Here is a 140,693-nt window from a genome sequence, read left to right on the forward strand (position 1 = left end):
GATACTAAACTCCCAGATACTACTGTACATCAGAGAGGCTAAACAGTACATGTTTCCCTTGTTGTTCTAACACCAGTGATACTAAACTCCCAGATACTACAGTACATCAGAGAGGCTGAACAGTACATGTTTCCCTTGTTGTTCTAACACCAGTGATACTAAACTACAGGCTACTGTATGATTCATTTAACCTGGTTATCATGAACATAATTATACACTAAGATAGACTTTATTAGTCCACATGGGATGGAAATACTGTATGTCTTCTGCTTTTCCCCCAACACCTCCGATGTACACACACACACACACACACACACACACACACACACACACACAGGGGTGAAAGTTAGCCGGTGCGGTCTGGCTCAGCATCCGGTCCGGTACGGCAAAATAAATTGTGGGGGTACGCTGTATGCTAATAGATACCCATAGACTTCCAGTCATTGCGCTAACGCTACAGAATGTTAGCATTGGCTCGCAAAACTACTTCTAACTTCCTTCATACTGGACACAGAGACATAAAAATGGTATCAATGAGTTCATCTGACTGGGGAAGTAGACACAATCCCAAAGTATCCCTTTAAACCAGAAGCCCTCTGGTCAGAAATCCTCATGCTTCTCCAAACTTTGAAATGTTTAAAATGTTAACCACAAGGAAATAATCTTAAATGTATCCAGGAGATAATCTATCGTCTCCCAAAGTAACCAATACAGTATTTATCTGTTCCTCCATTTCAATTCAATTAGCAGAGGCTCGACAAACTCGACCCGGTGGCTTTTCATTTTTCACTAATTACCCTTCCCATGTCAGGCAACGGACCCCATTTTTTAGGGCCCAGGTTTCCCATGGCCCGGATCCTGCTACACTCTATATCTTCACAAGCAAAAATGAATGTACTATTGATAGAACCATTACTCCACCAAATGAAAGTCCTGGGCTGATGGATTGGCTTGTAGTCCTCCGTCAGCCATGAAAGGAAATAATTAGTATTCATTACTTCACACTCTACAACATTCCAATTATTAATGAACTTCAGCTGTGGAGCCCCACCGTATCCATCATGGCCATCACAGCAGGTTGTATTAATCACAAGCAGAAACAAGCGCAGGTCATCTACAGCGGATGAATTCATAATCAGATTTACCACAGGGATGAATTGTCATGGGTCGACAGACAACAGCAGCACTGTATCTGTTAGGAGTTCATGTCCCGTCTCAGATGTTCAATAACATTCACACACACGTTGGAAAGGAAGGAACAAGAAAGATGTGTGTTGATGGTTGAGAAGAGGAGGTGGATTTATAGTATTTTTATTTTTCCGTTTGCACCGTAGATACTTCCTGTTACATTGTGATATGTTGTTCATTTAGAGGATTGAACTCAGATAATCATAACAACGTTGGTGTGGAGGTGAATAAATATGCTTGGTGATTGGATTATTTGCTCCATTGGTTCAAAGGGACTCAGTGTAATAGATTGAAATACATCCACAACCATTTCACATCATAGTGAATTGATCATTCTTTCCATAACCTACGCTACGGCAAATGACCAAATCAACTACAAACTATAGGCTCACGTTGCCTAGTGATAGACCTATGTAGCCTAATAATAAGCCTATGTAGCCTAATGATCTGTATTGGAGATTGTCCTGGATACACTCCTGACCACTGTTGAGTGTGGTGGTGGTGTGTTGTTCCCATTCGTTTTCAGAGAGGGAAAGGCACAAGTCCCTTACCCACAAGAGAGGCTGGCTGCCCACTATTCAGGGCTAACCACTGAAGAATAACTGCTCAGTATTCACCACATAAAGACTATGAGCAGGCCAATGAACATCTATCACCAGCGTCAGAGGGGCGATCCATACGTCTGCCTCAGGGATTCAGAACACGCAATACAAATTCATCTATAATCTAAAGAGCAAGGAGCAATCATATCCCAGTCAGTCATGTCCCTGGAGCTGTCCACCGCTCAGTGAGACTCTAGCGTCAGTCAGGCAAATCCTCTGGCATTGTCTGTGTCCCAGATGGCACCCTAATCCCTATGCAGTGCACTAATTTTGTGCACTATATAGGGAATAGGGTTCGCAGCCATTCGGTATGGCAGATATGGTCTAATACTGTCCCTCAGGCCCATATTTAGACACGTTGGGAAAGTATTGACTTGTATATCAAAAGGGATATAAAACCATGGATCGATTAGTAATGTGTAGACAAGACTGGTTACAGGCTATAGGCACAACTATAGAATAAATAGCTTTTGCAGAGAAAGCACAGTACACAGTATGGTAATTGTATAGGGCTACTCTGTCTTAATGACAAAAATCTCACTGTTTGTCTCCTCCAGGGCTGGTTTCCTGGACACAGATTAAGGCTAATCCTAGACTAAAAAGTACTTTCAATGGACATTCTCAGTTGAAAGTGCTTTTTAGTCCAGGACTAGAGTTAATCTGTGTCTGGGAAACTGCCCCACCTAGAGATTTCATTGGTGGATTCCTGAGCCAGTAGATCTGTATAGGGACAGGTCAAACCAAGGACCATTGTCACTGCTTGACTTCCTTCCTTGATGGTGTTTCTCCCCAGTAGTGGCACTAGGACTGGCTCAACTCTCTCCTGTAGGTTCTCAATCAGAACAGTCTCTTGTGTTAATCTCCCCAGTTTTGGCACTAGGACTGGCTCAACTCTCTCCTGTAGGTTCTCAATCAGAACAGTCTCTTGTGTTTATCTCCCCAGTAGTGGCTCCCGGACTGGGTCAACTCTCTCCTGTAGGTTCTCAATCAGAACAGTCTCTTGTGTTTATCTCCCCAGTAGTGGCTCCCGGACTGGCTCAACTCTCTCCTGTAGGTTCTCAATCAGAACAGTCTCTTGTGTTTATCTCCCCAGTAGTGGCTCCAGGACTGGCTCAACTCTCTCCTGTAGGTTCTCAATCAGAACAGTCTCTTGTGTTTATCTCCCCAGTAGTGGCTCCCAGACTGGGTCAACTCTCTCCTGTAGGTTCTCAATCAGAACAATCTCTTGTGTTTATCTCCCCAGTAGTGGCTCCCGGACTGGGTCAACTCTCTCCTGTAGGTTCTCAATCAGAACAATCTCTTGTGTTTATCTCCCCAGTAGTGGCTCCCGGACTGGGTCAACTCTCTCCTGTAGGTTCTCAATCAGAACAGTATCTTGTGTTTATCTCCCCAGTAGTGGCTCCCGGACTGGGTCAACTCTCTCCTGTAGGTTCTCCATCAGAACAGTCTCTTGTGTTTATCTCCCCAGTAGTGGCTCCAGGACTGGGTCAACTCTCTCCTGTAGGTTCTCAATCAGAACAGTCTCTTGTGTTTATCTCCCCAGTAGTGGCTCCAGGACTGGGTCAACTCTCTCTTGTAGGTTCTCCATCAGAACAGTCTCTCCATAGGCAAGGGCTCGCTCTAACACATCCAAATACCTGTAGAGAATGATGATGGTAACACTTTAGAGAGAATTATACTTTATAGCATCCTGTATAATAACTTATAATACACTTACAATTGTATTATAAGGCATTATAAAGGATGTTATAAAGCATTAATCGTACAGTAGGTATTTCATTTAAAGTGTAACCCGAATGATTCACTGGAATAGGTAACTTGAATACTTTTTTACATTTGGTAACCGGCAAGCCAAATGACACATGGATGGGCGGAGTTAGAATGTCTGTCAGAAGAATAACAATGTACATTTTAATTACGCCTGTCTGCATATTTCAAGACATGGCATATGAGGGTGCAGTGAGAGAACCCATGGATTGGATGATACTTTTCTCATCAATCAATTTGAAAAAAAACATACAGTGCACTCGGAAAGTATTCAAACCCCACATTTTGTTATGTTACAGCCTTATTCTAAAATGGATGAAATACTTTCCCCCCCTCATCAATCTACACACAATACCCCATAATGACAAAGCAAAAACAGGTTTTGGAAAAAATACATACATAAAAAAATGAAATATCACATTTACATAAGTATTTAGACCCTTAACTTTGTTGAAGCACCTTTGGCAGCGATTACAGCCTCGAGTCTTCTTAGGTATGAAGGTACAAGCTTGGCACACCTGTATTTGGGGAGTTTCTCCCATTCTTCTCTGCAGATCCTCTCAAGCTCTGTCAGGTTAGATAGGGAGCATTGCTGCACAGCTATTTTCAGGTCTCTCCAGAGATCAGGTTCAAGTCCTGGCTCTGGCTGGGCCACTCAAAGACATTCAGAGACTTGTCCCGAAGCCATTCCTGTGTTGTTTTGGCTGCGTGCTTAATGTCAATGTCCTGTTGAAAGGTGAACCTTCTCCCCAGTCTGAGTTCCTGAGCGCTCTGGAGCAGGTTTTCATCAAGGATCTCTCTGTACTTTGTTCCGTTCATTTTCCCCTCGATTCTGACAAGCTTCCCAGTCCCTGACACTGAAAAACATCCTCACTGTAATTGATCTCGTCCTCCTCTTCTGAGGAGGAGTAGCGAGAAGGATCAGAGGACCAATGCGCATTATGGTAAGTGTCCACAATGTTTAATCAAAAATGAACACTGAAATACAAAACAATAAACATGACTAAACGACACAAACGAAACAGTCCTGTGTGGCACAAACACTGGCACGGAAAATAAACACCCACAACTCAAAAGTGAAACCAGGCTACCTAAGTATGATTCTCAATCAGGGACAACGATTGACAGCTACCTCTGATTGAGAACCATACTAGGCCGAACACAGAAATCCCAAATTATAGAAAAACGAACATAGACAACCCACCCAACTCATGCCCTGATCATACTAAAACAAAGATATAATAACAGAACTAAGGTCAGAACGTGACACTCACAGCATGATGCTGCCACCACCATGCTTCACCGTAGGGATGGTGCCAGGTTTCCTCCAGATGTGATGCTTGGCATTCAGGCCAAATAGTTCAATCTTGGTTTCATCACACCAGAGAATCTTGTTTCTCATGGTCTGAGAGTCCTTTAGGTACCTTTTGGCAAACTCCAATCGGGCTGTCATGTGCCTTTTACTGAAGAGTGGCTTCCGTCTGGCCATTCTACCATCAAGACCTGATTGATGGAGTGCTGCAGAGATGGTTGTCTCTGGAAGGTTCTGCCATCTCCACAGAGGATCTCTGGAGCTCTGTCATAGTGACCAACTGGTTCTTGGTCATCTCCCTGACCAAGGCTCTTCTCCCTCGACTACTTGCTTGCTCAGTTTGGCTGGGCAGTTTGGCTGGGCAGCCAGCTCTAGGAAGAGTCTTGATGGTTCTAAACTTCTACTATTTAAGAATGATTGGTACCTTTCCAGCAGATCTGTGCCTCGACACGATCCTGTCTCTGAGCCCTACAGACAATTCCTTTGACCTTATGGCTTGGTTTTTGATCTGACATGCACTGTCAACTATGGGACCTTATATAGACAGGTGTGTGCCTTTCCAAATCATGTCCAGTTAGTTGAATTTACCACACAGGTGTACTCAAATCAAGTTGTAGAAACATCTCAAAGATGATAATTGGAAACAGGAGGCTCCTGAGCTCAATTTCAAGTCTCATAGCAAAATGTCTAAATACTAATGTAAATAAGATATTTCTGTATTTGAATTGTAATAATTCTGCAAAAATCGCTAAAAATCTGTTTTCACTTTGTCATTAGGGGGTAAGGTGTTTAGATTGATGAGAAAATGTATAATTTAATCAATTTTAGAATAAGGCTGTAACGTTACAAAATGTGGAAAATGTCAAAGAGTCTGAATACTTTTCAAACTGTAGCTGATAATTAGTAGTGACCAGTGATTAGCCTGGTCCCATCCTGTATCTACTGTCCAGGCACCAAATCTTCTATGGTTATCATACCCTACTGTATATGTTTGGCTAAAGTACAAACAGACTGGACCACTTGGATAGACACTGTTCAGTGATACAAAACAAACCCTTGTGACCATCAATGTTCCAAGTCCAACTTGCTTCCATTCCTTTTTCACCCCCCTCTGAAATCTCTACTATCATTAATGAAACGCGTCAAAACAACGCCCTCCCTCTCTCACTCCATCTGGTGGAGCAGCTCCACCCTGAGCTCTGGCCCACAGCGCCTGCAGATCCACTTTATACCCTGCTGCTGGGGGTCCATCATAAGAGTCCAGCACTCGCCGGTGGTCAGGATGGCAGAGCTCTCTGTAGACATCCTATCGTTTGGCAGGCCCTGGTTGTGCCAGGCAGCCACGGTGGCATCGTCTGGAAGCATGAGGACAGGGTCCAGGTCGTCTGTCTGGTGGATGGAGACCTGGAACACACAGAGAGACAGACAGATGGAACCCTGTTCACTATATAGTGCACTAAATAATACATAGGGTGGCATTTGGAACTGACAGCAGTGAGGCGGTGATGTGACTCGGTTGGCTGTGTGTGGGGTACCGACTGTACAACCATGCAGGCCGATAGCGAGAGAGGCAACAAGGTTTCACCAAGATTAATTTCCAGGCGGGTTATCCCTAAATTTACATCCAAAATCAAAATGTTCAAATAAAATCAATTAAAGACCACGAATAAAAACAGTTTAGGACATATCTACACGATAAAGGATAAAGGAGCAGCTTGATAATGCCCCGCTGGTCAAAAGTAGTGCGCTACATAGGGAATAGGGTGCCATTTGGGATCTTCCCCGTTGTGACTGTATGAAGGGTATCCAGGCTTCGTAGAGCAGTTGGTGTCGGTAGGGCCTGGTGAAGTGACCCACGTAGGAGACAGAAGCTGAGGTGAGGAGAACATCACCACTCAGAGTCTTCGGCCTGGGGCCACCACTCCTTTTCTGACTGGGACACACACATAAACCAGGCTTCTTCATGACAATATACACCACCAAAAGCACTATGAAACGTAGTCCACAGTGTATGTATAAAATTACTTTTAGAATCAACTGAAAACTTGTTATATGCATTTAACTTCAAAGCACCTAAAATATTTCAAACTCTGGGATGCAAGGTTCATCTAGGCTGAAATATGTTTCCCCTCCCAGTCTATCAGCCAGACTAGAAAAACCTAAAGCAATAAAGTATACAACACTAATTCCACCAAACTGGCTTTGAAAGTTTTCCTGCAAATTCACTCAGCATCTATTTAGCGTCCAATTAATCCTTCCATAGTATGACCAGCTGTGACAGCCTGAACACGGTAAATCACGCCTGGCGTTTCTTCACAAGGGCCCATGGGGACAGAATATGTGGCATAATAAATTCCCAGACAGTTAAAAATCACTATAATTTTACCCTAATACATTATGGGTTGTCTGTAATATCACTCAGTCTTGGGGTGAAGCGTTTTTAATTTCCAACAGCTGTTGAGCCTGTGAGGTAAGTTAATGATTAAATATAGTCTGATGTATTAGTCTAAACACTGTGGCTCCCAGATCAATGCCACAAAGACATATCATTTATCTTGATATGTGGAAAGGCCAAGCTGTCCCATGCTGGCCACATTTGTTTTGTTGAATAAGAAAGTAGAACGTGTGAATGTGGCCACGGCAGAAAAACATGGCTCCTATTGGATTTCACATTAACTGACCGACGTAAACATTTTGGATCCCCACTGGATCACTTTGTTTTAACATGCAACACCTGGACTTGATGTGAGTAGAATAGAAGACACTGTAGCCAAAATAGGAATTATCTAAAGAGCAGCATCAATTACAATGTATACACATCTATACGTGTACCGAATACACACACACACACACACACACACACACACACACACACACACACACACACACACACCCACCTCTTCAGGCCAGTCTGCTGCCCAGCTTGAGTGTACGGTCCATGCAGCCTTCCTGCCATCTCTCTTCTCCACTGGGCTATGGGCCAGACAGAGACAGTTGCCCAGTTTAATGGTGCGTTTGCTGTGGTCCATCCCTCTTTCCCTCTCCATCCTCCCTGATCCCCAACAGGCTGGCTAGCCAGACCTGAAGCTCCATCCCCTCCACCACACTCCAGCCAGACACAGCCACATCACAGGGACATTATAACAAGTCCTCATCCAGATTACTGATACACTTCTGTCAACCCCACCTCCTGGTAGACAGCGTGCCTCGGGCTCTGTCACCCGTCTCTTCTATGCCAGAGGAGACACACTGATCCCTGATACACTTCTGTCAACCCCACCTCCTGGTAGACAGCGTGCCTCGGGCTCTGTCACCCGTCTCTTCTATGCCAGGTGAGACACACTGATCCCTGATACACTTCTGTCAACCCCACCTCCTGGTAGACAGCGTGCCTCGGGCTCTGTCACCAGTCTCTTCTATGCCAGAGGAGACACACTGATCCCTGATACACTTCTGTCAACCCCACCTCCTGGTAGACAGCGTGCCTCGGGCTCTGTCACCCGTCTCTTCTATGCCAGAGGAGACACACTGATCCCTGATACACTTCTGTCAACCCCACCTCCTGGTAGACAGCGTGCCTCGGGCTCTGTCACCCGTCTCTTCTATGCCAGAGGAGACACACTGATCCCTGATACACTTCTGTCAACCCCACCTCCTGGTAGACAGCGTGCCTCGGGCTCTGTCACCAGTCTCTTCTATGCCAGGTGAGACACACTGATCCCTGATACACTTCTGTCAACCCCACCTCCTGGTAGACAGTGTGCCTCGGGCTCTGTCACCCGTCTCTTCTATGCCAGAGGAGACACACTGATCCCTGATACACTTCTGTCAACCCCACCTCCTGGTAGACAGCGTGCCTCGGGCTCTGTCACCCGTCTCTTCTATGCCAGAGGAGACACACTGATCCCTGATACACTTCTGTCAACCCCACCTCCTGGTAGACAGCGTGCCTCGGGCTCTGTCACCAGTCTCTTCTATGCCAGGTGAGACACACTGATCCCTGATACACTTCTGTCAACCCCACCTCCTGGTAGACAGCGTGCCTCGGGCTCTGTCACCAGTCTCTTCTATGCCAGGTGAGACACACTGATCCCTGATACACTTCTGTCAACCCCACCTCCTGGTAGACAGCGTGCCTCGGGCTCTGTCACCAGTCTCTTCTATGCCAGGTGAGACACACTGATCCCTGATACACACTATATGGCCGAACAGTGCGTTGCTGGCTCAGGTATTTTCTTTTCCCATTGTCCTTTGCAGCATGGTTCCAGAAACGATGGTGGATGTGTAACCACTACCCGGCCCAGAGCAGCTGGGTTTGGCTCTATAGTGTGTATCAGGCATGACAGGACTGACCCCCACCCCAGCCCCTCCTCTCTGTACCTCTAGGCCCTTGACCAGCTGGTTGGCCTGCTCGATAGTCTGGTTGGTGTGGGTCACTTCCTCCTGGCACTGGACCTTGTCATCAGCAGCCTTCTCAAACTGGACTGTGAGGCTCTGTAGGTTGATATCCAACCCCTGTTAGAACCACCACAGAATCACAGATTAGATAGGCTTCATGAAAAGACAAGGCTGAGTGGCATATGATCGTTGTGAGAGCTGGCGATTTCAACCCAGCGTGTTATAATACAACACTTCTTACCTCCAGTTTCATCAGGTGAAAACTGTTCTTCTGATTAAAGAAGCAATACAACTGGCCTTCTTTAGACTAGTTGAGTATCTGGAACATCAGCATTTGTGGGTTCGATTACAGCCTCACAAGTACTCAACTGGCAGCTTCATTAAATAGTACCAGCAAAACACCAGTCTCAACATCAGCAGTGAAGAGACAACTCCGGGATGCTGGCCTTCACCACCAGACATGACTCAGCGATGTGGTCCTTGTAATACGATACCAGCGCCTGCAGGAGGTCATCACCTGGAAGCCACAGGGAGACATGTTTGCATCAAGATACAATACAAATTAATGTAGAAAGGGTGATGTATTGTTGTCAGTCAAGTGGAACACACCGCTTTTGACTGTAAAACACGTCTTGCACATGTTGATGATGTCACAAGGCAGACTATTGTCGGATTGGTTGATGGACTTGCTGAGCCAACATAATAAAGACAATCAAAGAACATTAATCTTCGAGCCCAGAGGATGGTACAGTGCAGTGGCGCTGGCTCCATTCAGAACTATATTCAAAGAGCCATCATCCAGCTGAATTGTCAGGATGAGACATGCAGGGTACATACAGGGTCAAGGCCAGACCCAGATTACACTGGTATCCCTCAGACAGACGATGATGTGATTGACACAATTCAAATCAAATTTATTTATATAGCCCTTCTTACATCAGCTGATATATCAAAGTGCTGTACAGAAACCCAGCCTAAACCCCAAACAGCAAGCAATGCAGGTGTAGAACCATGGTGGCTAGGAAAATCTCCCTAGAAAGGCCAAAACCTAGGAAGAAACCTAGAGAGGAACCAGGCTATGAGGGGTGGCCAGTCCTCTTCTGGCTGTGCCGGGTGGAGATTATAACAGAACATGGCCAAGATATTCAAATGTTCATAAATGACCAGCATGGTCAAATAATAATAATCACAGTGAACAGGTCAGGGTTCCATAGCCGCAGGCAGAACAGTTGAAACTGGAGCAGCAGCACGGGCCAGGTGGACTGGGGACAACAAGGAGTCATCATGCCAGGTAGTCCTGAGGCATGGTCCTAGGGCTCAGGTCCTCCGAGAGAGAGAAAGAGAGAATTAGAGAGAGCATACTTAAATTCACACAGGACACCAGATAAGACAGGAGAAATACTCCAGATATAACAGACTGACCCTCGCCCCCCGACACAAACTACTGCAGCATAAATACTGGAGGCTGAGACAGGAGGGGTCAGGAGACACTGTGGCCCCATCCGATGATAACCCCGGACAGGGCCAAACAGGCAGGATATAACCCCACCCACTTTGCCAAAGCACAGCCCCCACACCACTAGAGGAATATCTTCAACCACCAACTTACCAACCTGAGAGAAGGCCGAGTATAGCCCACAAAGTGACACAGTGACAGGTGGTAACCTTTGTTACCTTGCCCTTAAAGGCCCGGGCTGCCTTCCAGCTCCTCTGCTTGGGAACGAAGCCACACAGAGCCAGCAGCACCATCACCTCCACGTTGATCACCGCCGCCGGAGGGATTGCCGAACGATTTCAGCTCAGTCAGATTCACTAGTTATTGTAGAATATTATTTATTTATCAATGACTTACCTGGCTTTATGACAGTTGAATAAATCAATCAAGAACCATATACAACAAACCAAAAGGATCATTAACTTGATGAGTGATTTAGTACTGTAAATAACTGGTTCATTTACAGGTTGACTGGTTCCCTTATTAGATATGTGGCTTAGCTACAATTACTCTATAATCTATGACATGATTTGAGTATTGTACCTTGTTAAGAGTGTCCAGCACTGCAGTAACAGCTTGCAGAATGGGCTCTGCCTTGGCCAGGTCAGTCTGACAGTCCCTATGCTTCAGTGAAACCTCTGTCTGGATGACAAACAGCTGAACAGAGGACACAGACACTGTCAGCTAAGTCACTCCTTCAACTAAGAGGGCTTGATCTTTTTTTGTGAAATAGTGAAATAAGTGAAATAATAGACCTGGGTCAAAAACATAATGTCAAGTATTTGTCTTGATATTTGAGGTGCGCTTGATTGAGATTGGGGTTTGCACTTTTGGGACTATTCTATTGTCCATTACACCGGGTAGATCAAGCGCCACTCAAGTATTAAAAATGCCGTCTAGTAATAAAGATATTTGATATTTAATTAAGCCATGTCTGATTGGGTATTTAACAAGATGACCTGCTACATCTACAGCCTCTCTCTGGTAGCTACATCTCAGTCTGCTGTCCAATCTAACGGACGAGAGATTCTGCATCAGCATACTTCAGGGTCAGATCCTCTTCTTGGGACGCAGGTTTGGCTTTTAGCTCCTTAACCTACAGTAAACCACACAGTCCCATAAGAGGATGCATCTCAGACTGCACCCTATTCCCTATCTAGTGCACTACTTTGGACCAGAGCACTACAGACCATTAGGAAAGTATTCAGAACCCTTGACTTTTTCCACATTGTGTTACATTACAGCCTTACTCTAAAGAAAAATCTACACACAATCAATCTACACACAATACCCCATAATAACATCACAATATCCCATAATGACAAAGCAAAAACAGTTTTTTAGACATTTTTGCACATTTATTAAAAATGTAAAACTGAAATATCACATTTACATAAGTATTCAGACTCTTTACTCAGTACTTTATTGATGCACCTTTGGCAGTGATTACAACCTCGAGTCTTCTTGGGTATGACGCTACAAGCTTGGCACACCTGTATCTGGGGAGTTTCTCCCATTCTTCTCTGCGGATCCTCTCAAGCTCTGCCAGGTTGGATGGGGAAAGTCGCTGCACAGCTATTTTCAGGTTTCTCCAGAGATGTTTGATTGGGTTCAAGTCCGGGCTCTGGCTGGGCCACTCAAGGTCATTCAGAGACTTGTTCCGAAGCCACTCCTACATTGTCTTGGCTGTGTGCTTAGGGTCGTTGTCCTATTCGAAGGTGAACCTTCCCCCCAGTCTGAGGTCCTGAGCGCTCTGGATCTCTCTAGAATTTTCTTCGTTCATCTTTCCCTTGATCCTGACTAGTTTCCCAGTCCCTGCAACTGAAAAACATCCCCACAGCATGATGCTGCCACCACCATGCTTCACTGTAGGGATGGTGCCAGGTTTCCTCCAGACTTCCTCCAGACTCCAGACTCACTTGGCATTTAGGCCAAAGAGTTCAATCTTGGTTTCATCAGACCAGAGAATCTTGTTTCTCATGGTCTGATAGTCCTTTAGGTGCCTTTTGGCAAACTCCAAGCGGGCTGTCATGTGCCTTTTACTGAGGAGAGGCTTCTATCTGGCCATTCTACCATAAAGGCCTGATTGATGGAGTGCTGCAGAGATGGTTGTCTTTCTGGAAGGCTCTGCCATCTCCACAGAGGAACTCTGGAGCTCTGTCAGAGTGACCATCTGGTTCTTGGTCACCTCCCTGACCAAGGCCCTTCTCCCCCAATTGCTCAGTTTGGCAGGGCAGCCAGCTCTAGGAAGAGTCTTGATGGTTCTAAACTTCTTCCATTTAAGAATGATGGAGGCCACTGTTCTTGGGGACTTTCAATGCTGCAGACATGTTTTGGTATCCTTCCCCAGACCTGTGCCTCGACACAATCCTGTCTTGGAGCTCTATGGACAATTCCTTCGACTTCATGGCTTGGTTTTTGCTTTGACGTGCACTGTCAACTATGGCACCTTATATAGACAGGTGTGTGCCTTTCCAAATCATGTCCAATTAGTTGAATTTAACACAGGTGGACTCTAATCAAGTTGTAGAAACATCTCAAGGATGATCAATGGTAACAGGATGCACCTGAACTCAATTTCGAGTCTCATAGCAAAGGGTCTGAATACTTATGTAAATAAGGTATCTTTTTTAAAATTGTAATAAATTAGCAAAAATGTAAAAAATATTTTTTTTTCGCTTTGTCATTATGGGGTATAGTGTGTAGATTGATGAAGACATGTTTTTTATTTAATCCATTTTAGAATAAGGATGTAACGTGATAAAATGTGGAAAAAGTCAAGGGGTCTGAGTGCTTTCTGAAGGCACCGTACAGTATATAGAGAATAGGGTACCATTTGAGCAATACATGAATATCATCATACTTTGGATAAAGAATCTGATTCATGTCACGTCTGTGTTAATGATATTATAATACATCTTCTGATGGCATTTTTTTTGCAATAAAAACTGATTAAATAAATGGAAATCCAATGTTGTACTCTCTGCAGCAATAGCTATAAAATGTGATTTACATTCATTTCAAGGTTTATCAGCAGCATTCAATCAGTGTAAAGGCAAAAGGCATTATACAAATGTGTTACTCAAACCTCCTCTGATCTCGTCCCACAGCCTTGAGGTTCTGATATTAACATAACGTTAAAGGCTGCCTCTCAAATGGCACCCTATTCCCTACATTCCAAATGGCACCCTATTCCCTACATTCCAAATGGCACCCTATTCCATACATTCCAAATGGCACCCTATTCCCTACATTCCAAATGGCACCCTATTCCCTACATTCCAAATGGCACCCTATTCCCTACATTCCAAATGGCACCCTATTCCATACATTCCAAATGGCACCCTATTCCATACATTCCAAATGGCACCCTATTCCCTACATTCCAAATGGCACCCTATTCCCTACATTCCAAATGGCACCCTATTCCCTACATTCCAAATGGCACCCTATTCCATACATTCCAAATGGCACCCTATTCCCTACATTCCAAATGGCACCCTATTCCATACATTCCAAATGGCACCCTATTCCATACATTCCAAATGGCACCCTATTCCATACATTCCAAATGGCACCCTATTCCATACATTCCAAATGGCACCCTATTCCCTACATTCCAAATGGCACCCTATTCCCTACATTCCAAATGGCACCCTATTCCCTACATTCCAAATGGCACCCTATTCCATACATTCCAAATGGCACCCTATTCCATACATTCCAAATGGCACCCTATTCCATACATTCCAAATGGCACCTTATTCCATACATTCCAAATGGCACCCTATTCCCTACATTCCAAATGGCACCCTATTCCATACATTCCAAATGGCACCCTATTCCATACATTCCAAATGGCACCCTATTCCCTACATTCCAAATGGCACCCTATTCCATACATTCCAAATGGCACCCTATTCCATACATTCCAAATGGCACCCTATTCCATACATTCCAAATGGCACCCTATTCCATACATTCCAAATGGCACCCTATTCCCTACATTCCAAATGGCACCCTATTCCATACATTCCAAATGGCACCCTATTCCCTACATTCCAAATGGCACCCTATTCCCTACATTCCAAATGGCACCCTATTCCCTACATTCCAAATGGCACCCTATTCCATACATTCCAAATGGCACCCTATTCCATACATTCCAAATGGCACCCTATTCCATACATTCCAAATGGCACCCTATTCCCTACATTCCAAATGGCACCCTATTCCATACATTCCAAATGGCACCCTATTCCATACATTCCAAATGGCACCCTATTCCCTACATTCCAAATGGCACCCTATTCCCTACTTTCCAAATGGCACCCTATTCCATACATTCCAAATGGCACCCTATTCCATACATTCCAAATGGCACCCTATTCCCTACATTCCAAATGGCACCCTATTCCCTACATTCCAAATGGCACCCTATTCCATACATTCCAAATGGCACCCTATTCCATACATTCCAAATGGCACCCTATTCCATACATTCCAAATGGCACCCTATTCCATACATTCCAAATGGCACCTTATTCCATACATTCCAAATGGCACCCTATTCCCTACATTCCAAATGGCACCCTATTCCATACATTCCAAATGGCACCCTATTCCATACATTCCAAATGGCACCCTATTCCCTACATTCCAAATGGCACCCTATTCCATACATTCCAAATGGCACCCTATTCCATACATTCCAAATGGCACCCTATTCCATACATTCCAAATGGCACCCTATTCCCTACATTCCAAATGGCACCCTATTCCCTACATTCCAAATGGCACCCTATTCCATACATTCCAAATGGCACCCTATTCCATACATTCCAAATGGCACACTATTCCATACATTCCAAATGGCACCTTATTCCCTATATAGTGTAGAGGACCTGGTTGAAAGTAGTGCACCATAGGAAATAGGGTGCCATTTGGGACGCACTCAGACTCCTATCAGAGCGGCAGTAGTCTGGAGCTTCTGAAGGCCGCTGACGAGGCGCTTCATCTTCCCACGGATCTGAGACCAGCTCTTCCCCAGGAACTTACTCTACAGGATGATCTGCTGGAGAAAGCTCTTTTGGAGTGGTGTAATTGTACCTCTTCTCATCGCGCCGGGTATTTTTCACTTGCCTGGTTGACACTGGTGTGAACATAGGCCATGAAAAGACTAATGGATTTCTGGACTGCTGGCTGTAAAAATAAGCAGAGGTGGTGGGGGGGGGGGGGGGGGGGGAGCATAGCTTGGGCGCTCTGGATTGAGTGGAGCTTAACGTCCCCAAGCTGATGGGCCCTGAAATATTATCTTCATAAATTCTGAATTCATCTACAAGTTTTGCCATTTTACTTGGCCAGCCTCGACTTACTCAATCTCAAATTTAGGGGCAGCTAGCAGGACTGATTAGGCTTTGAAACCACTGGGAAAATAATGTGTTTAAGGCCTGTGACATGCAGTGCATAACGTAGAGGCTCTGTTTACATTATCCCTCATGTCCTTCAACTTTCTTTTACACAGTACTCTACTGCACACAGTGTAGAAGCTACAGCACAGCCCTACTGACTGGGTATTTATCATAGTGCTGCTCAATGCACCACCATGTCACAATTAATCACATGCCATTAGCGATCAATTAATGCAAAAACAAAGTGGCACATTGAACAGGGCTAAAACCTGAACATCACTCACAAAAGGCCATTGTACATGATCCAGGAACCAGTGGGGAAAATCATTAGTAATTAAGATCTGACATAATGTCTTTTGACAAAGTGTTGCATGTTCAGTTGAGACGCGGAGCAACAAAGTTCTCATTGATTTCCTAGTTCATCCATTATTTGTGGCTTGTGCATTTTTTAAACTCCATATAATTTAACATTTATTTAATTGTGTTTTGCTACTTCTTTAACAAGTTTAAATATGTATCACTTTATATGTCATTTCTCACAAATAATTATTTGATTTCAGGTTTCAACTTCTCATACAAGGCAGACATATTTCCATATTTTCCTTTGATGGATGCTTTCAGCGCTGCCAGACTCAAGTGCTTGGAGTTGAGGCCAGTGACCCTGTGTTCAACTGTTGGAAGTGGGTCATTCTGATCATACAGCTTTGGAGTAACACATTGTACTGGAGAAAAGGTCAGAACCATTGCCACGTGCACACACACACACACACACACACACACACACACACACACACACACACACACACACACACACACACACACACACACACACACACACACAGAGAGACACACACACACACACACACACACACACACACACACTCCTATAGTCTTCTCCCACAGCTCCCCACAGCATCAGCATGTGAAGGCCCTTCTTGTTAGTGCGGTGACAGCTGTGCCTCCTGAGAGGGTCGTCGTTACCGTATTAATCACTCTGCTCTCATTAACATAAATGATCCTGGGTAATGATCGTTCCACTGCCATGAGGGAAAACAATGATACGTCTACTCTGCACACACACACACACACACACACACACACACACACACACACACACACACACACACACACACACACACACACACACACACACACACACACACACACACACACACACACACACACACACACACACACACACACACACACACAGCAGTCATCTGCCATGCGAGCAGCCATTTGTCAGTAGCTCAGTGAGTCTCAGTGGAGAAGTAATGATGAGGGATCTATGGTAAAGTTAATACAGCTGCACTGCTGTAATTACAAGATGTTCATTAAAAGTCTAACTGACTAAGTCTTAAACCCTTTACGTGTGTCATTAGGAAGGACATGGCCAAAACACACTACAGCACAGTGTAAACTGTTGTTCTAATCTAGGACAGTAATTACAACTAACTACGTCTAACCTGTATAGCAGAATGCTGTTGTCAACCTGACTGTACTGTATGTAGCTCCTTCCTTGTGTATTTTATTTCATTAATCTCCTTACTATTTTAATATTCTGCGTCGTTGGGATGGGCTCGTAAGAAAGCAGTTCACGGTAAAGTCTACACCAGTTGTATTCCACGCATGTTAGAAAATGTCATTTGATTTGATTTGATTTTAACATAGACCACAGAGAAAAAAATCCAGATCAAAAACACCATCACAACTACACGGCCTTGTGGTGTCATTCATCTACTGGAACAGACCTGAGCTGTGTAAAACACCATCACATCAGTACAACTACATGGCCTTGTGGTGTCATTCATCTACTGGAACAGACCTGAGCTGTGTAAAACACCATCACATCAGCACAACTACATGGCCTTGTGGTGTCATTCATCTACTGGAACAGACCTGAGCTGTGTAATACACCATCACATCAGTACAACTACACAGCCTTGTGGTGTCATTCATCTACTGGAACAGACCTGAGCTGTGTAATACACCATCACATCAGTACAACTACACAGCCTTGTGGTGTCATTCATCTACTGGAACAGACCTGAGCTGTGTAATACACCATCACATCAGTACAACTACACAGCCTTGTGGTGTCATTCATCTACTGGAACAGACCTGAGCTGTGTAATACACCATCACATCAGTACAACTACACAGCCTTGTGGTGTCATTCATCTACTGGAACAGACCTGAGCTGTGTAATACACCATCACATCAGTACAACTACACAGTCTTGTGGTGTCATTCATCGACTGGAACAGACCTGAGCTGTGTAATACACCATCACATCAGTACAACTACACAGCCTTGTGGTGTCATTCATCTACTGGAACAGACCTGAGCTGTGTAATACACCATCACATCAGTACAACTACATGGCCTTGTGGTGTCATTCATCTACTGGAACAGACCTGAGCTGTGTAAAACACCATCACATCAGTACAACTACATGGCCTTGTGGTGTCATTCATCTACTGGAACAGACCTGAGCTGTGTAATACACCATCACATCAGCACAACTACACAGCCTTGTGGTGTCATTCATCTACTGGAACAGACCTGAGCTGTGTAATACACCATCACATCAGTACAACTACACAGCCTTGTGGTGTCATTCATCTACTGGAAAAGACCTGAGCTGTGTAATACACCATCACATCAGTACAACTACATGGCCTTGTGGTGTCATTCATCTACTGGAACAGACCTGAGCTGTGTAAAACACCATCACATCAGTACAACTACATGGCCTTGTGGTGTCATTCATCTACTGGAACAGACCTGAGCTGTGTAATACACCATCACATCAGCACAACTACACAGCCTTGTGGTGTCATTCATCTACTGGAACAGACCTGAGCTGTGTAATACACCATCACATCAGTACAACTACACAGCCTTGTGGTGTCATTCATCTACTGGAACAGACCTGAGCTGTGTAATACACCATCACATCAGTACAACTACATGGCCTTGTGGTGTCATTCATCTACTGGAACAGACCTGAGCTGTGTAATACACCATCACATCAGTACAACTACATGGCCTTGTGGTGTCATTCATCTACTGGAACAGACCTGAGCTGTGTAATACACCATCACATCAGTACAACTACATGGCCTTGTGGTGTCATTCATCTACTGGAACAGACCTGAGCTGTGTAATACACCATCACATCAGTACAACTACATGGCCTTGTGGTGTCATTCATCTACTGGAACAGACCTGAGCTGTGTAAAACACCATCACATCAGCACAACTACACAGCCTTGTGGTGTCATTCATCTACTGGAACAGACCTGAGCTGTGTAATACACCATCACATCAGCACAACTACACAGCCTTGTGGTGTCATTCATCTACTGGAACAGACCTGAGCTGTGTAATACACCATCACATCAGCAGAACTACACAGCCTTGTGGTGTCATTCATCTACTGGAACAGACCTGAGCTGTGTAATACACCATCACAACTACACAGCCTTGTGGTGTCATTCATCTACTGGAACAGACCTGAGCTGTGTAATACACCATCACATCAGTACAACTACACAGCCTTGTGGTGTCATTCATCTACTGGAACAGACCTGAGCTGTGTAATACACCATCACATCAGTACAACTACACAGCCTTGTGGTGTCATTCATCTACTGGAACAGACCTGAGCTGTGTAATACACCATCACATCAGTACAACTACACGGCCTTGTGGTGTCATTCATCTACTGGAACAGACCTGAGCTGTGTAATACACCATCACAACTACACGGCCTTGTGGTGTCATTCATCTACTGGAACAGACCTGAGCTGTGTAAAACACCATAACATCAGCACAACTACATGGCCTTGTGGTGTCATTCATCTACTGGAACAGACCTGAGCTGTGTAATACACCATCACATCAGCACAACTACACAGCCTTGTGGTGTCATTCATCTACTGGAACAGACCTGAGCTGTGTAATACACCATCACATCAGTACAACTACACAGCCTTGTGGTGTCATTCATCTACTGGAAAAGACCTGAGCTGTGTAATACACCATCACATCAGTACAACTACATGGCCTTGTGGTGTCATTCATCTACTGGAACAGACCTGAGCTGTGTAAAACACCATCACATCAGTACAACTACATGGCCTTGTGGTGTCATTCATCTACTGGAACAGACCTGAGCTGTGTAATACACCATCACATCAGCACAACTACACAGCCTTGTGGTGTCATTCATCTACTGGAACAGACCTGAGCTGTGTAATACACCATCACATCAGTACAACTACACAGCCTTGTGGTGTCATTCATCTACTGGAACAGACCTGAGCTGTGTAATACACCATCACATCAGTACAACTACATGGCCTTGTGGTGTCATTCATCTACTGGAACAGACCTGAGCTGTGTAATACACCATCACATCAGTACAACTACATGGCCTTGTGGTGTCATTCATCTACTGGAACAGACCTGAGCTGTGTAATACACCATCACATCAGTACAACTACATGGCCTTGTGGTGTCATTCATCTACTGGAACAGACCTGAGCTGTGTAATACACCATCACATCAGTACAACTACATGGCCTTGTGGTGTCATTCATCTACTGGAACAGACCTGAGCTGTGTAAAACACCATCACATCAGCACAACTACACAGCCTTGTGGTGTCATTCATCTACTGGAACAGACCTGAGCTGTGTAATACACCATCACATCAGCACAACTACACAGCCTTGTGGTGTCATTCATCTACTGGAACAGACCTGAGCTGTGTAATACACCATCACATCAGCAGAACTACACAGCCTTGTGGTGTCATTCATCTACTGGAACAGACCTGAGCTGTGTAATACACCATCACAACTACACAGCCTTGTGGTGTCATTCATCTACTGGAACAGACCTGAGCTGTGTAATACACCATCACATCAGTACAACTACACAGCCTTGTGGTGTCATTCATCTACTGGAACAGACCTGAGCTGTGTAATACACCATCACATCAGTACAACTACACAGTCTTGTGGTGTCATTCATCTACTGGAACAGACCTGAGCTGTGTAATACACCATCACATCAGTACAACTACACAGCCTTGTGGTGTCATTCATCTACTGGAACAGACCTGAGCTGTGTAATACACCATCACATCAGTACAACTACATGGCCTTGTGGTGTCATTCATCTACTGGAACAGACCTGAGCTGTGTAAAACACCATCACATCAGTACAACTACATGGCCTTGTGGTGTCATTCATCTACTGGAACAGACCTGAGCTGTGTAATACACCATCACATCAGCACAACTACACAGCCTTGTGGTGTCATTCATCTACTGGAACAGACCTGAGCTGTGTAATAAACCATCACATCAGTACAACTACACAGCCTTGTGGTGTCATTCATCTACTGGAAAAGACCTGAGCTGTGTAATACACCATCACATCAGTACAACTACATGGCCTTGTGGTGTCATTCATCTACTGGAACAGACCTGAGCTGTGTAAAACACCATCACATCAGTACAACTACATGGCCTTGTGGTGTCATTCATCTACTGGAACAGACCTGAGCTGTGTAATACACCATCACATCAGCACAACTACACAGCCTTGTGGTGTCATTCATCTACTGGAACAGACCTGAGCTGTGTAATACACCATCACATCAGTACAACTACACAGCCTTGTGGTGTCATTCATCTACTGGAACAGACCTGAGCTGTGTAATACACCATCACATCAGTACAACTACATGGCCTTGTGGTGTCATTCATCTACTGGAACAGACCTGAGCTGTGTAATACACCATCACATCAGTACAACTACATGGCCTTGTGGTGTCATTCATCTACTGGAACAGACCTGAGCTGTGTAATACACCATCACATCAGTACAACTACATGGCCTTGTGGTGTCATTCATCTACTGGAACAGACCTGAGCTGTGTAATACACCATCACATCAGTACAACTACATGGCCTTGTGGTGTCATTCATCTACTGGAACAGACCTGAGCTGTGTAAAACACCATCACATCAGCACAACTACACAGCCTTGTGGTGTCATTCATCTACTGGAACAGACCTGAGCTGTGTAATACACCATCACATCAGCACAACTACACAGCCTTGTGGTGTCATTCATCTACTGGAACAGACCTGAGCTGTGTAATACACCATCACATCAGCAGAACTACACAGCCTTGTGGTGTCATTCATCTACTTGAACAGACCTGAGCTGTGTAATACACCATCACAACTACACAGCCTTGTGGTGTCATTCATCTACTGGAACAGACCTGAGCTGTGTAATACACCATCACATCAGTACAACTACACAGCCTTGTGGTGTCATTCATCTACTGGAACAGACCTGAGCTGTGTAATACACCATCACATCAGTACAACTACACAGCCTTGTGGTGTCATTCATCTACTGGAACAGACCTGAGCTGTGTAATACACCATCACATCAGTACAACTACACGGCCTTGTGGTGTCATTCATCTACTGGAACAGACCTGAGCTGTGTAATACACCATCACAACTACACGGCCTTGTGGTGTCATTCATCTACTGGAACAGACCTGAGCTGTGTAAAACACCATAACATCAGCACAACTACATGGCCTTGTGGTGTCATTCATCTACTGGAACAGACCTGAGCTGTGTAATAAACCATCACATCAGTACAACTACATGGCCTTGTGGTGTCATTCATCTACTGGAACAGACCTGAGCTGTGTAATACACCATCACATCAGCACAACTACACAGCCTTGTGGTGTCATTCATCTACTGGAACAGACCTGAGCTGTGTAATACACCATCACATCAGTACAACTACACAGCCTTGTGGTGTCATTCATCTACTGGAACAGACCTGAGCTGTGTAATACACCATCACATCAGTACAACTACATGGCCTTGTGGTGTCATTCATCTACTGGAACAGACCTGAGCTGTGTAATACATCATCACATCAGCACAACTACATGGCCTTGTGGTGTCATTCATCTACTGGAACAGACCTGAGCTGTGTAAAACACCATCACGACTACACAGCCTTGTGGTGTCATTCATCTACTGGAACAGACCTGAGCTGTGTAATACACCATCACATCAGCACAACTACACGGCCTTGTGGTGTCATTCATCTACTGGAACAGACCTGAGCTGTGTAATACACCATCACATCAGTACAACTACACAGCCTTGTGGTGTCATTCATCTACTGGAACAGACCTGAGCTGTGTAATACACCATCACATCAGTACAACTACATGGCCTTGTGGTGTCATTCATCTACTGGAACAGACCTGAGCTGTGTAATACACCATCACATCAGTACAACTACATGGCCTTGTGGTGTCATTCATCTACTGGAACAGACCTGAGCTGTGTAATACACCATCACATCAGTACAACTACATGGCCTTGTGGTGTCATTCATCTACTGGAACAGACCTGAGCTGTGTAATACAACATCACATCAGTACAACTACACAGCCTTGTGGTGTCATTCATCTACTGGAACAGATCTGAGCTGTGTAATACACCATCACATCAGTACAACTACATGGCCTTGTGGTGTCATTCATCTACTGGAACAGACCTGAGCTGTGTAATACACCATCACATCAGTACAACTACATGGCCTTGTGGTGTCATTCATCTACTGGAACAGACCTGAGCTGTGTAATACACCATCACATCAGTACAACTACACAGCCTTGTGGTGTCATTCATCTACTGGAACAGACCTGAGCTGTGTAATACACCATCACATCAGTACAACTACACAGCCTTGTGGTGTCATTCATATACTGGAACAGACCTGAGCTGTGTAATACACCATCACATCAGCACAACTACACAGCCTTGTGGTGTCATTCATCTACTGGAACAGACCTGAGCTGTGTAATACACCATCACATCAGTACAACTACATGGCCTTGTGGTGTCATTCATCTACTGGAACAGACCTGAGCTGTGTAATACACCATCACATCAGTACAACTACATGGCCTTGTGGTGTCATTCATCTACTGGAACAGACCTGAGCTGTGTAATACACCATCACATCAGTACAACTACATGGCCTTGTGGTGTCATTCATCTACTGGAACAGACCTGAGCTGTGTAAAACACCATCACATCAGTACAACTACACAGCCTTGTGGTGTCATTCATCTACTGGAACAGACCTGAGCTGTGTAATACACCATCACATCAGTACAACTACATGGCCTTGTGGTGTCATTCATCTACTGGAACAGACCTGAGCTGTGTAATACACCATCACATCAGTACAACTACATGGCCTTGTGGTGTCATTCATCTACTGGAACAGACCTGAGCTGTGTAATACACCATCACATCAGCACAACTACACGGCCTTGTGGTGTCATTCATCTACTGGAACAGACCTGAGCTGTGTAATACACCATCACATCAGTACAACTACACAGCCTTGTGGTGTCATTCATCTACTGGAACAGACCTGAGCTGTGTAATACACCATCACATCAGTACAACTACACGGCCTTGTGGTGTCATTCATCTACTGGAACAGACCTGAGCTGTGTAATACACCATCACATCAGTACAACTACATGGCTTTGTGGTGTCATTCATCTACTGGAACAGACCTGAGCTGTGTAATACACCATCACATCAGTACAACTACACAGCCTTGTGGTGTCATTCATCTACTGGAACAGACCTGAGCTGTGTAATACACCATCACATCAGTACAACTACATGGCCTTGTGGTGTCATTCATCTACTGGAACAGACTTGAGCTGTGTAATACACCATCACATCAGTACAACTACATGGCCTTGTGGTGTCATTCATCTACTGGAACAGACCTGAGCTGTGTAATACACCATCACATCAGTACAACTACACAGCCTTGTGGTGTCATTCATCTACTGGAACAGACCTGAGCTGTGTAATACACCATCACATCAGCACAACTACACGGCCTTGTGGTGTCATTCATCTACTGGAACAGACCTGAGCTGTGTAATACACCATCACATCAGTACAACTACACAGCCTTGTGGTGTCATTCATCTACTGGAACAGACCTGAGCTGTGTAATACACCATCACATCAGTACAACTACACAGTCTTGTGGTGTCATTCATCTACTGGAACAGACCTGAGCTGTGTAATACACCATCACATCAGTACAACTACACAGCCTTGTGGTGTCATTCATCTACTGGAACAGACCTGAGCTGTGTAATACACCATCACATCAGTACAACTACATGGCCTTGTGGTGTCATTCATCTACTGGAACAGACCTGAGCTGTGTAAAACACCATCACATCAGTACAACTACATGGCCTTGTGGTGTCATTCATCTACTGGAACAGACCTGAGCTGTGTAATACACCATCACATCAGCACAACTACACAGCCTTGTGGTGTCATTCATCTACTGGAACAGACCTGAGCTGTGTAATACACCATCACATCAGTACAACTACACAGCCTTGTGGTGTCATTCATCTACTGGAAAAGACCTGAGCTGTGTAATACACCATCACATCAGTACAACTACATGGCCTTGTGGTGTCATTCATCTACTGGAACAGACCTGAGCTGTGTAATACACCATCACATCAGCACAACTACACGGCCTTGTGGTGTCATTCATCTACTGGAACAGACCTGAGCTGTGTAATACACCATCACATCAGTACAACTACACAGCCTTGTGGTGTCATTCATCTACTGGAACAGACCTGAGCTGTGTAATACACCATCACATCAGTACAACTACACAGTCTTGTGGTGTCATTCATCTACTGGAACAGACCTGAGCTGTGTAATACACCATCACATCAGTACAACTACACAGCCTTGTGGTGTCATTCATCTACTGGAACAGACCTGAGCTGTGTAATACACCATCACATCAGTACAACTACATGGCCTTGTGGTGTCATTCATCTACTGGAACAGACCTGAGCTGTGTAAAACACCATCACATCAGTACAACTACATGGCCTTGTGGTGTCATTCATCTACTGGAACAGACCTGAGCTGTGTAATACACCATCACATCAGCACAACTACACAGCCTTGTGGTGTCATTCATCTACTGGAACAGACCTGAGCTGTGTAATACACCATCACATCAGTACAACTACACAGCCTTGTGGTGTCATTCATCTACTGGAAAAGACCTGAGCTGTGTAATACACCATCACATCAGTACAACTACATGGCCTTGTGGTGTCATTCATCTACTGGAACAGACCTGAGCTGTGTAAAACACCATCACATCAGTACAACTACATGGCCTTGTGGTGTCATTCATCTACTGGAACAGACCTGAGCTGTGTAATACACCATCACATCAGCACAACTACACAGCCTTGTGGTGTCAGCTGTGTAATACACCATCACATCAGCACAACTACACAGCCTTGTGGTGTCATTCATCTACTGGAACAGACCTGAGCTGTGTAATACACCATCACATCAGTACAACTACACAGCCTTGTGGTGTCATTCATCTACTGGAACAGACCTGAGCTGTGTAATACACCATCACATCAGTACAACTACATGGCCTTGTGGTGTCATTCATCTACTGGAACAGACCTGAGCTGTGTAATACACCATCACATCAGTACAACTACATGGCCTTGTGGTGTCATTCATCTACTGGAACAGACCTGAGCTGTGTAATACACCATCACATCAGTACAACTACATGGCCTTGTGGTGTCATTCATCTACTGGAACAGACCTGAGCTGTGTAATACACCATCACATCAGTACAACTACATGGCCTTGTGGTGTCATTCATCTACTGGAACAGACCTGAGCTGTGTAAAACACCATCACATCAGCACAACTACACAGCCTTGTGGTGTCATTCATCTACTGGAACAGACCTGAGCTGTGTAATACACCATCACATCAGCACAACTACACAGCCTTGTGGTGTCATTCATCTACTGGAACAGACCTGAGCTGTGTAATACACCATCACATCAGCAGAACTACACAGCCTTGTGGTGTCATTCATCTACTGGAACAGACCTGAGCTGTGTAATACACCATCACAACTACACAGCCTTGTGGTGTCATTCATCTACTGGAACAGACCTGAGCTGTGTAATACACCATCACATCAGTACAACTACACAGCCTTGTGGTGTCATTCATCTACTGGAACAGACCTGAGCTGTGTAATACACCATCACATCAGTACAACTACACAGCCTTGTGGTGTCATTCATCTACTGGAACAGACCTGAGCTGTGTAATACACCATCACATCAGTACAACTACACGGCCTTGTGGTGTCATTCATCTACTGGAACAGACCTGAGCTGTGTAATACACCATCACAACTACACGGCCTTGTGGTGTCATTCATCTACTGGAACAGACCTGAGCTGTGTAAAACACCATAACATCAGCACAACTACATGGCCTTGTGGTGTCATTCATCTACTGGAACAGACCTGAGCTGTGTAATAAACCATCACATCAGTACAACTACATGGCCTTGTGGTGTCATTCATCTACTGGAACAGACCTGAGCTGTGTAATACACCATCACATCAGCACAACTACACAGCCTTGTGGTGTCATTCATCTACTGGAACAGACCTGAGCTGTGTAATACACCATCACATCAGTACAACTACACAGCCTTGTGGTGTCATTCATCTACTGGAACAGACCTGAGCTGTGTAATACACCATCACATCAGTACAACTACATGGCCTTGTGGTGTCATTCATCTACTGGAACAGACCTGAGCTGTGTAATACATCATCACATCAGCACAACTACATGGCCTTGTGGTGTCATTCATCTACTGGAACAGACCTGAGCTGTGTAAAACACCATCACGACTACACAGCCTTGTGGTGTCATTCATCTACTGGAACAGACCTGAGCTGTGTAATACACCATCACATCAGTACAACTACATGGCCTTGTGGTGTCATTCATCTACTGGAACAGACCTGAGCTGTGTAATACACCATCACATCAGTACAACTACATGGCCTTGTGGTGTCATTCATCTACTGGAACAGACCTGAGCTGTGTAATACACCATCACATCAGTACAACTACACAGCCTTGTGGTGTCATTCATCTACTGGAACAGACCTGAGCTGTGTAATACACCATCACATCAGTACAACTACATGGCCTTGTGGTGTCATTCATCTACTGGAACAGACCTGAGCTGTGTAAAACACCATCACATCAGTACAACTACATGGCCTTGTGGTGTCATTCATCTACTGGAACAGACCTGAGCTGTGTAATACACCATCACATCAGCACAACTACACAGCCTTGTGGTGTCATTCATCTACTGGAACAGACCTGAGCTGTGTAATACACCATCACATCAGTACAACTACACAGCCTTGTGGTGTCATTCATCTACTGGAAAAGACCTGAGCTGTGTAATACACCATCACATCAGTACAACTACATGGCCTTGTGGTGTCATTCATCTACTGGAACAGACCTGAGCTGTGTAAAACACCATCACATCAGTACAACTACATGGCCTTGTGGTGTCATTCATCTACTGGAACAGACCTGAGCTGTGTAATACACCATCACATCAGCACAACTACACAGCCTTGTGGTGTCATTCATCTACTGGAACAGACCTGAGCTGTGTAATACACCATCACATCAGTACAACTACACAGCCTTGTGGTGTCATTCATCTACTGGAACAGACCTGAGCTGTGTAATACACCATCACATCAGTACAACTACATGGCCTTGTGGTGTCATTCATCTACTGGAACAGACCTGAGCTGTGTAATACACCATCACATCAGTACAACTACATGGCCTTGTGGTGTCATTCATCTACTGGAACAGACCTGAGCTGTGTAATACACCATCACATCAGTACAACTACATGGCCTTGTGGTGTCATTCATCTACTGGAACAGACCTGAGCTGTGTAATACACCATCACATCAGTACAACTACATGGCCTTGTGGTGTCATTCATCTACTGGAACAGACCTGAGCTGTGTAAAACACCATCACATCAGCACAACTACACAGCCTTGTGGTGTCATTCATCTACTGGAACAGACCTGAGCTGTGTAATACACCATCACATCAGCACAACTACACAGCCTTGTGGTGTCATTCATCTACTGGAACAGACCTGAGCTGTGTAATACACCATCACATCAGCAGAACTACACAGCCTTGTGGTGTCATTCATCTACTGGAACAGACCTGAGCTGTGTAATACACCATCACATCAGTACAACTACACAGCCTTGTGGTGTCATTCATCTACTGGAACAGACCTGAGCTGTGTAATACACCATCACATCAGTACAACTACACAGCCTTGTGGTGTCATTCATCTACTGGAACAGACCTGAGCTGTGTAATACACCATCACATCAGTACAACTACACAGCCTTGTGGTGTCATTCATCTACTGGAACAGACCTGAGCTGTGTAATACACCATCACATCAGTACAACTACACGGCCTTGTGGTGTCATTCATCTACTGGAACAGACCTGAGCTGTGTAATACACCATCACATCAGTACAACTACACGGCCTTGTGGTGTCATTCATCTACTGGAACAGACCTGAGCTGTGTAATACACCATCACATCAGCACAACTACATGGCCTTGTGGTGTCATTCATCTACTGGAACAGACCTGAGCTGTGTAATAAACCATCACATCAGTACAACTACATGGCCTTGTGGTGTCATTCATCTACTGGAACAGACCTGAGCTGTGTAATACACCATCACATCAGCACAACTACACAGCCTTGTGGTGTCATTCATCTACTGGAACAGACCTGAGCTGTGTAATACACCATCACATCAGTACAACTACACAGCCTTGTGGTGTCATTCATCTACTGGAACAGACCTGAGCTGTGTAATACACCATCACATCAGTACAACTACATGGCCTTGTGGTGTCATTCATCTACTGGAACAGACCTGAGCTGTGTAATACACCATCACATCAGCACAACTACATGGCCTTGTGGTGTCATTCATCTACTGGAACAGACCTGAGCTGTGTAATACACCATCACATCAGACAACTACACAGCCTTGTGGTGTCATTCATCTACTGGAACAGACCTGAGCTGTGTAATACACCATCACATCAGCACAACTACACGGCCTTGTGGTGTCATTCATCTACTGGAACAGACCTGAGCTGTGTAATACACCATCACATCAGTACAACTACACAGCCTTGTGGTGTCATTCATCTACTGGAACAGACCTGAGCTGTGTAATACACCATCACATCAGTACAACTACATGGCCTTGTGGTGTCATTCATCTACTGGAACAGACCTGAGCTGTGTAATACACCATCACATCAGTACAACTACATGGCCTTGTGGTGTCATTCATCTACTGGAACAGACCTGAGCTGTGTAATACACCATCACATCAGTACAACTACATGGCCTTGTGGTGTCATTCATCTACTGGAACAGACCTGAGCTGTGTAATACACCATCACATCAGTACAACTACACCGCCTTGTGGTGTCATTCATCTACTGGAACAGACCTGAGCTGTGTAATACACCATCACATCAGTACAACTACATGGCCTTGTGGTGTCATTCATCTACTGGAACAGACCTGAGCTGTGTAATACACCATCACATCAGTACAACTACATGGCCTTGTGGTGTCATTCATCTACTGGAACAGACCTGAGCTGTGTAATACACCATCACATCAGTACAACTACACAGCCTTGTGGTGTCATTCATCTACTGGAACAGACCTGAGCTGTGTAATACACCATCACATCAGTACAACTACACAGCCTTGTGGTGTCATTCATCTACTGGAACAGACCTGAGCTGTGTAATACACCATCACATCAGTACAACTACACAGCCTTGTGGTGTCATTCATCTACTGGAACAGACCTGAGCTGTGTAATACACCATCACATCAGTACAACTACATGGCCTTGTGGTGTCATTCATCTACTGGAACAGACCTGAGCTGTGTAATACACCATCACATCAGTACAACTACATGGCCTTGTGGTGTCATTCATCTACTGGAACAGACCTGAGCTGTGTAATACACCATCACATCAGTACAACTACATGGCCTTGTGGTGTCATTCATCTACTGGAACAGACCTGAGCTGTGTAAAACACCATCACATCAGTACAACTACACAGCCTTGTGGTGTCATTCATCTACTGGAACAGACCTGAGCTGTGTAATACACCATCACATCAGTACAACTACATGGCCTTGTGGTGTCATTCATCTACTGGAACAGACCTGAGCTGTGTAATACACCATCACATCAGTACAACTACATGGCCTTGTGGTGTCATTCATCTACTGGAACAGACCTGAGCTGTGTAATACACCATCACATCAGCACAACTACACGGCCTTGTGGTGTCATTCATCTACTGGAACAGACCTGAGCTGTGTAATACACCATCACATCAGTACAACTACACAGCCTTGTGGTGTCATTCATCTACTGGAACAGACCTGAGCTGTGTAATACACCATCACATCAGTACAACTACACGGCCTTGTGGTGTCATTCATCTACTGGAACAGACCTGAGCTGTGTAATACACCATCACATCAGTACAACTACATGGCTTTGTGGTGTCATTCATCTACTGGAACAGACCTGAGCTGTGTAATACACCATCACATCAGTACAACTACACAGCCTTGTGGTGTCATTCATCTACTGGAACAGACCTGAGCTGTGTAATACACCATCACATCAGTACAACTACATGGCCTTGTGGTGTCATTCATCTACTGGAACAGACCTGAGCTGTGTAATACACCATCACATCAGTACAACTACATGGCCTTGTGGTGTCATTCATCTACTGGAACAGACCTGAGCTGTGTAATACACCATCACATCAGTACAACTACACAGCCTTGTGGTGTCATTCATCTACTGGAACAGACCTGAGCTGTGTAATACACCATCACATCAGCACAACTACACGGCCTTGTGGTGTCATTCATCTACTGGAACAGACCTGAGCTGTGTAATACACCATCACATCAGTACAACTACACAGCCTTGTGGTGTCATTCATCTACTGGAACAGACCTGAGCTGTGTAATACACCATCACATCAGTACAACTACACAGCCTTGTGGTGTCATTCATCTACTGGAACAGACCTGAGCTGTGTAATACACCATCACATCAGTACAACTACATGGCCTTGTGGTGTCATTCATCTACTGGAACAGACCTGAGCTGTGTAATACACTATCACATCAGTACAACTACATGGCCTTGTGGTGTCATTCATCTACTGGAACAGACCTGAGCTGTGTAATACACCATCACATCAGCACAACTACACGGCCTTGTGGTGTCATTCATCTACTGGAACAGACCTGAGCTGTGTAATACACCATCACATCAGTACAACTACATGGCCTTGTGGTGTCACTCATCTACTGGAACAGACCTGAGCTGTGTAAAACACCATCACATCAGTACAACTACATGGCCTTGTGGTGTCATTCATCTACTGGAACAGACCTGAGCTGTGTAATACACCATCACATCAGCACAACTACACAGCCTTGTGGTGTCATTCATCTACTGGAACAGACCTGAGCTGTGTAAAACACCATCACAACTACACGGCCTTGTGGTGTCATTCATCTACTGGAACAGACCTGAGCTGTGTAATACACCATCACATCAGTACAACTACATGGCCTTGTGGTGTCATTCATCTACTGGAACAGACCTGAGCTGTGTAATACACCATCACATCAGTACAACTACACAGCCTTGTGGTGTCATTCATCTACTGGAACAGACCTGAGCTGTGTAATACACCATCACATCAGTACAACTACATGGCCTTGTGGTGTCATTCATCTACTGGAACAGACCTGAGCTGTGTAATACACCATCACATCAGTACAACTACATGGCCTTGTGGTGTCATTCATCTACTGGAACAGACCTGAGCTGTGTAATACACCATCACATCAGTACAACTACACAGCCTTGTGGTGTCATTCATCTACTGGAACAGACCTGAGCTGTGTAATACACCATCACATCAGTACAACTACATGGCCTTGTGGTGTCATTCATCTACTGGAACAGACCTGAGCTGTGTAAAACACCATCACGACTACACAGCCTTGTGGTGTCATTCATCTACTGGAACAGACCTGAGCTGTGTAAAACACCATCACATCAGTACAACTACATGGCCTTGTGGTGTCATTCATCTACTGGAACAGACCTGAGCTGTGTAAAACACCATCACATCAGTACAACTACACGGCCTTGTGGTGTCATTCATCTACTGGAACAGACCTGAGCTGTGTAAAACACATTTCACATAGTTTCGAAAATCACTCAAAATGAATGATGAATTTTGTACCCGTTTTGAAATGGAAAACAGGCTGAACCCAAGCCTGGTAAAGAAGACTACAGACTGAGCTCAGGCCAGGTAAAGAAGACTACAGACTGAACCCAGGCCTGGTAAAGAAGACTACAGACTGAACCCAGGCCTGGTAAAGAAGACTACAGACTGAACCCAGGCCTGGTAAAGAAGACTACAGACTGAACCCAGGCCTGGTAAAGAAGACTACAGACTGAGCTCAGGCCTGGTAAAGAAGACTACAGGCTGAACCCAGGCCTGGTAAAGAAGACTACAGACTGAACCCAGGCCTGGTAAAGAAGACTACAGACTGAGCTCAGGCCTGGTAAAGAAGACTACAGACTGAACCCAGGCCTGGTAAAGAAGACTACAGACTGAGCTCAGGCCTGGTAAAGAAGACTACAGACTGAGCTCAGGCCTGGTAAAGAAGACTACAGACTGAGCTCAGGCCTGGTAAAGAAGACTACAGACTGAGCTCAGGCCTGGTAAAGAAGACTACAGACTGAGCTCAGGCCGGGTAAAGAAGACTACAGACTGAGCTCAGGCCTGGTAAAGAAGACTACAGACTGAGCTCAGGCCTGGTAAAGAAGACTACAGACTGAGCTCAGGCCTGGTAAAGAAGACTAGAGACTGAGCTCAGGCCTGGTAAAGAAGACTACAGGCTGAGCTCAGGCCTGGTAAAGAAGACTACAGACTGAGCTCAGGCCTGGTAAAGAAGACTACAGACTGAGCTCAGGCCTGGTAAAGAAGACTACAGTACCTTGTTGAAAGTGTCCGGTACATTTAATGAAGCTGTCTAGTAGCTACCAGGCCTCACCTCAATGTCCTCAGTCTCCTGGATGAACCTGAGGCTGACAGACTGCAGGGCCTCAGGGGGCCAGCGGTGGAACCAGTCCATGGTGGTGCAGTGGACCAGGGCAGGGAAGAGACGGGCCCTGAGACGCAGGGCACTGCCCACAGGAGACAGACACAGAACCAGCTAGAGAGAGACACCATCCGCATGGCAGGAAGAAGGAAGTGAGGTTCAGACAGACATGGACACATGGCAGGCACCCTATTCCCTATTTAGTGCACTACTTTTGACCAGGCCCCATAGGGAGGCCCATATGGTCCTACTATGTTCATTGCGGTTGCATCCCAAACAGCACCCTGTACTCCACAAAGCCATGAACATACAGGCCCTGGGAGAGACGGGGCTCTGGGTGGCTAACCACCAGACACTTTTGGCAGACATGGTAAACACACAGACACATACAGTATGTGCACATTGCCCAACACAGACATAAAAGGATGTATGCCCAAATGCACATACTGTATGACAACACACACGCAGTCATAGACCACTGACATGGCAGATGCAACCAAATAGGAAACATCCTCTTTTAATAGAGTGAGACAAACTGGCAGCCTGTCCATTCTACCTCCCTCTCTCTTTCCCTCTCACTCACATTCCTTCCTTCCATCCTTCCTCTCTTCCCCCCCCCCCCCCCTCCCCTCTCCCTCTCTTTCCATCTCTCGCTCTCTCCTTCTCTCTCAGTCCGTTGTGGGGCATGTCTGACATGTGCAGTGAGCCACAACCTGAGTGTGGATCTAACAGACAGGACACCCCAGTAGAGGCCTGTCGGGGTCCATGGATGGATTAGCTGGACCTGGAACATGTGCACTGTCTGACTCTTTCTTTCCTCTCCTTTAGCCCCCTGTGTCTCTGTCGCTCTGGCAAGGCATCTAACCATAACAACCATTCAACAGGGCACAATTCAAGGAGCCGTGTCTTAACTGACTATCTCCCTCTAGATTCTGAGGGGAATTTACAGGAAGCAGACTACCTACAGGTTAGAAAGAGTCAAGTGTCTTACTGAACTGGACCTTGAGTTTGAGTCGGACTTGGTCGATGAAAAACCTCCAGCAGTCGTCTCTGGTGTCCAGCAGGCCCAGCCCCGGGACCTCGGTCCTCCCCCTGCTACAATACCATCCACCTCCTTCACACTGAACAGGTCAGAGACCTCACCTGGGGAAACAGACTCACAGTCAACACCACCAACGAGACAGGAGAGGGAGGGATTGATTGATAACTGTAATTCCCAGTTACTTGCAGGGTCAGTAGAGAACACAGTAACAGTCAGGGTCAGTAGAGAACACAGTAAAAGCCAGTGTCAGTAGAGAACACAGTAACAGTCAGGGTCAGTAGAGAACACAGTAACAGTCAGGGTCAGTAGAGAACACAGTAGCAGTCAGGGTCAGTAGAGAACACAGTAGCAGTCAGGGTCAGTAGAGAACACAGTAACAGTCAGGGTCAGTAGAGAACACAGTAAATATCAAGGTCAGTAGAGAACACAGTAGCAGTCAGGGTCAGTAGAGAACACAGTAACAGTCAGGGTCAGTAGAAAACACAGTAACAGTCAGGGTCAGTTGAAACAGAACACAGTAACAGTCAGGGTCAGTAGAGAACACAGTAACAGTCAGGGTCAGTTGAAACAGAACACAGTAACAGTCAGGGTTAGTAGAGAACACAGTAACAGTCAGGGTCAGTAGAGAACACAGTAACAGTCAGGGTCAGTAGAGAACACAGTAACAGTCAGGTTCAGTAGAGAACACAGTAACAGTCAGGGTCAGTAGAGAACACAGTAACAGTCAGGGTCAGTAGAGAACACAGTAACAGTCAGGGTCAGTAGAGAACACAGTAACAGTCAGGGTCAGTAGAGAACACAGTAACAGTCAGGGTCAGTAGAGAACACAGTAACAGTTAGGGTCAGTAGAGAACACAGTAACAGTCAGGGTCAGTAGAGAACACAGTAACAGTCAGGGTCAGTAGAGAACACAGTAACAGTCAGGGTCAGTAGAAAACACAGTAACAGTCAGGGTCAGTTGAAACAGAACACAGTAACAGTCAGGGTCAGTAGAGAACACAGTAACAGTCAGGGTCAGTAGAGAACACAGTAACAGTCAGGGTCAGTAGAGAACACAGTAACAGTCAGGGTCAGTAGAGAACACAGTAACAGTCAGGGTCAGTTGAAACAGAACACAGTAACAGTCAGGGTCAGTAGAGAACACAGTAACAGTCAGGGTCAGTAGAGAACACAGTAACAGTCAGGGTCAGTTGAAACAGAACACAGTAACAGTCAGGGTCAGTAGAGAACACAGTAACAGTCAGGGTCAGTAGAGAACACAGTAACAGTCAGGGTCAGTTGAAACAGAACACAGTAACAGTCGGGGTCAGTAGAGAACACAGTAACAGTCAGGGTCAGTAGAGAACACAGTAACAGTCAGGGTTAGTAGAGAACACAGTAACAGTCAGGGTCAGTAGAGAACACAGTAACAGTCAGGGTCAGTAGAGAACACAGTAACAGTCAGGGTCAGTAAAGAACACAGTAACAGTCAGGGTCAGTTGAAACAGAACACAGTAACAGTCAGGGTCAGTAGAGAACACAGTAACAGTCAGGGTCAGTAGAGAACACAGTAACAGTCAGGGTCAGTTGAAACAGAACACAGTAAGCAGAGCTGGTTGTTCTGTTTTTTTTACTCCAGTCCTCAGCCAAGTCCACCTACACTGTAGAGCCTAGGAGTGTGTTCACCAGGAAGCCAACAGAAAAAAAGGCGTAATGAAAGGGGAAGAGGTGTTCCCTCGTGTGCCACAATAAACACAACCCAGATAGACAGTGGAAACACTTTATTGGAAGCTGATTCTCTAACTATCTTCAAGCAGTGAAAGTTGAGGTGTAATCTGAAAATACACATTCAACACGATGGTGCTCATTGAAGAATTTGGAGGTGTCCAAGATCAATGAAGTGGCTCATCACCATGACGCTGCAGAAAGAGAGAGAGAGAGAACTCTGTTTTGGGTCCCAAATTGCAACCTATTCGCTATATAGTGCGCTATAGGTCCTGGTCAAAAGTAGTGCACTACATAGTGAATTAGGGAGCCGTTTGACAGGCAGATGTGATCTTTAAACAGATGATTAAAGGGATAAGGCATGCCTTACCAATGAGATATTTAAATATTTTACAGGGCTCCTTAATAGCATCTGACAATGATTCCTGTGGGAGGAGAGAGAGAGAGAGAGAGAGAGAGAACAGGACTAGATGAGATCAATACAACTGCTAGCAGCCAGAGGGGTATTGATCCTAGAGAACTGTGTCTAAAAGAAACATTGATCTCTCTTAATGAATCACAGACGTTTTGCATTATTATTCTCCTGTGGTGCGGTTCACCGCACAATATGGCGGACTGTGATTGGCTGGGATAAAGATATTTATTATACTACAGGAAGTTTTTCTATTGGCAGATATATGTCTCTTGGTGTTGAAATCCTGCTCTGCCGCGTGATATCTATTCACATATTCATTGCAATAACTTATCATGCCTAAATAATCTACGATAAATTCTGTCAGGCTTTACATCCATTATTAATGACTATGTTAATCATGATGACCTCTCATACCAAGAAGACCTTCTGTGTTTACCTTGAGGTTCTGTGTGGTGTAGGCCTTCCTCGGGGTGTGTGTGTGTTTACCTTGAGGTTCTGTGTGGTGTAGGCCTTCCTCGGGGTGTGTGTGTGTTTACCTTGAGGTTCTGTGTGGTGTAGGCCTTCCTCGGGGTGTGTGTGTGTTTACCTTGAGGTTCTATGAGGTGTAGTCCTTCCTCGGGGTGTGTGTGTAGGTTTACCTTGAGGTTCTGTGTGGTGTAGGCCTTCCTCGGGGTGTGTGTGTGTTTACCTTGAGGTTCTGTGTGGTGTAGGCCTTCCTCGGGGTGTGTGTGTGTTTACCTTGAGGTTCTGTGTGGTGTAGGCCTTCCTCGGGGTGTGTGTGTAGGTTTACCTTGAGGTTCTGTGTGGTGTAGGCCTTCCTCGGGTGTGTGTGTAGGTTTACCTTGAGGTTCTATGTGATGTAGTCCTTCCTCGGGTGTGTGTGTAGGTTTACCTTGAGGTTCTGTGTGGTGTAGGCCTTCCTCGTGGTGTGTGTGTGTTTACCTTGAGGTTCTGTGTGGTGTAGTCCTTCCTCGTGGTGTGTGTGTGTTTACCTTGAGGTTCTGTGTGGTGTAGGCCTTCCTCGGGTGTGTGTGTGTGTGTGTGTTGACCTTGAGGTTCTCTGTGGTGTAGGCCTTCCTCGGGGTGTGTGTGTGTTTACCTTGAGGTTCTGTGTGGTGTAGGCCTTCCTCGGGGTGTGTGTGTAGGTTTACCTTGAGGTTCTGTGTGGTGTAGGCCTTCCTCGTGGTGTGTGTGTGTTTACCTTGAGGTTCTGTGTGGTGTAGGCCTTCCTCGGGTGTGTGTGTAGGTTTACCTTGAGGTTCTATGTGGTGTAGTCCTTCCTCGTGGTGTGTGTGTGTTTACCTTGAGGTTCTGTGTGGTGTAGTCCTTCCTCGGGGTGTGTGTGTAGGTTTACCTTGAGGTTCTGTGTGGTGTAGGCCTTCCTCGTGGTGTGTGTGTGTTTACCTTGAGGTTCTGTGTGGTGTAGGCCTTCCTCGGGTGTGTGTGTGTGTGTGTGTGTGTGTGTGTGTGTGTGTGTGTGTGTGTGTGTGTGTGTGTTGACCTTGAGGTTCTGTGTGGTGTAGGCCTTCCTCGTGGTGTGTGTGTAGGTTTACCTTGAAGTTCTGTGTGGTGTAGTCCTTCCTCGGGGTGTGTGTGTAGGTTTACCTTGAGGTTCTGTGTGGTGTAGGCCTTCCTCGGGGGTGTGTGTGTGTGTGTGTGTGTTGACCTTGAGGTTCTGTGTGGTGTAGGCCTTCCTCGTGGTGTGTGTGTGTTTACCTTGAGGTTCTGTGTGGTGTAGTCCTTCCTCGTGGTGTGTGTGTGTTTACCTTGAGGTTCTGTGTGGTGTAGGCCTTCCTCGGGTGTGTGTGTGTGTGTGTGTGTGTGTTGACCTTGAGGTTCTGTGTGGTGTAGGCCTTCCTCGTGGTGTGTGTGTGTTTACCTTGAGGTTCTGTGTGGTGTAGGCCTTCCTCGTGTGTGTGTGTGTGTGTGTTGACCTTGAGGTTCTGTGTGGTGTAGGCCTTCCTCGTGTGTGTGTGTGTGTGTTGACCTTGAGGTTCTGTGCAGGCCTTCGTCCTGACGGAGACTCCAGGATATAAATGACCCTACAGCTGTGGATGAACACAAAACATGCTAAACTCTATTGTCTTGAAAAACACTTCCTGAAAAGGATGTTCCATGATCCTGCCTCCAAGACAACTGAGGTTACCTCATTGATAGTACTTCTGAATACCTACAGAAAAAAGTTAGTTGACTCAATTCTGCTCTGTTTGGAAAAAATTCAGTTTGCTTATTTTCAACCTTATACATTTCTTTGTGTGTTTAAAAGATGTAAAAAAAATTGAAGCAATTCATCTTCATCTTTAATGACACATAATTTTTGTGAAAACACTTTTACAGTGAGTTTATTATACTACCCGTTTTATAATACAGTGGTTCCCAAACTAAGGGTCGGGAGTCCAAGTTGGTCACGGGAGGATTTATTTTTTTCACACATTTTCGGTATGAAAAAAACATTTTCAGTGTAAATTGACGAAATGATGAAAAACCAAATAGAAAGTGTGTACAAAGATAATGGAAGTCGGAAGTTTACATACAGTAAGTTGACTGTTCCTTTAAACAGCTTGGAAAATTCCAGAAAATTATGTCATGGCTTTAGAAGCTTCTGATAGGCGAATTGACATCATTTGAGTCAATTGGAGGTGTTCCTGTGGATGTATTTCAAGGCCTACCTTCAAACTCAGTGCCTCTTTGCTTGACATCATTGGAAAATCAAAAGAAATCAGTCAAGACCTCAGAAAAAAAGAATTTGTAGACCTCCACAGGTCTGGTTCATCCTTTCCAAATGCCTGAAGGTACCACTCTCATCTGTACAAACAATAGTACGCAGGTATAAACACCATGGGACCACGCAGCCGTCATACCTCTCAGGAAGGAGACGCATTCTGTCTCTTAGAGATGAACGTACTTTGGTGCGAAAAGTTCAATCAATCCAGAGCAACAGCAAAGGACCTTGTGAAGATGCTGGAGAAAACAGGTACAAAAGTATCTATATCCACAGTAAAACGAGTCCTATATTGACATAACCTGAAAGGCCGCTCAGCAAGGATGAAGCCTCTGCTTCAAAACCGCAATAAAAAAAGCCAGACTACGGTTTGCAACTGTACATGGGGACAAAGATCGTACTTTTTGGAGAAATGTCCTCTGGTCTGATGAAACAAAAATAGAACTGTTAGGTCATAATGACCATTGTTATGTTTGGAGGAAAAAGGGGGAGGCTTGCAAGTCGAAGAACACCATCCCAACCATGAAGCACAGAGGTGGCAGCATCATGTTGTGGGGGTGCTTTGCTGCTGGAGGGACTGGTGCACTTCACAAATTACATGGCATCATGAGGTAGAAAAATTATGTGGATATTTTGAAGCAACATCTCAAGACATCAGTCAAGAAGTTGGTCACAAATGGGTCTTCCAAATGGACAATGACCACAAACATACTTCCAAAGCTTAAGGACAACAAAGTCAAGGAATTGGAGTGGTCATCACAAAGCCCTGACCTCAATCCCATCGGAAATTTGTTGGCAGCACTGCATCGCAGTGCTAGCTGTGCCACCAGAGACTCTGGGTTCGCGCCCAGACTCTGTCGCAGCCGGCCACGACCGGGAGGTCCGTGGGGGCGACGCACAATTGGCCTAGCGTCGTCCGGGTTAGGGAGGGTTTGGCTGGTAGGGATATCCTTGTCTCATCGCGCACTAGCGGCTCCTGTTGCGGGCCGTAGGCAGTGCACGCTAACCAGGTCGCCAGGTGCACGGTGTTTCCTCCGACACACTGGTGCGGCTGGCTTCCGGGTTGGATGCGCGCTGTGTTAAGAAGCAGTGCGGCTTGGTTGGGTTGTGTTTCGGAGGACGCATGTCTGTCGACCTTCGTCTCTCCCGAGCCCGTACGGGAGTTGTAGCGATGAGACAAGATAGTAACTACTAACAATTGGATACCACGCAATTGGGGAGAAAAGGGGGTAAAAAAAACATGTTGGCAGAACTGAAAAAGTGTGTGCGAGCAAGGAGGCCTACAAACCTGACTCAGTTACACCAGCTCTGTCAAGAGGAATGGGCCAAAATTCAACCAACTTATTGTGGGAAGCTTGTGGAAGGCTACCCGAAACGTTTGACCCAAGTTATACAATTTAAAGGCAATGCTACCAAATACTAATTGAGTGTATGTATACTTCTGACCCATTGTGAATGTGATGAAAGAAATAAAAGCTGAAATAAATCATTCTCTCTACTATTATTCTGATATTTCACATTCTTAAAATAAGGTGGTGATCCAAACTGACCTAAGACAGGGACGTTCTACTAGGATTAAAAACTGTTTACCTATTGCAGATTCAGTCTTTCCAGCCTGGTGCAGGTCTACAATTTTGTTTCTGGTGTCTTTTGACAGCTCTTTGGTCTTGGCCATAGTGGAGTTTGAAGTGTGACTGTTTGAGGTTGTGGACAGGTGTCTTTTATACTGATAACAAGTTCAAACAGGTGCCATTATTACAGGTAATGAGTGGAGGACAGAGGAGCCTCTTAAAGAAGAAGTTACAGGTCTGTGAGAGCCAGAAATCTTGCTTGTTTGTAGGTGACCAAATACTTATTTTCCACCATAATACAAATAAATTAATTAAAAATGTGATTTTCTGGATTTTTTTTCTCATTTTGTCTGTCATAGTTGAAGTGTACCTATGATGAAAATTACAGGTCTCTCTCATCTTTTTAAGTGGGAGAACTTGCACAATTGGTGGCTGACTAAATACTTTTTTGCCCCACTGTAGTTGGCTATTCTGAATTATTACATTTCTTTAATTAATACAACAACTGTAGACCTTACTGTGAAATGCTGAATACAACAACTGTAGACCTTACCGTGAAATGCTGAATACAACAACTGTAGACCTTACCGTGAAATGCTGAATACAACAACTGTAGACCTTACCGTGAAATGCTGAATACAACAACTGTAGACCTTACCGTGAAATGCTGAATACAACAACTGTAGACCTTACCGTGAAATGCTGAATACAACAACTGTAGACCTTACCGTGAAATGCTGAATACAACAACTGTAGACCTTACTGTGAAATGCTGAATACAACAACTGTAGACCTTACCGTGAAATGCTGAATACAACAACTGTAGACCTTACCGTGAAATGCTGAATACAACAACTGTAGACCTTACCGTGAAATGCTTACTTACAAGCCCTTAACCAACAATGCAGTTTTAAGAAAATAGAGCTAAGAAAATATTTACTAAACAACTAAAGTTTAAAAAAAGGTAAGACAATAAAATAACTATGAGGTTATATACATGGGATACCGGTACCGAGTCAATGTACAGATTAGTCAAGGTAATTTGTACATATAGGTAAAGGTAAAGTGACTATGCATAGATAATAAACAGTGAGTAGAAGCAGTGTAAAATCAAGGGTTGGGGTGGGGGGGCTCAATGCAAATAGTCTGGGTGGCCATTTGATGAATTGTTCAGCAGTCTTATAGCTTGGGGGTAGAAACTGTTAAGGAGTCTTTTGGAACTAGACTTGGCATTCCGGTACTGCTTGGTGTGCGGGAGCAGTGAGAGCAGTCTATGAAATGGGTGCTTTGAATTTTTTTGGGGCCTTCCTCTGATACTGCCTGGCATATAGATCCTGGATGGCAGGAAGCTTGGCCCTTGTTTAGTTGGGGTACGAGCCATCTGGGGTAAAACGCGTTGTCGTGCCCTCTTCACGACTTTCTTGGTGTGTTCGGCCCCTGATAGTTTGTTGGTGATGTTGGTGATTGTTGGTGATAACAAACTAGGATTTTAAAAAGTACTTATGTATATGTTATATAAGCAATAACTGACATACTTTTCTCTGTATGAATTTTTGAATTACTTTCAGTATTACACCAATGTAAATGAAAATGTCAATATGAACAAGGAGGAATTTAAGAAAATATTTACTTGTTGGTGTACATGAATATGTTTGAATTACTACCCAATAGGGAGCAGGATTTGTCGGGAACTTATGCCTCTATTTGGACCATGTAATTCAGTATGGAGAGCATATTTCATTGGAAGGTCAGCTAACTGAATGATACACAATAGCGCCTGGAGCAGAGTCCCAGGCCTGGCATTCCCAGGAGATGTGTGCACGGCGCCTATTGACTTCTAAAGGAGCTGCGTTTGACATTGACCTTTTAGTACACCAGAGACAGAATACTAACAGACTGGTGTGATTCATTCAGGGCATGGCGATGTAGATCCCACTGATACCTCTCTATGAAGAGCAGCTACAGATTAGACCAGCCCTCCTTGATTTCTCTATGCTCTGTGTTATAGAGTCTGGTTATCAAGCTCTCTGGACTGAATTAAACCACACCAACAACAACAAGATCATGTGATCCAGAGAGGAGGGGAAATGTAGCAAGTGAAGTTGACGTTCACGATGAGCTAGATTAACTAGATGAACAAACAACAACAACCCATAACCCAAATATTCTAAACGTGGGGTCAGTAGTTTGATTGTACTGTCATTGAGTCACAGACAGTGTCCCAAATGGCACCCTATTCCCTAGATAGTGCACTCATTTTGATCAGGGCCCATATGGGGCTTATATAGAGAATAGTGTTCCCTTTGAGGTGCACCAAAGCCCCCAGGCGGGAGGTATAATGTCAGTGTTGGTGATGGATCTCTCTGGAGCTCTACTGTATGTGTTATGATGAAATATCCCCCAGGGTTCACAGTCAAGGTTCTGATCGTATTCTCACCCAGAGAGGATTTTTTATGTTTTTATCTTCACACAGAAAAGAGCATGCAGCTCCACAGAGATTAAACTAGTAGCCCATGCAATTTTGATAATCAACTATATATAACTAACCATTTCATAATGTTCAGTTTAAAGATGATCAATATTATTGTTTGACATTGCTGATGTATACGGGGTGTTGTGGCTCGGGAAGGTGGGAGGTGGTGGTAAAATCACAAAGACGCCTCAAGCTGATGAGATGACAGTTGCCTGCTGCAGATAAAGACTACGGCGTCTGTTGGCCTTGTTCCTTAGTACTCCACTGCAGCCATTTGTATCTCAATATCAAAATCATTTCTGGGTAACATTTATGTACCTTATTTAAATGGTCAAAAATAAACAAAAATAGCTTCTTACCGTCTTAGCAAAATGCAATTTCTCAAGCAAACATTTTGCTAGGAATGTCCGGGAGTGGTCTGAGAGAGGGTCATAATTGGAGGAGCCTAATGGGAGGGATGTGTAACCTGAAAATGTCCTGTTATTGGCAGAGAGGAGGACAAACTCTTTGTTATTGGTCTATTAACTTATACAGCATGGTGATGTCACCAGGTGGTCCAAAAAAACCACCCAGCCACACAAACTGACATTTCAGGAGGTCTTTTCAAACAGCTCTTTCACTAAAAGTTAATTATCATAATTCTCCCAATTTCACAGTATTATTCCAACCTCATAGTGTGGAAATATATACAAAAACACAAGTAAAATCTAGTTATTGACTGCACTGGGCCTTTAAAACCACACACCTGTGTGAAACGGATATGACTGACGCACATTTTGTGTTGTTAAACTCATTAAATTACACACTTCTATGAGCACATTCACCAATTAACGTCACCACGGTAATCTTTAGTTGGAGTCCCACATAGAAGGATTCTGTCTTCTCACCCGGCACCCAACGCACTCCGACGCAAATAGCTGTTGTCTTGCACTTAATTCCTTCCTGGGAGCCAAAGTGGCTTCTACACTGTCAGGCTACAACAACAGAACAGCCAGCAGATGGAAGATTGATTCTGTGGGTTTGTTGTATCCTCCACGGGGAAATGAAGCCTTCCCTCCGCGCTCTAGGGCTGTCCCAAATTGGCAACCAATTCCCTCCCTACATAGTGCACTACTTTGGACCAGAAGTAATCCAAAAGTAGTGCACTATATAGAGAATAGGGTGCCATTTGGGACACAGACAAGGTCTTCATCTGCCTCCTCTCTTCCCCCCATTAGCGTGCGGCGGCGGCAGCTAGGCAGTGATTATGTGACGGGAAGATGAGGGGGTGCCCAGGATGTTGGGGAGGAAATGGCAGGGTGTACAGCCTGGCCCAGCAGGGGGAATGTCATAGAGAGGCATGTTAAAGGCCACACAGGGCACCTGGTTAAGGCCAATGAGGGCATCGGGCTGGGGCACAGATGCTTTTAGGGAACTGGAGTAAAGCTGGTCTTGTTTGTTGTTGTACTAGGCTCCATGCAAAGTGAGCAGATAGTGATATTTGATAGATTTTGTTTGGTGAAAGAGCAACCTTGAGAATGAAGACTGAATATTTAAGGCATTATTTCTGAGAGAGCATGTTGTATTTTAGTTACGAAACATGAAACAAAAAAAAGAGATAGTAGTTTCAGATTATGAATCAGCGTGAAGGAACCCTTTGCACATGCGCAGACGCTGTGCGACGGTGAGAACGACGTCTTGCATCTCACTCGTCTCAGTTCTGTGGTGCCTCTGCATTTCTCTGAGTTTAACTATGTATCCGCACGTCTTTCCAAAGAAACTCAACACACTGTATTCATACAACAAAACATTTCATTTATTATTTAACTTTTCAAAATGACTGTAAGAAATGAAAAGCATAAAGAGCGATGAGAGAGAAGAGCAGTGACTTGGTATTGCTTTTGTTTCCCTTTCTGAAATAATATTTGTTAGTACATGCTGATTTGGGCGTTGTAGCGACCTGTAGAAAAGCACTACTTCACAAGGAAATGCTTTTTGTTCCATGCATATTATACTTGGTGGTCGATCCATGGCTTTACCACATCATGCAGACCAGGTCCTGACCTATTGGAACCCCACGGCAGGTAAAAAGGACACAAATGATACCCTATTCCCTACATAGTACACTACCTGGTCAAAAGTAGTGCACAACGAGCAAATAAATAAGTCTATTATCATAATAATAAATACTTCTCCAATCTCCATGTCCAACCAGGGAACGCACAACATACTACAGTATATAGATGGAATCTATAGTACATGACCTGCCTCAAAACACTATACACACCATAGATAGAGAAGTGTTTCATCTCTGTGATACACACATTACACATCAGGGGAATCCACAACAGGAGAACTGGTGGTGCTACTGAAGAACCTCTATATCAGGGTCTGATCTCTTTTCTAAACCACTGAAACATTCACCAAGAGGATTCTCTAGAACAGGACACAACATCCTGCAGGTGGATGGCTCATAAACATGTACAGTTTATTAGCCATTTCTATAAGATTAACTAATACTGCCACTGAAAGAAAAAGGCAAAGGCGTTTTAACTGGACAAGAATGTTCAAAGGCAAAAGTGTTGACTTGGTGTATTGCTGTTTCTTCATAGTGCAGATACAGAGACATGACAGGCAAAGGATCTGATGCCTCAAGCTACGTCTCTGATTGTCCACAGCTAAGACCAAACATCTAAGTCCACCAGCTAAGTCCATAACTGTGACATAACCCTTCTACTACTGTTGAGAATGGTTTATTACATTATCTATAACTGTAACATAACCCTTCTACTGTTGAGGATGGTTTATTACATTATCTGTAACTGTAGTATAACCCTTCTACTGTTGAGGATGGTTTATTACATTATCTATAACTGTAACATAACCCTTCTACTGTTGAGGATGGTTTATTACATGATCTGTAACTGTGACATAACCATTCTACTACTGTTGAGGATGGTTTATTACATTATCTATAGCTGTAACATAACCCTTCTACTGTTGAGGATGGTTTATTACATTATCTATAACTGCAACAAAACCCTTCTACTGTTGAGAATGGTTTACTACATTATCTATAACTGTAACATAACCCTTCTACTGTTGAGAATGGTTTATTACATTATCTATAGCTGTAACATAACCCTTCTGCTGTCGAGGAAGGTTTTATTACCTCACACTTTACTCTGAAATATTTTGAATGATCTTTTTTTCAGTATTTGGAAGTGACATTTATGCAACACACACACACACACACACACACACACACACACACACACACACACACACACACACACACACACACACACACACACTTTTCAATATTGTTGTTTAAATCCATTTAGCTTAACAGCAGTCTAGTGTGTGGTGGTCATGCACTGGAGGTCTGTCAAGTGTAGTGTCCTGGTGTTCAAGTCCCCAGAAGGTTGATGCTTTCATTCATTGTGTGTAGATAGATAATCAGGAAGTGGTCACCTGTTTGGAAGCAGATAACAACAACCTGAAGCTATCAATACAGAGTGACTGAAGCAGGGTCCATATTCATAAAGAGTCTCAGAGTAGGATCACTGGTGTAGTGGAGGGTAAACGCAATGTACCCACATTTTTGGGGGAGGGTCCCAGCAATGTACCCACCTTTTTGGGGGAGGGCCCCAGCAATGTACCCACATTTTTGGGGGAGGGCCCCAGAAATGTACCCATCTTTTTGGGGGAGGGACCCAACAATGTAACCGCCTTTTGGGGGGGAGGGCCCCAGCAATGTAACCACCTTTTTGGGGGAGGGACCCAACAATGTAACCACCTTTTTGGGGGGAGAGTCCCAACAATGTACCCACCTTTTTGGGGGAGGGCCCCAACAATGTACCCACATTTTGCAGAAAAATGCATTGAAAGAATAGGAAGCATTACTTTTTTCACTGCGACCAACAATCCAAGTTTATCCACCTATTTATCTACCAGGACATCACTGAGTAGGAGTGCTGATCTAGGTCCCTGTCCATTCATTATGATCCAAAAGGCTAAACAAATCCTAGATCAGCACTCCTACTCGGGGATCCTTTGATCAATATGGGTCCAGATCTATTTGTTAAACTGAGAAGCTCTTTGGTTACCTCTTCTCCATCGTTGCTCAGTATTCCAGTATGCCTTTTGGCGCCATCTAGTGGTTGGCCAGCGCCACACAGTCATCTCTCTGTTGGCTCTGGCCAACCCTAACCCTCTGGCTTTTGTTCCAGTCCTGCATTAACCCACCTAATTCAACTCATCAAGTCCTGCTGTGTGAGCAGCTGATTAATAGAATCCTGTGTGTGTGTGTGTGTGTGTGTGTGTGTGTTAGAGCTGGGCTCTGTAGAGTTGGCCAACCCATGTCTCTCTATGAGTCCTGAGAGGTGTTTCCAGAGACTAGTTGGTACCCTTCTCCTTGGTGGTCTGACTTCGAGGGGTGGAGGGAGGCAGGCTCAGAGAGTGTATGTGGTCTGTCTACACACGGGGTTCCAGTCTGTGGGACAGTTCAAACAGAGTCTGCTGATTGTCAATGACGTGAAGGTAGTCGACATAGGCCTGCACCTCCGGACTGCTCTTCTGGGGCATCCCGTTCCCTAGGAGGTAAACCACACAGTAAATACACACACACACACACACACACACACACAGAGAATTATCCATGACAGAAGATAGTTGTTGGTACACAGTCTTCATTACTGTGAGTGGCTGTGTAGCGTAGGGGGTTCTCAGCATTAATGACTCAATCAATTTACTATAGCAACATATAATGTTGTTATTGATGAACTGATGATCTAATTGGATACTGTTATTCTGCTGACTGCTGTAGTTGAGTCATCTTTACTGTACAACAACTGTAGAAAGTCAACACTGTGACCTGTCTACTGTGTAATAGTGGCTGGCTGTAGAAAGTCAACACTGTGACCTGTCTACTGTGTTATAGTGGCTGACTGTAGAAAGTCAACACTGTGACCTGTCTACTGTGTTATAGTGGCTGACTGTAGAAAGTCAACACTGTGACCTGTCTACTGTGTTATAGTGGCTGACTGTAGAAAGTCAACACTGTGACCTGTCTACTGTGTTATAGTGGCTGACTGTAGAAAGTCAACACTGTGACCTGTCTACTGTGTTATAGTGGCTGACTGTAGAAAGTCAACACTGTGACCTGTCTACTGTGTTATAGTGGCTGACTGTAGGAAGTCAACACTGTGACCTGTCTACTGTGTTATAGTGGATGACTGTAGAAAGTCAACACTGTGACCTGTCTACTGTGTTATAGTGGCTGACTGTAGAAAGTCAACACTGTGACCTGTCTACTGTGTTATAGTGGCTGACTGTAGAAAGTCAACACTGTGACCTGTCTACTGTGTGTAAGTAATGACATGAGTATGGAGGTTCAAGGATAGCTCATCAAAGTTGATGGTCATTGCTGATCTAAGACTGTGTGAGAGTAAGACCCACACACACACACACACACACTTCACCCACCCATGTGATCCTCCTGACAGTGTCTGATGAGACGCACCGTGTCGGCTATCATGTGCTGCAAGAAGAGATGGACACCATACACATCAAATACACATCCATCACATATTTTAGATGACCTGGTTTCTGCGTTATAGACTGTCTACAGTTGAAGAAACACTGGGTACACTGACATGTTCAACCCCTTCCGTCATACTGGAGCGACTTACCAGCTTTTCAAAATTCACCAGGTTATCGAGAAACGTTTTGTTGCCCTCGTGAATGAAAGTGATATCTAAGAGAAAGGGAACAATGTAGCAGAGTTCAAATATTGAGTGCTAGTTCGTCGATTCTGATTTAAGTTCAGCTCACAATATTTCTGTCTGCATTACAGACCACTGCAGGGTTCAGGAGGCAGTGATGACAGTAACATTACAGACCACTGCAGGGTTCAGGAGGCAGTGATGACAGTAACATTACAGACCACTGCAGGGTTCAGGAGGCGGTGATGACAGTAACATTACAGACCACTGCAGGGTTCAGGAGGCAGTGATGACAGTAACATTACAGACCACTGCAGGGTTCAGGAGGCGGTGATGACAGTAACATTACAGATCACTGCAGGGTTCAGGAGGCAGTGATGACAGTAACATTACAGACCACTGCAGGGTTCAGGAGGCGGTGATGACAGTAACATTACAGACCACTGCAGGGTTCAGGAGGCAGTGATGACAGTAACATTACAGACCACTGCAGGGTTCAGGAGGCAGTGATGACAGTAACATTACAGATCACTGCAGGGTTCAGGAGGCAGTGATGACAGTAACATGCAGTGTTTTCTGAGTCTAGGCACCTTTCAGTAGCAGAGGAAGGAAAGGGATCTTGGGCGTCTTGGTCTTCTTGAAAGCGTCCCTGTAGGCTTTGTGGTTGAGAGAGGGGTCCTGTGAAGACATGTTGAGACAGATGTGATGTGTGACGCTTGTCTTTGGGGAGAAACGTGGTCTGTTGCGTCCCAAATGCCAACATCTTCCCTATATAGTGAATACTTATGACCAGGGCCCATAGGGATCAGGTCAAAAGGAGTGCACTATGTAAGGCATAGGGTGCCTTTTGGGACTCGGACATGTGCACTACAGAAGCCCTCACAACCCCTTAACATCTGTTACTATGTCCCAAGATGACCAGAACTAGTGATAATTAATAAAGCCTCCTGCTTTTATTAACTCAACAGTGAAAACATGTAGCCTATTTAATGACCAGATGACCCAATATGTTCCTAGTACTAAACGTACAACACATAATTCCATGTATAGTCCCATTCATTATTACAGGATCTCTACACAATAAAACATAATGAACTTACTGTCAACATCTCCAGTTCCAAAAACAGTTTTTTGAATTTTCCTGGAACTTTCTGATGGAAAGAAAAACAGGTTTAGTTGCCACAACATTTACTGGGTCGACTCAGACCTCCTCCTTGTCCTGTGAAACAGTGTGCACACCCTCCTCCCTCATACAATATTATTACCACCAGAAATAACAATCCCTGTAGCGACCCTGTGTTTATAACCGTGGATATCCACTTTGCTACTTCAGCATGGTTTCGTGGTACAGTTGATGCCACGCAGGGATACGGGCCAGAAGGTTTAGGGTTCGTGGTACAGTTGATGCCACGCAGGGATACGGGCCAGAAGGTTTAGGGTTCGTGGTACAGTTGATGCCACGCAGGGATACGGGCCAGAAGGTTTAGGGTTCGTGGTACAGTTGATGCCACGCAGGGATACAGGCCAGAAGGTTTAGGGTTCGTGGTACAGTTGATGCCACGCAGGGATATGGGCCAGAAGGTTGAAGGTTCGTCGACCACCAAGGACGAGCTCACTCTCCCTGCTTGTCTCATTACACTACAATCAGAGCTGGCAGCATACAATGATCAGCTAAGGGGAAATCAGATTTCTAACAGTTTGATGCTATACTTATAATTGTATAGAATATTTGCAATGAATTTTCCACCAGTGGAGGCTGCTGAGGGGAGGACGGCTCATAACAATAGCCAGGAACGGAGAACATGGAATGTTGTCAAACACATGGAAATCATGCATTTGACACCATCCCACTAATTCTGCTCCAGCCATTACCGTAAGCCCGTCCTCCACAATTAAGGTGCCACCAACCTCCTGTGTTTTCCACCAACAGGTTTCTGTGCCAATGCACCACACACAACCAATATGAAATGCATGAATGCATACTGCTTACTGACTGAGCGTTTATCATCATGGATAAGGTTTTCAACTCCACAATCAAGTAGAGAATGTCTATCTAACAGAGAATACATCCCCGCTACCTTGTAGACTTACTCAGTATCGAAGGCTTGGCCTCGCAATCTACGAATGTCATTCAACTTTATGCTGTTTTGTAACAGATGTCTCTTTCCATTGATGAATGGCCGTTGCACAGTTAAGATGCTGGAACTACACTGAGTGTACAAAACAATAGGAACTGCCCTTCCCATGATATAGACTGACCAGGTGAATCCAGGTGAAAGCTATGATCCCTTATTGATGTCACTTGTTAAATCCACTTCAATCAGAGTAGATGAAGGGGAGGAGACAGGTTAAAGAAGGAGTTTTAAGCCATGAGACAATTGAGACATGGATTGTGTATGTGTTCCATTCAGAGGGTCAATGGGCAAGACAAAATATATTTAAGTGCCTTTAAATAGGGTATGGTAGTAGGTGCCAGGCGCACCAGTTTGTGTGTCAAGAACTGCAATGCTTCTGGGTTTTCACAATCAACGGTTTCCTGTGTGTATCAAGAATGGTCTACCATCCAAAGGACATCCAGCCAACTTGACACAACTGCGGGGAGCATTGGAGTCAACATGGGTCAGCATCCCTGTCGAACGCTTTGGACACCTTGTAGAGTCCATTCCCCAACGAATTGAGTCTGTTCTGAGGGCAAACTTGGGTGCAACCCAATACTAGGAAGGTGTTCCTAATGTTTTGTACACTGGGTGTACAGTGGAGTGGATGGATGTGAGCAGGTAGCCTACAGGAGACTTTTGAAGTAGCGTTTTCAGACGGAAACATTGCGACTATATTTAGGCGTTAGCTTCTAGGTCTAGAAATAGATGAGAAAGGAGGCCGAACGCGTGTTCAGTTTCCCTGAATAACTGGGCCTGCTGGGAGCACAGGCCTACGTGAAGAAGACTTAGGAGAATGATGATCAGCATAAGAAGTAAAAATCCAGCCAGACTGGCCTGCTACTGTGCCTTTTCTAGAATCTGTCCAGAGTAGACCCGTAACTGATCCATGGAATGAAACATTCAAATAACACAGCTTTTGCGGCATTATTCAAATGGCATTTTCAGTTTACATCCTAGAGTAGAACTGTACTCAATTGAAAACAGTGATGCAACTTTTCATTGTATTATGGTGTAGTAGGGTCCAGTAATCTAGGTAGGATAACTGTATTGTCCCTTAACAATATCAATAGGGGAGCTTTTTGAGCTGCATCTTTCATGTCTTCACTGTTCTTTCATGAAGTAATGATGTCTCTCAGCTACTCTTCTATCGAGTGGATTTATATTGAACATTGGGTGCAGATTTGAATGATTTTATGTGTGGTATTATTGCTAGTTAGCATTTTGCAGATCTGGATAAACATCCACCCACCGCTACTGTCACTATGAATAGAGGGCAGGTTAGACAGCTGAGTGGTAGACTATATATGATTCATCTACTACTATAGTCACTATGAATAGAGGGCAGGTTAGACAGTTGAGTGGTAGACTATATATGATTCATCTACTACTATAGTCACTATGAATAGAGGGAAGGTTAGACAGTTGACTGTTAGACTACATTGACCTATGGTTTAGTAAGAGTGTAGAAAGGCATAGTGCATAAGGGAAGTACCAAAACACCTTGATATAGGAGAGGTGCATGCAAGCAGATGAGGAAACATGGCTATATGGAAGACATTATATAGTAAAACCTACAAAATGGTGAATGTAAATCAGGGAAAAAACTTACTACCCTCCTCTGTGGCCAATAAAAACACACTACCCTCCTCTGTGGCCAATGAAAACACACTACCCTCCTTTGTGCCCAATAAAAACACCCTACCCTCCTCTCTGCCCAATAAAAACACACTACCCTCCTCTCTGCCCAATAAAAACACACTACCCTCCCCTCTGCCCAATAAAAACACCCTACCCTCCTCTGTGCCCAATAAAAACACACTACCCTCCTCTGTGCCCAATAAAAACACACTACTCTCCTCTGTGCCCAATAAAAACACACTACCCTCCTCTGTGCCCAATAAAAACACACTACTCTCCTCTGTGCCCAATAAAAACACACCACTCTCCTCTGTGCCCAATAAAAACACACTACTCTCCTCTGTGCCCAATAAAAACACACTACCCTCCTTTGTGCCGCCCCAAAAAACACTACCCTCCCCTCTGCCCAATAAAAACACACTACCCTCCTGTGCCCAATAAAAACACACTACCCTCCCCTCTGACAATAAAAACACACTACCCTCCTCTGTGCCCAATAAAAACACCAGACCCTCCTCTGTGCCCAATAAAAACACACTACCCTCATCTGTGCCCAATAAAAACACACTAACCTCCTCTGTGCCCAATAAAAACACACTACCCTCCTCCGTGCCCAATAAAAAACACACTACCCTCCTCCGTGCCCAATAAAAAACACACTACCCTCCTCCGTGCCCAATAAAAACACACTACCCTCCCCTCTGCCCAATAAAAACACACAACCCTCCTCTCTGCCCAATAAAAACACACAACCCTCCCCTCTGCCCAATAAAAACGCACTACCCTGCTCTGTGCCCAATTAAAACACACAACCCTCCCCTCTGCCCAATAAAAACACACTACCCTCCCCTGTGCCAAATAAATCTAAAATAAAATAATCCTCAAAGCAACAACAAAAAGTTTGACAACTCTCTCCTATTTTGATCTAAACAGTACATTTCAAACTGTCCCTTGGCAAAAGACAATCAAGACCAGTTTATCTGAAAAGCTTAAAAGACATCCCATCACAGATAGTCACATACAGAAGCAGACAAACACTGACCTCCCAGGTCTGACTGAGGCGGCTAACTGCTGCGGTGTTCAGACCCATAACGATGGCAAAGAAAGAGTTGAGGTTCCTCTGGGCTTTACAGCTGAGGAAATAAAGAGTGACACACTGTTAACACCAGCTTCATACAGTGATGATACAGAAATACAAACTGTAATTCCTCACTAAACCACAGGAGGGGGCATCCTGTCCATGCAGACCTCACTATAATAGAGTGTTGTGCAGAGTTCTGTAGTTAAAGTATTGGGCCCTTAGTGAAATGGACCAATCATACTGCTCTACTTCTGTAGAAGAAGACATCACATTTTGAGGATGTAACAACTCTGCTCTAAATGCTGGTGCCCACTATGTTGTGTCAGAGAAGAGAAGAGAAGAGAAGAGAGCTCACTGGGCAGCGATTTTGATGAACTTCTTGATGAGCTGGACTCTGTTGCAGAGCGTAGGACACATCAGGACTTCTGTCATCACCCACAGCTGTACCTCATTGCAGCGCTGCAGCAGCAGCTCCAGCGCCACCGTGTGGCCACTGCTGGCATGACGGTTGAACGTGAAGTACACCAGCTCTTGCTGGAGTGGAGAGAGAGAGGACAGGACACGGGTGAGCTTGTAGAAAGCTTTGAATCACTAATATCTTTAACTGTATCCTAAATGGCACCCTATTCCCTTTATAGCGCACTACTTTTGACCAGAGCTCTATGGGCCCTGGTAAAAAGGTGCACTATAGTGAATCGGGTGCCAACTGGGACGCATGCATAGTGTAGGTGATGGACTAAAGATGTTGTCACGGACCTCATGTATTGAGTTGAAGACACTCCAGTCAAAGTTTGTAAGGGTGACAGCCACGTCCCATGTGTTCATACTCAGCATGCGAGCTGACCTCTGTTGTAGCTCTGCGTTGTCTGTGAACGGGCTCTGAGAGGAGAAAGGAATATGTTATGTCCTGTTGGGGCATGTAAGAACATGTTATTTTCTGGTGTGATATGACCCTGTGGGATATAGGCTGGAAGCATATGCAGTAGGAATCAGGAATATAATGTGATAAACCAAATGCAGAAGTAGCTTGATAGGAGGCCTGAGGACTGTCACCTCTGCTCGATTCATTCACATTGTAGCCTGCTGAGGAACTGCATTGAAGTGGACTCATTGTGATTCCTACCATGACTTCACTCAGGTCCTTTCTGCACACGTGCAGCCTCCCCACTGCTGTCAGCGAATCAGAGTAGAGCCTGTCCTGAGGCTTCAGGAGGAGTTTCTCTGGAGAGAGGAAGCATCACACACAGCACAGCCATTATAAATATGTCAGCCAGCGTGACACCTGCTATCTGGGGTAGATAAGTGTCCCAGTGCCGGGTTGGTTCTGTTCTACTGTAGTCAGTCAGTGTAGGGTTGGTTCTGTTCTACACGAGACAGTCAGTGTAGGGTTGGTTCTATTCTACAGTAGTCAGTCAGTGTAGGGTTGGTTCTGTTCTACTGTAGTCAGTCAGTGTAGGGTTGGTTCTGTTCTACACGAGTCAGTCAGTGTAGGGTTGGTTCTGTTCTACAGTAGTCAGTCAGTGTAGGGTTGGTTCTGTTCTACTGTAGTGAGTCAGTGTAGGGTTGGTTCTGTTCTACACGAGACAGTCAGTGTAGGGTTGGTTCTGTTCTACACGAGACAGTCAGTGTAGGGTTGGTTCTGTTCTACACGAGACAGTCAGTGTAGGGTTGGTTCTGTTCTACATGTGTCAGTCAGTGTAGGGTTGGTTCTGTTCTACATGTGTCAGTCAGTGTAAGGTTGGTTCTGTTCTACTGTAGTCAGTCAGTGTAGGGTTGGTTCTGTTCTACACGAGACAGTCAGTGTAGGGTTGGTTCTGTTCTACACGAGACAGTCAGTGTAGGGTTGGTTCTGTTCTACAGTAGTCAGTCAGTGTAGGGTTGGTTCTGTTCTACATGAGTCAGTCAGTGTAAGGTTTGTTCTGTTCTACAGTAGTCAGTCAGTGTAGGGTTGGTTCTGTTCTACTGTAGTCAGTCAGTGTAGGGTTGGTTCTGTTCTACTGTAGTCAGTCAGTGTAGGGTTGGTTCTGTTCTACACGAGACAGTCAGTGTAGGGTTGGTTCTGTTCTACAGTAGTCAGTCAGTGTAGGGTTGGTTCTGTTCTACATGTGTCAGTCAGTGTAAGGTTGGTTCTGTTCTACAGTAGTCAGTCAGTGTAGGGTTGGTTCTGTTCTACTGTAGTCAGTCAGTGTAGGGTTGGTTCTGTTCTACACGAGTCAGTCAGTGTAGGGTTGGTTCTGTTCTACAGTAGTCGGTCAGTGTAAGGTTGGTTCTGTTCTACAGGAGTCAGTCAGTGTAAGGTTCGTTCTGTTCTACAGTAGTCGGTCAGTGTAAGGTTGGTTCTGTTCTACAGTAGTCAGTCAGTGTAGGGTTGGTTCTGTTCTACAGGAGTCAGTCAGTGTAGAGTTGGTTCTGTTCTACAGGAGTCAGTCAGTGTAGGGTTGGTTCTGTTCTACATGTGTCAGTCAGTGTAGGGTTGGTTCTGTTCTACATGAGTCAGTCAGTGTAGAGTTGGTTCTGTTCTACATGAGTCAGTCAGTGTAGGGTTGGTTCTGTTCTACTGTAGTCAGTCAGTGTAGGGTTGGTTCTGTTCTACAGGAGTCAGTCAGTGTAGGGTTGGTTCTGTTCTACAGGAGTCAGTCAGTGTAGGGTTGGTTCTGTTCTACATGTGTCAGTCAGTGTAGGGTTGGTTCTGTTCTACATGAGTCAGTCAGTGTAGAGTTGGTTCTGTTCTACATGAGTCAGTCAGTGTAGGGTTGGTTCTGTTCTACTGTAGTCAGTCAGTGTAGGGTTGGTTCTGTTCTACTGTAGTCAGTCAGTGTAGGTTTGGTTCTGTTCTACATGAGTCAGTCAGTGTAGGGTTGGTTCTGTTCTACATGAACAATCTCTGGTCTAATGTCCATTGCCCGTGTTTCTTGGCCCACGCAAGTCTCTTCTTCTTATTGGTGTATTTTAGTAGTGGTTTCCTTCACTCCTCGATCTCCTCTGAACAGTTGATGTTGAGATGTGTCTGTTACTTGAACTCTGTGAAGTATTTATTTGGGCTGCAATCTGAGGTGCTGGTAACTCTAATGAACTTATCCTCTGCAGCAGAGTTAACTCAGAGTCTTCCTTTCCTGTGACGGTCCTCATGAGAGCCAGTTTCTTCATAGTGCTTGATGGTTTTGCGACTGCACTTGAAGAAGCTTTCTTGAAGTTCTTGAAATGTTCCGCATTGACTGACCTAAATGTCTTAAAGTAAGGATGGCTGTAATTTCTCTTTGCTTATTTGAGCTGTGCTTGCCATAATATGGACTTGGTCTTATACCAAATAGGACTATCTTCTGTATACCCCCCTACCTTGTCACAACATAACTGATTGGCTCAAACACATTAAGAAGGAAAGAAATTCCACAAATTAACTTTTAACAAGACACACCTGTTAATTGGAATGCATTCCAGGTGACTACCTCATGAAGCTGGTTGCTAAGAGTGTGCAAAGCTGTCATCAAGGCAAAGGGTGGTTACTTTGAAGAATCTCAAATATAACATTGCTTGTTCTGATATTTCTTAAGTTCTCTGTATTTTTCTGGATTCTGTGTATTGTGTTTTTATTTATAGTATGTTTTGTATTGTTAGGTACTACTGCACAGTTGGAGCTAGAAACACAAGCATTTCGCTGCACTTGTGGTAACATCTGCAAATCTGTGTATGTGACCAAAAACCGTTTGATTTGATATGATTTCGACAAGCAGGCGGTCAGACAGACAGACCATTGAAACTCTGGTGAATCCATGTGTGTTAAGTTGTGGTTAGTTACCTCCACGGTAGGTGACAACCAGCAGGACCAGCTCCCCCAGTGTCTTGTGTATGGTTAGGTTAGGGTTAGATTAGATACCTCCACGGCAGGTGACAGCCAGCAGGACCAGCTCCTCCAGTGTGTTGTGTATGATTAGGTTAGGGTTAGACTAGATTAGTTACCTCCAGGGTAGGTGACAGTCAGCAGGACCAGCTCCTCCAGTGTGTTGTGTATGATTAGGTTAGGGTTAGACTAGATTAGTTACCTCCAGGGTAGGTGACAGCCAGCAGGACCATTTCCTCCAGTGTGTTGTGTATGGTTAGGTTAGGGTTAGATTAGATGCCCCCAGGGTAGGTGACAGTCAGTAGGACCAGCTCCTCCAGTGTGTTGTGTTGTATTAGGTATGGTTAGGGTTAGATTAGATACCTCCAGGGTAGGTGACAGCCAGCAGGACGAGCTCCTCCAGGGGGACATCCAGTCTCTCAGCCACCTCCTGCAGCAGCCCCTGGGCCACAACACTGGCCAGGCTCCTCACACTCAGATATGAGTCCATGCTCACGTACACATGACACAACACTGAGGAGGGAGGGAGAGAGGGAGAGGAAGGAAGGAAGGAACGAGAGACAGAGAGAAAGAGAACACTGTTTATCCCATAGAAGTAGAATGAATAGAATGGAGTTGGAGCTACTGACCATAGCAATTTGAATGGTCAACTCATGGGTGTTCTCAAATGGCTAACCTGCTACATAAAGTGGTACATGAGGTGATGCGTGTGAAGAGGCTGGACAGACTGAGACTTTTCTGAACAATGAAATTCCCAATGCTTTCATGTTCAATGATGTCATAATTCACATGCATCACCTCATGTATTGACATCATTGAACATGAAAGCATTGGGAATTTCATTGTTCAGAAAAGTCTCATTCTGCCCAGCCTCAAGGATTCCCATTGTTACTCTGCCTCCTCACAGTGCTTGCTACCTTAAAAAGAATGGCTCTGAGATGCTCTATACAGAACGTCATCAGCCGACACAAACTGTGGAAACAATGCATGCTGGGAGGAATGTAGGAAGAAGAAATACAAAGACAGGGGCTGCATCCCAAATGGCCATAGAGCCCTGCTCAAAAGTGGTGCACTATATAGGGAATAGGGTGCCATTTGGGAAGCAGACAGATTTGAGGATCGACTCACCTTCCCTGGTCTCCCTTTGTGTTCCTCTGGTCGGGAGCACGTTCTCTTTCAGGCTCAGCTGATGGGAAAGAGCTTTGCTCTAAATGCAGGGACATACAGAGAATTCAGAACACATTCATACTGTGTGAGAAAACATTCTAACTCTTTTGGACTCTTGTGGTTTCTACAGGAAACAAGAGGACAATAGTATTTAATGACCCAAACTGTTGCAAATAGGCTTTAAGGAAACCTGGCTATTCAAATGTAAACACATCCCTACAACAGGGATCCTCAACTAGATTCAGCCACGGGCCCAATTTTTCTTGACGAGATGATCAGGGGGCCAGAACATAATTACAAATCATTTGTAGACTGCAAATTGACCACAAGAAGCCCAAACAGATATAATATTTTACTAAAACATCATTTCAAACCTGGTTTACATTTGTATTCAATCACATAAATGTATGTGTCTCTATTATGCATGGAAACACGTTCTAACAGGTTTACTAAATGAAAAAACAGCTGATTTGCTGGAGTTTTAACTCCAAAACTTGGGGGCCAAATAAAATGGCCTGTGGGCCACCAGCTGGGAAACCCTGTCCAACGATGACGCACTCTTACCATAGGAGGTTGGTGGCACCTTAATTAGGGAGGATGGGCTCGTGGTAATGGCTGGAGTGGAATAAGTGGAATGATATCAAGTACAGTGTTAATCTGCTAAATTGTAATTATTTCGCTAATATGGCCTATTTATTGCCTTACCTCCTCACGCCATTTACACACACTGTATATAGACTTGCTTTTTTCTATTGTGTTATTGACTGTACGCTTGTTTATTCCATGTGAAACGTTGTGTTGTTGTTTGTGTCGTACAGTTTGCTTTATCTTGGCCAGGTCGCAGTTGTAAATAAGAACTTGTTCTCAACTTGCCTACCTGGTTAAATAAAGGTGAAATAAAATAAAATGTAAAAAATAAAAAACATCCAACACATGGTTTCCATGGTTTCCATGTGTTTGATGCTATTCCATTCGCTGTCCTCCTCTCAGCAGCCTCCTGTGAGTCATATAATAGCTCCATTAACTCTCATGCAGTTTGGCCTCTTACCTTTCTGTAGGGTGAATACTCATCTCATGCAGTTTGTCCTCTTACCTTTCTGTAGGGTGAATACTCATCTCATGCAGTTTGGCCTCTCACCTTTCTGTAGGGTGAATACTAATTGCATGCAGTTCGGCCTCTTACCTTTCTGTAGGGTAAATACTCATCTCATGTAGTTTGGCCTCTTACCTTTCTGTAGGGTAAATACTCATCTCATGCAGTTCGGCCTCTTACCTTTCTGTAGGGTAAATACTCATCTCATGCAGTTCGGCCTCTTACCTTTCTGTAGGGTAAATACTCATCTCATGTAGTTTGGCCTCTTACCTTTCTGTAGGGTAAATACTCATCTCATGTAGTTTGGCCTCTTACCTTTCTGTGGGGTGAATAGTCATCTCATGTAGTTTGGCCTCTTACATTTCTGTAGGGTGAATAGTCATCTCATGTAGTTTGGCCTCTTACCTTTCTGTAGGGTGAATACTCATCTCATGCAGTTTGTCCTCTTACCTTTCTGTAGGGTGAATACTCATCTCATGCAGTTTGGCCTCTTACCTTTCTGTAGGGTAAATACTCATCTCATGTAGTTTGACCTCTTACCTTTCTGTAGGGTAAATACTCATCTCATGCAGTTCGGCCTCTTACCTTTCTGTAGGGTAAATACTCATCTCATGCAGTTCGGCCTCTTACCTTTCTGTAGGGTAAATACTCATCTCATGTAGTTTGGCCTCTTACCTTTCTGTAGGGTAAATACTCATCTCATGTAGTTTGGCCTCTTACCTTTATGTAGGGTGAATAGTCATCTCATGTAGTTTGGCCTCTTACCTTTCTGTAGGGTGAATAATCATCTCATATAGTTTGGCCTCTTACCTTTCTGTGGGGTGAATACTCCTCCGCTGTACTGGAGAGAGAAACAAAATCAAACAATTAGACCATGAGACAAGAACGACAAAAATAAATAAATACACACACTCGTTTTGAACCGTTTCAATCAACTAGTAACCTGGTATTACTGTGATTTTACATCAATCAACTAGTAACCTGGTAGTACTGTGATTTTACATCAATCAACTAGTAACCTGGTAGTACTGTGATTTTACATCAATCAACTAGTAACCTGGTAGTACTGTGATTTTACATCAATCAACTAGTAACCTGGTATTACTGTGATTTTACATCAATCAACTAGTAACCTGGTATTACTGTGATTTTACATCAATCAACTAGTAACCTGGTATTACTGTGATTTTACATCAATCAACTAGTAACCTGGTAGTACTGTGATTTTACATCAATCAACTAGTAACCTGGTAGTACTGTGATTTTACATCAATCAACTAGTAACCTGGTATTACTGTGATTTTACATCAATCAACTAGTAACCTGGTAGTACTGTGATTTTACATCAATCAACTAGTAACCTGGTATTACTGTGATTTTACATCAATCAACTAGTAACCTGGTATTACTGTGATTTTACATCAATCAACTAGTAACCTGGTATTACTGTGATTTTACATCAATCAACTAGTAACCTGGTATTACTGTGATTTTACATCAATCAACTAGTAACCTGGTATTACTGTGATTTTACATCAATCAACTAGTAACCTGGTAGTACTGTGATTTTACATCAATCAACTAGTAACCTGGTATTACTGTGATTTTACATATATCAACTAGTAACCTGGTATTACTGTGATTTTACATCAATCAACTAGTAACCTGGTAGTACTGTGATTTTACATCAATCAACTAGTAACCTGGTATTACTGTGATTTTACATCAATCAACTAGTAACCTGGTATTACTGTGATTTTACATCAATCAACTAGTAACCTGGTATTACTGTGATTTTACATCAATCAACTAGTAACCTGGTATTACTGTGATTTTACATCAATCAACTAGTAACCTGGTAGTACTGTGATTTTACATCAATCAACTAGTAACCTGGTATTACTGTGATTTTACATCAGTCAACTAGTAACCTGGTATTACTGTGATTTTACATCAATCAACTAGTAACCTGGTATTACTGTGATTTTACATCAATCAACTAGTAACCTGGTATTACTGTGATTTTACATCAATCAACTAGTAACCTGGTATTACTGTGATTTTACATCAATCAACTAGTAACCTGGTAGTACTGTGATTTTACATCAATCAACTAGTAACCTGGTATTACTGTGATTTTACATCAATCAACTAGTAACCTGGTAGTACTGTGATTTTACATCAATCAACTAGTAACCTGGTATTACTGTGATTTTACATCAATCAACTAGTAACCTGGTATTACTGTGATTTTACATCAATCAACTAGTAACCTGGTATTACTGTGATTTTACATCAATCAACTAGTAACCTGGTAGTACTGTGATTTTACATCAATCAACTAGTAACCTGGTAGTACTGTGATTTTACATCAATCAACTAGTAACCTGGTAGTACTGTGATTTTACATAAATCAACTAGTAACCTGGTATTACTGTGATTTTACATCAATCAACTAGTAACCTGGTATTACTGTGATTTTACATCAATCAACTAGTAACCTGGTATTACTGTGATTTTACATCAATCAACTAGTAACCTGGTAGTACTGTGATTTTACATCAATCAACTAGTAACCTGGTATTACTGTGATTTTACATCAATCAACTAGTAACCTGGTAGTACTGTGATTTTACATCAATCAACTAGTAACCTGGTAGTACTGTGATTTTACATCAATCAACTAGTAACCTGGTAGTACTGTGATTTTACATCAATCAACTAGTAACCTGGTATTACTGTGATTTTACATCAATCAACTAGTAACCTGGTATTACTGTGATTTTACATCAATCAACTAGTAACCTGGTATTACTGTGATTTTACATCAATCAACTAGTAACCTGGTAGTACTGTGATTTTACATCAATCAACTAGTAACCTGGTAGTACTGTGATTTTACATCAATCAACTAGTAACCTGGTAGTACTGTGATTTTACATAAATCAACTAGTAACCTGGTATTACTGTGATTTTACATCAATCAACTAGTAACCTGGTAGTGATTTTACATCAACTAGATTAGTCAAGGTTAGGTGACATGAGTCATGGTCCTGATTAAAGGTGCAATATGTAGAAATCGGTCCACCATTTCCTGGTTGCTAACATTCAAATAGTTTCCCTAATTTCAGTTTGTGACAAAACAAGCGATGTATAGTGTAGAGAATCATTGTACCATCTAAACCGCTGTGAATATATTTCAATGACCAAAAAGATAGTATTTTCAGCTGTTTGAAGCTGCTGTACAAAACCCAAAGTAAGACGCGGAAACTAATCTCATGAACGGGAAGCATAGAAATGATTTACCACCCCTTAGACTTGCTTTCAATTATAAAAACAGATCTATAACTCACATTTCTATGTGAATTTGGTTGGGAGGGAGTAGGTGAGGAGAAGGAAGGGAGGAGGGTTGACATGGGATGTGTTCCACTCGATGGACACCATGTTCTATATTCTGGGTGTTCTTGGATGTGTGCGTTTGTCAACAAGGAAGGAATCCTCAACGCTATTGGCAATAAGAGAACCAACAGTAGAAATGAAACAACAGGCCTCTCTGTCACAACTTGTGCTTTCCCAGATATTCTTCCTACGTGTCTCTGAGTTCCTCTCCCTCTGTCTCAGGGGTCTGAGACCCCAACAGCACAACAACACATACTCCAACAGGACAACGACACAGCCCCAAACAGGACAACAACACAGCCCAAAACAGGGACAACAACATAGCCCCAAGCAGGGACACCAACACAGCCCCAAACAGGGACACCAACACAGCCCCAAACAGGGACAACAACACAGCTCCAAACAGGGACAACAACACAACTCCAAACAGGGACAACAACACAGCTCCAAACAGGACAACAACACAACCCCAAACAGCACAACAAAACAGCCCCAAACAACACAATAACACAGCCCCAAATTGGACAACAACATAGCCCCAAACGGGACAACAACACAGCCCCAAACAGGAAAACAACACAGCCCCAAACAGGAAAACAACACAGCGCCAAACAGCACAACAACACAGCCCCAAACAGTACAACAACACAGCCCCAAACAGTACAACAACATAGCCCCAAACAGTTAAACAACATAGCCCCAAACAGTACAACGACGCAGCCCCAAACAGGGACAACAACACATCCCCAAACAGGGACAACAACACAGCCCCAAACAGCACAACAACACAGCCCCAAACAGCACAACAACACAGCCCCAAACAGCACAACAACACAGCCCCAAACAGTACAACAACACAGCCCCAAACAGTATAACAACATAGCCCCAAACAGTACAACAACATAGCCCGAAACAGTACAACAACGCAGCCCAAAACAGTACAACACACTCCCCAAACAGTACAACAACACAACCCCTTTACAGGCCAATAGGGAGTAGGGTGATAGGCCTATAGGGCTTTGGTCAGAATTAGTGCACTATACAGGGAAAATGGTGCCATTTGATATGCACACAAAGTCACATTTCCTGTTTATCAGCTACATGTTTGGAATACACACTTAGGAGAAATAATCCACGCGTACATTACACATAAATACACTATATTTACAAAAGTATGTGGACACCCCTTCAAATTAGTGCATTCAGCTATTTCAGCCACACCTGTTGCTGACAAGTGTATAAAATTGAGCACGCAGCCATTTCCATAGACAAACATTGGCAGTAGAAATACCTTACTGAAGAGCTCAACATGGGGCCGTCATAGGATGACACCATTCTAACAAGTCAGTTAGTTAAAATGTATGCCCTGCTAGAGCTGCCCTGGTCAACTGCTGTTGACTTGCTTGCAATAACTTGCTGTTATTGTGAAGTGGAAACATCTAGGAGCAACAATGGCTCAGCCGCGAAGTGGTAGGCCATACAACCTCACAGAACGCGTAGCTGTCACGCCCTGACCTTAGAGAGCCTTTTTATGTCTCTATTTGGTTTGGTCAGGGTGTGATTTGGGTGGGCATTCTATGTTCTGTTTTCTATGTTTTTGTATTTATGTTTTGGCCGGGTATGGTTCTCAATCAGGGACAGCTGTCTATTGTTGTCTCTGATTGGGAATCATACTTAGGCAGCCTTTTTCCCTTCTGTCATTGTGGGAAGTTGACTTTTGTTAGTGGCACTATAGCCCTGTAAGCTTCACGGTTGTTTCTTCGTTTGTTGGCGACATTTTAAATAAAAGGAAAATGTACGCTCACCACGCTGCACTTTGGTCCACTTCTTTTGATGGCCATGACAGTAGCTCTTAAAAATTGTCTGTCCTCGAATGCAACACTCACCACTGAGTTCCGAACTGCCTCTGGAAGCAATGTCAGCACAAGAACTGGTCGTCGGGAGCTTCATGAAATGGGTTATCATGGCCAAGCAGCTGCACACAAGCCTAACATCACCATGTGCAATGCCAAGCATCGGCTGGAGTGGTGAAAAGCTTGCCACCATTGGACTCTGGAGAAGTGGAAACACGTTCTCTGGAGTGATGAATCAAGCTTCACCATCTGGCAGTCCGACAGTAATCTGTATTTGGCGGATTCCAGGAGAACCCTACCTGCCCGAATGCATAGTGTCAACTGTAAAGTTTGGTGGAGGACAAATAATGGTCTGGGGCTGTTTTGCATGGTTCAGGCTAGGCCACTTAGTTCCAATGAAGGATAATCTTAACGCTACATTATAGAATGACATTCTAGACGATACTGTGCTTCCAACTTTGTGGCAACGATTTGGGGAAGGCCCTTTCCTGTTTCAACATGACAATGCCCCAATGCACGAAGCGAGGTCCAAACAGAAATGGTTTGTCGAGATTGGTGTGGAAGAACTTGACTGGCCTGCACAGAGCCCTGACTTCAACCCATCGAACACCTTTCAGAAGAATTGGAACGCCGACTGTGAGCCAGGCCTAATCGCTCAGCATCAGTGCCCGACCTCACTAATGATTGTGTGGCTGAATGGAAGCAAGCTATGTTCCGACATCTAGTGGAAAGCCTGGAAGCTTTTATAGCAGCAAAGGGGGGGGGGGGCAGGCAACTCCATTTTAATGCCCATGATTCTGTAATGAGATGTTCGACGAGCAGGTGTCCACATACTTTTGGTCATGTAGTGTAACTAATTCATCATATTATTCTATTATTCAGTTTCTATGGCCACTCACTGTCTGCGATGCAGCCGCAGGAGTTTCTGCAGGTCCTTCTGCTCCTTCTCTAGAGTTGGATACTCATACAGGTCATCCAGGAGGAAACGATACAATGTCTGAAACACAAAGACATCTAATGTCTGTTTTCACCCTCCCGTATCATCATGATATCACTTATTTTAGGGTCATCTCACTGTCCCATATCCTTAGCCTGGCCCCACATTTGTCTTGCCAACTCCTTATAAATGACTAGAGGAGTTTGAAAGAAAGCACAACAGATCTGGAAACAGGCTATAATATCCCTTCTTCTTCTCCTCCCTCGCTCCAGCATACCTTCATGAAGAGTTTAACATGCTCGTCTTCTCGTAAGAAGTCCCTGTACAGTGTTGTCCACTGTGTCACCAGGTGCAGGACCTGACGTTTCCTGTCCAGAACCTCCTTCCCTTCCTCTTTCCCCCGGTGATGTCTCTTAGAACAATAGGTGGGCTTCGTGAGTTAAGGCATCAGCACAGCAGGAGAGAGGACTCTCAGTAGGCTTTGTGTGTATTGACATTAGCTTGGCCAACAGGATCAACACCACTATTTTTAATTTTTCCAAGTTGGAGGTGTATGTGTGTAGTGGGTTTAAGGGTGAGGTGTGTGTGTGTGTGTGTGTGTGTGTGTGTGTGTGTGTGTGTGTGTGTGTGTCTGTGTGTGTGTGTGTGTGTAGTACAGTCAGTAACTTTAGAGGTGGGTGGTGTACTGTAGTCTAGAGGTAAGGTACTGTAGTCTAGAGGTAAGGTACTGTAGTTTAGAGGTAAGGTTATGTAGTCTAGAGCTAAGGTACTGTAGTCTAGAGCTAAGGTACTGTAGTCTAGAGCTAAGGTACTGAAGTCTAGAGGTAAGGTACTGTAGTCTAGAGGTAAGGTACTGTAGTTTAGAGGTAAGGTTATGTAGTCTAGAGCTAAGGTACTGTAGTCTAGAGCTAAGGTACTGTAGTCTAGAGGTAAGGTACTGAAGTCTAGAGGTAAGGTACTGTAGTCTAGAGGTAAGGTACTGTAGTCTAGAGGTAAGGTACTGTAGTCTGGAGGTAAGGTACTGTAGTTTAGAGGTAAGGTTCTGTAGTCTAGAGGTAAGGGTGGTATACTGTAGTTTAGAGGTAAGGTACTGTAGTCTAGAGCTAAGGTACTGTAGTCTAGAGCTAAGGTACTGTAGTCTAGAGCTAAGGTACTGAAGTCTAGAGGTAAGGTACTGTAGTCTAGAGGTAAGGTTATGTAGTCTAGAGGTAAGGTTCTGTAGTCTAGAGGTAAGGTACTGTAGTCTAGAGGTAAGGTTCTGTAGTTTAGAGGTAAGGTTCTGTAGTCTAGAGGTAAGGGTGGTGTACTGTAGTTCAGAGGTAAGAGTGGTGTACTGTAGTCTGGAGGTAAGGTACTGTAGTTTAGAGGTAAGGGTTGTGTACTGTAGCTTAGAGGTAAGGGTGGTGTACTGTAATTTAGAGGTAAGGTTCTGTAGTCTAGAGGTAAGGGTGGTTTACTGTAGTCTAGAGGTAAGGATGGTGTACTGTAGTTTAGAGGTAAGGTTCTGTAGTCTAGAGGTAAGGTACTGTAGTCTAGAGGTAAGGTACTGTAGTCTGGAGGTAAGGTACTGTAGTTTAGAGGTAAGGTTCTGTAGTCTAGAGGTAAGGGTGGTGTACTGTAGTTCAGAGGTAAGAGTGGTGTACTGTAGTCTGGAGGTAAGGTACTGTAGTTTAGAGGTAAGGGTTGTGTACTGTAGCTTAGAGGTAAGGGTGGTGTACTGTAATTTAGAGGTAAGGTTCTGTAGTCTAGAGGTAAGGGTGGTTTACTGTAGTCTAGAGGTAAGGATGGTGTACTGTAGTTTAGAGGTAAGGTTCTGTAGTCTAGAGGTAAGGGTGGTTTACTGTAGTCTAGAGGTAAGGGTGGTTTACTGTAGTCTAGAGGTAAGGGTGATGTACTGTAGTTCAGAGGTAAGGTTCTGTAGTCTAGAGGTAAGGGTGGTTTACTGTAGTCTGGAGGTAAGGTACTGTAGTCTGGAGGTAAGGTACTGTAGTCTGGAGGTAAGGTAATGTAGTCTAGAGGTAATGGTGGTGTACTGTAGTCTAGAGGTAAGGGTGGTTTACTGTAGTCTAGAGGTACGAGTGGTGTACTGTAGTCTGGAGGTAAGGTACTGTAGTCTGGAGGTAAGGTACTGTAGTTTAGAGGTAAGGTACTGTAGTTCAGAGGTAAGAGTGGTGTACTGTAGTCTGGAGGTAAGGTACTGTAGTTTAGAGGTAAGGGATGTGTACTGTAGTCTAGAGGTTAGGGTGGTGTACTATATTCTACAGGTGACCACCACAGCCTGAAGTAAAAGGATATTGTCCCAGGAGAGCCTGACACAGATCACTGGTTGACATGAACACCAGGTATGTCAGCAGGAAGTCATCCAGGAGAGGCTCTGTAAAACAGGAAACACATCATTTACAACAGCATCCAATAGAACTGGCTAAAACTCAGTGGTGGAAAAAGTACTCAATAGTAATACTGTAGTAAATGTAAAGATAACTTAATAGAAAATGACTCAAGTAAAAGTGAAAGTCACCCAGTAAAATATTACTTGTGTAAAAGTATATAATATAAAAATATTTGGTTTTAAATATACTTAAGTATCAAAAGTAAAAGTAAAAGTATAAATAATTTCAAATTCATTATATTAAGCAAAACAGACAGAAAAATGTCTTGTTTTTTTTATTGTATTGCCAGATAGACAGGGGCACACTCCAACACTCCAACACCAACACTCCAACACTCCAACACTCCAACACTTCAACACTTCAACACTCCAAGACATAATTTACAAACAAAGCATGTGTGTTTAGTGAGTCCGCCAGATCAGAGGCAGTAGGGATGACCAAGGATATTCTCTTGATAAGTGTGTGAATTGGACCATTTTCCTGTCAAAATGTAATGAGTACTTTTGTGTATCAGGGAAATGTATGGAGTAAAAAGTACATTATTTTGTTTATGAATGTAGTGTAGTAAAAGTTGCCAAAATTATAAATAGTTGTCACGCCCTGACCTTAGTATTCTTTGTTTTCTTTATTATTTTGGTTAGGTCAGGGTGTGACATGGGTGATGTATGTGTTTTGGCCCTGTCTAGGGGTTTTGCATGTCTATGGGTGTTTACTAGTCTAGGTGTTATGTATCTCAATGGTTGTCTAGATTGGTTCTCAATTAGAGGCAGGTGTTTATCGTTGTCTCTGATTGGGAACCATATTTAGGCAGCCATATTGTTTGTGTAATTTGTGGGTTAATGTCTATGTCTAGTTGACTGTACATTTAGATTATAGCTTCACGGTCGTTTTGTTATTTTGTATAGTTTGTTTAGTGTCCGTCTTTATTAAAAGTAACGTGTATTCATATCACGCTGCGCCTTGGTCTCCTCCATTCAACGAACGTGACAATAGTAAAGTCAATTACAGATACTTCAAAACAACGAACTTACTAAAGTAGCACTTTAAAGTATTTTTACTAAAGTACTTTACACCACTGCTAAAACTGATTCAAATCCAATGTAATTGGATAGAATTTAATTTATTCATAAATTAATGTATTAATACATTTAATAAATGTATTAAACATTTTAAATTATGAATGACCAAACCAAGATTGTATAATCATTAAAGCTACCTTCAAGTGTCAGTAGTCTACTTCAAAGATGCAGACCATACAAAAATGTGCTCATAAATTAAAAAAATGTAAAGTGAAAAGTGAATTCCACCCTCTGACATCTTTTGTAACGTGTTTCTCTAAACTCCTCCCACCGCCTGTTACGGTTGGCTCCAACGCCGTCCAGCTCTCTGCTCCACCTACAGCCTCTCTGTGTTCCCACTGTGTCCAGCTCTCTGCTCCACCTACAGCCTCTCTGTGTTCACACTGTGTCCAGCTCTCTGCTCCACCTACAGCCTCTCTGTGTTCACACTGTGTCCAGCTCTCTGCTCCACCTACAGCCTCTCTGTGTTCACACTGTGTCCAGCTCTCTGCTCCACCTACAGCCTCTCTGTGTTCACGCTGTGTCCAGCTCTCTGCTCTACCTACAGCCTCTCTGTGTTCACACTGTGTCCAGCTCTCTGCTCCACCTACAGCCTCTCTGTGTTCCCACTGTGTCCAGCTCTCTGCTCTACCTACAGCCTCTCTGTGTTCACACTGTGTCCAGCTCTCTGCTCCACCTACAGCCTCTCTGTGTTCCCACTGTGTCCAGCTCTCTGCTCCACCTACAGCCTCTCTGTGTTCCCACTGTGTCCAGCTCTCTGCTCCACCTACAGCCTCTCTGTGTTCACACTGTGTCCAGCTCCCTGCTCCACCTACAGCCTCTCTGTGTTCACACTGTGTCCAGCTCTCTGCTCCACCTAAAGCCTCTCTGTGTTCACACTGTGTCCAGCTCTCTGCTCCACCTACAGCCTCTCTGTGTTCACACTGTGTCCAGCTCTCTGCTCCACCTACAGCCTCTCTGTGTTCACACTGTGTCCAGCTCTCTGCTCCACCTACAGCCTCTCTGTGTTCTCACTGTGTCCAGCTCTCTGCTCCACCTACAGCCTCTCTGTGTTCACACTGTGTCCAGCTCTCTGCTCCACCTACAGCCTCTCTGTGTTCACACTGTGTCCAGCTCTCTGCTCCACCTACAGCCTCTCTGTGTTCACACTGTGTCCAGCTCTCTGCTCCACCTACAGCCTCTCTGTGTTCACACTGTGTCCAGCTCTCTGCTCCACCTACAGCCTCTCTGTGTTCCCACTGTGTCCAGCTCTCTGCTCCACCTACAGCCTCTCTGTGTTCACACTGTGTCCAGCTCTCTGCTCCACCTACAGCCTCTCTGTGTTCACACTGTGTCCAGCTCTCTGCTCCACCTACAGCCTCTCTGTGTTCTCACTGTGTCCAGCTCTCTGCTCCACCTACAGCCTCTCTGTGTTCACACTGTGTCCAGCTCTCTGCTCCACCTACAGCCTCTCTGTGTTCACACTGTGTCCAGCTCTCTGCTCCACCTACAGCCTCTCTGTGTTCACACTGTGTCCAGCTCTCTGCTCTACCTACAGCCTCTCTGTGTTCACACTGTGTCCAGCTCTCTGCTCCACCTACAGCCTCTCTGTGTTCACACTGTGTCCAGCTCTCTGCTCCACCTACAGCCTCTCTGTGTTCACACTGTGTCCAGCTCTCTGCTCCACCTACAGCCTCTCTGTGTTCACACTGTGTCCAGCTCTCTGCTCCACCTACAGCCTCTCTGTGTTCACACTGTGTCCAGCTCTCTGCTCCACCTACAGCCTCTCTGTGTTCACACTGTGTCCAGCTCTCTGCTCCACCTACAGCCTCTCTGTGTTCTCACTGTGTCCAGCTCTCTGCTCCACCTACAGCCTCTCTGTGTTCACACTGTGTCCAGCTCTCTGCTCCACCTACAGCCTCTCTGTGTTCACACTGGGTCCAGCTCTCTGCTCCACCTACAGCCTCTCTGTGTTCACACTGTGTCCAGCTCTCTGCTCCACCTACAGCCTCTCTGTGTTCACACTGTGTCCAGCTCTCTGCTCCACCTACAGCCTCTCTGTGTTCACACTGTGTCCAGCTCTCTGCTCCACCTACAGCCTCTCTGTGTTCACACTGGGTCCAGCTCTCTGCTCCACCTACAGCCTCTCTGTGTTCCCACTGTGTCCAGCTCTCTGCTCCACCTACAGCCTCTCTGTGTTCACACTGGGTCCAGCTCTCTGCTCCACCTACAGCCTCTCTGTGTTCACACTGTGTCCAGCTCTCTGCTCCACCTACAGCCTCTCTGTGTTCACACTGTGTCCAGCTCTCTGCTCCACCTACAGCCTCTCTGTGTTCACACTGTGTCCAGCTCTCTGCTCCACCTACAGCCTCTCTGTGTTCACACTGTGTCCAGCTCTCTGCTCCACCTACAGCCTCTCTGTGTTCACACTGTGTCCAGCTCTCTGCTCCACCTACAGCCTCTCTGTGTTCTCACTGTGTCCAGCTCTCTGCTCCACCTACAGCCTCTCTGTGTTCACACTGTGTCCAGCTCTCTGCTCCACCTACAGCCTCTCTGTGTTCACACTGTGTCCAGCTCTCTGCTCCACCTACAGCCTCTCTGTGTTCACACTGTGTCCAGCTCTCTGCTCCACCTACAGCCTCTCTGTGTTCACACTGTGTCCAGCTCTCTGCTCCACCTACAGCCTCTCTGTGTTCACACTGTGTCCAGCTCTCTGCTCCACCTACAGCCTCTCTGTGTTCACACTGTGTCCAGCTCTCTGCTCCACCTACAGCCTCTCTGTGTTCACACTGTGTCCAGCTCTCTGCTCCACCTACAGCCTCTCTGTGTTCACACTGTGTCCAGCTCTCTGCTCCACCTACAGCCTCTCTGTGTTCACACTGTGTCCAGCTCTCTGCTCCACCTACAGCCTCTCTGTGTTCTCACTGTGTCCAGCTCTCTGCTCCACCTACAGCCTCTCTGTGTTCACACTGTGTCCAGCTCTCTGCTCCACCTACAGCCTCTCTGTGTTCACACTGTGTCCAGCTCACTGCTCCACCTACAGCCTCTCTGTGTTCACACTGTGTCCAGCTCACTGCTCCACCTACAGCCTCTCTGTGTTCACACTGTGTCCAGCTCTCTGCTCCACCTACAGCCTCTCTGTGTTCACACTGTGTCCAGCTCTCTGCTCCACCTACAGCCTCTCTGTGTTCACACTGTGTCCAGCTCACTGCTCCACCTACAGCCTCTCTGTGTTCACACTGTGTCCAGCTCACTGCTCCACCTACAGCCTCTCTGTGTTCACACTGTGTCCAGCTCTCTGCTCCACCTACAGCCTCTCTGTGTTCACACTGTGTCCAGCTCTCTGCTCCACCTACAGCCTCTCTGTGTTCACACTGTGTCCAGCTCTCTGCTCCACCTACAGCCTCTCTGTGTTCACACTGGGTCCAGCTCTCTGCTCCACCTACAGCCTCTCTGTGTTCCCACTGGGTCCAGCTCATTTAGTACTGACCTGGAAGAACACCACAGAGGTTTTCAATCACTACATTGTCTATTGAAATGAATGTCTTCAGTGAGCAATGTGTAAAACATATTAGCAAACCTGTGGATGGCCACAAAATAAGAACCAATCTGGCAACCCCAATGCATTGTGGAGAAAAAAGTAACATTTGAATATATGAATATAATCATTGAGAAAAGCATCCCCCATGCAGAGAATTTATGAATATATATATATCCCCTACACAATGTCCCAGTGTTGTGATATCAATATGCAAAAGCACATTGGCTTAAAGAAATCATTAAGGCAAAAGGATTTTTAATTAGATAAGGGTGACAGGTCTCACCCAGTGAAAGTAATGACTCCTAACAATCAGTGAAAGATCCTTGTGCAATGTGAAAATGACTCTAGAACACATATCAAATGGCAACCTACTCCCTAGTGTTCTACTGTTGACCAGGGCCCATCTAGGGAATGAATGAACACAGGATTGGAACACAGGTTGACAGAGAGAGAGAGAGATTGAGAGAGGATCTCAATGTGTGTGAGTTGATCTTTCTACTGGTCCTGACCTCCTAGTCATTACTCAGGTAATGACTCACACGCTTTCCAATGATGATTGTTGCATTTTCATTTTCTCCCTGGATACTGAAGCTATGCCCAATGACTTTCTCCTTCCCCCGTAGCCTCACATTACTGTATACTGGGCTGTTCTCTGTCTGCTACAGGGAATACCGGGGAAGATAAGGCAATACATTGTCAACCTGCTGCTTGACTCTCTAACTGCCGGTGCAGTCGATGCTCTAAATCAAATTATATTTCCAATGCTGTTGTGGCAATCTGATATGTGCTCAGTCTTAACCCACTGCTTTAATGTGTTCACAAGCAACATTGACGTTGCTGCGTCCTTGTGTGCAGACATCTCCAGATTACAGGACGTCATTCCTAGATATATGCTTTGATTTTATTATAAACAATGTCTCTGAACGTGAACTGATGAACAGATTGGTCAATGTAAATATACCAACCCAGCTAGAAAATCAATTAATGGTGGGGTTTTAATCATTTGTTGTGTGTTTCTTTGGTGAAAGTGCACCATTGTGAAAATAAACTGTTCCATTTGAGAGGAATTTCAAGGGATCTCATCAGAGAACTAGTCAATTACTATTTGCTGTGTTTGTCAGAGGAATTACAGTTTTTTACAATCACTTTGGCACTAATTTCGGGACCTTGGTGTCATTTTTCACAACTCTAGACACAAAACTCACAACCAATGATCAAAATGCAAATTTTTCAAAACTCTAACACTTTTTCCAATTGCTTGGATACAATACACATAAAGCTAAGATCATTTGTTCATTGAACTAAAATCACCTGTTCAAAATGACACCACTTAACATCAAAGTATTACCATTTCAAAATGCAATTCACACATTACATCTGAGATGACTGTCTATTCACACATTACATCTGAGATGACTGTCTATTCACACATTACATCTGAGATGACTGTCTATTCACACATTACATCTGAGATGACTGTCAATTCACACATTACATCTGAGATGACTGTCTATTCACACATTACATCTGAGATGACTGTCTAGTCACACATTACATCTGAGATGACTGTCTATTCACACATTACATCTGAGATGACTGTCTATTCACACACTACATCTGAGATGACTGTCTATTCACACATTACATCTGAGATGACTGTCTATTCACACATTACATCTGAGATGACTGTCTATTCACACATTACATCTGAGATGACTGTCTAGTCACACATTACATCTGAGATGACTGTCTATTCACACATTACATCTGAGATGACTGTCTATTCACACATTACATCTGAGATGACTGTCTAGTCACACATTACATCTGAGATGACTGTCTATTCACACATTACATCTGAGATGACTGTCTATTCACACATTACATCTGAGATGACTGTCTATTCACACATTACATCTGAGATGACTGTCTATTCACACATTACATCTGAGATGACTGTCTAGTCACACATTACATCTGAGATGACTGTCTATTCACACACTACATCTGAGATGACTGTCTATTCACACATTACATCTGAGATGACTGTCTATTCACACATTACATCTGAGATGACTGTCTATTCACACATTACATCTGAGATGACTGTCTATTCACACATTACATCTGAGATGACTGTCTATTCACACATTACATCTGAGATGACTGTCTATTCACACATTACATCTGAGATGACTGTCTATTCACACATTACATCTGAGATGACTGTCTATTCACACATTACATCTGAAATGACTGTCTATTCACACATTACATCTGAGATGACTGTCTATTCACACATTACATCTGAGATGACTGTCTATTCACACACTACATCTGAGATGACTGTCTATTCACACATTACATCTGAGATAACTGTCTATTCACACATTACATCTGAGATGACTGTCTATTCACACATTACATCTGAGATGACTGTCTAGTCACACATTACATCTGAGATAACTGTCTATTCACACATTACATCTGAGATGACTGTCTATTCACACATTACATCTGAGATGACTGTCTATTCACACATTACATCTGAGATGACTGTCTATTCACACATTACATCTGAGATGACTGTCTATTCACACATTACATCTGAGATGACTGTCTATTCACACACTACATCTGAGATGACTGTCTATTCACACATTACATCTGAGATGACTGTCTATTCACACATTACATCTGAGATGACTGTCTATTCACACATTACATCTGAGATGACTGTCTATTCACACATTACATCTGAGATGACTGTCTATTCACACATTACATCTGAGATGACTGTCTATTCACACATTACATCTGAGATGACTGTCTATTCACACATTACATCTGAGATGACTGTCTATTCACACATTACATCTGAGATGACTGTCTATTCACACACTACATCTGAGATGACTGTCTATTCACACATTACATCTGAGATGACTGTCTATTCACACATTACATCTGAGATGACTGTCTATTCACACATTACATCTGAGATGACTGTCTATTCACACATTACATCTGAGATGACTGTCTATTCACACATTACATCTGAGATGACTGTCTATTCACACATTACATCTGAGATGACTGTCTATTCACACATTACATCTGAGATGACTGTCTATTCACACATTACATCTGAGATAACTGTCTATTCACACATTACATCTGAGATGACTGTCTATTCACACATTACATCTGAGATGACTGTCTATTCACACATTACATCTGAGATGACTGTCTATTCACACATTACATCTGAGATGACTGTCTATTCACACATTACATCTGAGATGACTGTCTATTCACACATTACATCTGAGATGACTGTCTATTCACACACTACATCTGAGATGACTGTCTATTCACACACTACATCTGAGATGACTGTCTATTCACACATTACATCTGAGATGACTGTCTATTCACACATTACATCTGAGATGACTGTCTATTCACACATTACATCTGAGATGACTGTCTATTCACACATTACATCTGAGATAACTGTCTATTCACACATTACATCTGAGATGACTGTCTATTCACACATTACATCTGAGATGACTGTCTATTCACACATTACATCTGAGATGACTGTCTATTCACACATTACATCTGAGATGACTGTCTATTCACACATTACATCTGAGATGACTGTCTATTCACACATTACATCTGAGATGACTGTCTATTCACACACTACATCTGAGATGACTGTCTATTCACACACTACATCTGAGATGACTGTCTATTCACACATTACATCTGAGATGACTGTCTATTCACACATTACATCTGAGATGACTGTCTATTCACACATTACATCTGAGATGACTGTCTATTCACACATTACATCTGAGATGACTGTCTATTCACACATTACATCTGAGATGACTGTCTATTCACACACTACATCTGAGATGACTGTCTATTCACACATTACATCTGAGATGACTGTCTATTCACACATTACATCTGAAATGACTGTCTATTCACACACTACATCTGAGATGACTGTCTATTCACACATTACATCTGAGATGACTTTCTATTCACACATTACATCTGAGATGACTTTCTATTCACACATTATATCTGAGATGACTTTCTATTCACACATTACATCTGAGATGACTGTCTATTCACACATTACATCTGAGATGACTGTCTATTCACACATTACATCTGAGATGACTGTCTATTCACACACTACATCTGAGATGACTGTCTATTCACACATTACATCTGAGATGACTGTCAATTCACACATTACATCTGAAATGACTGTCTATTCATTTCATTACAATGATCTAACTATCAATTGATACGACTGGTCAAAATGATAAGTGACTGTTGCGTTACTCTTAATGCAGAGTTTTATGGAAACTGACTAACAACATTCCATGTTTAGATCATGAAAGTTTCAGGATAACGAGATCCATTGACACCAATTTCCATGGAACATGAACCAATTGGACTACATTATCTATGGATGTAATGTTTCATCATCATTCTTTATCAGACACTGTTTCTATCGTCCCATGTACCACGTTTCCAGACCATGTTTTCAGATTTGACATTACTGTACACTCACCGGCCACTTTATTAGGTACACCTATCTAGTACCTGGTAGGACCCCCTTTTGCCTCCACAACAGCCTGAATTATTCATGGTGTTGTACGTTAAGAGGTGCCAATCTGTACACCACTGTTTTAAACAGCTGTTATTTGAGCATTTGTGGCCTTTCTGTTAGCTTGAGTGAGTCTGGACATTCTCCTCTGACCTCTCTCATTAACAAGGTGTTTTTGCCCACAGAAATGCCGCTCACTGTCAACTCTAGAGAATGTAGTGCGTAAAAATCCCAGGAGGGCAGCTGTTTCTGAGATGCTGGAATCACCATGTGTGTCAAAGTTGCTTAGATTACTCATCTTGCCTGTTCTAATGTTTGGTCGAACAACATCTAATAATCTACATATTGAGTTGCAGGCAGCCACATGATTCGCTGTTCGAATATAACCTTCCTTGATGAGCTAAATCAGGTCTGTAGAGTTGATGACATGACCTATGCCATTGTGTGGGATAATGTCAGGTTCCACCATGCTCAAATGGTGCAAGCTTGGTTTCAGGCCCAACCACAATTTACCACCCTGTACTTACCCCCATACTCTCCTTTCCTTAACACGATTGAGGAATTTTTCTCCACATGGAGGTGGAAGGTATATGATAGGTGTCACGCCCTGGTCTAAGTATTTTGTGTTTTTCTTCATGTATTGGGTCAGGCCAGGGTGTGGCATGGGGTTTTTGTATTGTGGTGTGTTTTGTCTTGGGGTTTTGGTGTGTATGTATTGGGATTGTAGCTAGTGGGGTTATCTAGCAAAGTCTATGGCTGTCTGGAGTGGTTCTCAATCAGAGGCAGGTGTTTATCGTTGTCTCTGATTGGGAACCATATTTAGGCAGCCATATTCTTTGAGTTTGTTGTGGGTGATTGTCCTATGTGTCGTTGTTCCTGGCTCAGTCTCAGTGTTAGTTTACACAAGTATAGGCTGTTTTGGTTTTCGTTAAGTTCTTTGTTTTGTAGTGTTTGTTATTGATTCGTGTTTTTCGTTCGTTCATTAAACATGGATCGCAATCTACACGCTGCATTTTGGTCCGACTCTCCTTCACACCTAGAAAACCGTAACAATAGGCGCCCTCACGAACAAGCCACCCTTCTCCAGGCCATGGATGACACGTGCAATGACATCACCATGCCCTGAAGATTCTTCCCAAGATGTTTGGCTAATGAAAACATCCATTGTGATGTGGATGAGAACCTATGGCCAAATCCACAAGACGGGGTTGAGGGCAATATAGAAGTACAGTAATCAATCCTTTGTTTTGCTTTTTACAGTAAGCCAGGTGAGGAACACTGCAGTTGACATTTTACTGTAAGCCAGGTGAAGAACATAGCAGTAATGTTTTACAGTAAGCCAGGTGAGGAACACTGCAGTTGACATTTTACTGTAAGCCAGGTGAGGAACACTGCAGTAATGTTTTACAGTAAGCCAGGTGAGGAACACTGCAGTGATGTTTTACTGTAAGCCAGGTGAGGAACACTGCAGTGATGTTTTACTGTAAGCCAGGTGAGGAACACTGCAGTGATGTTTTACAGTAAGCCAGGTGAGGAACACTGCTGTGATGTTTTACAGTAAGCCAGGTGAGGAACACTGCAGTGATGTTTTACAGTAAGCCAGGTGAGGAACACTGCTGTGATGTTTTACAGTAAGCCAGGTGAGGAACACTGCAGTGATGTTTTACAGTAAGCCAGGTGAGGAACACTGCAGTGATGTTTTACAGTAAGCCAGGTGAGGAACACTGCAGTGATGTTTTACAGTAAACCAGGTGAGGAACACTGCAGTGATGCTTTACAGTAAGCCAGGTGAGGAACACTGCAGTGATGTTTTACAGTAAGCCAGGTGAGGAACACTGCAGTTGACGTTTTACTGTATTTTTTTATATATTTTTGTAGCTAATAATTTATTTGATTCAAAGAAACCTATGTTGTGATTTTGTACTACAATATTTAATGATTTTATGAACAGCTACACAGTGAAACTATTGGTATCTTGTGTGTGGTGGATTTAAATGAATGTTCCTATGGTATTTCATGATAAATGAGTTATTTGAACCAATGATTCTGCAAGTGCAAGGTTTCTAAAGATGTTAATGCACAATGCAATGTTTTGAACATTGGACAGCCTGTGTTACAAGTGATGACCGTTTTGAGTTTTGTGTCTAGAGTTTTGAAAATGACCACACGATTCTGAAATTAGTGCCAAAATGATTGTAAAAACTGTAATAGGTTTGTTTGTTTGTAACTACATATTTAGGTCTTGAGTGTCCCGGAAACTATTATTACGTAGGAAACAGGAGAAGAAGACATTTGGAAGTCCAAAAGCTTGGGGCGGGTTGACATTCTGTGTCGTGCAGGGCCAGAACTGATCGTCCAAGTTATGCAAGTCATTGAGAGGAAGGAGAGTGCCCGTGCCTGTGAGTGTGAGTGTGAGCGTGTGTGTGTGTGTCTGTGCATGCCTGTGAGCGTGTGTGTGTCTGTGTGTGTCTGTGCATGCCTGTCAGTGTGTGTGTGTGTCTGTGCATGCCTGTCAGTGTGTGTGTGTGTCTGTGCATGCCTGTCAGTGTGTGTGTGTGTCTGTGCATGCCTGTCAGTGTGTGTGTGTGTGTCTGTGCATGCCTGCAAGTGTGTGTGTATCTGTGCGTGAGTGTGTGTGTGTGTGTCTGTGCATGCCTGTGTGTGTGTGTGTGTGTGTGTGTGTGTGCATGCCTGTGAGCGTGTGTGTGTGTTTCCAGAATGGATGCCATGCCGCCAGGCCACAGAGCAAAGACAAGCTGTTCAAATCCTATTAGTCAGAATGTCTTCCCTCCCCAGCTCTGTGTAAGTGTGCCTCACAGCCCAGTATTGTACATTCTCCCCTTTAATTTCACACGTACTTCCCAGGGCTTTGTGTGCTGCGTTCAGCTCCACAGAACACTACTCCCACCCTCACGTCATTATGTTAATCCACAGCACAGCATACAGCTGTAGACACATCAGTCACTCAGCTCTTTATGAGGAGAAACATGCACACAGAGCTACGTTCAACACACACACACTAAAACACTGCATACTGGTACTGGCTACTACAGTAGACAACTCCCAAGACCCAGACACACATCTTGTATGATGTGCAAGAACACACACACACACGCATACACTAATGCACACACACTCACACACACAGACACCTCTTGTGCAGATGTGACTAAAATTACATTCAAATTAAATCTCTTGTGTCTGTTCTTTCCAGATAACCCTGACCTGACCCCAGTCTGAGCAGTATCCATAATAAACACTAATACCCACTGAGCTGTAGGATGGGCCAGCAGTATCCATAATAAACACTACTACCCACTGAGCTGTAGGATGGGCCAGCAGTATCCATAATAAACACTAATACCCACTCAGCTGTAGGATGGGCCAGCAGTATCCATAATAAACACTGCTACCCACTGAGCTGTAGGATGGGCCAGCAGTATCCATAATAAACACTGCTACCCACTGAGCTGTAGGATGGGCCAGCAGTATCCATAATAAATACTACTACCCACTGAGCTGTAGGATGGGCCAGCAGTATCCATAATAAACACTGCTACCCACTGAGCTGTAAGATGGGCCAGCTGTATCCATAATAAACACTAATACCCACTGAGCTGTAGGATGGGCTAGCAGTATCCATAATAAACACTAATACCCACTGAGCTGTAGGATGGGCCAGCAGTATCCATAATAAACACTGCTACCCACTGAGCTGTAAGATGGGCCAGCTGTATCCATAATAAACACTAATACCCACTGAGCTGTAGGATGGGCCAGCAGTATCCATAATAAACACTAATACCCACTGAGCTGTAGGATGGGCCAGCAGTATCCATAATAAACACTGCTACCCACTGAGCTGTAGGATGGGCCAGCAGTATCCATAATAAACACTAATACCCACTGAGCTGTAGGATGGGCCAGCAGTATCCATAATAAACACTGCTACCCACTGAGCTGTAAGATGGGCCAGCTGTATCCATAATAAACACTAAAACCAACTGAGCTGTAGGATGGACCAGCTGTATCCATAATAAACACTAATACCCGCTGAGCTGTAGGATGGGCCAGCAGTATCCATAATAAACACTACTACCCACTGAGCTGTAGGATGGGCCAGCAGTATCCATAATAAACACTACTACCCACTGAGCTGTAGGATGGGCCAGCAGTATCCATAATAAACTCTAATACCAACTGAGCTGTAGGATGGGCCAGCTGTATCCATAATAAACACTAATACCCGCTGAGCTGTAGGATGGGCCAGCAGTCTCCATAATAAACACTAATACCAACTGAGCTGTAGGATGGGCCAGCTGTATCCATAATAAACACTAATACCCGCTGAGCAGACCAAGCCGCCTTCAATGAGTTAAAAAAAACTACTGCGTCTTAATTGGCACCTGGCCAAAAGCGGTGCACTATAGGGAATAGGATGCCTAAACCAGCCAATGAATATTTAATTATGGGATGGGGCTAGACTCAGCAAGAGGCTTAGTTCATTAGCAGGTTCTGCTTCCCATCATGTACTTCTTTACAGTATGACGCACTCTGCTCTAGTGGCACATTTAGTTCAATAGTACCAAGACATCCTGAAATGAGTCTCTTATTAATATTACATTAAAAAGAGAAACACACACACACACACCTCGTGTGCTGCTGGTACTACATTACATCTCTTGTGTCTGTTCTTTCCAGATAACCCTGAACTGACCCCAGTCTGAGGAGTGTCCAGAAAAACACTTTATTTTTTTGTAACCTTTATTTATAACTGGGAAAGTCAGTTAAGAACTAATTCTTATTGACAATGACTGCCTACACTGGTGAAACCCAGACGACGCTTGGCCAATTGTGCACCGTCGTTGGGTCTCCCAATCACCGCCGGCTGTGATAAAGCCTGGAATTGAACAAGGTTGTCTGTAGTGACACCTCTAGCACTGAGATGCAGTGGCTTAGACCGCTGAACCACTAGGGTGCCCACTAATACCCACTGAGCTGTAGGATGGGCCAGCAGTATCCATAATAAACACTACTACCCACTGAGCTGTAGGATGGGCCAGCAGTCTCCACAATAAACACTAATACCCATTGATCTGTAGGATGGGCCAGCAGTCTCCATAATAAACACTAATACCCACTGAGCTGTAGGATGGGCCAGCAGTATCCATAATAAACACTAATACCCACTGAGCTGTAGGATGGGCCAGCAGTATCCATAACAAACACTAATACCCACTGATCTGTAGGATGGGCCAGCAGTATCCATAATACACACTAATACCCACTGAGCTGTAGGATGGGCCAGCAGTATCCATAATAAACACTACTACCCACTGAGCTGTAGGATGGGCCAGTAGTCTCCACAATAAACACTAATACCCATTGATCTGTAGGATGGGCCAGCAGTCTCCATAATAAACACTAATACCCACTGAGCTGTAGGATGGGCCAGCAGTATCCATAGTAAACACTAATACCCACTGAGCTGTAGGATGGGCCAGCAGTATCCATAACAAACACTAATACCCACTGATCTGTAGGATGGGCCAGCAGTATCCATAATACACACTAATACCCACTGAGCTGTAGGATGGGCCAGCAGTCTCCATAATAAACACTAATACCAACTGAGCTGTAGGATGGGCCAGCAGTCTCCATAATAAACACTAATACCCACTGAGCTGTAGGATGGGCCAGCAGTATCCATAATAAACACTACTACCCACTGAGCTGTAGGATGGGCCAGCAGTCTCCACAATAAACACTAATACCCATTGATCTGTAGGATGGGCCAGCAGTCTCCATAATAAACACTAATACCCACTGAGCTGTAGGATGGGCCAGCAGTATCCATAATAAACACTAATACCCACTGAGCTGTAGGATGGGCCAGCAGTATCCATAACAAACACTAATACCCACTGATCTGTAGGATGGGCCAGCAGTATCCATAATACACACTAATACCCACTGAGCTGTAGGATGGGCCAGCAGTATCCATAATAAACACTACTACCCACTGAGCTGTAGGATGGGCCAGTAGTCTCCACAATAAACACTAATACCCATTGATCTGTAGGATGGGCCAGCAGTCTCCATAATAAACACTAATACCCACTGAGCTGTAGGATGGGCCAGCAGTATCCATAGTAAACACTAATACCCACTGAGCTGTAGGATGGGCCAGCAGTATCCATAACAAACACTAATACCCACTGATCTGTAGGATGGGCCAGCAGTATCCATAATACACACTAATACCCACTGAGCTGTAGGATGGGCCAGCAGTCTCCATAATAAACACTAATACCAACTGAGCTGTAGGATGGGCCAGCAGTCTCCATAATAAACACTAATACCCACTGAGCTGTAGGATGGGGCAGCAGTCTCCATAATAAACACTACTACCAACTGAGCTGTAGGATGGGCCAGCAGTATCCATAATTAACACTAATACCCACTGAGCTGTAGGATGGGCAAGCAGTATCCATAATAAACACTACTACCAACTGAGCTGTAGGATGGGCCAGCAGTATCCATAATTAACACTAATACCCACTGAGCTGTAGGATGGGCCAGCAGTATCCATAATAAACACTAATACCCACTGAGCTGTAGGATGGGCAAGCAGTATCCATAATAAACACTACCACCAACTGAGGTGTAGGATGGGCCAGCAGTATCCATAATAAACACTAATACCCACTGAGCTGTAGGATGGGCCAGCAGTATCCATAATAAATATTAATACTCACTAAACAGGGCAAGTTATCTTCTATGAGAAGATGGCTACAATAGTACCATGCCATCCTGAAATGAGTCTCCCTGCTTGTACCAAAGATATGACATTAAAAAGAGAAAATCCAACTCGTATGGATGGAGAGGTCCAATGGCAATAACTATTGTAATCCTGCAATGTCAGAGATAGGAGTCCCGCTAGCGGTGAAACTGGAGGGCGCGCAATTCAAATAAATAATCTGAAATGTTATGGATTTTAATCATTTACAGTGGGGAGAACAAGTATTTGAAACACTGTCGATTTTGCAGGTTTCCCTACTTACAAAGCATGTAGAGGACTGTAATTTTTATCATAGGTACACTTCAACTGTGAGAGACGGAATCTAAAACAAAAATCCAGAAAATCACATTGTATGATTTTTAGGTAATTAATTTGCATTTTATTGCATGAAATAAGTATTTGATACATCAGAAAAGCAGAACTTAATATTTGGTACAGAAACCTTTGTTTGCAATTACAGAGATCATACGTTTCCTGTAGTTCTTGACCAGGTTTGCACACACTGCAGCAGGGATTTTGGCCCACTCCTCCATACAGACCTTCTCCAGATCCTTAAGGTTTCGGGGCTGTCGCTGGGCAACACGGACTTTCAGCTCCCTCCAAAGATGTTCTATTGGGTTCAGGTCTGGAGACTGGCTAGGCCACTCCAGGACCTTGAGATGCTTCTTACGGAGCCACTCCTTAGTTGCCCTGGCTGTGTGTTTCGGGTCGTTGTCATTCTGGAAGACCCAGCCACGACCCATCTTCAATGCTCTTACTGAGGGAAGGAGGTTGTTGGCCAAGATCTTGCGATACATGGCCCCACCCATCCTCCCCTCAATACGGTGCAGTCGTCCTGTCCCCTTTGCAGAAAAGCATCCCCAAAGAATGATGTTTACACCTCCATGCTTCACGGTTGGGATGGTGTTCTTGGGGTTGTACTCGTCCTTCTTCTTCCTCCAAACACGGCGAGTGGAGTTAAGACCAAAAAGCTCTATTTTTGTCTCATCAGACCACATGACCTTCTCCCATTCCTCCTCTGGATCATCCAGATGGTCATTGGCAAGCTTCAGACGGGCCTGGACATGCGCTGGCTTGAGCAGGGGGACCTTGCGTGCGCTGCAGGATTTTAATCCATAACGGCGTAGTGTGTTACTAATGGTTTTCTTTGAGACTGTGGTCCCAGCTCTCTTCAGGTCATTGACCAGGTCCTGCCGTGTAGTTCTGGGCTGATCCCTCACCTTCCTCATGATCATTGATGCCCCACGAGGTGAGATCTTGCATGGAGCCCCAGACCGAGGGTGATTGACCGTCATCTTGAACTTCTTCCATTTTCTAATAATTGCAGTTGTTGCCTTCTCACCAAGCTGATTGCCTATTGTCCTGTAGCCCATCCCAGCCTTGTGCAGGTCTACAATTTTATCCCTGATTTCCTTACACAGCTCTCTGGTCTTGGCCATTGTGGAGAGGTTGGAGTCTGTTTGATTGAGTGTGTGGACAGGTGTCTTTTATACAGGTAACGAGTTCAAACAGGTGCAGTTAATACAGGTAATGAGTGGAGAACAGGAGCGCTTCTTAAAGAAAAACGAACAGGTCTGTGAGAGCCGGAATTCTTACTGGTTGGTCGGTGATCAAATACTTATGTCATGCAATAAAATGCAAATGAATTACTTAAAAATCATACAATGTGATTTTCTGGATTCCATCTCTCACAGTTGAAGTGTACCTATGATAAAAATGACAGACCTCTACATGCTTTGTAAGTAGGTAAACCTGCATGTATGTACATGTAAGTGTCTTATATCAGCTGAAAGCTTAAATTCTTGTTAATCTAACTGCACTGTCCGATTTACAGTAACTTTTACAGCGAAAACATGCCATGCGATTGTTTGAGGACGGCGCCCCACGTTAAAATATTTTTCCACAGGCACAGGTTTCATACATTCACAAATAACAATTAAATATTCACTTACTTTTTGAAAATCTTCCTCTGATTTGTCATCCGAATGGTCCCAGCTATAACATCTAGTATCGTTTTGTTAGATAAAGTCCTTCTTTATATCCCAAAAAGTGTTTCGTTGGCGCCATCGATTTGAGTAATCCACTCGTTCAACATGCAGAGAAAGGAATCCGAAAATCTACACCATAAACTGTTTCAACAAGTCAAAATAGGTTTCTATTTACTCCTCAGATACCCTAAAATATAATCAAACTATAATATTTATTACAGAAAGAAGTATGTTCTTTAGGAAACTGATTTTAATTATCAGGTGCGTATTGCCTTTATAGTGCACGCAAACACGAATTTCCAAGACTGTGTCCTTCTGCTAAAACTGATATTTCTTAATTGTTTTTGAAGTTACAAGCCTGAAACCTTGAACATAGACTGCTGACACCCGGTGGAAGCCATATGAATTGCATCCAGGGAGCTAATTTTCAATATGACCTTACTCTTGCATTTCTAAGAGGATGGTCTCTCCAGAAAAAAAAGTTCAGGTTGGTTCTTCTTTGGATTTTCTCCTACCATATCTATTGTGTTATAGTCTCCTACATTATTTTAACATTTCTACAAACATCAAAGTGTTTTCTTCCCAATGGTACCAATTATATGCATATCCTGGCTTCAGGGCCTGAGCTCCAGGCAGTTTACATTGGGCATATCATTCAGACAGGAATTGGAGAAAAAAGGGGCCTAGCCCTAAGAAGCTTTAGGAGACCACAGTAAAGGAAAGAATAGGCTATGGGCTGAGCAATGCTTGGGCTTGTAAAATTCTCAGGTTTTCCTGAAATCCCAGTTGGAAAGGTTCTGGATTCAGGAGGACAGAAGCCGGAAGTCCAGAATCCTTCAACCAGAATTCCTGGGAATATTAGGAAAGTTACCATCCTTTTGCAAGTCTAGCCATGCTGGAAATATCTCTTACATTATAAATATTACACACAGTTCACTACAATAAGAGCTCAGGTCGTCCTCCTTACTGTTTTCATGCTGAGGCAGTCTAAAGGATCAGTGAATGGCCTGGGGACATGGACTCTATTCTATTAACCAACGGTCAGTCAATTTCTCTGTGTCCCAAATGGCACCCTATTCCCTTTATAGTGCATTACTTCTGACCAGTGTCCATAGGGCTTTGGTCAGAAGTAGTACGCTACATAGGGAATAGGGTGCTATTTGGGACACAGACTCTGGTCTGCCTTTACTTCTCTGAACACAGCACAGATAGGCCCACAGCCCCTGTTACTACCACTAGAACTTGACCAGGGAGAGATTAGTTGAGGACACAGTCCACATCTTCCACTTAATCAGGGAAGGAGAGAAAGAGGCACTCCAGAAGATAAAAATGGATTTGCATGCAAATTGCAGGAGAAACTGTACGTTGATGTTATTCATCTATATCTCTATGTACTATGGGCATTGCTATCTATTCATATTCTCCCTACAAGTGAAGTTACTTGGAAGAGAAAGCTAATGTGGAATGAATACGTAAGCAAAATTGTAAGTGTACGATTCTTATTATTATTGTAGCATGTGCATGCAAATCTATCATACAATAGCCATGACTTCATCCAAACACTCAGGTCAAACCAGATTTACTTTCCCATTATACAACAAGCATCCCAGCTATGCATTTCAATAAGCATTTATCTCTGACCATATACCAGTAGTCATCTCTGACAATATACCAGTAGTCATCTCTGACAATATACCAGTAGTCATCTCTGACCATATACCAGTAGTCATCTCTGACCACATACCAGTAGTCATCTCTGACCACATACCAGTAGTCATCTCTGACCACATACCAGTAGTCATCTCTGACAATATACCAGTAGTCATCTCTGACAATATACCAGTAGTCATCTCTGACAATATACCAGTAGTCATCTCTGACAATATACCAGTAGTCATCTCTGACAATATACCAGTAGTCATCTCTGACCATATACCAGTAGTCATCTCTGACCACATACCAGTAGTCATCTCTGACCATATACCAGTAGTCATCTCTGACAATGTACCAGTAGTCATCTCTGACAATGTACCAGTAGTCATCTCTGACCACATACCAGTAGTCATCTCTGACAATATACCAGTAGTCATCTCTGACAATATACCAGTAGTCATCTCTGACAATATACCAGTAGTCATCTCTGACCATATACCAGTAGTCATCTCTGACAATATACCAGTAGTCATCTCTGACAATATACCAGTAGTCATCTCTGACAATATACCAGTAGTCATCTCTGACAATATACCAGTAGTCATCTCTGACAATATACCAGTAGTCATCTCTGACAATATACCAGTAGTCATCTCTGACCACATACCAGTAGTCATCTCTGACCATATACCAGTAGTCATCTCTGACAATGTACCAGTAGTCATCTCTGACAATGTACCAGTAGTCATCTCTGACAATATACCAGTAGTCATCTCTGACAATATACCAGTAGTCATCTCTGACAATATACCAGTAGTCATCTCTGACAATATACCAGTAGTCATCTCTGACAATATACCAGTAGTCATCTCTGACCATATACCAGTAGTCATCTCTGACCACATACCAGTAGTCATCTCTGACAATATACCAGTAGTCATCTCTGACAATATACCAGTAGTCATCTTTGACAATATACCAGTAGTCATCTCTGACAATATACCAGTAGTCATCTTTGACAATATACCAGTAGTCATCTCTGACAATATACCAGTAGTCATCTCTGACAATATACCAGTAGTCATCTCTGACAATATACCAGTAGTCATCTCTGACAATATACCAGTAGTCATCTCTGACCAATATACCAGTAGTCATCTCTGACAATATACCAGTAGTCATCTCTGACAATATACCAGTAGTCATCTCTGACAATATACCAGTAGTCATCTCTGACAATATACCAGTAGTCATCTCTGACAATATACCAGTAGTCATCTCTGACAATATACCAGTAGTCATCTCTGACAATATACCAGTAGTCATCTCTGACAATATACCAGTAGTCATCTCTGACCACATACCAGTAGTCATCTCTGACCATATACCAGTAGTCATCTCTGACAATGTACCAGTAGTCATCTCTGACAATGTACCAGTAGTCATCTCTGACAATATACCAGTAGTCATCTCTGACCACATACCAGTAGTCATCTCTGACAATATACCAGTAGTCATCTCTGACAATATACCAGTAGTCATCTCTGACAATATACCAGTAGTCATCTCTGACAATATACCAGTAGTCATCTCTGACCATATACCAGTAGTCATCTCTGACCACATACCAGTAGTCATCTCTGACAATATACCAGTAGTCATCTCTGACAATATACCAGTAGTCATCTTTGACAATATACCAGTAGTCATCTCTGACAATATACCAGTAGTCATCTCTGACAATATACCAGTAGTCATCTCTGACAATATACCAGTAGTCATCTCTGACAATATACCAGTAGTCATCTCTGACAATATACCAGTAGTCATCTCTGACAATATACCAGTAGTCATCTCTGACAATATACCAGTAGTCATCTCTGACAATATACCAGTAGTCATCTCTGACAATATACCAGTAGTCATCTCTGACCATATACCAGTAGTCATCTCTGACAATATACCAGTAGTCATCTCTGACCATATACCAGTAGTCATCTCTGACCATATACCAGTAGTCATCTCTGACAATGTACCAGTAGTCATCTCTGACAATATACCAGTAGTCATCTCTGACAATATACCAGTAGTCATCTCTGACAATATACCAGTAGTCATCTCTGACAATATACCAGTAGTCATCTCTGAAAATATACCAGTAGTCATCTCTGACAATATACCAGTAGTCATCTCTGACAATATACCAGTAGTCATCTCTGACAATATACCAGTAGTCATCTCTGACAATATACCAGTAGTCATCTCTGACAATATACCAGTAGTCATCTCTGACAATATACCAGTAGTCATCTCTGACAATATACCAGTAGTCATCTCTGACAATATACCAGTAGTCATCTCTGACAATATACCAGTAGTCATCTCTGACCATATACCAGTAGTCATCTCTGACAATATACCAGTAGTCATCTCTGACCATATACCAGTAGTCATCTCTGACCATATACCAGTAGTCATCTCTGACAATGTACCAGTAGTCATCTCTGACAATATACCAGTAGTCATCTCTGACAATATACCAGTAGTCATCTCTGACAATATACCAGTAGTCATCTCTGACAATATACCAGTAGTCATCTCTGAAAATATACCAGTAGTCATCTCTGACAATATACCAGTAGTCATCTCTGACAATATACCAGTAGTCATCTCTGACCATATACCAGTAGTCATCTCTGACAATATACCAGTAGTCATCTCTGACCACATACCAGTAGTCATCTCTGACCATATACCAGTAGTCATCTCTGACAATATACCAGTAGTCATCTCTGACAATATACCAGTAGTCATCTCTGACAATATACCAGTAGTCATCTCTGACAATATACCAGTAGTCATCTCTGACAATATACCAGTAGTCATCTCTGACAATATACCAGTAGTCATCTCTGACCACATACCAGTAGTCATCTCTGACAATATACCAGTAGTCATCTCTGACAATATACCAGTAGTCATCTCTGACAATATACCAGTAGTCATCTCTGACCATATACCAGTAGTCATCTCTGACAATATACCAGTAGTCATCTCTGACAATATACCAGTAGTCATCTCTGACAATATACCAGTAGTCATCTCTGGCAATATACCAGTAGTCATCTCTGACAATACACCAGAGAGCAATTACATAGATTAATAATGAAGGCTTACAATCACATTGGTCTGGTTATTAAAAATAACACATTCAAAATAATGTAAGCCTACTATTTATGTGTCCCAAATGTTCCCCTATTCCCTTTGTAGTGCACTACTTTTAAAGAGAGCTTGGGTCAACGGTAGTGCACTATAGGGAATAGGATGCCATTTGGGACACATTCCAAAGAAGCATAATTGCAACGCCGTACGGGTTAAGAATCAGTCTGCTCGTTAGCGAACAGGACAGACCTCAAACCAAATCATCAGTCTTCTTTGTTGACAATCTCTTCTCTCGTTAAGTAGATGGTAACACAACGTTCCAGTTGGACTTTGTTTGTTTGTTTGTTTTGTGACGTGTACTTTCTGGTAATGAGTGAATCTGTGCTGAGGGGGAATCAATAGCAGCACTCAGAGGTTTGGCTCAGGGAGAGAAGGCAAGTACGAACCCTACCCAACACTGAGCGATGGATGTATCCCACATGGCACCCTATTCCCTTTATAGTGTATCCCACATGGCACTCTTTTCCCTTTATAGTGTATCCCACATGGCACCCTATTCCCTTTATAGTGTATCCCACATGGCACTCTTTTCCCTTTATAGTGTATCCCACATGGCACCCTATTCCTTTTATAGTGTATCCCACATGCACCCTATTCCCTTTATAGTGTATCCCACATGGCACCCTATTCCCTTTATAGTGTATCCCACATGGCACCCTATTCCCTTTATAGTGTATCCCACATGGCACTCTTTTCCCTTTATAGTGTATCCCACATGCACCCTATTCCTTTTATAGTGTATCCCACATGCACCCTATTCCCTTCATAGTGTATCCCACATGGCACCCTATTCCCTTTATAGTGTATCCCACATGCACCCTATTCCCTTCATAGTGTATCCCACATGCACCCTATTCCCTTCATAGTGTATACCACATGCACCCTATTCCCTTCATAGTGTATCCCACATGCACCCTATTCCCTTTATAGTGTATCCCACATGCACCCTATTCCCTTTATAGTGTATCCCACATGCACCCTATTCCCTTTATAGTGTATACCACATGCACCCTATTCCCTTCATAGTGTATCCCACATGCACCCTATTCCCTTCATAGTGTATCCCACATGCACCCTATTCCCTTCATAGTGTATCCCACATGGCACCCTATTCCCTTTATAGTGTATCCCACATGGCACCCTATTCCCTTCATAGTGTATCCCACATGGCACCCTATTCCTTTTATAGTGTATCCCACATGCACCCTATTCCCTTCATAGTGTATCCCACATGCACCCTATTCCCTTTATAGTGTATCCCACATGCACCCTATTCCCTTTATAGTGTATCCCACATGGCACCCTATTCCCTTCATAGTGTATCCCACATGCACCCTATTCCCTTTATAGTGTATCCCACATGCACCCTATTCCCTTCATAGTGTATCCCACATGGCACCCTATTCCCTTCATAGTGTATCCCACATGGCACCCTATTCCTTTTATAGTGTATCCCACATGCACCCTATTCCCTTCATAGTGTATCCCACATGGCACTCTTTTCCCTTTATAGTGTATCCCACATGGCACCCTATTCCCTTTATAGTGTGTCCCACATGGCACCCTATTCCCTTTATAGTGTATCCCACATGCACCCTATTCCCTTTATAGTGTATCCCACATGCACCCTATTCCCTTCATAGTGTATCCCACATGGCACTCTTTTCCCTTTATAGTGTATCCCACATGGCACCCTATTCCCTTCATAGTGTATCCCACATGCACCCTATTCCTTTTATAGTGTATCCCACATGGCACCCTATTCCCTTTATAGTGTATCCCACATGGCACTCTTTTCCCTTCATAGTGTATCCCACATGCACCCTATTCCCTTCATAGTGTATCCCACATGCACCCTATTCCCTTTATAGTGTATCCCACATGGCACCCTATTCCCTTCATAGTGTATCCCACATGCACCCTATTCCCTTCATAGTGTATCCCACATGCACCCTATTCCCTTTATAGTGTATACCACATGCACCCTATTCCTTTTATAGTGTATCCCACATGGCACCCTATTCCCTTTATAGTGTATCCCACATGCACCCTATTCCCTTTATAGTGTATCCCACATGGCACCCTATTCCCTTCATAGTGTATCCCACATGCACCCTATTCCCTTTATAGTGTATCCCACATGCACCCTATTCCCTTTATAGTGTATCCCACATGGCACCCTATTCCCTTCATAGTGTATCCCACATGCACCCTATTCCCTTTATAGTGTATCCCACATGCACCCTATTCCCTTTATAGTGTATCCCACATGGCACCCTATTCCCTTTATAGTGTATCCCACATGCACCCTATTCCCTTCATAGTGTATCCCACATGCACCCTATTCCCTTTATAGTGTATCCCACATGGCACCCTATTCCTTTTATAGTGTATCCCACATGCACCCTATTCCCTTTATAGTGTATCCCACATGCACCCTATTCCCTTTATAGTGTATCCCACATGCACCCTATTCCTTTTATAGTGTATCCCACATGGCACCCTATTCCCTTTATAGTGTATCCCACATGGCACCCTATTCCCTTCATAGTGTATCCCACATGCACCCTATTCCCTTCATAGTGTATCCCACATGCACCCTATTCCCTTCATAGTGTATCCCACATGCACCCTATTCCCTTTATATTGTATCCCACATGGCAGCCTATTCCCTTCATAGTGTATCCCACATGCACCCTATTCCCTTTATAGTGTATCCCACATGCACCCTATTCCCTTTATAGTGTATCCCACATGGCACCCTATTCCCTTTATAGTGTATCCCACATGCACCCTATTCCCTTCATAGTGTATCCCACATGCACCCTATTCCCTTCATAGTGTATCCCACATGGCACCCTATTCCCTTTATAGTGTATCCCACATGCACCCTATTCCCTTTATAGTGTATCCCACATGCACCCTATTCCCTTTATAGTGTATACCACATGCACCCTATTCCCTTCATAGTGTATCCCACATGCACCCTATTCCCTTCATAGTGTATCCCACATGCACCCTATTCCCTTTATAGTGTATACCACATGCACCCTATTCCCTTCATAGTGTATCCCACATGCACCCTATTCCCTTCATAGTGTATCCCACATGCACCCTATTCCCTTCATAGTGTATCCCACATGCACCCTATTCCCTTCATAGTGTATCCCACATGCACCCTATTCCCTTCATAGTGTATCCCACATGCACCCTATTCCCTTCATAGTGTATCCCACATGCACCCTATTCCCTTTATAGTGTATCCCACATGCACCCTATTCCCTTTATAGTGTATCCCACATGCACCCTATTCCCTTCATTGTGTATCCCACATGCACCCTATTCCCTTCATAGTGTACTACATTAGACAAGAGCAGTGGTATTCAAACTGTTTCAGCTGGGATCCCATAACTTTTCGAGACCCCACCCCAAATCTAATGACGCAACCTTAAAATTGGTACATTTAGGTTTTTACATCAAAAAATTATCTTCAAAATGAAAAGAAACCAATAGATACATTTACTCAATAAAATTAAATGTGTCATTATTATCTCAAAAAAACGTGTATATTGTCCCATACAGTAATCTGTACTCTTATTTCTTTGTTCCCCAAAGTAGTTTCCCCGTGACCCCAACAGGGGTCATGACCCCGACTTTGAATACCACTGGAATATAGTATATAGTAGAATACAATGGTGTTGTACTAGAGCTGTACATTATATTATCAGCTCATGGGGTGGCAGGGTAGCCTAGTGGTTAGCATGTTGGACTAGTAACCAGAAGGTTGCAAGTTCAAATCCCTAAGCTGACAAGGTACAAATCTGTCGTTCTGCCTGCTGTTCCTAGGCCGTCATTGAAAATAAGAATTTGTTCTTAACTGACTTGCCTAGTTAAATAAAAATATTTTAAAAATCACATCTTCCTCAAACATGCCTGTAGTGTTCTTTAAAAGAAGTGCTCTCTGGCAGAAAGATATTTTCTGCAATCTTTATAATGTCTCGGTTAGCCTGGGTATCTGGGAACTAACCCTCAACAGCTATAGCAGCTTGAATATTATATTTGTAAAGATTGTTCTTTTCACTTCATTGTGATATCAATTATATATGAGGATATTTATATTAGCTCTGCTTATCATCAACCCCCAACACATTGACTACGACGTCCTAAATGGCACCCTATTCCCCAAGTAGTGCACTACTTAGAGAACAGGGTACCATTTGGAACACAGCATTATAGTCTTCTCATGGCCGGCTGCCTGCGTGAAGCTAATGACTTCTCATCAGAACACCACCATCTCCATCTCCTCGTGACAGGTTTAGTAGAGACAATATTTTATAGTTGCATGGTTTTTAGTGAAGCTGAGATTCCATATTATCCCGTATGATCTCCCCCCCTTGTTATTCTGGAGGGAGCAGTGAGAGCCGCCCAGGGCCCCAACAGTAGCATTAGCAGGGTTGCAGATTGAACAGAGAGAGAGCGAGTGGAGGGGGTAAAAACAGGGAGGGAGAGGAGAGAGAGATGACTAGTTTAGAGGAGCCAGGACTGAATGGACTCTGGAGTTCCTGTATGAAGAATCTTTGACAGGCGATCAGTGTCTCATTGGGACATACAGAGCTGAGTCCCTATCCCCTGCTGATAGAAACCCGATCTGAACATCAAATTGACCCAAAAATCACCATTTCCTGATAGTCCTCTACACTGCTTCCTGCATTTGCTCGTGATTCTAGAACCCTCTCTGGAAAAGGTCTAGGTGTTCAGATCAGTTCAGTGAAGCCACAAACACACACTTACTCATCAGAATGAGCAATGATGTGGTCTGGCAGAAGCAAGGTATGGAGCAGGTAACCTGATAGGGAACTCATCTTGGACCGGCTGCATCTTTGTCCCTTCTCCCACTGCTCTATATATCAGCCTCCCTTCTCCCATCTCCCACTGCTCTATATATCAGACTCCCTTCTCCCACTGCTCTATATATCAGCCTCCCTTCTCCCATCTCCCACTGCTCTATATATCAGCCTCCCTTCTCCCATCTCCCACTGCTCTATATATCAGACTCCCTTCTCCCACTGCTCTATATATCAGCCTCCCTTCTCTCATCTCCCACTGCTCTATATATCAGCCTCCCTTCTCCCATCTCCCACTGCTCTATATATCAGACTCCCTTCTCCCACTGCTCTATATATCAGCCTCCCTTCTCCCATCTCACCCTGCTCTATATATCATCCTCCCTTCTCCCACTGCTCTACATATCAGCCTCCCTTCTCCCACTGCTCTATATATCAGCCTCCCTTCTCCCACTGCTCTATATATCAGCCTCCCTTCTCCCATCTCCCACTGCTCTATATATCAGCCTCCCTTCTCCCATCTCCCACTGCTCTATATATCAGACTCCCTTCTCCCACTGCTCTATATATCAGCCTCCCTTCTCCCATCTCACCCTGCTCTATATATCATCCTCCCTTCTCCCACTGCTCTACATATCAGCCTCCTTTCTCCCACTGCTCTATATATCAGCCTCCCTTCTCCCACTGCTCTATATATCAGCCTCCCTTCTCCCACTGCTCTATATATCAGCCTCCCATCTCCCACTGCTCTATATATCAGCCTCCCATCTCCCATCTCCCACTGCTCTATATATCAGCCTCCCTTCTCCCTTCTCCCACTGCTCTATATATCAGCCTCCCTTCTCCCATCTCCCACTGCTCTATATATCAGCCTCCCTTCTCCCACTGATCTATATATCAGCCTCCCTTCTCCCACTGCTCTATATATCAGCCTCCCTTCTCCCACTGCTCTATATATCAGCCTCCCCTCTCCCACTGCTCTATATATCAGCATCCCTTCTCCCACTGCTCTATATATCAGCCTCCCTTCTCCCACTGCTCTATATATCAGCCTCCCTTCTCCCACTGCTCTATATATCAGCCTCTCTTCTCCCACTGCTCTATATATCAGCCTCCCTTCTCCCATCTCCCACTGCTCTATATATCAGCCTCCCTTCTCCCACTGCTCTATATATCAGCCTCCCTTCTCCCTTCTCCCACTGCTCTATATATCAGCCTCCCTTCTCCCACTGCTCTATATATCAGCCTCCCTTCTCCCACTGCTCTATATATCAGCCTCCCTTCTCCCATCTCCCACTGCTCTATATATCAGACTCCCTTCTCCCTTCTCCCACTGCTCTATATATCAGCCTCCCTTCTCCCACTGCTCTATATATCAGCCTCCCTTCTCCCATCTCCCACTGCTCTATATATCAGCCTCCCTTCTCCCACTGCTCTATATATCAGCCTCCCTTCTCCCATCTCCCACTGCTCTATATATCAGCCTCCCATCTCCATTCTCCCATCTCCCACTGCTCTGTATATCAGCCTCCCTTCTCCCATCTCCCACTGCTCTAAATATCATCCTCCCATCTCCATTCTCCCATCTCCCACTGCTCTGTATATCAGCCTCCCATCTCCCATCTCCCACTGCTCTATATTTCAGCCTCCCTTCGCCCATCTCCCACTGCTCTATATATCAGCCTCCCTTCTCCCACTGCTCTATATATCAGCCTCCCTTCTCCCATCTCCCACTGCTCTATATATCAGCCTCCCTTCTCCCTTCTCCCACTGCTCTATATATCAGCCTCCCTTCTCCCACTGCTCTACATATCAGCCTCCCATCTCCATTCTCCCATTTCCCACTGCTCTATATATCAGCCTCCCTTCTCCCATTTCCCACTGCTCTATATATCAGCCTCCCATCTCCCATTTCCCACTGCTCTACATATCAGCCTCCCATCTCTATTCTCCCATCTCCCACTGCTCTACATATCAGCCTCCCTTCTCCCATCTCTCCCTGCTCTATATATCAGTCTCCCTTCTCCCACTGCTCTATATATCAGCCTCCCTTCTCCCACTGCTCTACATATCAGCCTCCCATCTCCCACTGCTGTATATATCAGCCTCCCTTCTCCCACTGCTCTACATATCAGCCTCCCATCTCCCATTTCCCACTGCTCTATATATCAGTCTCCCTTCTCCCATTTCCTGCTGCTCTATATATCAGCTTCCCTTCTCCCATCTCCTTTCTTTCATCTCCCACTGCTCTATATATCAGCCTCCCACCTCTCTTCTCCCATTTACCACCACTCTATATATCACTCTCCCAGGAGCAGCCTGCATCTCTCACTTTATCTCTCTCAATCTATTCTCTCTCTCTTTCTCTATCACCCTATTTCCTCATCACCATACATAGTCAAAGATCCCTCTTTAGTAAGAGACACTCCTCTCTCTCTCTCTCTCTCTCTCTCTCTCTCTCTCTCTCTCTGTCTGTCTCTCTCTCTCTCTCTCTCTCTCTCCAGTTTAAGGGGCTTTATTGGCATGGGAAACATATGTTTACATTGCCAAAGCAAGTGAAATAGATAATAAACAAAAGTGAAATATACAATAAAAAATGAACAGTCTCTCTATCTCTCTCACGCCGCTTTAAAAATATTCACATAATTTAGCATAGATTAACATAGTTTAACATAGATTAAAAGTAGTAGCCAGAGGCCAAACATATTGATTTGGGGGGGTAAGTGACTGACCTGACTCCTTGATCTGCTGTGTGCTCCCCTGGTCATCACGGTGGTTGTCCAGCCTCAAGACAGACAGCAGGTGTTCTAGGATCTTCTCTGGGGTCCCTGACACCACCACGTACCTGTCAGAGACAACACTGTCACTGGACGAGTCGTCCTCGATGGAGGACAGAGAGCGACTGCTGCTCCACACCTCCTCTCCATCCCCCTCTCCCTCTGACTCCTCCTCGTCTATGTAGCGGAAGTAGGGGACATCGAAGGTGGGGACTTTGGTGGCCTTGGCCCCTTCCTCTGCCCGGCTGGCGCTGTCACTGCCCCCGCTTCCACTGCTGCCTTCCTCTGAGTCTTCCTCCTCATCCTCCTCCTGCTCCACCAGAGCCACCGTTGCCAGCAGCCTGCCCTCCTCCCGCTGCCGCAGGTCCGGGGGTTGCCGCGGCCGAGTGCCCATCCTCAGCATGTCCCTGTGCCCCTTACAGCCGGTACCATTGTTGCCGTGGTTACTGCTGCATGCCTTCCCTCAGCCACCCATTGGCCCATCCGGCTAGCTGTCCACCTGCTGCAGCTGCTATAGAGCCCTGGGAGAACCCTGGTCCTGTGGTCTCCCTACCCCAGAGAGAGTTCTCCACACCCAGCCTGAGACGGTGACACTCTCCCCTGTGTCTGCACAGCCAGTCAGCCAGTCAGCCAGCTACGGCTCACTCCCGGCTAACTCACTCTCTCTCACACACACACGCTAGCTCCATCCATCTGTGTGATGTGAGCTGCAATGCAAGCACACGCCGCCTGTGTTTAGAAGTGTGTGTGTGTGTGTGTGTGGAGACTGAGGAGGAGAAGGACTAGAAGGAGGGAGGAAAGAGAGAGAGTGAGAGGGAGGGGTGAAAGCGGAGAGACAGAGGCTTACCTCCTGTCCCCCTCTTCGGGTCTCCCCCCTCCCCTGGCCGATGCGGAGGGGGCTGGCCGCTGTGACGACACTCTCTGGAGCACCAGCACCTCCTGGCCCCGCTCCCGCAAACATACACGGACTGCCTCGTCACTGTGGGCCTGGAGGGAGGGAGGGAGGGAGGGAGGGGCATAATCACTAAGGAGATTCCCTGTCTTTTCTTTTCCTCTCACCGCATCCCACTGATTTCCATCACAATAGCCCTGTCACATCCAGTCCTCTGAATGAAAGACCCTCTCCATAGATTACAATAATCATTCATTCATTTTTTATCAGTAAACCCCAGTCAGGAATTGTATTTACAATCAAACGAAAGCATATTTTAATGAACAATTGTTCTTTAGAGGATATGAATGCTGTTTAGACCATGATTTATCTATCTGTCTTCCGTAACACTTTGGATGTGTTTTATGTGAGGAGCAGGTCTTAGTGTGGAGTAAAAACACTGGCTTTAAAGGGTTTGCTGTTGGCCTCAGAGGAGACAGCTCTGGGTTTTCTAATGTCACCCCTGTGTGCTCTGTGTGAGGGTTTCATAAGGAAGAGAGATAGGGACTGGTGCAGAAGACACGTTCACACACAGGAACACACACACACACCGCGACGGCAATGTCACTTAATCACCAGAGTGTTATCAATCTTTCCCAGCCTCCAGGCACATAGGGAAAACACTTAACTGGTCATCTCTCTCTCTCTCACTCCATCCCCCCTTCACTGTTCCTCCCTCGCTCCCCTCCCCCCCTCTCTTTCCACCCACACAGGAACAACAAACTCCTCTGCTGTGAATGCCTGTCCTCTGGCCACCCAGTCTCATGTAGTCATGGGTCAAGGATAGCAGTTTAACCCACTGAGACAATTACCACAACAACAACTACAACTTATGACTGTTCCTCACATGCAGTAGAGCAGAATAAGTTGTGAAGCAAAATCAATTACTATACAGTACATCATGTATATTCAGTAGTAGTCAGATTATGCAGTCCACTCACTCTGTGGGAATACCCATGGGTTGAATTGGGATATTGTAGTAGTAACTGTCCCAGATAATGGTGTTAAATAATATTACGAGGTTATTGCTAGTGTCGCTCTAGATTAGACTAAGAGACTAAGAGGCAATGAACGTGTGTGTGTGTGTGTGTGTGTGTGTGTGTGGGGTGTTGTGTTGTGTTGTGTTGTTTTTTTCCCCTTAAGTCCTAATTAAGAGTACATTATCTTTATCAATACCATTGGTTCAATAAGACAATAATGTGTTGAAGGGTGTGTAAATTAGAAAGAGAGTTACATCACCACTATAATCTGCATAGAGGGTTTAACACCGGCACCAATGCAGACGAAGGGGAAGTAACTAATTGAACCAATTAGGCCGGGGGATATTGGCTGGAGTGGAAACCGAGGGACACATGAAGGCCCTTTTAGGAATCGAGGTTGGGATGATGTGCAAGAGAAGTGTAGTGGGGGGTTGTGGGAACTGGGAAAAGGAAGTCACATTCAACCATTTGTAGCTGTTTGGGTCATAACTGGACAAACACAAACACAAACACACACGGATGCATAAATACCAGATGGAAATCACTGTTCAGTTACCTCAGAGAGCATTAGGGATTAGTAGAGGGAGTGGATGAATACTGGAAAACGAATACATAAACACACAAAAATAGTATTCTTCAACAACATAGCCTGTAAAGGTGATTGTAATGGACCTGCAATGGTGATTGTAATGGACCTGTAATGGTGATTGTAATGGACCTGTAATGGTGATTGTAATGGACCTGTAAAGGTGATTGTAATGGACCTGTAATGGTGATTGTAATGGACCTGTAATGGTGATTGTAATGGACCTGTAATGGTGATTGTAATGGACCTGTAAAGGTGATTGTAATGGACCTGTAATGGTGATTGTAATGGACCTGTAAAGGTGATTGTAATGGACCTGTAATGGTGATTGTAATGGACCTGTAAAGGTGATTGTAATGGACCTGTAATGGTGATTGTAATGGACCTGTAATGGTGATTGTAATGGACCTGTAATGGTGATTGTAATGGACCTGTAAGGGTGATTGTAATGGACCTGTAATGGTGATTGTAATGGACCTGTAATGGTGATTGTAATGGACCTGTAATGGTGATTGTAATGGACCTGCAATGGTGATTGTAATGGACCTGTAAAGGTGATTGTAATGGACCTGTAATGGTGATTGTAATGGACCTGTAATGGTGATTGTAATGGTGATTGTAATGGACCTGTAATGGTGATTGTAATGGACCTGTAAAGGTGATTGTAATGGACCTGTAATGGTGATTGTAATGGACCTGTAATGGTGATTGTAATGGTGATTGTAATGGACCTGTAAAGGTGATTGTAATGGACCTGTGAACGTGATTGTAATGGACCTGTAATGGTGAATGTAATGGACCTGTAATGGTGATTGTAATGGACCTGTAATGGTGATTGTAATGGACCTGTAATGGTGATTGTAATGGTGATTGTAATGGACCTGTAGTGGTGATTGTAATGGACCTGTAATGGTGATTGTAATGGACCTGTAATGGTGATTGTAATGGACCTGTAATGGTGATTGTAATGGACCTGTAAAGGTGATTGTAATGGACCTGTAAAGGTGATTGTAATGGACCTGTAAAGGTGATTGTAATGGACCTGTAATGGTGATTGTAATGGACCTGTAAAGGTGATTGTAATGGACCTGTAATGGTGATTGTAATGGACCTGTAATGGTGAATGTAATGGACCTGTAATGGTGATTGTAATGGACTGGTTGAACCAGGACTAGTGATTCTACATCTCTCTTCCATTCCATCTCATTATTTCTCTCATCGGATGTCTGAACATGTCAGCTTTGCAAGCAGCCATGCATGAGGATTTCTGACAAGTATACAGTTTGCATATTAAACCAATTAAATTAATGGTTGAAGCATTTGACATTCAGTAAAGTTGGTGATATTTGGGCAGTAGATACAGAGACAGAATAGTACCCTATTCCCTGTATAGTGCACTACTTTTGACCAGAGGCAAATGGGTGGGGGGATGGGAATAGGGTGCCATTTGGGATGCACATTATTAATAGGTGGTAGAGTACAGTAGATTAATAGGTAGTAGAGTACAATAGATTAATAGATGGTAGAGTACAGTAGATTAATAGATGGTAGAGTACAGTAGATTAATAGATGGTAGAGTACAGTAGATTAATAGATGGTAGAGTACAGTAGATTAATAGGTAGTAGAGTACAATAGATTAATAGATGGTAGAGTACAGTAGATTCATAGATGGTAGAGTACAGTAGATTAATAGATGGTAGAGTACAGTAGATTCATAGATGGTAGAGTACAGTAGATTAATAGATGGTAGAGTACAGTAGATTCATAGATGGTAGAGTACAGTAGATTAATAGATGGTAGAGTACAGTAGATTAATAGGTGGTAGAGTACAGTAGATTAATAGGTGGTAGAGTACAGTAGATTCATAGGTGGTAGAGTACAGTAGATTAATAAATGGTAGAGTACAGTAGATTAATAGGTGGTAGAGTACAGTAGATTAATAGATGGTAGAGTACAGTAGCCATGCACATTCTAATCATGTCTGCAGCTGGAGTAATTGGTGCCCGTTGAATGATTGACACTGCTGGGTCTGGACTGGAGTACTTAGTATTACATAATGAGGAGTCTACTGCATGCCACACGCACGCACGCACGCACACACACACACACACACACACACACACACACACACAAGCCTCTGCATGCCATTAGGCAGGCAGACAGGCTGGAAGTGGTTGCAGTTTTCTGCTCTAATTGACTATTGCACTGAGGCATCCAGGGACCTTCAGCACAGCACCACTTCCTGACACACTTCAACTGATCCCAAAGCATGGCCACACACACACACACATGCACAAACTAATGCACATCCACATAAGTAAAAAGCTGTCCATCAATGAGCAGAGCACTTTCCCCAACACAGGCAGTACAAAAATCACACAATCAGATCTGGACTCCCAAATGGCAGCCCATCTCCCCTCGTCAAAGGGAGTGCACTGTATAGGGAAAAGGTGCCGTCTCTGACGCAGATCTTACAGGGAGGGACTTTTTCATGCGTATCCAAAAAGACCATTAATGGTAATGTTATTGGCAGTTCCTTACACAGTACAGTGACTGTGTCCCAAAGGACACCCTATTCCCTACATAGTGCAATACTTTTGATCAGGGCCCGTAGGGGCTTTGGTGACAAGCAGTGCACTATGTAGGGAATATGGTGCCATTTGGGATGCAGGCAGTGAGTCAAGGTGGGATTTGCAGAACATAACAGTTTCCCAGAATCTGAGGGCTGTGCTTCTCGGCATCCTGCTTCACACCATGATAAAAGCTTAACAACACAGCTGCTTTCTATGAACCCTGTGACAGGCGCTTTGACAGACTAGTGCCCTGTACAGGGGCTGTGACAGACTAGTGCCCTGTACAGGGGCTGTGACAGACTAGTGCCCTGGGGCATTCTGGCTCGGACAAGGCTCACTTCATCTGAAACCTACATGGGGATGTCACCTCATGTACGTTTCCAACCACAGGTTGTCCAGTATTGAACATCATCAGATTATCCACTGATCCACAGCAGTCAACAGCTTGGCAGTGCATGACGTGTCACGTTACTGTGGACTGATGGACTGATGAACATCAAGGCTTTTAGAGATACTTTTGTAACCCTTTCCAGCTTTATGCAAGTCAACAGTCTTCTGAGGTCTCTTTTGTTCGAGGCATGGTTCACATCAGGCAATGCTTCTTGAAGAATTTGCTATCACAAAAGGCCCCAAAACGTTTGAGAACCCCTGCTCTAAAAAAACAACAACCTTAAAGACTGATACTGTATTTCGTGCTATGGCAACTTGAACAGTAAACCAAACTCGGGAGTAGAATCAGAAATCAGAGAGTGCCTCTGACCAGTCTACCAGCATCAGCCCCCCCCCCCCCCCCCAAACAGTTATTGATCACGTCTTTGCAGCTGCTGTGCTACTCTGTGGATGGGCTGGCCTTTGTGACCACAAGTGTCCATTTCTAAACAATGGCACTGGCCTCCACTCCAGACTGGATGCTTTTAATGAGGCAGAGTGCAACTCTCTCTCCTCTCTCTCCTCTCTCTCTCTCTCTCTCTCTCTCTGGGACACTGTGTTCCTGTAGAAGTGGTGGAGGTGACCTCCAGTACCACTAGAATGTTTCCTAACATAAACACTGTGGAGGAGAAACGCTCTCCATCACTTAGACCCTGATAGGTCACGTCCAGTTTGGCTGAACTCCTAACCCACTACTGTGGCTAAGCAGTGAAGCTCCCTCTGTTGGCTTGTTTAGTTATTTCAAATGTAAAAAATGACTGCTTAAGTTATGTCAAATCCGAAGAAATCAAGTTGAGCTGATAAAACGTACGTTTGATAAGTTGATAGCACTTTAAGTCAGGGTAGTAACAGCTTTCTAAATGGAAACCCTCCAGACACTGTTCTCCCGTTCAGAGGCACTGTGCAGGCTTAAGGGATGTATTGGCATTCTCTGTGTAACCACGGCTGAGGCAGCTCAAACATGTTCGCTATGAAGTCTGCAGCAGGACCTCCGGGGTCTTGATAGAACACAGATACACATATAATTCTCTCTCCCACTGAGAAGTGTTTACATCAGAGGGCTGTAGAAGAAGTGGTTTTTACTGATGTGATGTGACACAAGTCTGCCTGGGTTACTATCCAGAAGTGAGTTACTCAAATTCCTGCTTATGCCGTTAACCTCCAGTCCTTCTCTAGGAATTGGCTCTGTGATGAAAATAGATAAACACGACATCTGCACATTATCTCAAACTGTTATGTTCTGCAAGTGGACAAAAAAATACAATTAACAAGAAAACAAAGAAGACTGTGTTGGATGATCAAAACATTGATCCACTGTTCCTTTAGGAAAACATAGGAGCTATCTAACATAGGGAAACATAGGAGCTATCTAACATAGGGAAACATAGGAGCTATCTAACATAGGGAAACATAGGAGCTATCTAACATAGGGAAACATAGGAGCTATCTAACATAGGGAAACATAGGAGCTATCTAACATAGGGAAACATAGGAGCTATCTAACACAGGAGCTATCTAACATAGGGAAACATTTAACATAGGGAAACATAGGAGCTATCTAACATAGGGAAACATAGGAGCTATCTAACATAGGGAAACATAGGAGCTATCTAACATAGGGAAACATAGGAGCTATCTAACATAGGGAAACATAGGAGCTATCTAACATAGGGAAACATAGGAGCTATCTAACACAGGAGCTATCTAACATAGGGAAACATTTAACATAGGGAAACATAGGAGCTATCTAACATAGGGAAACATAGGAGCTATCTAACATAGGGAAACATAGGAGCTATCTAACATAGGGAAACATAGGAGCTATCTAACATAGGGAAACATAGGAGCTATCTAACATAGGGAAACATAGGAGCTATCTAACATAGGGAAACATAGGAGCTATCTAACATAGGGAAACATAGGAGCTATCTAACATAGGGAAACATAGGAGCTATCTAACATAAGGAAACATAGGAGCTATCTAACATAGGGAAACATAGGAGCTATCTAACATAGGGAAACATAGGAGCTATCTAACACAGGAGCTATCTAACATAGGGAAACATCTAACATAGGGAAACATAGGAGCTATCTAACATTGGGAAACATAGGAGCTATCTAACATAGGGAAACAGAGGAGCTATCTAACATAGGGAAACATAGGAGCTATCTAACATAGGGAAACATAGGAGCTATCTAACATAGGGAAACATAGGAGCTATCTAACACAGGAGCTATCTAACATAGGGAAACATCTAACATAGGGAAACATAGGAGCTATCTAACATAGGGAAACATAGGAGCTATCTAACATAGGGAAACATCTAACATAGGGAAACATAGGAGCTATCTAACATAGGGAAACATAGGAGCTATCTAACATAGGGAAACATAGAAGCTATCTAACATAGGAAAACATAGGAGCTATCTAACATAGGAAAACATAGGAGCTATCTAACATAGGGAAACATAGGAGCTATCTAACATAGGGAAACATAGGAGCTATCTAACATAGGGAAACATAAGCTTGTGGAATATTTACGACCAGGCAGCAATAACCTTCCATATCAACACAGGCTTCCTAGTGAAGATGACAAGTCTCATAATCAGTACCATACATTATGCTGTGCTGGCAGACATGAAAAATCACCCATTCACAACAACATGTAGGACACTGGCTTTAGTGCTAAGATACTGTATGTACTTTACTGTGGAGAGTTATCTCTGTGTTCAAAATGGATTTGTCCTGGTAGGCTTGGAATGAAAAATGCTCAGCAAATGCATTTTCTATGTAGGTGCTATAGATTACAACGGTGTTACAGGTAGCAATACGAGTATACACAGAGATAAGTACACAGCTGCCCCTGAACATGCAAGGCATAGAATGACAACGGTAACAGACTAGAAGAGGTGTAGAATACATTATTATTCTTCATGAAGGAAATGTTTTTCTACCTGCATTTCAGAGCATGTTGCTTTAGCATTCAGACCACATTCAAGACAGATCCTGTAATAAAAACATATTTTTGAGTGGTCTTTTCCTTTAAGAATTAGTCAAGCTGTAAAGTTTTCAAGAAGCATCACATCACTTTTTTAAATTGATTTAACTAGGCAAGTCAGTTAAGAACAAATTATTATTTTCAATTACATAAACCAACTCAGAGCTTTGCCTCTTGGTCATACTCAGATCCCACCAACAAAACAAAACATGTTCTATTTTCTTTTGATGTGGGCTTTATTAAAAAGGTTGAGAATAAAAATTGGTTTGAGGGCACAGCCCTACTTGAGACACCCACTTGACGTAGAAGAGTTAGTCCTATTGAATAAGAAGGTGACATTTACTGAAAGAACACACAACGACAAGGAGGTGTTGTTATCACATCTAAGATGGCATTTAAGGCCATGCTACGGTGTACAGTAGAGTCACGTTCATTGTGGTGAATTATGACAAGCAGGGTTACAGTAACCAACACTGCTCCAGGCTGTGTCCCAAATGGATCCCTATATAGTGACCTACAGTACTTTGACCAGGGTCCATAGGGCTCTGGTCAATCGTAGTGCACTATATAGGGGAAAAGGTGCAGTTTGGGACTCATCCCCAGTGTTTTAGAGAAAAGGTCAGGGACCTACAGCATTGAAATCCACCCTGAAACCAACACAATGTCTTGGCATGGTGGGGAGACTGAGGGGCCAGCCCACGGTGGGGCCAGCCAGGGGCCTGTGGAACTTACGTCAGCTCTTCCTGCCATTGTTGCTGTGTCGTTCTGCTGCACAGATAGAAACACAGCTGGCCAGGCAGGAAGGGAAGAACTGAGGCCATCATGGACTCAGCGCTCCAGGGTGGTTCTAGGTGCAGACCTAGGATCAGCTTCGCTCCCCCAGTCCTGACCTTAACCATGAGTGGGCAAAATGCTACATTTTCCTGAGATCAGCATCTAGGGGCAACTTCACCCTACACCGAGCTAGCCAATCAGAACACCACCTCCTCTCAAGTGTTCTAATAGGCTGTTGGATTTTGACACAAAATAGAGTGAGCGCTCTTAACCACCCAATAACACTGGATTCAGTTAACGGTATTGACATTGTGATGGTTCTAAGTATACGGTAGTTAGGAACAAAATTAATCTCATTTGTTTTTAACAGGTTAATAAGGCAGTCACAGTAGCTAGCTAGAGGTTTGTCAATCATTTGCCATATAGCTCTTACAGTAGGTGTATTCCAAGGTAACTGAATGGAGTGTTACGTAAGGACTTAATAATACTCCCCTCTAGATCCTTCTAGTTCTCAGAATAACAAGTGAGTGGGCAGGCAACAGGCTTGGTTCACTAGGGCAGGGTTCTCCAACCCTGTTCCTGGAGATGCCCTCCTGGAGGTTTCCACTCCAACCCTGTTCCTGGAGAGATACCCTCCTGGACGTTTTCACTCCAACCCTGTTCCTGGAGAGATACCCAACAGGAGGTTTTCACACCAACCCTGAACCTGGAGAGATCCTCCGGGCAGAGGCATTACCGGATAAGAACCATCCAATAATACCAGATGACAAGTTAAGATCATTTGGATGAATGGTTGGCTCTAGAGGGAGTGGTGCTTATAGAGGGAGTGGTGCTCTAGAGGGAGTGGTGCTCTAGAGAGAGTGGTGCTTATAGAGGGAGTGGTGCTTATAGAGGGAGTTGTGCTTATAGAGGGAGTGGTGCTTATAGAGGGAGTGGTGCTTATAGAGGGAGTGGTTCTCTAGAGAGAGTGGTGCTTATAGAGGGAGTGGTGCTTATAGAGGGAGTGGTGCTTATAGAGGGAGTGGTGCTTATAGAGGGAGTGGTGCTCTAGAGGGAGTGGTGCTTATAGAGGGAGTGGTGATTATAGAGGGAGTGGTGCTTATAGAGGGAGTGGTTCTCTAGAGAGAGTGGTGCTTATAGAGGGAGTGGTGCTTATAGAGGGAGTGGTGCTTATAGAGGGAGTGGTGATCTAGAGGGAGTGGTGCTCTAGAGGGAGTGGTGCTTATAGAGGAAGTGGTGATCTAGAGGGATTGGTGCTTATAGTGGGAGAGGTGCTCTAGGGGGAGTGGTGCTTATAGAGGGAGTGGTGCTTATAGAGGGAGTGGTGATCTAGAGGGAGTGGTGCTCTAGAGGGAGTGGTGCTTATAGAGGGAGTGGTGCTTATAGAGAGAGTGGTGCTTATAGAGAGAGTGGTGCTTATAGAGGGAGTGGTGCTCTATAGGGAGTGGTGCTTATAGAGGGAGTGGTGCTTATAGAGGGAGTGGTTCTCTAGAGAGAGTGGTGCTTATAGAGGGAGTGGTGCTTATAGAGGGAGTGGTGCTTATAGAGGGAGTGGTGCTTATAGAGGGAGTGGTGCTCTAGAGGGAGTGGTGCTTATAGAGGGAGTGGTGCTTATAGAGGGAGTGGTGCTTATAGAGGGAGTGGTGATCTAGAGGGAGTGGTGCTCTAGAGAGATTGGTGCTTATAGAGGGAGTGGTGATGTAGAGGGATTGGTGCTTATAGCGGGAGAGGTGCTCCAGGGGGAGTGGTGCTCTAGAGGGAGTGGTGCTTAAAGAGGGAGTGGTGCTCTAGAGGAATTGGTGCTTTTAGCGGGAGAGGTGCTCTAGAGGGAGTGGTGCTCGAGAGGGAGTGGTGCTTATAGAGGGAGTGGTGATCTAGAGGGAGTGGTGCTCTAGAGGGAGTGGTGCTTATAGAGGGAGTGGTGCTCTAGAGAGAGTGGTGCTTATAGAGAGAGTGGTGCTCTAGAGGGAGTGGTGCTTATATAGAGAGTGGTGCTTATAGAGGGAGTGGTGCTTATAGAGGGAGTGGTGCTTATAGAGGGAGTGGTGCTTATAGAGGGAGTGGTGCTTATAGAGGGAGCGGTGCTTATAGAGGGAGTGGTGCTTATAGAGGGAGGGGTGCTTATAGAGGGAGTGTTGCTCTAGAGGGAGTGGTGCTCTAGAGGGAGTGGTGCTCTAGAGGGAGTGGTGCTTATAGAGGGATTGGTGCTTATAGAGGGAGTGGTGATCTAAAGGGATTGGTGCTTATAGCGGGAGAGGTGCTCTAGAGGGAGTGGTGCTCTAGAGGGAGTGGTGCTTAAAGAGGGAGTGGTGCTCTAGAGGAATTGGTGCTTTTAGCGGGAGAGGTGCTCTAGAGGGAGTGGTGCTCGAGAGGGAGTGGTGCTTATAGAGAGAGTGGTGATCTAGAGGGAGTGGTGCTATAGAGGGAGTGGTGCTTATAGAGGGAGTGGTGCTCTAGAGAGAGTGGTGCTTATAGAGAGAGTGGTGCTCTAGAGGGAGTGGTGCTTATAGAGAGAGTGGTGCTTATAGAGGGAGTGGTGCTTATAGAGGGAGTGGTGCTTATAGAGGGAGTGGTGCTTATAGAGGGAGTGGTGCTTATAGAGGGAGTGGTGATCTAGAGGGAGTGGTGCTCTAGAGAGATTGGTGCTTATAGAGGGAGTGGTGATGTAGAGGGATTGGTGCTTATAGCGGGAGAGGTGCTCTAGGGGGAGTGGTGCTCTAGAGGGAGTGGTGCTTAAAGAGGGAGTGGTGCTCTAGAGGAATTGGTGCTTTTAGCGGGAGAGGTGCTCTAGAGCGAGTGGTGCTCGAGAGGGAGTGGTGCTTATAGAGGGAGTGGTGATCTAGAGGGAGTGGTGCTCTAGAGGGAGTGGTGCTTATAGAGGGAGTGGTGCTCTAGAGAGAGTGGTGCTTATAGAGAGAGTGGTGCTCTAGAGTGAGTGGTGCTTATAGAGAGAGTGGTGCTTATAGAGGGAGTGGTGCTTATAGAGGGAGTGGTGCTTATAGAGGGAGTGGTGCTTATAGAGGGAGTGGTGCTTATAGAGGGAGCGGTGCTTATAGAGGGAGTGGTGCTTATAGAGGGAGGGGTGCTTATAGAGGGAGTGTTGCTCTAGAGGGAGTGGTGCTCTAGAGGGAGTGGTGCTCTAGAGGGAGTGGTGCTTATAGAGGGAGTGGTGCTTATAGAGGGATTGGTGCTTATAGAGGGAGTGGTGATCTAAAGGGATTGGTGCTTATAGCGGGAGAGGTGCTCTAGAGGGAGTGGTGCTCTAGAGGGAGTGGTGCTTAAAGAGGGAGTGGTGCTCTAGGGGAATTGGTGCTTTTAGCGGGAGAGGTGCTATAGAGGGAGTGGTGCTCGAGAGGGAGTGGTGCTTATAGAGGGAGTGGTGATCTAGAGGGAGTGGTGCTCTAGAGGGAGTGGTGCTTATAGAGGGAGTGGTGCTCTAGAGAGAGTGGTGCTTATAGAGAGAGTGGTGCTCTAGAGGGAGTGGTGCTTATAGAGGGAGTGGTGCTTATAGAGGGAGTGGTGCTTATAGAGGGAGCGGTGCTTATAGAGGGAGTGGGGCTTATAGAGGGAGGGGTGCTTATAGAGGGAGTGGTGCTCTAGAGGGAGTGGTGCTGTAGAGGGAGTGGTGCTCGAGAGGGAGTGGTGCTTATAGAGGGAGTGGTAATCTAGAGGGAGTGGTGCTCTAGAGAGATTGGTGCTTATAGAGGGAGTGGTGATCTAGAGGGATTGGTGCTTATAGCGGGAGAGGTGCTCTAGGGGGAGTGGTGCTCTAGAGGGAGTGGTGCTTAAAGAGGGAGTGGTGCTCTAGAGGAATTGGTGCTTTTAGCGGGAGAGGTGCTCTAGAGGGAGTGGTGCTCGAGAGGGAGTGGTGCTTATATAGGGAGTGGTGATCTAGAGGGAGTGGTGCTCTAGAGGGAGTGGTGCTCTAGAGAGAGTGGTGCTTATAGAGAGAGTGGTGCTCTAGAGGGAGTGGTGCTTATAGAGAAAGTGGTGCTTATAGAGGGAGTGGTGCTTATAGAGGGAGTGGTGCTTATAGAGGGAGTGGCGCTTATAGAGGGAGTGGTGCTTATAGAGGGAGCGGTGCTTATAGAGGGAGTGGTGCTTATAGAGGGAGGGGTGCTTATAGAGGGAGTGTTGCTCTAGAGGGAGTGGTGCTCTAGAGGGAGTGGTGCTCTAGAGGGAGTGGTGCTTATAGAGTGAGTGGTGCTTATAGAGGGATTGGTGCTTATAGAGGGAGTGGTGATCTAGAGGGATTGGTGCTTATAGCGGGAGAGGTGCTCTAGAGGGAGTGGTGCTCTAGAGGGAGTGGTGCTTAAAGAGGGAGTGGTGCTCTAGAGGAATTGGTGCTTTTAGCGGGAGAGGTGCTATAGAGGGAGTGGTGCTCGAGAGGGAGTGGTGCTTATAGAGGGAGTGGTGATCTAGAGGGAGTGGTGCTCTAGAGGGAGTGGTGCTTATAGAGGGAGTGGTGCTCTAGAGAGAGTGGTGCTTATAGAGAGAGTGGTGCTCTAGAGGGAGTGGTGCTTATAGAGGGAGTGGTGCTTATAAAGGGAGTGGTGCTTATAGAGGGAGCGGTGCTTATAGAGGGAGTGGGGCTTATAGAGGGAGTGGTGCTCTAGAGGGAGTGGTGCTGTAGAGGGAGTGGTGCTCGAGATGGAGTGGTGCTTATAGAGGGAGTGGTGCTTATAGAGGGAGTGGTGCTCTAGAGGGAGTGGTGCTTATAGAGGGAGTGGTGCTTATAGAGGGAGTGGTGCTTATAGAGGGAGTGGTGCTCTAGAGGGAGTGGTGCTTATAGAGGGAGTGGTGCTCTAGAGGGAGTGGTGCTTATAGAGGGAGTGGTGCTCTAGAGAGAGTGGTGCTCTAGAGGGAGTGGTGCTTATAGAGGGAGTGGTGCTTATAGAGGGAGTGGTGCTTATAGAGAGAGTGGTGCTTATAGAGGGAGTGGTGCTTATAGAGAGAGTGGTGCTTATAGAGGGAGTGGTACTCTAGAGGGAGTGGTGCTTATAGAGGGAGTGGTGCTCTAGAGGGAGTGGTGCTTATAGAGGGAGTGGTGCTTATAGAGAGAGTGGTGCTTATAGAGGGAGTGGTGCTTATAGAGAGAGTGGTGCTTATAGAGGGAGTGGTGCTCTAGAGGGAGTGGTGCTTATAGAGGGAGTGGTGCTTATAGAGGGAGTGGTGCTCTAGAGAGAGTGGACGGTTCTTCCTAGAAGCCTCTATAAATGGTTACACCAGCCAATTTTATTTTAACATATATCATAAGGCCTTTATTTGAGGGCCTAGTTATATCCGAACACACTGGTGTTAGGAATCTCCTGGTTTACAGGCCAAATCAGGCCTGTAAGTCACATTATGCTGGCTTGCAAAGTGATATGTAATTCCTACTGGAATCCAGCCAGAGTAAGGATATTCAACATTGTCAATCCCCTGCAACCTGTATTCAAAATGACTGCCAGGTTAGGGAAGATTGAATACTGAGTCTACCTCAATCATCTAAACTGGAACAACCATCTCAGTAACTAACGGGTGCAATAAATCCAACTGAAAGGATATGTTATTTATCATTGTGTAGCATAAAGTTCATCCAAATGAATAAATGTACATGCAAAATACAGATATTACAATACATCCAAACATCTGAAAATATCCCTGCAATAGTCATTATTATATATGGTTCTATGCAAAACCCTACTTGCCTTCCAAAGAACCCTTTCTTCCAAAAAAGGTTCTTAGGATGTTAAAGGTTCTAGATAGAACCCTTTGCCTTACAAAGAACACTGGTTTTCCAAAAGGGTTATTCTGATCAAAACGGTTCTTGGTAGAACCTTATCACTCCGCAAAGAACCCTTTTGGAACCCTTTTTTCTAAGAGTGTAGTGTTTGAGAGTGTGAGGATTTCTCTAGACGAACTCTGTCACAGTGTTTGAGAGTGTTAGGATTTATCTAGACTAACTCTGTCACAGTGTTTGAGAGTGTGATGATTTCTCTAGACTAACTCTGTCACAGTGTTTGAGAGTGTTAGGATTTCTCTAGACTAACTCTGTCACAGTGTTTGAGAGTGTGATGATTTCTCTAGCCTAACTCTGTCACAGTGTTTGAGAGTGTGATGATTTCTCTAGACTAACTATGTCACTGTGTTTGAGAGTGTGATGATTTCTCTAGACGAACTCTGTCACAGTGTTTGAGAGTGTGAGGATTTCTCTAGACTAACTCTGTCACAGTGTTTGAGAGTGTGATGATTTCTCTAGACTAACTCTGTCACAGTGTTTGAGAGTGCCATGATTTCTCTAGACTAACTCTGTCACAGTGTTTGAGAGTGTGAGGATTTCTCTAGACTAACTCTGTCACTGTGTTTGAGAGTGTGATGATTTCTCTAGACTAACTCTGTCACAGTGTTTTAGAGTGTGATGATTTCTCTAGACTAACTCTGTCACAGTGTTTGAGAGTGTGATGATTTCTCTAGACTAACTCTGTCACTGTGTTTGAGAGTGTGATGATTTCTCTAGCTCTGTCACAGTGTTAATATTCTGTGAATGCAGCGTGACGTTGTCTCTCACCTCTGCTGTCCTCTCCGGGGCGGCCTTGCTGCTGTTGTTGTGATTCTGGAGGAAGCGACATCCGTCCTTGGCCAGTCTCTGGACCATCTCCAGATGGGACAGGTCCTCCTTGTCGTGCAGGGCACACACACCCCCCGGCTTCAGCGCCGGGGACACAGAGAACATGTACTTCAGGCCACAGTCCCACGACATTACTATAGAGTAGAACCAGCACGGTGTACTCGTCTCCTCCTCTCTCACAGTGCACTCCAAAGGTGTGTGTGAGGGGGATGGGCCAGTAAACCTTGAGTGTGTGTCTGTCTGGCTGTTTGTCTCAGTGTGTGTGTGTCTGTGAGCGCAGGTGAGTTACGGCCTCCTCTGACTGAGCCAAAGCAGATCCCTGTAGAAGCACCAACAACAGCTCCGGCTGGCTCTCTGGTTGGTCTGCAGATGCAGAAATAGAGAGATAGAGAGGGCTGTGAAACAGCAAGGACTCCAGGCGCCTCTGTTCTATATGCTTAGATCCAGAGGGAGAGAGATACTGACTGCTACTGCACCCTTCCCTTCCCTTTCACTGCTGGGGAAGGAGGGAGGGGAGAGAGGGAGGGGAGAGAGGGAGGGAAAGAGAGAGAGAGGGAGGGAGGGAAGGAAGGAAGGAAGAGAGGGGGGGAGGGAGAGAGAGAGGGGGAGAGACATGGAGAGAGGGAGGGCGAGAGAGAGAGGGGGAGAGAGGGGATCAGGAAACATCTGGTAAACCATTCAAGACCAGCCCCTGCAGAGGAAGTTCCACTATCTCTACCTCCCCCTGTCCATGCTGTCTGAGGTGGGCTGGGCCTGGGTGGGTGAACACTGGGGGGGGGGGGGGGGTAGACAGGGGAAGGTAGGGGGGTTTTGGACCCCCTGAGAGAACACAGAGGTAAACACAGTGGACGAATCTGGGTTCACTTTCCAACTATGACCGACAGAGCAAGACATTTTAGTTGATAGAACGTTCAGTGCTGCTGTCACAGAGTGGTCTGTCACAGGGTGGTCTGTCACAGGGTGGTCTGTCACAGGGTGGTCTGTCACAGGTTGGTCTGTCACAGGGTGGTCTGCCACAGGTTGGTCTGTCACAGGGTGGTCTGCCACAGGTTGGTCTGTCACAGGTTGGTCTGTCACAGGGTGGTCTGTCACAGGGTGGTCTGTCACAGGTTGGTCTGTCACAGGTTGGTCTGTCACAGGGTGGTCTGTCACAGGGTGGTCTGTCACAGGTTGGTCTGTGACAGGGTGGTCTGTCACAGGGTGGTCTGTCACAGGGTGGTCTGTCACAGAGTGGTCTGTCACAGGGTGGTCTGTCACAGGGTGGTCTGTCACAGGGTGGTCTGTCACAGAGTGGTCTGTCACAGGGTGGTCTGTCACAGAGTGGTCTGTCACAGAGTGGTCTGTCACAGGTTGGTCTGTCACAGGGTGGTCTGTTACAGGGTGGTCTGTCACAGAGTGGTCTGTCACAGGGTGGTCTGTCACAGAGTGGTCTGTCACAGGTTGGTCTGTCACAGGGTGGTCTGTCACAGAGTGGTCTGTCACAGGGTGGTCTGTCACAGGGTGGTCTGTCACAGGGTGGTCTGTCACAGGGTGGTCTGCCGTTGAGCTCGTCCTGTCCTTGCTCCGTTCTGTACTTTCTGTTATTGAATAGGTGGGCCAGACTGAAGAGTTGGGACTGAGTGACATTGAAAGTCCTTTGCACACCCTAGCTCCTACAGAACCCCACCGGGATGCATGTGATGATGGCTGAGTAGGTCTCATTCGTAAATTGATATTTATTTAATTGCCGTAGAAAATCTCTTAAATCTCAACTTTTTTTTCTCCAATTTTTGCCTAAAATGACACACCCAAATCTAACTGTAGCTCAGGCTCTGAAGCAAGGATATATGAGACAAGGACATCCCTACCGACCAAGCCCTCCCTAACCCGGACGATGCTAGGCCAATTGTGCGTTGCCCCACGGACCTCCCGGTCACGGCCGGTTACGGCAGAGCCTGGGCGCGAACCCAGGGTCTCTCGGTGGTTAAGGGCGCTGCAGTACAGCGCCCTTAACCACTGCGCCACCCGGGAGGCCACAGAGATTCATTCTCAGTATGATATGTGCTAGAGCAGACTAAAACAAGGACATTCATTCTCAGTATGATATGTGCTAGAGCAGACTAAAACAAGGACATTCATTCTCAGTATGATATGTACCAGAGCAGACTAAAACAAAGACATTCATTCTCAGTATGATATGTGCCAGAGCAGACTAAAACAAGGACATTCATTCTCAGTATGATATGTACCAGAGCAGACTAAAACAAGGACATTCATTCTCAGTATGATATGTACCAGAGCAGACTAAAACAAGGACATTCATTCTCAGTATGATATGTACCAGAGCAGACTAAAACAAGGACATTCATTCTCAGTATGATATGTACCAGAGCAGACTAAAACAAGGACATTCATTCTCAGTATGATATGTACCAGAGCAGACTAAAACAAGGACATTCATTCTCAGTATGATATGTACCAGAGCAGACTAAAACAAGGACATTAATTCTCAGTATGATATGTGCTAGAGCAGACTAAATCAAGGACATTCATTCTCAGTGTGATATGTGCCAGAGCAGACTAAAACAAGGACATTAATTCTCAGTATGATATGTGCTAGAGCAGGCTAAAACAAGGACATTAATTCTCAGTATGATATGTGTCAGAGCAGACTAAAACAAAGACATTAATTCTCAGTATGATATGTGCTAGAGCAGACTGGGTCTTAGCAAAGCCCTTCAACTGTACAGGAAGAAAACTGCTGATGCACACAAAAGCTAAACGAGAAATACCCCTGTTCTCTTCTCTGGTCTCCAGTATCAGAAGGGGTATCCTCCCTGCATCCTCCACCATGTGAGCTTCAGTTGAGTTCCATGAGGATATGTTCCTTTTTGTTCTTTCAAAGCCACGAGGAATTGGCAGGTGTCCTCCCATCCTTCTCTTTGAGAATCCATAACTGGACGTTTCTACTACATTTATATTTTGCGTCTCAAATTGTACCCTATTCCCTATATAGTGCACTACTTTTGATCAGGGTTCATAGTGCATATGGAGTAGGGTGCCATTTGGGACGCACAGATAGACTACACAGCACATTCATCTCTTCTCTAATTTCTAGTGTTTTTTTAATGTTTATACTGTATATGTTTTGTTAGTTATACTATTTTGATATTGAATACTGCAGGGCTTGTAAGTTAAGCATTTCACTGAACTGGTGCATGTGACAAATAAAAACTTGAAACATTCATTTATCTGCTTTTTACTGGAGGAACAAAACAAGGACTTCATCGCTAGAGCCTTGGTTTAAAGTCTCCTTCTTAACCAGACAGATCAGCTAGTCTTTAGAAGGGCTGTCCCTCAGCGGTTATGGGCTGAGGAGGAACATCAGCTGCACAATGAATACAAATGCATCCCATACATCATTTTCCTCCAGATGGGAAGTCAGATACGCTGTCACCTCAGTCAGGCCAGAGTGTCCAAGGGGAATGGAAGGGGAACGGGGGTGTTTAGGTATCCTCAAGCAGCAGACACCTGTCATTAACTCCTATATCCCCATAGGTATTGGTTTGCTGTTGTGGCCCTTTATGCCAAAGGTGATCGTGTGTGTCAGGTTGGCTGCATCGCCGGTTGCTGAGAGTAACAAATGGCTATTGTCATAAGCAGATAACTTGCTAAAATCCCATAAAATGACAACATTACTAAAGCAGAGGATAACATCAGATGCATGCTAAGTGTACTGGTCTCACTATGAGTCAAGTAATGTGTGTTTACCACAGTTTTGACAAGGCATTATGTTATTACGTCATTCATATTATTTGTGACATAAACAAGTGGGTTTATGTGAATTAAACTGTTAAGGGCTCTCTGAGACTCTCGGCAAGATCGAGTGCTATGGGAAACACTACCCACCCAATAGTTTGTCTGAGGAAACACTACCCACCCAATAGTTTGTCTGAGGAAACACTACCCACCCAATAGTTTGTCTGAGGAAACACTACCCACCCAATAGTTTGTCTGAGGAAACACTTTGCTCATCAAGTGTTTCCTCAGTAGATCAATGTTCTACAATGTTGTAGGTAGTCTGTGAGCAGACACAGTGGAGGAAGAGGAGGAGTAGTCTGTGAGCAGACACAGTGGAGGAAGAGGAGGAGTAGTCTGTGAGCAGACTCAGTGGAGGAAGAGGAGGAGTAGTCTGTGAGCAGACTCAGTGGAGGATGAGGAGGAGAAGTCTGTGAGCAGACTCAGTGGAGGAAGAGGAGGAGTAATCTGTGAGCACACTCAGTGGAGGAAGAGGAGGAGTAGTCTGTGAGCAGACTCAGTGGAGGATGAGGAGGAGAAGTCTGTGAGCAGACTCAGTGGAGGAAGAGGAGGAGTAGTCTGTGAGCAGACTCAGTGGAGGAAGAGGAGGAGTAATCTGTGAGCAGACTCAGTGGAGGATGAGGAAAAAACTATGCCATATCCCCCAGGTATTCATGCAAATGCAGAGCCCTTTGTCTCAAATGGCACCCTATTCCCTACATAGTGCACTCATTTTGACCAGTCTAACTATAGGGCCACAAGGATATCATTACTACCTCTTAATTAACCTCTACGGGATCGGTGTCCTGGGATCGGTTGAGCTAACGTAGGCTAATGTGATTAGAATGGAGCTGTAAGTAACTAAAAAAATCCCAGAACAAAGACATATCTGATATGGGCAGAAAGCTTAAACTCTTGTTAATCTAATTTACAGTAATCTAAGAATTGTTGTTGTTAATCTAACAATTTACAGTAGCTATTACAGTGAAATAACACCATACTATTGTTTGAGGAGAGTGCATAATGATGAACTTGAAAATGTATTAATTAACCAGTTAGGCACATTTGGGCAGTCTTGATACAACATTTTGAACAGATATGCAATGGTTCATTGGATCAGTCTTAAACTTTGCACATACACTGCTGCCATCTAGTGGCCAAACTCTAAATTGCATTTGGGCTGGAATAATACATTATGGCCTTTCTCTTGCATTTCAAAGATGATGGTACGACAAAAAACTTTGTATTATCGTTTACCAGATCTATTGTGTTATATTCTCCTACATGAATTTCACATTTCCACAAACTTCAAAGTGTTTCCTTTTAAATATGGATATATGCATATCCTTGCTTCAGGGCCTGAGCTACAGGCAGATAGATTTGGGTATGTAACTTTAGGCGAAGATTGAAAAACAGGGTCGGATCCTTACCAAGTATAACTATAGAGCCACAAGGATGTCATTACTACCCTCTTAATTAGCACAGTCTAACTATAGAGCCACTACCCTCTTAATTAGCACAGTCTAACTATAGAGCCACAAGGATATCATTACAACCCCCCCCCCCTAATTAACACAGTCTAACTATAGAGCCACTACCCTCTTAATTAACACAGTCTAACTATAGAACCACAAGGATATCATTACTACCCTCTTAATTAACACAGTCTAACTATAGAGACACAAGGATATCATTACTACTCTCTTAATTAACACAGTCTAACTATAGAGCCACTACCCTCTTAATTAACACAGTCTAACTATAGAGCCACTACCCTCTTAATTAACACAGTCTAACTATAGAGCCACAAGGATATCATTACTACTCTCTTAATTAACACAGTCTAACTATAGAGCCACAATGATGTCATTACTACCCTCTTAATTAACACAGTCTAACTATAGAGCCACTACCCTCTTAATTAACACAGTCTAACTATAGAGCCACTACCCTCTTAATTAACACAGTCTAACTATAGAGCCACAATGATATCATTACTACTCTCTTAATTAACACAGTCTAACTATAGAACCACAATGATATCATTACTACCCTCTTAATTAACACATTCTAACTATAGAACCACAAGGATATCATTACTACCCTCACCGCCCATTTACTCTCTGAATGGCACACATACAGTACACAATCCATATCTAAAATGGCTCAAGGCTTAAAAATCCTTCTTTAACCCGTCTCCTCCCCTTCATCTACACTGACTGAAGTGGATTTAACAAGAGACATCAATAAGGGATCATAGCTTTCACCTGGATTCACCTGGTCAGTCTATATCATGGAAAGAGCAGGTGTTCTTAATGTTTTGTATATTTAGTCTATACCATAACTGTGTGTTAAAATGGCAGTGAGGATGATTGAATCAAAATCAGATTAGGGAGTTAAAATAGATTTCCGTGTGAACATATTTGGGTGTAAAACATCCATCTTGGATACATGTTCCTAAAATGACATACCAAGCATTCTTACATAAAGTGTTTATCCCTGCAATGGCATGAGTCTAGATACGCCAAGCCATTCCTCAACAGTTAGTATTGGAGTGAATGTGAGACTGTATCTTTCCTCCAGTGAATAATTACATTTCAGTTATTAAAGGATTTTTTTAACCTCTCGCTTAGGGCTGGATGTGTCAATTTGTAGCTCATACATACATAATTTATGAGCAAAATTAATGTTTTAAGCTCAATTAGCCACAAATTCATAGTTTGAAAGTGACATTTTGTGGAAGCTGTGCGGCGTAATTTTCACTACATTTACCCACATGTAAGCCAGCCTCCTAAGCAATTTGAGTTTCAGCCAATGAGCTCCAGCCCCTCTGCATTTAAGTGACAGCTAGCAAGATGCACACGCAGTAGAGTGAGAGAGAAAACAATGACATCCTGCACATATCTGCACATTTGTGACGTGGGGGCACTACTTTCAGAACTACTGGGTAAAAAGTATAAAAAAAGTAGCTGAGAATATCTTTAAAGAGTAGAAACAGGCTCAGAAAGTGAGAGGCTACAGAACATACATCCTAGTACGCCTCTTTTCACTGTGGATGGAGTCTCTCCGGGACCTTCATGTGAAGCATCTCCCTGGACACACTCTCCCTCCCTGTGGAGCTTCTCCTTCGGCCTGTCTGGAGACAAACACAATCTAAAGAGACAGACACTACATATCTAATGGTACCCTATTCCCTATGTAGTGCACTTGTTTTGACCAGAGGTCCATGTGTTTAGTCGTTGTATTGTGTTTATACTGGGGTGCCATTTTGAGACACAGAGAGAGAATGTCCTCACCCTCTGCAGCACATCGCTTCTTTAAGACTTCACAACCTTCTACAACCTGGGGGTCGGGAACGAATTGAGGGTTGAGAACGGAAGACATTACAGTCTGTCTGTCTGTGCAGTAGCTTACCACCTTGAACTTATCCTGACACTTGCTGTATTCTGACATGAATATTGAGGCAACACCAGATTCCAGAAAGTACTAATTTATGATTTAAAATGATCGTTTATAATTCATGATTTAAAAACAGAAAAGCATAGAACAGGTGGAGACATGTCAGGGTGATCATGTGATGTGGGTGCAGGCTAGTCAGGACTGGTGAAGTCACTCAGAGGGAAAGGAATCTAAAACCAAACTGACTTCCTTATCCATTCTCTTCACCTTCCCTTCCTTATCCCTCCTGGTGAAGGTTTCCTCCCTGAGACAAAGCACCAAGGACAGCAATCTGTGCATCCCAAACGGCACCCTATTCCCTATAAAGTGCACTACTATATAAGGAATAGGGTGCCATTTGGAACGTCCCCACTAACTTCATATACTGATACTGACACAGTTTCTAAGGCAGGGGAGAGAGAGAGAGAGAGAGAAACCGAAACCATCAGGAGCACATAATCCTCGAGATCATTAAATAAACTACACAAAGTACAAAAGTGCTAGTGTGCAAGTGCAGTTTCAAGTTCCCTGGTTACAGTACATCATTGGTCTAAAACCGTAATCTAACCCTGCTGTGTTCACTGGTTACAGTACATCATTGGTCTAAGACTGTAATCTAACCCTGCTGTGTTCACTGGTTACAGTACATCATTGGTCTAAAACCGTAATCTAACCCTGCTGTGTTCACTGGTTACAGTACATCATTGGTCTAAAACCGTAATCTAACCCTGCTGTGTTCACTGGTTACAATACATCATTGGTCTAATACCGTAATCTAACCCTGCTGTGTTCACTGGTTACAGTACATCATTGGTCTAAAACCGTAATCTAACCCTGCTGTGTTCACTGGTTACAGTACATCATTGGTCTAAGACTGTAATCTAACCCTGCTGTGTTCACTGGTTACAGTACATCATTGGTCTAAGACCGTAATCTAATCCTGCTGTGTTCACTGGTTACAGTACATCATTGATCTAAAACCGTCATCTAACCCTGCTGTGTTCACTGGTTACAGTACATCATTGGTCTAAGACCGTAATCTAATCCTGCTGTGTTCACTTGGCTATAAAGTTGTGTCTCTTCTGGGTTTGAAACAGCCCCATGCTCCTCCAAGGAAGTTATTTAGAATAAGCGTTACATGGAGAAAGTCAGATCTCTCTGAAATGAAAGTGGATTGGCCCTCCCTTCAGCAAAAATATATTTGACCTAAACCCTCCCCGAACGCTTGAAACAAAATGCCCTTGTCTATATCCAAAATAATAAACCAAGCATAAAGTGGATAGCAAAGAACATGTTCACCATTTACCCTCACTTCTTGGACAGGCCAGTCTTAGATATGCAGTTTTACAAACTGCTCTTCATCCAGGAAGCATTACATGGCAGCCCAGGAATGTTGAATGTGCCCAGGCTGCGGGCCAGAAGATTGCCCACACACATTACCCAAATTACAGGCCAAGAATGGACAGTGTGTTCATCTTGTCATATTTCTCCAATGCCAAATCAGTGTGTCTTGTTTGCAATGAAACTGTTCCTGTTTGCAAATAATTACATCTGAGAAGACATTAGGAATCTGAACATGGTACTTTCAAAAGTTAGGCTTACCTTTCCACCCCGGACAGAGTAGAACCTACCGACGCAGAAAAATGTAAGCTTTATTAACTGCTGGCTACTCTTCTTCTGTGGTTTAACACAATGAGAGAAGGCCCCAAGTGTTTCTCTAAAAGCTGTCTGAGTTTAAACATCTTCTATTTTACATACAGAAAGTGAATAACTAAAAAAAATGATTGTAACAGAATTAGATTACTTCCAAAGCAAAGTCAATTTTTTGTCTCCTCGGTTATAGAAGGTTGTAGCTCGGCCTCTGAATGTCAAAGAAAGTAAACAATGATATCCCCATATGCATTGGAGTCACATACATATTTCTATCATAAAGCATTACGGATCAAAGTGCTCTCATAGATCACTTTATATAATCGTATCCGTAAGATAAAAAGGGGAGGCGTGTGCTTTTTGACATTTTCTTTAACAAAAAGTAGGCCTATGGCATACCCTCTCATACCCTCTCATACCCTCTCATACCCTCTCAAACCCTCTCATACCCTCTCATACCCTCTCATACCTTCTCATACCCTCTCATACCTTCTCATACCCTCTCATACCCTCTCATACCCTCTCATACCCTCTCAATTGGCGTCTTGGTTTTATCTTAACAGCCCTTCAACTGACAGGTAGGCTATTTAAAGAGTGCATGGTTGGTGGAGGAATTGACCTACAAATTAATGGATATAGCAGTCAAAAGCCTAATTTTGTTTGTCAAACAGGTAGGCCTACCTCCTTTTTCTTAAATAGGAAGAAATAGTCTTCAACACAAAGCCCTCTTGTTGTTAGTAAAGTCTAATTCAAATGAAGATGGTTTAAATGAATTATGACTACTTGAATTTGCCTTCTTTCAGCACCATGAGCTGTCCATTTCTGATTGATTGTGCTGCGGCTGCTGCTTCAAGTTTCAGCACCACGATGTGAGTTACTTGAATCTGTCTTATTGTGAGGTCAATAACTCTGATAAATACATCATGGGTAAGAAACATATTGTTTTTAATAAAATCATTTATAATAATGGCAAGCTATCAAAGTTGACCTCCGGTCCTCCTCATGATCTTCACACTCTCCTTCTCAAACTGAACAGAACATAGGCTATTGGATAGTCCACATGCAAGGCCTCGTTAGTCTGTGTCCCGAAGATAAATCCATCCCTGACCAGAATAATCACCTCTGACAGCTCGTGACAGCCCCTGAGAGTTTAGCACCTGTGAGAATCCACTCCAGCATTAAATTGGGTATATTGTTGGGTAATATTGCACACTGCCTGAAGCAATCCCAATTGACAGCTTTACTTTGAGATTTTTTGTACTTGACATCCCAGAGTGACATTGACCTCTGCTGGCCATGAGAGTCATTGCAGGTGAATTTGCCTCAGGCAATTATATTACAAAGAAAAGTGTTGAGATAATTGCCACAGCCTGATCTCCTCCTGTTCTTCCTCTTTCCTCTTCCTCTCTCTCCCCCTCTCTCTCTGTCTATCTTTCTATCTCTCCCTCTTCATCTCTCTCTCTTTTTGATCTTCATCTCTCTCTCTCTATCTCTCTCTCTCCTCTCTCTCTCTCTCTCTTCTCTCTCTCTCTTCTCTCTCTGTCTCTCTCTCCTCTCTCTCTCTCTCTCTTCTCTCTCTCTCTCTCTCTCTCTCTCTCTCTCTCTCTCTCTCTCTCTGTGATATAGAGCGAGAGATGGCACTAGGCGGTGGCACTAGGCCTACTTCCTACTTCCTGATTAATTGGGGACGGGGCTTCACCTGTGGTTCTATTTCTGAACATCCTGTCTTCTCTCCAGCGGTCAAAATGCTCAGTAAGATCCCGTCAGCAGAATCTCTAATGCCTTATGCCAGTATGGGAGCCAAGATCTGGGAAATGTCGCCATTAAATATGCACAAGATCCACAAGGGACAGGCAGTATTAATATTGTTAGAGTCATGAGGTAGCCTGTGATCTGGGAAAGGATCCAACTAGAACATTAACTCAGGAAGGTTGAAACGGTGCCTTTATTCATATTGTTAGAGTCATGAGGCAGACTATTCTTCTTTATTTATGGAGGGGATTAACTGGGACTGGGTAGGGTCAGAGGCAGACCTGTTCGGTGCTTGGCAGTGAGGGGTGTTTTGGAGCCTCTTCCTGGATGAAACTTAGTACAGTACATAAACTGTATACTGACTGTCGTTTATGATGCTGCGTTCATGTGCTCTCAGAATTATTGGAAATTTACGAAACTCGTGACTGAAAAACTCCCAGAAACCCCCTGGACTCATCATAACTATGACTTTTAGACATCCAAATCAGTTCGTAATGAGCTTTGGTGAATAGAGGGAAATGTTGGTAACAAAACATTTCAAGTCAAAATACCAAGACATCTTAATCCGTGTTTATTGTCATCATAAATAACAGTCTGAAACAGAAAAGGACAACAAATTATAGATGTAAGTGAACAATACGCCACAGGAAAATATGATAGAAAAACAAATAAATTGTAATGTGGTGCTGTTTGCATGGCAACGAGATCAACTTTGATGGGATTACCACTGTACAGAAAGGAGATGGCCGTACATAGCTGAGAGACATGTCCAAGTCAGTTTTTCAAACACGGTTTTCTTGTACTGTACTGAGGTCAGGTTTTAGTTCATGAGAACAACAAGGAAACAGGATGCGTAGGTGTTCTAGTGTAATACAACACTGCCTTAATCCAGAATCATATAGACCTATCAATCTACTAAACACTGATCTCAAAACAGGTCACAAAATAAAAGAGGAAGTCTAAATCTGTTTTCTATAAATTTGTCAAACTGCATTAATATCACTCTGTTTCTATGTGAAGGGAAAGCATTTACAATTTGGAAGCTATTTTCAGTTATCTAAGTACACAAGCAATTCTGGTCATTTTGGTTTCCTCTGATTTCAATGCATGTTTGTTTTTTTATTACTATCTTTATGCTCTTATGATGTGTTCCTGCGATCCGGTTTAAATTCTATCTGTTTTTAATGATATTATGTGTTAATCAATAGGCACATGTCTGCCTGATTCATCCACAGAGAAACAGACCAGGAGAAGATGACACTACAGCCTTCCTCTTCTGTCCATCAAGGGGGTCTCCTTTATAATGTTCAGTATCTCACAATCTGACACCAACTTCCCTTTAGTTTTCCTTTTGGACTTCCTGGATCTCCAAGTGGACGGAGCAGTAACATGTTTGCCACTAGTTAAAGTTGTTAAGTCTCGTTTCTTCTTCTTTTTGTTACTGTCACCTGCTTCACCAGGCCCAGTTCTTTACTGTGTGAGTGTTAGAAAAATACATCCATCCAATTCCCATCCCAACTCTGAGTCGGTCAACAGACTGCCATAATGAAGCTCTTGCAGTAATCCAAAATGTCTGGAAAGGCGTGTTCTGCTGCTGCTGCCTCAGCCTGCCCTCTGTGCCCTTTTCCTGAGGTGGGAGAACCTACCACGGTAGGGGACCAACACTAAGGTGGGAGAACCTACCACGGTATGGGAGCAACACTAAGGTGGGAGAACCTACCACGGTATGGGAGCAACACTAAGGTGGGAGAACCTACCATGGTAGGGGACCAACACTAAGGTGGGAGAACCTACCACGGTAGGGGACCAACACTAAGGTGGGAGAACCTACCACGGTAGGGGACCATCACTAAGGTAGGAGAACCTACCACGGTAGGGGACCAACACTAAGGTGGGAGAACCTACCACGGTATGGGACCAACACTAAGGTGGGAGAACCTACCACTGTAGGGGACCAACACTAAGGTGGGAGAACCTACCACGGCAGGGGACCAACACTGCATCTGTTGCGACCACCTCAACCTATGTACAGAAGGGAAAAGGTGGATCTTACTTTAGTTAACCTGAGTTCTAGTTTGTTACTGTACCTTAGCACTTGGCCGTACTACACCTGACCATGCAGGGAGATAGCAACCAGGTTGGGGAGGACACGACAGACAGCTGCTGTGTTGTGCTGTAATGAATGAATGGCTGGATGGTGGGGAAGGAGTGTTACGGTATTGTATTGTTGCCTAGCAATGAGAGCGCAGAGGGAACAAGAGAGAAGAGACATTCATTTCACAGGCAGGCGCAGGCAGAGTGGAGTCTTTGGGCACATGCTTTGTCGCGGAAAGCCGCACGGCCTCCCTACGTGTCCAGGCATCCAGCAGGTTTCCTCTTGGCTTTGCGTGCGTATAGGAAGTACATTGTGTGTCCTGTGGTGATGAACAGTACAGAGATGATGACCAGGATGCCAAAGTGATGGGGCTGCGGAGCAGAGATGACCATGATGAAGTGGAGAAGGTCCATCAAGTAGTTCATGGAGCTCTGGACCCCGTTGACCACACCACGTTCTGACTCACAGATGTTCTCCTGAAGCAGCTGGGTCACGGTCAGGTCAAAGGACCACAGACCTGGAACACACAGGATACACAGACAATGGTCAGTGGTTGCTTTGGTCTATACAGATAGACTACTACACTATGATCTATACAGATAGACTACTACACTATGGTCTATACAGATTGACTACTAGACTTTGGTCTATACAGATAGACTACTAGACTATGATCTATACAGATAGACTACTACACTATGGTCTATACAGATTGACTACTAGACTTTGGTCTATACAGATAGACTACTAGACTATGGTCTATACAGATAGACTACTACACTATGGTCTATACAGATTGACTACTAGACTTTGGTCTATACCGATAGACTACTAGACTATGATCTATACAGATAGACTACTACACTATGGTCTATACAGATTGACCACTATACTATAGTCTATACAGATAGACTACTAGACTTTGGTCTATACAGATAGACTACTACACTATGGTCTATACAGATTGACCACTATACTATAGTCTATACAGATAGACTACTAGACTTTGGTCTATACAGATAGACTACTACACTATGGTCTATACAGATTGACCACTATACTATAGTCTATACAGATAGACTACTAGACTATGATCTATACAGATAGACTACTAGACTATGATCTATACAGATTGACCACTATACTATACTATACTGGAACGAATTGCAAACATCTTTGAAGCTGGAGACTCACATCTCCCTCACTAGCTTTAAGCACCAGCTGTCAGAGCATTTTACAGATCACTGCACCTGTACTTAGCCTATCTGTAAACAGCCCATCTATCTACCTACCTCATCCCCATACTAGTATTTATTTATTTATTTTGCTCCTTTGCACCACAGTATCTCTACCTGCACATTCATCTTCTGCACATCTACCATTCCAGTGTTTAATTTCTATATTGTAATTACTTCGCCACCATGGCCTATTTATTTCCTTATCTTACCTCATTTACACTCACTGTATATAGACATTTGTTTTCTTTTGTTCTACTGTATTATGGACTATGTTTTGTTTATTCCATGTGTAACTCTGTGTTGTTGTATGTGTCGAATTGCTATGCTTTATCTTGGCCAGGTCACAGTTCCAAATGAGAACTTGTTCTCAACTAGTCTACCTGGTTAAATAAAGGTGAAATAAAAATAAATAAATAAAAACTATAGTCTATATAGATAGACCACTATACTATAGTCTATATAGATAGACCACTATACTATAGTCTATATAGATAGACCACTATACTATAGTCTATATAGATACACCACTATACTATAGTCTATATAGATACACCACTATACTATAGTCTATATAGATAGACCACTATACTATAGTCTATATAGACAGACCACTATACTATAGTCTATATAGATACACCACTATACTATAGTCTATATAGATAGACCACTATACTATAGTCTATATAGATAGACCACTATACTATAGTCTATATAGATAGACCACTATACTATAGTCTATATAGATACACCACTATACTATAGTCTATATAGATAGACCACTATACTATAGTCTATATAGATACACCACTATACTATAGTCTATATAGATAGACCACTATACTATAGTCTATATAGATACACCACTATACTATAGTCTATATAGATAGACCACTATACTATAGTCTATATAGATAGACCACTATACTATAGTCTATATAGATAGACCACTATACTATAGTCTATATAGATAGACCACTATACTATAGTCTATATAGATAGACCACTATACTATAGTCTATATAGATAGACCACTATACTATAGTCTATATAGATAGACCACTATACTATAGTCTATATAGATACACCACTATACTATAGTCTATATAGATAGACCACTATACTATAGTCTATATAGATAGACCACTATACTATAGTCTATATAGATAGACCACTATACTATAGTCTATATAGATACACCACTATACTATAGTCTATATAGATAGACCACTATACTATAGTCTATATAGATACACCACTATACTATAGTCTATATAGATACACCACTATACTATAGTCTATATAGATAGACCACTATACTATAGTCTATATAGACAGACCACTATACTATAGTCTATATAGATAGACCCCCACACTCTGTCATCAAAACTGGTAAAAATATTCGGGTATAATACAAAAATGATTATCTTCCAACACTATTTGAACTAATTTACTGTTGAGTTTCAAAAGAACTGAATACCCACAGCCTATGTTAGAAACATGCATAATACAGTTGCTATTGTTAAGCTGTGGATCAGCAACTCAATCCAATTGTGAAGGGCTTGGGTCTGCTCGTCCCTCTTACTCACCGATGCGTGCTGTGATGACACCCAAGAACAGCAGGATTATAGAGATGTAGGAGTCTGGCTCCATGCCTGATGGCATATTCTCAAACAGCACCGTGTTGTTGGTCCAGTGGATGGACGAGCGGTCGGGCAGCAGCGGCTGATTAATGCCACCCCTCATCGGGTAGGTGTGTTTCTGCCTCTGGCCCTCCACCATCCCCCCGGCCGCCGACAACGTTGAGTTGGCGTTGGCGTCCAGGAAGGGCCTGAGCAGGCGGAGGTCCATGGGGCTGCCGGGGGCGAACACAGAACACACACACAGCAGCAGACAGCAAAGATGGAGACAGCTGGAGATGATGCCTGTGTTGACTAAACCGTAGGCCTTCCTCAGCTTGGTGAACATGATGGTGCCCATGAGGCCTGTTATAGCCGAGACCCCCATCAGCAGACTGAGCAGGGAGCCACTGATGCCCTGGGTGTAGGCGTAGCCCGTGGTGATGCAGTCGAAGCCCAGGACAGTTGTGTAGAGGAAGGCCAGGCCCATCCCAGCCAGGAAGACATCCTGGCGGTAGTAGGCCCTCCAGCCGTCCTTACAGGTGCTCAGCAGCCAGCGGAAGCGTCCAAAACACAGAGGCAGGTTGGTGACCTCCTTGAGGTTCAGGCTCATGTCGTCATCACTGAGGCCCGGGGCTGATGTCACCACCTCACTATGCTCTACTGAGAGGGAGAGGACAAGCATAAGTCAAGCTACTAACAATGATCTACTGAGAGGACAAGCATCAGTCAAGCTACTAACAATGATCTCCTGAGAAGACAAGCATCAGTCATGCTACTAACAATGATCTACTGAGAGGACCAGCATCAGTTAAGCTTCTAACAATGATCTACTGAGAGGGAGAGGACAAGCATCAGTAATGATACTAACAATGCTCTACTGAGAGGACAAGCATCAGTCATGATACTAACAATGCTCTACTGAGAGGACAAGAATCAGTCATGCTACTAACAATGCACTACTGAGAGGGAGAGGACAAGCATCAGTCATGATACTAACAATGCTCTACTGAGAGGACAAGCATCAGTCAAGCTACTAACAATGATCTACTGAGAGGACAAGCATCAGTCATGCTACTAACAATGATCTACTGAGAGGACAAGCATCAGTCAAGCTACTAACAATGATCTACTGAGAGGACAAGCATCAGTCATGCTACTAACAATGATCTACTGAGAGGACAAGCATCAGTCATGCTACTAACAATGATCTACTGAGAGGACAAGCATCAGTCATGCTACTAACAATGATCTACTGAGAGGACAAGCATCAGTCATGCTACTAACAATGATCTACTGAGAGGACAAGCATCAGTCATGCTACTAACAATGATCTACTGAGAGGACAAGCATCAGTCATGCTACTAACAATGATCTACTGAGAGGACAAGCATCAGACAAGCTACTAACAATGATATACTGAGAGGACAAGCATCAGTCATGATACTAACAATGCACTACTGAGAGGGAGAGGACAAGCATCAGTCATGATACTAACAATGCTCTACTGAGAGGACAAGCATCAGTCAAGCTACTAACAATGATCTACTGAGAGGACAAGCATCAGTCATGCTACTAACAATGATCTACTGAGAGGACAAGCATCAGTCAAGCTACTAACAATGATCTACTGAGAGGACAAGCATCAGTCATGCTACTAACAATGATCTACTGAGAGGACAAGCATCAGTCATGCTACTAACAATGATCTACTGAGAGGACAAGCATCAGTCATGCTACTAACAATGATCTACTGAGAGGACAAGCATCAGTCATGCTACTAACAATGATCTACTGAGAGGACCAGCATCAGTCAAGCTACTAACAATGATCTACTGAGAGGACAAGCATCAGTCATGCTACTAACAATGATCTACTGAGAGGACAAGCATCAGTCATGCTACTAACAATGATCTACTGAGAGGACAAGCATCAGTCATGCTACTAACAATGATCTACTGAGAGGACAAGCATCAGTCATGCTACTAACAATGATCTACTGAGAGGACCAGCATCAGTCAAGCTACTAACAATGCTCTACTGAGAGGACAAGCATCAGTCATGCTACTAACAATGCTCTACTGAGAGGACAAGCATCAGTCATGCTACTAACAATGATCTACTGAGAGGACAAGCATCAGTCATGCTACTAACAATGATCTACTGAGAGGACAAGCATCAGTCAAGCTACTAACAATGATCTACTGAGAGGACAAGCATCAGTCATGCTACTAACAATGATCTACTGAGAGGACAAGCATCAGTCATGCTACTAACAATGATCTACTGAGAGGACAAGCATCAGTCATGCTACTAACAATGCTCTACTGAGAGGACAAGCATCAGTCATGCTACTAACAATGATCTACTGAGAGGACAAGCATCAGTCATGCTACTAACAATGATCTACTGAGAGGACAAGCATCAGTCATGATACTAACAATGATCTACTGAGAGGACAAGCATCAGTCATGCTACTAACAATGCTCTACTGAGAGGACAAGCATCAGTCATGCTACTAACAATGATCTACTGAGAGGACAAGCATCAGTCATGCTACTAACAATGATCTACTGAGAGGACAAGCATCAGTCATGATACTAACAATGATCTACTGAGAGGGAGAGGACAAGCATCAGTCATGATACTAACAATACTCTACTGAGAGGACAAGCATCAGTCATGATACTAACAATGATCTACTGAGAGGGAGAGGACAAGCATCAGTCATGATACTAACAATACTCTACTGACAATTGTAGCTGGAAACAGCTGATTTCATTCAAGCTATGCTTCACTGTAAAGTTGGATGAAACAGGTTGGAAGATCCACTATTCTTGACTTTACCAACTCAACTACTGAAGTAGTCACACAGTGACCAGGACAACAGGACACTGACCTTGTGACCCCCTCCTCTCCACCAGTCCCTCCGTCCTCTCTGCTGGTCTCTCCAGGGAGGCCTGGCCGTCCTCGGGCGCAGGTGGTTTGACGGACAGCGCCGGGACAATGCGGTAGACCCGGGACAGGAAGATAAACTCCACGATGAGGGAGACCAGGTTCCAGCCCAGGATGAAACCGCAGCCTATCACGTTGGAGGCCAGGGTCATGACCTGTCCCACCGCCAGCGGTGCCAGGATGTTGGTCACCTGATCGATGCGCCGCATGGTAGCATTCATCCCTTCAGATGAAAAGCAACCAAAAGGTACAGGGTTTAGTTTGGTTGTGGTGATATGGTATCTGTGTTACCAGCTTTACTAATGGCTACATTATCAAACGACCTCTATTGTAATGCATGTGATACATCCTAGATAAACTAAATACATAGAGTGTCTGATAACCTTGAAGTGCTTTAACCAGCAGCCAGTTCAGCAGCCGAAACAGAAACAACAATCCCTTGTGATGTAATAGCGTGTGGCAGGTCTGCCAGTCTCACCGGCGAGGTGCCCCCGGTTGTATCCAGTGATAACCACAATCCAGTCCCTCTGGATGGCGATGGTCAGCGCTGTGCTTGCTAGGTTAGCCACATCTGCCAGGACGATCACCACCGTATAACAAACCACCTTGTGTAAGTTTTGTGATGCAACACGTTACTACACATGACAGCACAGAGCAGCAGGAGGCTCAGAACAGCAGCAGCAACAACAACATGGACACAGAACAGTGCAGGTGAAACAGCAACCGTCACAGCAGTTTGCAATAATATATCTAGCCTGATTCTCAACAGACCTGGGTTTAAATAGTATTCATTTTCTTTCAAATACATTGAGCGTTTGATGGAGCATGCCTGGAGCACTGGATGGGTGGGGTTTGTCATTTTAGGACTATTCCATTGGTTCCATTGCACCAGGCAAACTCAATCAAGTGCAGATAAAGTCTTTGAAAGGATACAAATACTATTTCAATCCATATCTGATTCCAAAACATACTGTTGGTTCACACCATGAGAGTTTAGACAGTATGGGAGAGAAAATGAAAAACATACTCACAGTTAACCAGCCATCCCAAATGCTCTCAATCCACTGTTTATATAAGAAGACCAACATCAGCACGATGCTACACACCGTCACTGAAATGTTCTGAACCAACAAGGATGCATGCGCCACTAAAACCAAGGAGGGAGAAGAAACGAAGACTCTAATATTCTGGGACAATGCATTATAGAGAACCATAAAGACTTCTACAGAACCATAAATGTATCATTGGTCTTAAAGGGGCATTCTGCAGTTGCCATAGTACATTCATTTTTTGGACTTTTAAAGTAATGATATATAGCCATTGATTCTAAAATAATATTACTTATAAATGACTCATGAGCTTAGATCATCTGTTGTACCCCATTAGATCCCCAAATATATGCTTGTTTTACTTTGTAATTGTAAACTAACTCTGTATAGCTTAAAAACATGATTCAAACTATAATGTTCGTCTCATGGATGGTCAGTACTTGCATCCATAGCTCTATCTATGAATTTGTGAGTGGTTACATTCATCCAGCCAAATCCCTCAGCAATTTACCCAAATAGTGGTAGGATGCAACTTTGTTACTGTTTGAACTGCAGAGTGCCCATGTGAGGCAGGGAGGCAGGCAATTAGGCCTGTGTCCCAAATAGCATCCTATTCCCTATTATATTGCAGTACCTTTCGGGTGCCATTTGGGACTAGATGTCAGTCCCTATAGCTGTAAATATAAATGATTGTTGGTCTAACCTTTGTTCCTGGGGTTGCGGTCAACCCAGTCCCCAATCAACGCCCCTAACAGCAGCACTGACCCCGCCACCACCAAGCCGAATATTGCGGTCAGCAGCAGGTTCCGTCCATACAGCTCGATCAGGAACACCGAAATGGCAAAGTGCCACATACGGTCACCCTATTAGAAAGACAAATAGTCATCATGACGGAGAAGAACGTTTTCAGCTTTTGGCTTTTAGCTTTTTACTCTTTCTAGGGGTAAAGGGCATAAAGAAAAATGTAAAATATGTCCATCTTTCATTGATTTGCAAGACACTACCAGGTTGATGACATAAACCTTATAGTGTCCAGCTGGTATGGCTTTGTAGCTCCCTTACCCATTGTTGTTACATGAAAAGGCTTCTTACCCACATGGACAGTGCCCCACTAACGTAGATCAGGAATTTAGGGCCCCTGAGGTAGATGAGGGCTGACCCTGGTGAGTATGTTCAACAGAGACACACAGTAACATGAACAATAACCAGAGATAACATCATTATGAGTCTACAGGACACATTCTGCTGGAAAACCACCTAACATTAAGCACTGGGCATCAGAGTACTGTATGTCTGAACAAATTTAGGACCAGGATGTGTTCTGATCAGAAAACAAAAGCATTAAGTTAGCTCTTACACCTAACACTTTACATTAAGAAGCTCTTATACCTAACACTTTACATTAAGTAGCTCTTATACCTAACACTTTACATTAAGTAGCTCGTACACCTAACACTTTAGATTAAGTAGCTCTTACACCTAACACTTTACATTAAGTAGCTCTTATACCTAACACTTTACATTAAGTAGCTCGTACACCTAACACTTTACATTAAGTAGCTCTTACACCTAACACTTTAGATTAAGTAGCTCGTACACCTAACACTTTAGATTAAGTAGCTCTTATACCTAACACTTTACATTAAGTAGCTCGTACACCTAACACTTTAGATTAAGTAGCTCTTACACCTAACACTTTACATTAAGTAGCTTGTACACCTAACACTTTACATTAAGTAGCGCGTACACCTAACACTTTAGATTAAGTAGCTCATATACCTAACACTTTACATTATGTAGCTCGTACATCTAACACTTTACATTAAGTAGCTCGTACACCTAACACTTTACAGTAAGTAGCTCTTACACCTAACACTTTACATTAAGTAGCTCTTACACCTAACACTTTACATTAAGTAGCTCATACACCTAACACTTTACATTAAGTAGCTCTTATACCTAACACTTTACATTAAGCAGCTCTTACAACTAAACACTACATTAATTGCTCTTATACCTAAAACTTTACATTAAGTAGCTCTAATACCTAACACTTTACATTAAGTAGCTCTTATACCTAACACTTTACATTAAGCAGCTCGTACACCTAACACTTTAGATTAAGTAGCTCTTATACCTAACACTTTACATTAAGTAGCTCGTACACCTAACACTTTAGATTAAGTAGCTCTTACACCTAACACTTTACATTAAGTAGCTTGTACACCTAACACTTTACATTAAGTAGCGCGTACACCTAACACTTTAGATTAAGTAGCTCTTATACCTAACACTTTACATTATGTAGCTCGTACATCTAACACTTTACATTAAGTAGCTCGTACACCTAACACTTTACAGTAAGTAGCTCTTACACCTAACACTTTACATTAAGTAGCTCTTACACCTAACACTTTACATTAAGTAGCTCATACACCTAACACTTTACATTAAGTAGCTCTTATACCTAACACTTTACATTAAGCAGCTCTTACAACTAAACACTACATTAATTGCTCTTATACCTAAAACTTTACATTAAGTAGCTCTAATACCTAACACTTTACATTAAGTAGCTCTTATACCTAACACTTTACATTAAGCAGCTCTTACAACTAAACACTACATTAAGTTGCTCTTATACCTAAAACTTTACATTAAGTAGCTCTTATACCTAACCCTTTACATTAAGTAGCTCGTACACCTAACACTTTACATTAAGTTACTCTAACACCTAACACTTTACGTTTAGTGGCTCATACACCTAACACTTCACATTAAGTTACTCTAACACCTAACACTTTACATTAAGTTACTTTAACACCTAACACTTTACATTAAGTAGCTCTTACACCTAACACTTTACATTAAGTTACTTTAACACCTAACACTTTACATTAAGTAGCTCATACACCTAACACTTTACATTAAGTAGCTCATACACCTAACACTTTACATTAAGTAGCTCATACACCTAACACTTTACATTAAGTAGTTCATACACCTAACACTTTACATGAAGTTGCTCTTACACCTAGCACTTTATATTGAATTGCTCTAATACCTATATAAATGTAACGCTGTGGTTCCGACAATCACAACGTGTTGTTACATCATCATTAAGTAATAGCTGTGTAGTTGTATTGTCAAGTCATGAGGTCAGGGTAAACTCCTGGTCATCTCTCTCTTTCCACTCCCGCAATAGACGAGCTGACCTGATGTACTCCTGGCCTTCCTGGCCCGAGCCTCCCTGATGTCATCAGACTCAAGCTCCACCACCACCCCTCCACACTGGGCTGTGTCTGCTCGCAGGGACATTGCCTGTACAGAGTCCAAACCAGGTCACCGGTAAGGGGTCATACAACTACTGTACAAGAATCCAGAAGGGTCTTGTCAACTTAATGGAACTAGTAGAGTTAAGAATGGGCCTGCTCAACTCAACTGAACTTGAACATACAGTTGAAGTCGGAAGTTTACATACACCTTAGCCAAATACATTTAAACTCAGTCTTTCACAATTCCTGACATTTAATCCTAGTGAAAATTCCCTGCCTTATGTCAGTTAGGATCACCACTTTATTTTAAGAATGTGAAATGTCAGAATAATAGTAGAGATTTATTTCAGCTTTTATTTCTTTCATCACATTCCTAGTGGGTCAGAAGTTTACATACACTCAATTAGTATTTGGCCGCATTGCCTTATAAAACTTTAACTTGGATCAAACGTTTCGGGTAGCCTTCCACAAGCTTCCCACAATAAGTTGGGTGAATGTCCATTCCTCTTGACAGAGCTGGTGTGACTGAGTCAGGTTTGTCGGACTCCTTGCTTGCACACACTTTTTCAGTTCTGCCCACACAATTTCTATAGGTTTGAGGTCAGGACTTCGTGATGACCACTCCAATACCTTGACTTTGTTGTCCTTAAGCCATTTTGCCACAACTTTGGAAGTATGCTTGAGGTCATTGTCCATTTGGGAGACCCATTTGCGACCAAGCTTTAACTTCCTGACTGTCTTGTGTCTTGAGATGTTGCTTCAACATATCCACATAATTTTCCTCCCTCGTGATGCCATGTATTTTGTGAAGTGCACCAGTCCCTCATCCAGCAAAGCACCCCCACAACATGATGCTGCCACCCTCGTGCTTCACGGTGGTGTTCTTCGGCTTGCAAGCATCCCTCTTTTTCCTCCAAATATAACGATGGTCATTATGGCCAAACAGTTCTATTTTTGTTTCATCAGACCAGAGGACATTTCTCCAAAAAGTACAATCTTTGTTCCCATGTGCAGTTGCAAACCGTAGTCTGGCTTTTTTTATGGCGGTTTTGGAGCAGTGGCTTCTTACTTGCTGAGTGGCCTTTCAGGTTATGTCGATATAGGACTCGTTTTACTGTGGATATAGATACTTTTGTACCTGTTTCCTCCAGCGTCTTCACAAGGTCCTTTGCTGTTGTTCTGGGATTGATTTGCACTTTTCGCACCAAAGTACGTTCATCTCTTGGAGACAGAACGCGTCTCCTTCCTGAGCGGTATGGTGTGTAATATACTTGCTTACTATTGTTTGTACAGATGAATGTGGAACCTTCAGACGTTTGGAAATTTCTCCCAAGGATGAACCAGACTTGTGAAGGTCTACAATTGTTTTTCTGAGGTCTTAGCTGATTTATTTTTATTTAACCATGATGTCAGGCAAAGAAGCACTGAGTTTGAAGGTAGGCCTTGAAATACATCCACGGGTACACCTCTAATTGACTCAAATGATGTCAATTAGCCTATCAGAAGCTTCTAAAGCCATGACATCATTTTCTAGAATTTTCCAAGCTGTTTAAAGGCACAGTGAACTTAGTGTATGTAAACTTCTGACCCACTGGAATTGTGATACAGTGAATTATAAGTGAAATAATCTGTCTGTAAACAATTGTTGGAAAAATTACTTGTCATGCAAATTATAGTTTGTGAACAAGAAATGTGTGGAGTGGTTGAAAACAACTTTTAATGACTCCAACCTAAGTGTATGTACA

The 140,693-nt window shown here is 44.0% G+C and overlaps 2 protein-coding genes and 1 pseudogene across 3 annotated transcripts; all 3 read right to left on the bottom strand.

The window, feature by feature from the left end:
- The window catches only part of LOC139405589 (dynein axonemal heavy chain 11-like), an 8,830-nt pseudogene extending 7,982 nt beyond the window's left edge, over positions 1 to 848 (bottom strand).
- Positions 849 to 48,688: 47,840 nt separating this feature from the next.
- LOC139387264 (rap guanine nucleotide exchange factor 5-like) lies at positions 48,689 to 116,575 on the bottom strand. 2 transcript variants are annotated; one of them, XM_071133389.1, is made up of 18 exons: positions 116,044 to 116,575; positions 101,068 to 101,207; positions 100,176 to 100,288; positions 69,599 to 69,677; positions 67,581 to 67,728; positions 67,266 to 67,363; positions 61,925 to 61,955; positions 59,983 to 60,061; positions 59,218 to 59,367; positions 56,140 to 56,237; positions 55,773 to 55,895; positions 55,372 to 55,550; positions 54,978 to 55,068; positions 51,239 to 51,289; positions 50,729 to 50,816; positions 50,106 to 50,170; positions 49,900 to 49,954; positions 48,689 to 49,007 (listed from the first exon to the last, which is right to left on the bottom strand). In XM_071133389.1, the coding sequence occupies exons 1-18, from the start codon at positions 116,233 to 116,235 to the stop codon at positions 48,889 to 48,891; spliced, it is 1,899 nt and encodes a 632-aa protein (XP_070989490.1). In that variant the 5' UTR covers positions 116,236 to 116,575; the 3' UTR covers positions 48,689 to 48,888. The 2 variants fall into 2 exon arrangements, with proteins under 2 accessions (XP_070989490.1, XP_070989483.1); XM_071133382.1 differs by lacking the exons at positions 101,068 to 101,207; positions 116,044 to 116,575 and having other exon boundaries at positions 100,176 to 100,824.
- A 12,491-nt stretch (positions 116,576 to 129,066) lies between these two features.
- Positions 129,067 to 135,165, bottom strand: LOC139405688 (ferroportin-like). Its single transcript, XM_071148107.1, has 4 exons — positions 135,103 to 135,165; positions 134,569 to 134,847; positions 131,640 to 132,329; positions 129,067 to 129,332 (listed from the first exon to the last, which is right to left on the bottom strand). The coding sequence occupies exons 2-4, from the start codon at positions 134,843 to 134,845 to the stop codon at positions 129,067 to 129,069; spliced, it is 1,233 nt and encodes a 410-aa protein (XP_071004208.1). The 5' UTR covers positions 134,846 to 134,847; positions 135,103 to 135,165.
- Between the last annotated feature and the right edge of the window lie 5,528 nt (positions 135,166 to 140,693).

This window comes from Oncorhynchus clarkii, chromosome 3 (assembly GCF_045791955.1).
Source record: "Oncorhynchus clarkii lewisi isolate Uvic-CL-2024 chromosome 3, UVic_Ocla_1.0, whole genome shotgun sequence".
NCBI lineage: Eukaryota > Metazoa > Chordata > Actinopteri > Salmoniformes > Salmonidae > Oncorhynchus > Oncorhynchus clarkii.

What these genes read in the sequence shown, in the direction of transcription:
- LOC139387264 (XM_071133382.1), bottom strand. Translation starts at nt 100,623, where the DNA reads ATGCTGAGGATGGGCACTCGGCCGCGGCAACCCCCGGACCTGCGGCAG. An exon ending in GCCTCAGTCAGACCTGGGAG is followed by an intron (nt 51,290 to 54,977) that starts GTCAGTGTTTGT and finishes TCTTTCCATCAG; the next exon opens with AAAGTTCCAGGAAAATTCAA. An exon ending in TGGTGAATTTTGAAAAGCTG is followed by an intron (nt 49,955 to 50,105) that starts GTAAGTCGCTCC and finishes CTCTTCTTGCAG; the next exon opens with CACATGATAGCCGACACGGT.
- LOC139405688 (XM_071148107.1), bottom strand. Translation starts at nt 134,845, where the DNA reads ATGAATGCTACCATGCGGCGCATCGATCAGGTGACCAACATCCTGGCA. An exon ending in GGAGAGGAGGGGGTCACAAG is followed by an intron (nt 132,330 to 134,568) that starts GTCAGTGTCCTG and finishes CCCTCTCAGTAG; the next exon opens with AGCATAGTGAGGTGGTGACA. An exon ending in TGTCATCACAGCACGCATCG is followed by an intron (nt 129,333 to 131,639) that starts GTGAGTAAGAGG and finishes TGTGTGTTCCAG; the next exon opens with GTCTGTGGTCCTTTGACCTG.